Raw genomic sequence first — 127158 nt, forward strand, 5'->3', positions numbered from 1 at the left:
TCTGATATGTTAGGAAAAACACATACAGATGTATTCATCTGAAATCATTGATTACTATGCCGAATGTGCTTATTTCAAAGTGCTTTCTTGTGTGCCTGATCACAATGCAGGCGTTCTGCACGGAGCAGCAGTGTTACCCACTGTGCCCTGCTGGATCCGGGCTGCAGTGTCCACCTGCCGTGGGGCAGCCCTGCACTCTGCCCACCGCAGGGCTGTGTTCATGGGCCCCACTGTTTTCTCTGCTGGTACCAAACTGGCTATTTCAGGAGGAAAACGAGGTGTGGATTTCTATCCACTGGTAAAACTACTTGGTAGACCATAAAAGCTTTCTGTACAGCATTTGGATGCTGACTCTGAGTGCTACGAATAAAATGCCCATCCTGAGGTTTTACGTTGATTTTTGATAGAACTGTTAATCTGCTGGCTGCCTGGTGAGGAGCCAGTGGAGGGGCTCAGGGTATGGATGATTCAAGCTCTGAAAGAAGTTCCTATTTATGGCATATTGTTAGTGTTTATGCTGATCATATATATTTGACCATAACTTACTTTTCTTGAACATATTTGTTCTGGGATTAACGCCAGGACAAAAACTGAAGGAAATGAAGAAACCAGCATAAACCAGCCCTTTCTGCTCCACTCCAACTGTTCTCTTTATTTTTAGGGCGTTTATTTAATTAAAGAGATTGGCAGAATCTCAGACCCATGTTCTTTGTGAAGTTAAAGAAAGCACAAGCTTCAATGCAGGAATTTCAGCATGTCTCCAGGGCACCTTTCATTGGCTTCAGATTCCTTAACAACATTTTCTGTCATGTGTTTCCTTCTCTTAACAGTGATGATAATCTCATATCAGCAGAATTTTGAAGTCCTTTTAAAACTTCCCTATCAAATGTTGTAGTACAAGATCCTCGTTTGCCACTTACTTACTGCTCTGAAAAATTCTCCTACAAAATGTGAGAAATGCTCCCAGTGCAGCACGGCAAGGGGCAGCACCCTGTCTTCTGGCTCTGTGGAGCTTTGTTTTTTGTGTTGTGGTAGGTGGTGAATATTTTCCAGGCACCATCTTCAAGAAAAGCACAAAGCAGAAATCTAAGTTCCTGTTGCACTTTCTATTTCCAAGCTTCCTCCAGAATCCCAGTGGCAGCCCTGCTGTTTCTGCAAGGGCTTCCCTCTGAGCTGCCGAGCGCTCAGTACCTTCCGTAGGCACGTCAGGTCCCCCAGCTGTGCCCAGCAGCTGTGTTATAACCCCAGTGTTGTGCTCTCTGCAGAGCTTTCAGGTGTCGCTTAATCAGGATTTCAAATATTTACTGGTATCTTATTGCATTTTCTGTGTGTAAGTGTTGTGAAATGAGGCTTTGTAGTGTAATTCTGTAGAGGTAGTTAGTATTGCTTTGTACAGTTATTTATCCTTTCCCACACTGTGGCTAGCTGCATGTCCACGATTCTGCAGCACTCTGCTGTGCTGGGCTGCTTGCTGGTCCTGCTGCTCTGTGCAGTGCTTGCTGTTTCCAAAACGGATGGCTCCTTTTGCACGCGGCTGGGCAGGCAATTTATGTGCTGATCACCATAGAAACCTGCAGATCCATCGCTTGGTCAAACTGTTCCATATTGTATCAGTGAGCTGGCATCGGGAAATGCAAATGAGGGAGGTGAGAGGGGGCTGGCGAGCGCGGAGATCCTCTCCTTTATCATACTGGTGCTAAGAGCGTTCCAAGCCACCCCTGCCCTTTTCAGCTCCAGCTCAGGCTCTCCCCTCAGCAGCGTTCTCCCCATGGGGTGGCTGTGTGTGGCCGGGCCCTGTGGCTGCCCAAGGCCCCAGTGGGGCTGTGTCCCACCAGCACCGCCATCCCTGGGTGTGGGGCCTGCTGCGCACCCGGCTCTCATGGCCAAAAGGAGTGCTCACCTCCTTGCAGAGCAGAGGAACAGCTGTGTGAGGTGGGTCAGCGTGGGTCCCAAGGAGTTTGGCCGCCCTATGGCCCCGCAGCCCTTGCTGTGGGCACCTGTTTGCCATCATCTTGCCTATCACCATCTCGCTGCTGCGTCTTGAGGATTTTTTCCCTAATTAGGAAGGTGATGCTTGGAGCTGGCTGGAAGGGAGCGAAACAAGGGGTAGGAAGGAAATGAGTGTTCACTGGAGAAGGGCGATTGCTGTGTAAGTGGGGCAGTGTGCCGTGTGAGAGAGGTGTGTGGGCGAGGGCCTCCAGTTCAGACACAGCATGGGTGCCCAGGGCTCTGTAACGTGCTGCTCAGTCATCCTGGCAGCTGTCAGTGCCCTGTCCATGCCCACACGCTGTCCCAGCTGTGGCAGTGTCTTGGCCCCTCGCTGGCACAGCAGCTCCATTCAAAACCAAAACCCGGTGCAGCACGCAGGTGGGCGATGCTGGGGTCACTGGGCCGGGTTTGGGGCGGCAGGAGGATGTGGTGCGAGAGGTTCTCCTTTTGACTTCTCTTTCAAAGCAGCGGTCGGGCAGGGCCTGTCCCTGCAGAGCTGCTGGCAGCCTGTGGTGTGTGTGGGGCGAGGAGGGCACAGGGGAAGCAATGGGAAGCATTCTGTTTCATATTTTCAAAATGAAGCTTCATTTGGGAAGTGCTAAAAATGTATATATATTTTTTTTGCTGTAAGACGTCTTCAGTTTAAGAATTGGTCTAAATTGGATCTGAATGTGCTGGAACAAAAATATTTCTAGTGTTTTTTCTAATGGAGTTTCTTTATTTGCTGAACAACTTTAGATTGGGACTGATTCTGCTTCAATGTAGCTTGAATTTTTGATGTTATTTCTTGATTTAGATACCAGTAATGAAGCAGAAAGCTTCATCCAACAGGACATTGCAATCATTTTAGGATGTCTGAATCCTTTCCCATGAACTCAGCAGTAGCAAAGGTGGTAACTGTTCCCATGGTTTCCATACTGGGCCGTTGTTTTTTTTCCCTCCTTGTTCACTAACTGACAACCCAGAATCCTAGTTTGATGGCACCCATCAGATGCTGTCATTGGCTCCTCGGGTCTTCCTTCCACTGTGGGATTCATCTCCTGAGGAATAGTTCGCCCCTTTGTGCATTTGATTTTTTAGAAATATATTTGCACGGTGTCTGAATGTTTGACATGATAATCAGTTTTTCCACTATAAAATACAAACTAAAATCAAGATCACACTTATTGCATCTTATCAAACCCTTGCTTTTTGTTGCTTTTGAGGTGTTAAAATCAGCTTACGTGATTATGTTCGTTAATCAGCCAGGATTTGACTTTGGAAGTGGCTCAAGAGGTCGTGTGATGAAGGAAGCCTTCTTTGCAGCCATGGCAGCCTGCAGTGGTTTCCTCTGCACGAGGCAGCAATGTGATTTATTGTTTCTGCTGGTGCTGTCTTCCTTGGATAGAAAAAAGGAAGGGGTTTGATTATTATTTTTTTTTTTAAGAAGGCATGCTGCATGGATGAATAAGGTTTGCATAATGTGAATGTTTATAGGTTCTTTGTTCAGATTGCACCCATATAATATATACTATGTTTCTGGTGACTTGGCAGCCATCTAGGAGGTCTGCATAATAAATCAGAAATCACTGCTCCATATGCATAACTAGATAGATGCACATTCTCTAGTTTGCGTGCCATGCAGCAGAAACTGAATTCATATGCGTCCCCTATCACACAGTGCTAGGTGATCCAGAATATGGTAACCAATAAATTAACAAAAACCAGTGTAGCATTTTTGTCTCGCTGGGTTTTGCATTTGAGTATTAATCAGAAGTGCAGCTTTTCTAAAAGTTTTCCTTGCTGCTTTTTTTCATGGTGTTCCTTTCTGGTTGTTTAACACATTTTGTGCAGAACAACCTCGAACGAAAGGTGGGAGGTCGCGTTTGGACCGCCCTGCTCTGTTGTATCTGTAGGCACACGCGGCCTGGGGGCTGGGCCTGGCTCTTAGCACACGGATGGGTTTCTGCTGTGATAGTGCTGAAGTTGGCTCGAGGTTTTGCTTCTCGAGTTTAGCCCAGAGAGCTGTGCCTCTATCACAGCATTTGTGCAGTTTGCAGATGGGAAAGATGAGGCAAAGCTCGCAGTTCCTGGCAATGCTTTTTTCTTCTTTGTTTGCAGAGGGGTGCGTGGCCACTGCAATTTGTTCCAAAACAGAGCACTCCCATTAATGAGTTTCACGTGTCTTCCAAATTTTGAATGATCAAAATATTACAAAACGCATATTTTTGTCATTACCAGCCCTCTCCTCCTTGTTTTTCTATTTGACTTGAAGCCTAAACTTGTAGATCTGTGTGTAGGAATCTCAGTCCTACTATATATTGAAGAGACAGCTGCTGATGTCTCTCAGAGAGCTGTATGCGACTGTTTGTGGTGTTTTTAATCAGGCTGGCAGTTTACGAAGGCTAAATTATTTAAACCAGTGCTATTTTATTTAAGAATACATGAGACAGAGCAGAAATACAAACTGCATGTGCCAAAATAGCTTTTGATTTTAATGCAGTATCCGTTGTCAGGGATCCTGTTTCATGATCCCAGAGTCCTGCAGAGTGTGTTTGGGTGACTGCATTGGTTTTGTTCTCAGAAAAAAACAGAAACCAGAGGTGACAGTGGGACGTGGACAGGCGTTCCTGTGAAGCCCCAGCACCTCCTTCTCAGTCGGCCCCATGCAGGAAGGCAACTCCTCTGCCCCTCTCCCCTCTGGCAGGGCGCTGCGCTTCCCTGCAATGCTGGCTCCGCATGCCAGGCCCTCCCATGTGGCATCTCTGGTCAGAGCATCTGCTTCAATACTTCCTCCTTCTCCTGGGATGGATGTCACTGTTGGTTGTAAACTTTGACCCCTTCTCATCTCCCTCCTTCAGAAGCTTTTTTCCATGGCGTTGTTTTTCTTTCTTTAAAAATTCAGGTCGATGTGGCTGTCTGTAGCTTTCTCAGCACGGCTTTCTGGGGGATCTTGGCTCTGTGGCACTGCATCAGTTTCTTGAAGGCTGTCAAACGTCTGCAAGTGGCAACTCAGAGATGTGCTTTCTGCATTAGATAGTGGATCAGCCTGGAGAAAGCTGTTAGAGGAAAAAGATGTGGCTTCCCAGCCTGCCTGTAAATACTGACAGCAGCAGAGAACGTGGCCAAGAAACACACACCCTCGCAGCCTGTTTTCTCCTGCCTGTGATGCTCCTGCTGAGCTACAGAATTTCAAATCAGTCTTTATAGACCTGCATCGGCTCATCGGGGATTGGAGTAAAAATAGATCTGTAACGATACCGGTTACAGCAGTGAGAAGCCATGAGGAGAGGGGACGGCAGCCCTGCCAGGTCGCAGTGCCCGCAGAGCAGCACTGTGCTGCAGTGGGTGTGGGCTCAGCTGCCGGCACAGCGAGACAGCGCGTCTTGGGCACTGTGTGCCACAGCTCTGTGCTGTGTGTGCGGGAGGAGATGGGGCAGCAAGCACAGTGCTGGGGCTGATGGGGGGAGTGGAGCTGTGTTGGGTGCACGGGCACTTGACCACGACAGCAGTTCTGTGCCGTTTGGGCTCTGTACAACCAGGGCACGGCAGTCTGAAAGTCTGTTTTCATAACTAACCTTGTCTGAAATGGAAGAGAGCTACTGGCAAGGCAATTTCTGAGTGAGCAGGGGTTGGGGTGGGCAATTCCTGCTCCAGGCAGTGAGGCTGTGCACAGACCATGGAGAAGAAAAGCAGACAGGTGGGCTCTGCTGGACCCGCTGCCATCCCAGCCGCTCTCCCCTGGTTTCACCATCTCCTCAGATCTGGTTGTGTAATTCTGCCCCAGCCACTACTCAGGTTCTATGTGGTGTTACTGTGAGATCACTGTGGCTTCTATTACTCTCAGTCCAGCCCTAAAGGTAATTGCTAGATATTTTCCTGGTGTTTGTGTTCTTTATCTAGTTATGATGTGCAAGAGAATATTCAGTGGTCAGTTTTCACTTTATAGCTTCAAAATCAGTACTACGAAATTTGATTCTTGTGTTTTCCTCCAGATAACTTCTTGAATGCCTCTACTACTTTTCATCTATATTAAGAGATCTTTTGGTTCAAATACATTACTTAAAAAATAACCATCAAAATCCATTCCTGGAAGCATGATTTGGTTGTTGGAGACCAGAACAAAGGCTTTGAATCCAAAAGCTTGTCCAAATGTCTCCCCCAGCTCCAACTTCTCCTGCCTTATTTTGTCACAAGCAGGCCAATCCCGATGGCTACCCTACCAGACCATTCTTTGGTGAGTGTAACTTTGATTTTCTTCCTGCTGACCAGCTGCTCAGTGGAAGGTGGAGATGGGACAGCAGTTCTGCTGCCAGCATCTGTTGACAAGGATGTGGTAGGGTAGAGCTGAGTGCTCCAGGCAACCTGTTTGCTGCTGCCATGCTGTACCATTGCAGGGTAAGCTTGGTTTTCTGCTGCAGCTCCTCCTGTAGGGCGTCCTGTGCTCTGGCACTGTTCAGGAAGCTCCATATTCCACCCAGAATAGAGCTGGATGGTTCCAAGTAGTTAGCTTTCTGTTAATTTTTTCTATCCCTTCTTTCAGGCCTTATCTCAGGAGCACCAGTTATTCTCAGCCCCCATTAATTGCTTCTGTGTCATAGCTCTAAGTTTATCGGCTTTCCACCAGGTTTATTTAACTAACAATGCTGATCAGAACAGTATGTAAAGCTACGAATGTGTACTCAAGCATTTTCAGATCTCAGTTAATTTCTGAGGCTTAACGGGGTCAGTCAGGCCAAGTCATTTTCACCAAGATGAGCAGCAATTGCTGAGGAAATAGAGAAGGGCTCATTAGAGCAGCAAATTTGGAATTATGCACAAAGAAGCAGTAACTGGTCCCACTAAATTCTTTGACACCGTACAGCTCTCTTAATTGAATGTTGGAAGGGAACGTTGTTTTGCTTGTCTTTCCAAGCAGAAAATGATCAAATATCCACACGCCAGGGCCGGGCAGTTGTTGTCCAGGCCCCACTGCCACCTAACGCAGAAGTGCTCCCGAACACCACAACGGAGCACACGCTTCTCCGGCAGCTTCCCCAGGCCTGGGCTGCAGAACAGCGATTTGTGTTTCTTTCAACATCCTGACTGAAGAGTTAGAAGGGCAGTTATTGAAACAAAGGATTTATGGTTATGTTCCTGACCCCTAGAATTCACTGGTAGCACTGGACGGCTCCAGGACAAAAGCTGTGATGCACCATTCCGGCCTCATCACACGAGAAATGGATTCTGCCTATTTGCTTCCCTTTCTTATCTTTTGGGGCTTTGGTTAAGCACTATGAAATATTCACGTAGAAGTGAAATAGAGATTTCAGTTCAAGCTGAGATTTGTTTTGGAGAAGTTCCTGTGCAAAAACGTGTGGTACATGTAAATATACTGAGCAGCATGGCTGCTCTGTGCTTGCTGACCTATGAGCTGTTCTCTGTTCAGAGAGAGCTGCAGTTACTATGATGTGTGCTGGAATTCTTCACAATTTTTGAATCACTTGGCACTCACCTACACTGCAACAAATCTGCAGCGCAAAAAAAAAAAAAAAATCTTGCCATTGAGAGTTTTTCCTCTTTGTTCTAAGAAAAAAAAAAAACTTTTTCTTCTACAGAACAGAACCCAAGAAAGGGGGTGTTGTGGGTGCTTCGTCCCGGTGCGCTGGGCTGGGTGGGCACTGGGCAGCATGCAGTGGGGAGGCTGGGGTGATTAGAAACACTTCTTCACATTTATTCCTTGGAGGAGTTTTCAAAAAATAAGGATCAGGATTTATCATCTTTTGCATTTAAAAACAAAAGCAGGTGCAATGTGTTAAACAGCAGAATATGGTGTTTAGCATCTCCTATTATTCTATAAACTGCTTTACCAAAGCTGGCAAGGAGGGAAAGAGAAGAGATGGATGGTTTGGTGTTGTGTGAAGGTATGGAGTGGCTGTTGGTGTCCAGCCTGCCTGGCACAGGACCAGCAGGGCTCTCAGGTGCTGCTGCACGGGGCTGGCACGGCAATGGCAGGCTGCTGCTGCCTGGTTCTGGTGATGAGACACAGCCTATAATTGCCAGGCAACGCAAGCGGCGAGCACAGAAAGGCAATAATGAACAGTGTAGTTTGGAGACTCATTGAGGTTGCAGCTCTGACAGTACTGAGCCCCTCAGTGCCAGCTGCTCGCTTCTCAGCCCCTCGGCTCTGTGCCTTGCAATAACGTGGCTTTGCAAGGGACTTCTCACTCAGAGCTGAGACCTGGTGGTCTGACCTGTTCTGTGTAGGCAGATATCTGTAAACCAAACAGGAAGGTAAAGCCAAATCCCAAAAGAAACTTCATTTGCTGCATCGTTCTGTTGCTGTTGAGCAGCTCCGAACTGCTGTGCAGTGTGTGCCTCTCCAGCAGTGTGGGCAGTCTGCAGGCTGGGTGTCCTCGCAGGGAGCCCATCCCAGCTCTGGATGCCAGTGTATGGAGGCCATGGGCTGGGTGCTGGTGTGCAGATCTGCCTGGCAGCCCTGTGGCAGCGCTGACAGCTTACAGGAGCCATCGCAATCTGGCCATTTTCAGAGGCCCAGTCCTTGTTCTCCTTTACTGCTCACCACTTTGTTTCACACCCCAGCAGGTGAGTGCCTCGCTCCTGGAGCAGCCCTCAGTGGGGGGGGGGGGGAACAGAGCTGCCTTAGGGATAAGGAATCTGTTGTTTCCAAAAAATAGCAATTGCATTTTAATGCATCTAATTCAAATGTTCTAACTATTCCTCTTCTCCCTCCTCCCCCCCCCCCCCCCCTGTTTTTAGCACTGGTTTGCTTAGCTTGTAGCACTTCTAATTTTTCATAATTTTCAACAAATTAGAATAGGAAGCTCACCATCTGTCACCTCCTTTACATTAGACTTGTGCTGTATTTTGGCTGAAAACTCCCTCCAAGCTCCATTTGTCAGCTTCTATCACAACTGGGGGTGTGCCTATAGGGTACTCAATGCCTAGAGCCATTGGTGAGGTCTTTTCTATCACTTTGAGAGTAGTTTGTTGGTTCCAAGAATTAATAAACAGATCAAAATTATTCACCGTGATATCATTGGCTGAAACGAGAAGGGTGGGAACTGTAGATTAAAAGGCTAAACCGGAGAAATACTGGTTGAAGCACCACCAGCCATAATGCAGTTACTTTATAGCACAGATCCTTGCCTGACCCAGTTGTTTGTTGCATGAGAAGCAATGAGTGATGCATCTTTGTAACTCTTAAACTCGCTCGAAAGCAAATTAACTCCATATGCAAGTCCTATCATTTCTTTTAGGCAGCTCTTTTGTTCTCATAGTGCTGTTAAAATCTGTCTTCCCACAAGCTCACAGTAACACAGACTGTCTGAAACGCTGCTGCTTTTTCATTTGGGGAGAAAGCTGCTAATTAGTCTGAATGTGCTTGTCCCAGCTATAAATATGTGCTTGCTGATACACACTGTCAATGGAAAGTCATTTAGGTGACATAAATTGGTTTCATGTCATTGCACATCATGCAATGTGGCACCTGAAGTGCTAGGATGCCAGCTGCTCTCTGGAGATAGAAAGGACATGAGCGTTCCTCTTTTTTTCCTCGTTTTTTTCTTTACTGCAGAAAAGCAGGTAGAATAGCTTTACAGTTCAATACAATTTTCCTCTTTGTTCCAGCATTGCTAGATTTTCTTTTTTTGTTTTTGTTGAAGGGAGCATTGGAAGCCAAATGACTGCTTGCTAATTAGAGACCCCGTTTGGTGGCACGCTTTGTTTTATTAGGCTGTTTGGAGAATGTAATTAGCCATCAAACCAGGATAAGGCTGCCTATCTCAAACCATACTGAATCAGAAATGTGACTTGGTTGTTGTTCAGTTTTGGGGTTTAATATGAAGTTGTCTGCATTTAACAGTTTGAATATCTGCAGGAATTCCCTTTTTTAAAACCTCAGATCTTTTTGCACTTGCACTGTGAATGTTTTTGACAAATTCTGTCTTCTATTTCCAGCCGTATTAATTCAGTATCTCATAAGCTAGGCAACATTGGAAAAAGTACTGGAAGAAGGGACAACATGCAGTAATTGTGTTTATGGGTCTTATCAAACCAAGGCAGAGAATCCCGTGTTTGCAGTGCAATTCTAGAGACACAAGTGAAACAGCAGATGCAACAAATGCTGTTTTCTATTGCACTTCATGGCCCAGTTCTCCTTTAGCTGTAGCTATAGTGGAGGGCAACAAATCAGGGCTGGGAAGGAATGTTGATTTCTCCTTTTTTTTCCCTGCACCTTCTGCTTCTCAGACAAATCACCATTATCATTTGTAGCTGCAGACACCATAAAACCACAAGGCAACCCGGGCTGGATTTAACGCAGCACTTTGCCCTGAGCGGCGCGTTGCCCCATTGCAGCTCTAGGTGTGCTGGTGCCTCTGAGAGCAGCAGATGCTTTGGCTGTGCCTACTTTGCCTTTGGAAGCTGCAGGCAGTCTGGCAGCAGCAAGGGAGAGATGGCACAGGTTTGGGTTGTTGTGGCCTTTGTTTGGAGATAATGGCTGCTGCTCCATAATCAGTGTGCTTTCTGGCAGTGTATGTTTTTATGTTACCTTAAAGCAGACGTGTCTGCCAGTGGAAATAAAAGGAAATGCACCCGAACTATACTGCTGCAATGCAAAGGACCCAGCAGCACGATTGCCGCTGGCTGCAGTGGGGTTTGGCCCCAGCTCCACACCAATGAATCTTCTAGAAGGAAACATAGCAGAAAGACTGATTTATGAGGGTTATGTAAAGAATAGTTCACTGGAAGATATCTTCCTAGCATTAAATACAACGCAGGGTGTTAGATAAGCCACGGTTTCTTTGCTATTTTTGCTATAAAAATTGTGTTCTGCACGCTGTAGTACAATGTGTCTATTAGTTGCACGTCGTGTCTGTGCACAGGGGTGAGGTAGCCTGCCAGCTGCTGGGAGGGCTGCTGTGTCTGTGGGGCTGGGGAAGGGCAGCTGCTCCGTGTGCCAATGGGTTGGCCAGCATGTTTTATACAGCTCCTCTTCAGTCTGTTTCCTGAACAGAAGGTAACTTTCCTGGAAAGCCTTATTGTAGCACAGTGTTCCAGGGAGCAAATTTCTTGTCTGTGCATGACCACATGGATGCCCTGCTTGCCTGTTCCCAGTGTGGCATATAAAGCACCACGCGGCTGCTGCTCATCAGCACTGATGTGGGACTGAGACTGCTATGGAAATGGGAAGTCTGTAAGCAAAATTCCAGAGCTGCAGCTCTGGAATCGCAGCCAATAGCCATTTGGTTTTAGGAATGCTGTTACAGCAGTGATATTGGTGGAGCTGTTTGGGTGAGGTGCTCTCATGCAGTCACCATTCAGGGGAAAAATCCTTGGTTTGCTTGTGAAACCACCTCACATGGCTGCAGAGAGCATCTCCTGTAAACTGTGGGTTCCTCTTTGTAGTCAGGTGGGTCTTGCTGTGAGCTTCTGGGATGAAGCTCAATTCTAGAGCTTCATCCCAGAATGTGAAGAAAACATGCAGAAGTCCGTGGGCTGCCCACTGGTAGGTCCTGCTGGGCTCAGTGCTGTGCAGCAGCCTGCAGGCTGTGCTGGGTCTTGCTGCGGGATCCCTGAAGCAGCTGTCACATTTCTGTACCTCTTTATCTCATGGGGCTAACAAGGCTCTGTTTTATGGTCATCTTTGCTGTTTTTCTATGGATCTATTCCAGCTGGAATCTTTGGAAGAGAAGCTGTAAGGCCAGCATGCTGCACTCCTGCTAACACCATCCTGGTGCCTTGGCCAGCACTGCTGGCATTCCTCTCTCTCCAAGAACACCTGGCCTGAGAAATGTGGTGGATGCATTGTGAAGTGTCCTCGAGCCCCCCTGCTTATGGAGGTCTTGGAGACATTATTTACAGACCAGTTCTGCTGGCATTCTGAACAGGGATGTGCCCAGCTTCCTGGCCATGGACGTGCCCTCTTGATTCTCACTTGTCTAAATGCAGTCCATTTTATTGCTGCTGTTCCTCTGTCCTTGCTCCTACATCCAGGATGATTATCATCTTTGGAGCAACTGTTGTCAGTTTTGAAACAAACTGTGGCATTTTGTAACTTCTCTCCCATCAGCTCGGTGCTAAGGCCACCTTTCCCTCTTCCCCCAGCAACATGAAGAGGCTTCCCCAGTGTTGTTCTTCCAAGTTAACTCAGCTTGCTGCTTTAGCGTCCTCAGTGCATCCTCTCACTTCATAACGCTTCCAGCACTTCTGTTGCCATCACTCACTGTTTGATTGTTTCTCCTCTTTCCTGCATAGCTCATTCCTGTCTCCTAAGCACCCATCTCCTTGCTGGCCAGCCCGGAGCTCTCTTCAGAAGCTCTCTCCCCACTTTGTTAGAAGAACAGTTGGATTTTTTTGATGCTGAGAGTAAAATATAAAAAGTGGAGTTTCCTCAACATGCAGCCACCTTACCTACCCAGTTCACTCACTGCTCCTATTGCATACCTGAAAACCTTACATTGTTGAAGTATGTCGTTATAGGCATTTGCTTATAATAATTGTTTGCTTATTTGTTTTATCTTAATTTTTCATTTAAATACACAGTGTGTTCAAGGCCAGGATTAACAGTGTTTTTTCTGATGTTTCCATAGTTGTCTCTTGTTTGGCTGCACCTGCAGGTTTCAGAACAGCACCTTCATGTATTCCTCTGGCATGTATGAATTCTTCTATCATTTCTTTTCTAGATACGTTTTTAATCCCCTTGTTTCCTCCCTTGTGAGTTCTGTCAAAGCTCATTTCACACATACATGACTTCGATGAGGTATCTTCTCATGACTAATGCATGTCCTGCATCTTCTACGTTTAGTGACTGCATTTTCTCCTCCATTTATAGAGCTATATTCCACCATGATTTCAGTAAATATGGTGATTTCTTCCCGTCGTCTTCTGTTTTTACGCTGAAAAGAAAATGCCCAACAAACTCAGCTTTGTTTGCTGCTGACTCCTTCCCCAGCCCTTCCAGTCCCTGCTCCCTGCCCAGCATTACATTCCCTGCCAGCTCCATGGCTCCAGCTTTGCTCAGAGCCCTTCACCACCCAGCCCTGTGCAGCTCTGCAAGTTGAGTTCCAGCAGAGCCAGGGTTCTGTACACTGCCACCAACCAACCTGCAAGGAATGCAGTTCCCATCAAATCCACTCACTGGCATCTCTCTGTTGTGGTTAGAGATTGCTCTATTGGAGCAAGTTCCTGCCCGTTCCACTGGTGTGTCTGTGTCAGAAGCTCCACAACCCCATGTGCTGCAGGAGCAGGGTGCTGCAGGAGCATGCTTGCAGGAGCAAGTGCTGCAGCAGGTTCTGGTTCACACGGGTTTCCTCCAGCTCAGCTTCCCTGCAGCACATGCCCTAGATAATTGTTCTGTACACAAATGGTGATGTTTCCGGTGCTTCAGACACAAACAGGAAAACCTTCCTTCCTGAAGTGGTAAATACATTACCTCATCTCATTGCAGTGTGCTCATTACAATGGTGTTTCCCTCTAAAGGGTGAAGGTCCCTGGAGTGAGGGCTGTGAGCTCAGCAGGATGGGCACCATGGCTGCATGTGGGTGGTGAACAGCTGGGAGCTGCCAGGGCAATGCGCTGGGCCTCACATGGAGAGGTGATCCCTTCTGAAGCAGTGCTGGGGAGGATTAATGCTTTCTGCTACATGGATCTATGGGATGCACCTCATTATCTGCCTTGGAACATGTCTGGGTTTTGGCAGCTTCAATACCTCGATTTCCTTAGTTCATGTAGACTTCCTCTAAGGAGATTGCTAGGTGGCTTGTCATCATGTAAATGAAAAATAGTTTAATTTCTTATTCGTAGGCAACGTATCAGCTGAGGAGCTAACCTGGCAGGACATTAAAATGCCTTATGGAAAGAAGTGGTTGGTGGGTGCTTGGACCTCAGCAATGCCCTGCAGCCCATGGCAACTGCTCACCGCACTGCTGCTGGTTCTCATCAGTCAGATCCCTTCAGGACAAATATTGCCCACTCTTGCAGCTTCCAGTAGGAGGATCTTGCCTCAGCTGAATTCAGGAATTAATACTGAGCAGCTGGCCAAATGTGTTCTCACAGCCTGTGCCTTGCAGTGGGAGCAGCCGGGCCTGGAGCCGCGATCCTCCTGTGCCAGGGCTGTGGCTGCCCGCCCAGCTCGAGGCTGCTCAAATCATCCCAGAGCACCGGGAGGTTTTACATCTAGATGTCATTCAGGGCTGAATCCTAGTCGTGTGGTATTTCGTAATGATAAGCCTTGATGATTGTTACGTCTGATGTTGTACTGAATCTCACTCTCAGGTTTGGGTCAGAACTGAAAGAATACGTTTTAGATTTTGCTTCTCTAGCATGTTGCCATGTGCAGACATAGCTGAAGTGCTCGGGGGACGCAGGTAGGCACGCTCCCACATCTGCTCCCATATGGGTCTCTTTGGGACATCTTTTCAGTGACATGAGTGGATCACACCGTGCTGCTACAGATCAGCTGCATCCATTCCTGCAATGTAACCTTAAACCACTGAAGAAACAGAAAGGGAACAAGTGAGGTAAAGGCAGCCGTCAGTGAGCGCAGGTGCCTTTGTGTTGTTTTAGTTTTAATTATTGCTTAAAGCAAAACTTGTGGTCTTGAAATTGAGACCTCAGCAGTCATGCAGCTGAATGGAACAAAAAAGATTTCATTTTAAGAAAGGCAAGCTTAATTGTTTCTACAGTATTTTAAAGGTTATAAAAGTCTCTAGACGATAATGCTATTTCAAAGTGCACAATGAATGCCAAAAAAAGCTCATTGAGGTTGGTTTATTATGCTTAAAGCTTTACGGAAAAATCACTTTAATAAAAACTAAGCACATCATAAAATAAATAAACGGCGTTCTACAAAAACCAAGTACAGAAGGCAGGAGCTGCACGAGCCCACTGATGTCACAGCCCAGTGCATAGTGAGATGCATCTTCCTTTGCTCACATTCCTGTTTCAGTGTAATGGGTCCGATGGAGGAGAACATGTGAGAATAATACACACACAGCATTTTTCTGTATTACAGATATCAGGTCATGAAAAGTTGTTAGACTTGTTGTATTAAGACCGAAAATATTTGTGGAATTTCTTTTTCAAGTCAAAATATGTTTTTGTTAAAGAGTATCTAAGTAGAGATTTGATCTGTTTGGGATCAACGGAATCCCAAACCACAGTGCTTCCAGTGGGCTACTTCCGAACAAGACTTTTTCTCCATTGAAACTTAAACATTCCAAAGGAGAAAGTTTGTGTTATTGGTTCTCATAGAGCTAAAAGGTCTCTTCTTGTTGTAAGGATGTCAAACTATAACTCAGAGAAAACTGTCCTGATTTTTTTTCTTAAATGTCATTTAACTTAAATGATGCTGAGTTATTCTAATATTCCCATTTATGTCTCTTTTACAGGAATATCAATAATCCTTAAAAATGTGTGCAGGAGGGACGGTGATTTTACATGAGGTGGTTCTGCAGGGAGTGTTCCTTCACACGCAAAGGAAAATTCTCTTCAGCTTATTGTGAACACTGCTGTAAATATTTGTAGTGTTGTTGGGGATAATCCATGTAGAACCAAACTCTGGGTTATGGCTATTTTTTTCTTCTTCAAGCGAACGAAGAACAAAAAGCGGGACCTTAAGGCTGACGTGGCTCCTGCAGTGACATGCACAGCTGATTTATGTGTGCTTCTCCATGAAACACTGGCTCGTGGGTCAACCTGAGTTCAAAATCACTTAGAAGTAGGAAAGTAGGAATAGTTTAAGAAATGCACACACTTTCCACAACTCGGGAACGTAATACTGACAGGCAAAGTAATATGCAGATACCCATCAGGAATCAGCTGCAATTTGAGTTCTTTCAAGAAAAAGGTCATTCTTATCAGCTCAGCAGTGATGGCTTAGAAGAATACCGAATCCATGTTTTCTCCACAGCTGAACTTGCCGAAATGCTTGCAGGCACAGCAGTGCAGGGCAGAAGGTTGGGCTGGCAGCACAGGGCTGCAGGGCTGTGCTCATCCTGCTGCTGCTCCTCTGCCTGTGAGCTGTGATGAAGCAATACTGTCATCTGTGTGTCCCCAGCCAAAAAAGTTGTCGCACGCAATGATGTTCAAGGACATTTTATTTTCAGATGTAATAGTAAACACGTGTGCTTGGAGATGTATCGGTGATGATCAAGCGAGCATATCAGCAAAATGATTTTCTTTGCCTCTTGGAAGTTTAATGGAGCAATCGCTGAAGTACACTTGCCTTGTAAAGAAGTAGCAGGGAAAAGCATATTTTACATCAATCTTCAGGGGGTCGAAATATTTTATTTTTCCCATTGAGACTCATGTAATTAAAAAGCGAAAGCGTTTATAATTCTAGTGCTCATAAGGCATGATATAGGAGTAGCTAGGAGTATAAATTAATAGCTTCAGGCTAGAGATGTAATAAAATGCTGTTGGGAAGCTTCTGTGCCACCGAAGATAAAAGTGAGAGTTGCACAGAGCTTTCTAAAGGACAGCCTACTGTAAGTTGTCCTCGGCCTGCAGAAATGTCAGAGCACTGCAAAAAGGAAGCAGCCTTCCAGTCAATGGCAACCACGTGGAATAGCTGGGAAACACCCGAAAAGCTCCAGTTGCTGTTGGTGCTGTTGGTTAGGGCAAACACAAAGATGGCTTATCAGGAAGAATGCAGAGCAGACTAAAATAGCCCTTAAGTCAAATACGAAAAAAAAGAAAAGCATTTCTTTTATGCATAGGCTTTATTTAGGTGTTATGTTAAGCTTAGGAAGGCTGACATGCTTCTCTAGGCAGCCCAGGGCTGAAGATAAAACTTGAGGAGTGATGCAGTGTTTGGAAGGCTAAATATGGTTGACATGAATGAAAAAAATTCTAAAAACGATTTCAGTGTATGAGAGCCTATTCCAGACGGCTTCATCCTTCTAAAATGACGGGTGAAGACAGCTACACGATAGGCAAAGACTGCATCTGGGACACGCCGAGTCAGCCTGCCGGTCTGTGTATGGCCTCACAACAATTACCAGGCAGTGGCTCTATCAGATTCTTCCTTTTGCAGCTTCCAGCGTGGCTGAGCAGCACCAGCAGAGGCTGAGTGGCAGGAGATGGAATCAGCGGGTGCTGCCAAGTGCCCTGCAGCCAAACCGGCACCTGGAGGTGCCCACGGTTATTGCAGGCTGTGCAATAACAGAACGCCTCCGCTGACCCATACATAAACACAGACAGGCAGCCGCGGTAATAATACATGCTAAACAGCATGAAAAGTGGAAGAGGAACTGCAAATTAGTTTAAAATCAACAGTTCCTTGGGGAAGTACCGCGAGAGGATCTGCTATAGTTGTTCCCCTTGATCAAACACTTAAGAAACAGTTATTATAGCTGCTCCTAATAGCCCAGCAGTGAGGAGACCCAAACACTGTGCCTCTTTCTTCTCCAGTCAACCTCTCCTTGCAAATGAAATTTGAATGCCTTAAGATGAGAATTCACTGTTCTCTCATCTGTGCCTGACTCCCATAGGTTCTCATGTGAGTGCATTCAGGGCAAAAACCACAGCAGCCATCCTCATAGAGTCGGTCTCCGGATGGACATTTTTGGATGTCAGCGCTTTGCTCAACAATAAGAGTTGTGTTTGGGTTAAGCTCAATTAAATAAACAGTTTGCTGAGGAATATTTTTAAAAGCTAACATTTAATTTCAATGTTCATTCATAATTTCATTCAATTACATAGTTTTGTATTTTCTTTCAGAAACTGGGCTGACTTTAATTAAAAAAAGATTTTTAAAATGAAGTAAAATGCTCATTTCACAGAAAGAGTTTTTCTTCTGTTTTCCAGAAGAAGTTCTGAGAGCTTTTCATGGCGTTTCCTTTGCCTCTGCCTACTTGCAGCTCTCCCCCAGCAGCCGTGCTGGAACACGCAGCCCTGTGAGGCTGGTGGTCAGACTGTCCAGACAGCAGGGATTCTGCAGCTGCATTTCAGATGTTCTGAAGGAGGAGAGATGGTGTGGCCAAGATTCACACTGAGAGAGAGTTGCGTGAAATGGGGCAAAAGAAATAGGGCAAGTATGGATGATTTTAGCAATACAGTTTAGGAGGAAAAATTTTTGAGAGATGATGTCAAAGAACAGGGTGTGAATTAGCTAGTGGCTGTAAGAAGTGGAGAAAGCAGTCATAGCTGATTGAGGCTACGAGCTCGGGTCAGTAAAAGGACAGGGGGTGTGAACCAACAGCCAACAAGGATGAGCGAAGCCCGAGGGTCAGGTGAGGGGCAATGAATGGGTTTGGGGTGGCAACTGCATCAGGCATGAATAATTTGAAGGAGGAAGTAGGAAAGGTGATTAGAAAATATCCAAATCTGTATCCTTTAGAGATCTGAGCAGGGAGAAATAAAACAAAGAGAAGCTGATTCAAAGAAGTAAAGAAATGTGAGAGGCACAGAAGCAGTGTGCAGAGCTGGGCTGTGAGCAGTGCTGTGTGCTGCTGGGGCGGTGCTCTGACGGACCCCAGAGCTTCAGCTTTGCACCCCTCCCTGCAGACTTGGCATTAGGGTAACAGGAGGCCAAAACGAAAGCACTAACTGAATCATAACGAAAGCACTAACTGAATCATTAGCTTTATTTCATTACATTGTACATTTTGGAAAAGGTTTTTATTTTTTCTTTTTATTTCCCCCCAGGAATATAAATCAATGGTGGACAGAAAGGGGAAATAGCTGCTAGAAACATCCTGCAGCTAGGGAAAAACTGCTGGTGTGCAGGGATTAAGCCCAAATCTCTGTACTCTCCTCTGGAATATCTCTATATCTCTCTGGAATATCTCTATATTATCAGTATTGTTTTCAGCCATAAAGCATGCTGTTAGCAGTGTGTACAGAAAATCACAGAATTGCAGAATGGCCAGGGTTGGAAGGGACCTCAAGGATCATGAATCTCCAACCCCCTGCCACATGCAGGGCCACCAACCTCCTCATTTAATGCTAGACCAGGCTGCCCAGGGCCCCATCCAATCCGGCCTTGAACACCTCCAGGGATGGACAGGGCATCCACAGCCTCTCTGGGCAGCTGTTCCAGCACCTCACCACTCTCTCTGTAAAGAATTTCCCCTTGACATCCAACCTAAATCTCTCCTCCCTCAACTTAAAACCATTTTCCCTCATCCTGCAATTATCAACTCTTTCAAAGAGCTGATCCCCCTCCCCTCTGTAGGCTCCCTTTAGGTACTGAAGGCTGCAATGAGGTCACCCCGCAGCCTTCTTTTCTCCAGGCTGAACAAGCCCAGCTCCTTCAGCCTGTCCTCATAGGGGAGGTGCTCCAGTCCCCTGATCATCTTTGTGGCCCTCCTCTGGACCCCCTCTAACAGCTCCCTGTCTTTTTTGTACTGGGGGCTCCATACTTGGACGCAGTGCTGCAGATGGGGCCTCACAAGAGCAGAGTAGAGGGGAACAATCACCTCCCTGTCCCTGCTGGCCACCCCTCTTCTGATGGAGCCCAGGATCTCATTTGCCTTCCGAGCCACAAGGGCACACTGCTGGCTCATGTTAAGTTTTTCATCCATCAAGACCCCCAGGTCCTTCTCCACAGGGCTGCTCTCAAGGACCGCTCCTTCCAGTCTGTAGGGATGCCTGGGATTCCTCTGTCCCAAGTGCAAAACTCTGCACGTTGCCGTGTTGAACCTCATCAGGTTCACCCAGGCCCACCTTTCTAGCCTCTCGAGGTCCCTCTGAATGGCATCCCTTCCTTCCACCGTGTCAACCACACCACTCAGCTTGGTGTCGTCAGCAAACTTGTTGAGGGTGCACTCGATTCCGCCATCGATGTCATTGATAAAGATGTTACAGAGCACCAGTCCCAAGACAGATCCCTGGGGGACGCCGCTCGTTTCCAGCCTCCACCTGGACATGGAGCCATTGATGCCCACCCTCTGTCTGCAGCCTTTCAACCAGTTTCTTATCCATCGAGTGGTCCACCCATCAAATCCACATCCCTCCATTATGGAGATAAGGATATGGTGGGGGACCATGTCAAAGGCCTTGCTCAAGTCCAGGTAAATGACATCGGTCGCCTTTCCCTTGTCCACCGATGCCGTCACTCCATCATAAAAGGCCACCAGAGGAAGCATGACCTTCCTCTGGTGAAGCCGTGCTGGCTGTCACGGATCACACACCCTTTCTTCATGTGATCAAGCCTGTCATCCAGGATGATCTGTTCCATGATCTTCCCAGGCACAGAGGTGAGACTCACCGGCCTGTAGTTCCTGGGGTCCTCCTTGCTCCCTTTCCTGTCAATGGCAGTGACGTGACCCTTCCTCCAGAAATCTGGGACCTCACCTGACAGCCACGACTTCTCAAATATGACAGAGAGCGGCTCGGCAACCACCTCAGCCAGCTCCTTCAGAGCCCTGGGATGCACGCCATCCGGCCCCATAGACTTGTACACATTCAGTCTCATGAAAACTAGGCTGGAAGCAAACAATTCTACCTCCTGGAAAAAATGGATTGGTGTCAGTTAATTATTTAAAAACTAATCACGGTTACTTTATGAGCTGCCGCACGTGTTTTCAGGCTGCCTGGCAGTGCTGAGGAGGTGCACCGCTAACGGTGCCGTCGTGGGGCAGTGCGAGCAGGGACAGAAAGCTGTGTGCTGCCTGCTGGGAGCTCACGTCTCTGCTGTTCGGTCGGGATCCGTGTCAGCTGCAGGCAGCGAAGGTCAGAGCTTCAGACAGCAAAATGGCCGTGGGCCTGACGGTGCACACGTGGATCACAGAGCACGAGGCTGCTTTGTTGTCAGTCTGTAATCTACGGGGGCTGGGGGGAGTTGTGCCATTAATGTAAACCAGCAGCGAGCAAATTAATGATCCCAGGGCAGCGTCATGGGGAAAAGTGGGAGAACTATGGAAACAGCAATGGCAGCTCTGAAAAAGCAGTGACCAACAGCAAGCATCCCGCGGCGCGACGTACAGACACGCGACACGACGAACGGATACGCGGCGCCACGGCGCGGCGCGAAGCTCCTGGCAGTTTTCCCGGTGCGCAACGCGCGCAGCAGCGCCCCACGCGCAGCACCGCCAACACTGCGCAGCTGCAGCACCCCGCTGAGCAGAGCCGCGCGCCGGGCCGGCGCTCCCATTGGCCCGGCTTCCCGCGGCGCGCGGTGATTGGTGCTCGCTGGGCTCGGGGCGGTTCCAGGCCGAGCTGTGAGAGCCACCGCCTTTCTGGAAAGTTCGGCGCGGTTTGTGGCGCGGCGAGGACCTGCAGAGCCGTGAACCCGGCGCTGGCCGTGAGTACGAACGCGGTGCTGGGGAGGTGGGCGACGGGCGGCCGTGGGGAGCCGAGTTTGCACGCACAGGACTCGGGTTGTGCTGCTCCGCCCGCTGTCCTGCCAGCAGTTGTGTCTGTCCACACAGCTCCCCGGGCTCTGCGCTGTAGCTGGGCTCCTCTTGCAGAACGCGCTCAGCGGGAATGACCGCAGGTGGTGTGAGAGCTCCCTAAGGGGTGGAGCTGTCCTGCTCGTGATTCTCTTCTTTGGGAATGGGAGCTGCGGGTGTGTATAGGTGTGTATATGTGTGTATACGTGGTGCGTGTGCCTGGCACGTGGCCTTGGGCGTGTTGGCATCGTGCGTCTCTTCTGCTGCTTTGTTGTTCTGTGGCGTTGTTCTGCAGTGCTCTGCAATGTTGTGCGTTGCTCTGCCTTGCTCTCTGAGAAATCAGGCTGCTGCGCCAGGTGTCACAGCAAATGTTGGAATTATTTCTGTTTTTTAATATCAGAACTCTTAATGGAAGCAAGTGAGGGTTGTGCTTATGCAGCCAGGAGATGCAGAAAAGTGCGGTGTGTGATCTGTGCTGCATCGAAATTGTAAACATCTTGAAAGGGAGATGATTGCTTGGGAGCGGTGTTAGTCCTAATCAAGATAACTGCTCTGAGATGTTTGCTGTAGTCGTTCCAGATAAATGAATGAAGAGGCTCTGCCATTTACTGTGAGTTGTTTGCTTCCATCAACAGCAGCGCGTGTGTGGAGAGCTGTGTGCTGTTGCCCAGTGTGAAGATCAGCATTTTGGAAGAGGCTGATCAGCAATTAGCTCTGTGTTGTGTATCTGTGCGTTCTGCTCACAGCTTAAACAAGCAAATGAAGAGACAGAGAAAGCATTGTAAAAACGTTTAAAAATACAAAAACCTGTTGGTAAAGCAGTGCTGGCTCTGTTTGCCAGTACTCCCCAGAGCTGTTAGTGCCTTACTGTTGCTGTGCAGTCCTTGGTTCAGTTCCTTAGGCTTGCTGTACTAGCACAGCATTGCAGGACTCAGAAGCCAGCCGTGCCGCTGTGCTGGGCGCAGTGCGGCTGCAGGGCAGTGACTCAGTCCAGCTATTGCACACAGTTGTATTAAAGGGCAGCTTTACTATGGCTGGGGGAAATGTTTATTTGACTCTCCTGTGCTGGTGGGAAGCACTGCTGTTACGACTGCTGTTGGGTGTCTTGGAACCTTGTAGATCACAGAATCATAGAATCACTAAGGTTGGAAAAGACCCGCAGGATCATCCAGTCCAACCATTCACCCATCACCGATGGTTCTCGCTAAGCCATGTCCCTCAGCACAACATCCAAACGTTCCTTGAACACCTCCAGGGTTGGTGACAGATATGGGGGTAATTTTTAATCAGGCTGTTTTCTAGGTTCTTGTAGACCAAGCTTTCTGTTCTAAAGCTTCATTCTAAGAATCCCTGGTCTGAAATTTTGTTGTCCAGGCTCAGAATTTCTGGTAGCTGTCTCTTCCTGGCTGGGCATTGGTAGCAGTGGGCTTTCTGCTTTGTGCTATGCATGCCTATGGCAGTCATAGCCGTGGGTGGCACTGGCCCTGTTCCTCTCTTCTCAAAACTTATATCCATTCTTTTCAGGGATTATAACACTTTGTTTAGCAAAAAATAAAACTTTTTTTTCCAAACAGAGGTGGTATTTTTCTCTTGGAGGCTTTGCAGATCTCCGTGTACTCTGAAAGGTGTTCTGCAGGAGTTGCTGAGGTGGTCCCGTGGGATGGAAATGCGGCGGTAATTTGTTGTTAAGTTGTTTATAGAAGGATATGAATGAAATTTGACCGCCCACAGCACGGCAGCACGCTGCTGGCAGCTCAGGAGCAGTTCCATAGAGAAGAGAAGAGCAGCGCAGAGCACTGTGCTCAGCCCCAACCCCCCAGGGATGATGAGACAGTCTGGTTGCTGAGGGGTAGGGCTGTGTGCACATTAGTTCTTGTATCTTGTCATCATTTTAACCAAAATGAGAAGTTACTCACATTTTCCATCTTTTTGCTCTGTCTTTTGGATTTTTTTGTCTGTGAATGATTTGGCAGCTGCTTGCTGAGAATGCTAAATGTCCTCAGGTTGGCACAAGCAAGCCCTGATGCTCCCAGGAAGCTTTCCTGGTGCTTGAGCAGGTGGAAGGCTGAGAGCAGGTGTGGGCCTGGTGCCTGCAGGAGCTCATGGCACTGTCAGTGTTGTGGGATTGCTTCCTCGTGAATACTTATCATACATACTTTTTTTTTTTCTTTCCCAACTATTGATTTGTTTTTTAATTGACCAGACAGACCTGACTCCCCAGTAGAAATACTCAAAATAAACAGCGTGAAATATTCACTGCCTGCTGCACAGGAGCAGCCTGAGGTGCCTGAAAGCCTGTCAGAATTCCTGGAGTGCCTGAATCTTTTGACTTTACCCTGAATTGTCACTTTCACTCTTAACTTGCAGACTCTGCCGTCAAACTAATTTTCCAAATCTTGTGAGTTGTTCTCTTTCATTTCCTTTTGCGTTCTCTTACTTTGTCTTTCTGCATACTGTTACTTTTTGTGTAATGCTCAGAGATGGAAGTGTTCTCAGGTTTAAGCCTTGACTTTTCAAGCCAGGTCTGGCTTTTATTTTATTTTTCCTCCCCCTTAATGATGTTCTGGGCATCGCAGTGGTGTTTAGAGATGTTAAAAAGAAGTGATGGAATGGAAATACTGAGTGCTCTCCTGTAAGAGGCATGGGATCTGTACTCTACAGGTAGGATGCAGGTTGGCCATTCTGGGCTCCTGGTTCAGGTAAATCACTGCTATTCACCCCTGTGAGTCCTCACCAAGGTGGGCTGTGCTTTCCAAACGCTTCAATTTCTATGTTGTGTATTTGTGTTAGCAGAGAGCTGGTACTTGCCTTCTGCAGGGAAGGGAGGATGGTGCTGTCGGTGGCTGAGCCTTTTTGCTCACACCACGACTCAGGAGCAGTTCCTTCTGCTTTTCCCAGAAGAGACAAAGTGAATGGGATTGCAGGGGCCCCAGAATGTGGCTGCTTAGTGCAACCTGGTTCTGGTTCGCCTCTGCCCCGCTCCCTTCTGAGAGATGGCCAGGAATGTTTTGGCCTTCGTTTCGTGGTGGTCTTTTCCCTTGCTTCCACGGACATGTCTGCCATTTTCTGGCACTGCAGCTTGATTTGAATTATAAAAAGCAGCACAGAAATGAAAGTAAGGAAAATGAGTTCCTTGAAGAACAGTATCTTGTCTGCTGTATTGTTTGGTTTCTGTTTGTTTAGACCCAAATCAACCTGTTGTCTTCTTTTTACAGAGAGGTTCTGTCCTGCAGAGCTTATGGCCATGTTATGGAATAACAAATGCTGTTGGCAAAGCGTGGAGTAGTGCAGAAACCACCACTGTGTCCCTTGGAGGGGTTTGCTGTAAGGTGAGCAGTTCAGGGAGCTTTTCCTTCTCTAATGCACCTCCCAGCTGAAGGAGGCCTGACTAACGGAGCAGATATTGCAGTGCTCTCAGTTCTGTTGGTGTTTTACGTGGAACGCAAAGCACAATAAGTGTGTAGCTGCATATTAGAATTTCGGAAGGATGGAAGTTTCCATGGAGACACTCAAGCAGCCGAAGAGCTGTCAGTGAGAGCACTGCTCCTTGGCTGCTGGAGGTGTGTCTGACACCAGCTGTGCTCCTCTCTTTCCACCTCTGTGGCTCTGAAGCTGTGGGGCTCCTGGCTGGGTGCAGGGCAGTCCGTGCTGTGTCCAGCTGCTGCCTCAGGTGAAGGGTTGGTGCAGCTGGCTGGAAGGGGGGGAGCTGAGAGCAGGAGGGACATGCGGGGCTCCCTGCCTGCCCTGCTCCTGGGGGAGGGGTGCACTGTGCATTGTAAGGCTTTAATTAATTAATTAGGTTGTAATTACAGAGATGGCCAAGAAATAATGCTGTATTAAAAATACAAGCTGAAGCCAGAATATGTTTTACATATGGAATCCCTTTTTACAAATGACTAGAAGTGCTTTCTTATCTAAAATAGTCTGAAACTGATTGGCCCTACATAAAATGGGTCCCACCATTCATGGACCCATGTAGGAGAGATGAGCTGGGAGGTGTGGTTTATCCCAACGCGTTGGTTTTCCAAATCATTGTATTTAGGGGATGTTTCTAATTTCTAGAAAGGAAACTTGAAAATCAGAAGGGTGATGGAATCTACGGACTGGCAGCATGTGCCAAGTGAGATGGGGGGGGTGAAAGGTAAAAAGCAATAAGCTCGAAGATAGAAAAAGTAATTTGCTATTAGTTGTTGTGGGCTTCAAGGTGTCTGACTGTACTGCTGGAAAAGAATATGAAGTTTGGGGAAGTTCTCCAGCCTGTTCAAGAGAGCATGGAATGCTTTCTGTGCACACCTCAGCATTGAGGAGGAGCTTCAGAGGTGGATTTGTGGAAGACTAAGTGGCTTAGGTACAGTCAGTCTCAGTGGTAACAGCAGAAGTTGAGCTGTATGCTTCACAGTGTGTTTTACAGAAAAGGAAATGACTGGTGATGTGCATTAACAAACTCAATTCCTCAGCTTGCCCTTCTGAGCCCAAGGAAATTCCTCCCTTGCTGCGTGGCAGAGCTCTGGGCTGCAGGATGCCTTTCTGCAGTGCTGTGCAGTGTGGTTGCAGAGCTGTGCTGATGGCTGGGCTGCAACTGGACAGGAAGGGAAGCTTCTCTCCTGGCTTCAAAAGCGTTGGAATAGTTTCTGTTCCACTTTATCTCTCTTTGGCAAATAAATTATTCTCTGAATTGGAAATATCACGCACAACTTTGCTGTAATATGTGATTTATATAGTTGTGTAGATTATAGATCAGAAATTCCACCTTAATCTGAAGACTCACGAGTGATCTCAGAATCGTAGGGGTTGGAAGGGACCTCCAGAGATCATGGAGTCCAACCCCCTGCCAAAGCAGCTTCCCTACACCAGGTCGCACAAGTAGGTGTCCAGGTGGGTCTTGAATATCTCTAGAGAAGGAGACTGCACCACCTCCCTGGGCAGCCTGTTCCAGTGCTCCGTCACCTCACCTAAAGAAGTTCTTGTGCACATTTGTGCAGAATATTGCAGGATCCCCATGTGAGTGATAGGAATTCCTGCTGTGAGACTCCCAGTGCTGTGTGTGAGCCCATCCTGATGGCTGATGGGATTTCTGGGCTTTGTGTGCTTTATGTCCTGGCTGTGCAAAGTGAGGATCACAGCAAGGAAGGGAGCACCACAGCCTTTCAATGTGAACTGTGTACTGTATGAAAAATCCAAGAAGTCCACAGAACGTGGTGGTTGTGCAGTAGGAAATGACTGAAGAATCTACCAGAGTACCGAGTGGAACTGAAAGCACTGAAGGACTGTGTTATTTTTAGTGGCTGTGGAGTAAGGGAAGCTGTGGGATGCTTCCTTTGGCAGTGTGATGTTGGGAAAGGTGTGAGCATCCTGCGGAAACGAGGAGGAAATCCGTAGTGCTGAGGTGCAGTTGGCTGCTGGGAAGGTCAATTGCAGTTTGGCCTGGGCTCTGAGAAAGCAGGCAGTGAGATTGGAGAGAGATCTTCCAGTAGATTTATGAATGAAGAACGTGGTGTGAATGACAGAAGTGTGGAAGCTCCCGGCACAAACCTCGTGTGGCACAGACTGTTCGCTAAGGCGGGATCAGCGACACAACAGCAGTGCCTCTTGTGTGCGGAGCAGGCTGCTTTCCTGCAAGCCATCACAGAGCTGATCAGGTTGGAATGTAATGTATGGGCAGAGCTCTCATCCCCTGCCTGGGAAGCTGGCTGCTGGCTGGGCTGTAATTCCTTGTTACGATGTGCCTTTAGTTTTTGTCTTCGGTGCATCTTAAATGTGTTTTTTAAAGTATTGTGCCATGTTCTTTGTCCCATTTACCCCATCTCTACATATCAGAGACATGTAGTGCTGTTGGACTGCTGTGCACAGCCTGGAGGCACACAGTGGCTGGAGCACTTTATCCAGTGAGGATGTATCAAGCCCAATACCTAGCATGTGGGCTGTGGTGTGCTCAGCTCTTGTGTGCCCCAGCTGCAGGTTTCCCCACTTACTTCTACTGACACAAGATTTCTGCATGTCCCAGAAATGTTTTTTATGTAACCGTTATTTAAAGCTTCCACTCCATAATGAAACTTTGTGCCTTAGATAAGGGGGAATAAATTGTTCCTGGAAAAGCTTGTATCATATGGTTAGTGGCGTTGTGAGAATGATTAGAGAACTAGTTAGGCAAATGTCACACTAATTACCTTTAACGAAGCAGTGCCAAGTGAGGTCCTGTTCATGCTGTGCAGCATGAAGAGCAGTGTGAATCACCGAAGATGTGCCTCTGCCACCATGCAGAGTGCGGTGAGCTGCTGGTGCTCCGTACCCAGAGCTGGGAGAGCAGAGCGCTGCTGCGGGCTGAGCTGTGTGTGACCTCAGCTCAGAGCTTGAGGGAATGGCTCCAGTAGCACCGCGGCTGCCCCACCTCCCACATGCTGGTGCTGAGGGGTTCTGCTCCCCTTCCATCAACACAAAACCAAGACTTGGCTCCAGGCCCCCAGTCAGAGCACCTTTCTGCTGGCTGCTGTCGGTTTGGGCAGTGCTCACAGGAGTATTTTCTGTCTGAGTTGCATTAAATAGCTGTGAATGACATTCTGTACAGATTCATTCACGCTTTCTCTCACATTCCCTTCCCTGCATTGCATTTCAGTATGTTTTCTCAGAAGTGGGTGTGCAGTGTGGGGGACAGTCTGTTTGGGGAACATGTATAAGTACTGCAGCGTTGCTGATGCTCTGAAAATGTTTGCTGTTTGTGTGTTGTTTTAATAAACGGAGCAAGCTATGAATTATTCTGTGAAGGGATTTGGAGACGAGGCTGTGCCTATTGACTTTCCTGCAAAGCTTTAGCATGTTTCTAAGAGCCTGCATTTTCTTGTTGGTCGTGACTGGTACCTGGTGGTTTCTAATTTAAAGTGATAATTAATCACACGTAAAAGCATTTTAAATATCTACAATTTCAGTCATGCAACTTTGAAATGGAATTTGGCTGTGAAAATTGCATTGTAAAGTGAGAGAGCGGGAGGTGCTGCAGTGATGGGATTGCCATAAATCTGTTATCAACAAGCAGCTGAGCAGTGGTTTAAAACAGCACTGCTGTTACTGCTGATGTGCCTTCAGCCTGCGCAGCTTCAGTGAGATCCTGGTTCACATCAGCTTCAGCAGATTGACTTTAAAACTCAAAGCAATAACTGATTTGAATAGAAATGAGAAATGCAAACAGTTTAATCCAAAATTCAAACAAAACAGCTATGATCCTGATGTTGTCAGCTGTGAAAAGTGTACTGTTAAGTCTGTCTGCTTTTCTTGAAGGTTGTCCTGCTGCCGTGATGTGAACATGTGAGAGTCCTCGGATTCTGCAGAGCGTTTTAAACTCTCCATCTAAAGGATGATGTAGATAAAACAGCCCTACCCAAGGTGTTATTTTCAGTGCTTTCAGGGGGAGGGTGTCTGTGAATGTGATGTGGGCAGCCTTGTCTGTAGTCCAGGTATCTGTTCATCAACTCTTTGACGTGCCATCACCCAAAGAATGTAGTAGTTATTTTAACGTGGTATGATTCTGAATGAAACTTCTTTTTTGCTTAATGTGATGTTTGCGTGCTTGGCTGTGACAATACTGTGGCATTTTAGTGCTTTGGAGAGGGAGCTTTCCATTAATTTGGGAGATTGTTATAGTAAAAGATGCACCATGCTTTGTGGATAGAAAAACACCCAGTGTGGTTAAGATGCAGTACTGCAGGAAGCCTCAGTTCAGTACTGCAGAGTGCCGTGCGGCGATGGCTGCAGTGGGGCAGCAGTGCAGCCCTGCAGTGTGCAGCTGGGGTGGTGGGGTGGCACCGCATCCCTACAGCACTGCTCAGCCCTGGGATTCACATGTGCTGATGGCCTTTCCTGGAGAAATCAGCCATTTCTGATTCACAGTGGAGCGTGGGATGAAAGTTTTTAGATTGACGTTTTCTTTTATTCTGGAAGGGTTTATCTGAAAGAAGGAGCTGCTGCTATGTCTGAACCCTCAGACAGTTAATGCGGGAAGCTGGCATCAAAAGTTTATTTCACAGCATGCCAATTCTAGTTGATTCATACCACAAAAGTTTGAGAATTCTTGTGGATTTCTGCCAAATCCCACAGCAGTGCTAGGGCTCTGTAACCTGCAGCATCACGGCAGGGCTGCAGCTGCCTGTCATTGCCAGGGATCCCTCTGCTGTGCTTCCTGCTCCTGGTGGAGAGCTTGAGCCCAACCAGTGGGAGCTGGGGCTCCAGAAGCTGGAAGGGGGTCCGGTGCCCAGCTGTGACATGGGCATCCTGTGGGGCACCGTGTGGTCACTTACATTGGTGTGGAATTCTTAGCCATGTTATTCTTACATGGCAGTGAGCAACAGATCTCTTTGCTTATGCATTGGGAGAGAGGAGCTGCGCTGCCGTGGTGTGGGTTTGCTGTGAAGAGCTGTTTGCACATTCAGGGCTGGGTTATTTCTGCACCCTGAGCTGTTTCAGCAGTGTCAGGAGATCGGTGGAAGCGAGGGATAGCGAATGGCTGAAGGCAGCACGGAGCTCTGTGGGAGATGTGTTCTTATGGTTGGATGGGCACTGAGCTCTTTGCCACTGTAGGTTTGGCAGGCGCCTTTATTGAAGTCTTATTTGTGTCAGTTCATTTCACCCAATATTGTAGAAACAAAACCACTCAAAAGAGGAAATACTTTTTTTTTCTGCCTCGTAAATCAATAGTGTGTCTGCCTCTTTGATTTTACTTACTTTGATTCAGCAAATCAGTCAAAAAATAAAAAAAAAATAGGGCCTGCGTTTAAGTGTAGGAAGTGCCCCATCCCCATTCCTGCCTGTAGCACTGGCAGCTGCTGTTCTGCTGTGCCCAGCTGGGGTGGTGGAGCTCCCACCGGAGCACAGAGCAGAGACCAGAAGCACAGGGGATGGGCAGCGGTGCCACTGCTCTGCTGTCACAACGCTGCCTGGTCTGTGTGTGTCCAGGGGATTCTGCACTCAGTGGGACCAAACAGCCTGCTGACCTCAGCTGCTGGGAACAGGTGCAAGGGCATGGAATCTCTGCCCAACTTTCAGGGCTGTGATTTTCTCCTCCTGCTTTTGAAGCTGCTGTTGCCATCTCTTTTAGTGGAATGCATTATTGTCATTCAGATCGCTGGTTTTTACCATTAGTAATTTTTGAAGGGCTTTGGGGTGGAGGGAAGGGAGGAATAGGAGATGCAGCAATTATGAACGTGTTTGGTTAGATTATAAAGTCTCAAGGCTTATTAAAAATGAAAAACCATGGCAACCTCAATAATAAGTCCCACACATATTATACCTAACTAACAATGTACAAAGTACATTTAGAAGAGAGAAATTAAGCAGATAGAAAAGAGAAGAAAAAGCTTTCTCTTCTCGTGGTGCTATTTTTGATTTTCAGATGGTGAGTACCAACACACTGGTGCTGGCAGCACCTCTGAGCTCTGCCTTTAGAAAATAAAAATAAGCAACTGATGGTGAGGCTGTGAGTCTCTTCTCACTGTTGATCTTTATTCTCCCGAGCTCTCTGAAGGGCTTACAGGAAAGGGCAGCTTTGGGTTGGAGGGAGGCAGCCGGGCGCTGTGGGCTGACACGTGCTGCTCCCATGAAGCTGCCTTCTCCTGAGACTCCCGGCTTTGGGGCAGTCCTGCCTCTCCTTGGACCACGAGCAAATGTGCAGAAATGTGTTTTTTGTTCCGTGCTAACGTATGCTCCATAGTGGTACAAATACAATATTGATTTGTATCATCTAATTCAAAGATTCTTGCGAGAACCCTGTGGACTTCCTAGATCTCTTTGGGCACGAACAGGTTAAGATAGCAAAGGTTCTCCCTTGCAGTTTGTTTCTGAGCTCCCAGCCTTCAGAATCGCAGTGGCCGAGGGGCTGTGTGTTCTGGTGCATGTCAGCTGTGTGGCTCACAGCCAGGGTTGGTGCACAGAAGGGTCTGTGCTGCTGCCCACAGCCATGGAGAAGGGCTGTGCAGCTCCAGGTAAGGGCCTGTGAGCTGAGTGTGCTGCCGTACAGGTGTTGCTTTGTCCTGGAGGTGGGGTTCTGGCTCTGCTGAAATCAGCAGAAGGGTTCTAGAGAATGCTGGCATTCATCAGGGTCCGCCTTTAGCTTTGTAAGTTTTCTTTTTTGAGATACAGAAGGGTTACAGTCTGGAGCTTAAATAAACCGTTACACAAGAGGATAAATGAGAGGCAGATGAAGTTTCTCTTAAAATGCCTCTACATCAGAAGGGTTAATTGTGCCACTCTTGTTCATTTGAGACTGCATTGTGGGGAAAATGGAGCCCTGGAGGCAGGTGAACATGGGCGGAGGTGCAGCCTTGCTACTGCTCAGGTGTTGCAGACTGGCCCTTACATAAAGGGAGCGAATAGTTGGCTCCCAATCTCTGATTTTTGGGATTACTGTGGTCATTCTAGCCCTGGTACTTGACCATTGTCATGGTCAATGGAATGGAATACTGAAAACCAAAAAACATAAAACCATGGCAACCGTGAACACCTACGGTATCTGTATGGATGTTTCCTCTGTTATTTCTGCGTGGCCATGACCCAAAGGCTGCTGCTGGGTGTGCAGAGCTTTGCCCAGCTGGGCAGCACTGTTCTGTGCTGGGAAAGGCCTCGTGCAGTGCTGGCAGCAGCAGCATCCTGCTGGAGCATGGCCTGGCCTTACCCTCACAGAGGTAACATCACAGAAGGAGTTCCCTTATATTGCCTGAGGTTGTGACTGTCTTCAGGACTTTGGTAGCTGCAGGCTTGGATACCCTGAAATTTTAGTAAATGCAAGGAATTATTGAGCAAAAAAAAAAAAAAAACAACAAATGCTTGATGCCAGCTGGGCTGAGCAGCTGCAGGAGCTTTTTGCTCATCCATGTGCTGCACATCAGCATTGCTCTTTCCTTGGGTGGCACTGCATCGTGGGTGTCCCCCCATTCTCCCACTGCAAGGTGTGTGAGTGGGTTTGATGACAGCAGGGGCGAACAATAACCTATTTGTGGTGTGACTTAAGAAATAGTGCACATGTAAAGGAGGAACACGCATTATAATGTATGGAAAAGGAGGTAGTGTGCCTAACAGCTCTTTGCTCTCCTGATGCTGCGTATATGTGCTGTGCTTTTGGCTGCTTTCATCTCCTTCAGTGCTTAACACAAAGAACACTTAAGGACAAGGCAGCTGATCAAAGTACTGCACCCAGCAGTAGTGTGCCCTTGTGCAGACAGCATGCATCTCACGGCTAGGATGCTTGAAGTACTGCCACCAGAAGTAGAGCCCTGTGAAATGTAGTCTTTGAGATGGGGCAGTTCCCATTTGAGTTGCTGTAGGCTTACTGCAGACTCGGGCAGATTTTTTAAGAGAAGGGAGACTGCAGTGCAGCCAGTGGTCCTGCAGGTGGATAGCAGTGTTTTCCCCGTGGAGGTGCAGCAGTTTGGGACGTTTCCTGTTAACTGCTGCAGTGCTAAATGAAGTCATCAGCAGGGCTGTGTTGTGGGCTTAAATGCCCCAGTAGGGTCTGCACAGCCAGTGTTGGAGCTACAGCAGTGCTGGTCTGTAATCTGTGCAGATCTGCATTTGTTTCAGTGGGTAAGTACAGGAATGTGCCTGTATATGAATGGTGAGAGCAAAGTCTCTATTTAACTAGTAATAGACTCCCAGATCCCATAGTAAGAAGGGAAAGAGTTCCTAGTAACTAGAAAAATCTTCTAGGTATCAATGTATTAGACAGCAATGTGCGTGGGAGTGCTGAGCTTGTCGTCAGTATGGTACATGCAGTACTACACTGAAATAGCAGTTATTGCCCTAGAGACTGCCTGTGGACACTGATGGTTTCTATGCTTTCTTTGCCTTAAAAAAATGAAATACTTTTTGCAGCCTTTCTTTATATAGAGGTGGTATCACAGTCTTGGGCAGAAGAAACCTTCAGCTTTAGCTATGGGCCATGTAGGGCTCTAAAAATGGCTGAGAGGGAACTTATGTGCAACTGCTTTTCCAAATGCTGTGCACAAGAGAAGTGGTAATCCCAAGACCAAGGTTAATTGGTTTTATTTATCTAGTGTACCTTATGCACACTGTGCTCACAGCAGCAGTTATTACTGTAGGCTACGTGGGCTGCTTCCAAGGGCTGTTAGCTCCAAGCAGCTGAGCTTCAGTGACCCTGTTTCCTTGTCCCCATGGCCCTGCAGGGACTTAGGACAGTAGGGTTAGTAAAGCAGTGTGGAGGGTGTCATGAATAGAGATCACAGAAACATTCTCCCTGCATGAATTCATAGAATCTGGGGATTATGAACTCTCAGTGGCTTCTTCTTAGCAGACGTCACCGTCACACTGTGCGTTTTCCAGGCAGAATGCATTCTGCTTGTTTTACTGTCAGCAGTTGGTACAACTCCTGAAATGTCATCTTCTGCTCCTCTTCTCAGTGAGTGGCTCCAGTTTTAAGGGCGGGTTGTGGCTCCATAACAGCACATACAGAGAGGTTGGGTACTGGGCTCTTCCTTCCATCCTCTCTGTTTGCAGCCTTTCAGCACTCTGGTATCTGCTTGCTTCCTTATTTTTTAAAAACCGTCATTGTTTATTTATTGACCATCTTTTCTGTGGCCTTAACTATATTGTACTGCTTCTCTTCTTGCTCTGCACCCCATTAGTTGGTACATATTGCATGCTTTGTAGTGCCACTGTTGGCTTCCAGAACCACACTGAGCTCCTGAAGGCACCAACTCATGCATCATCCTGCTGGGTGCCCAGTCTGCTGAAGCACAGCAAGGGCTTCAAACAGTTCTGATTTATCCCAGCTTGGCCTTGGCGTCTTGGAGGTGTCTTAGCAAACCTTTGGCTCAGATGTGAGCTTAAAATTGGACAATTATCCTGGTAACTGGACAGACTGCTCTTCAGTTCCAGCACAGGACTAGTGTGGCCCTGGGTGGTGGGAGCGGCTGGAATGGGTTGTGTTGCCTGCAGGGCATGCTGCTGGCAGGCAGGGGATCCAGCCCTGCTCATGGGTAGCAAGAGGCAAACTGTTCAGCAGTGGTATCATGGTGTGGGTAATTGCAGGGCTTATTGTGCAAGATTTTCGTATTGCTAATTAACAACAGAGCTCCGTAGCATTTTGGGACTTGGAGAATAGGCCCTATGAGGAGAGACTGAAGAAACTGGGGCTGTTCAGTCTGGGGAGAAGGAGGCTGAGGGGAGACCTTATTGCTCTCTTCCAGTACCTGAAAGGTGATTGCAGCAGAGTGGGGCTGGTCTCTTCTCACTGGTGACAGGAAGAGGGGAAATGGCCTCGAGTTGTGCCCGGTTAAGATTAGGTTGGATATCAGGAAAAAGGTTGTTAGGCACTGGAATGGGCTGCCCAGGGAGATGGTTGAGTCACCATCCCTGGATGTGTTTAAAAACCATCTGGATGTGGTGCTCGGGATGTGATTTAGCAGAGGGTTCTTTGGGCAGTTTGGTTAGGTTGTGGTTGGACTCGATGATCTTGAGGGTCTTTTCCAACCTGAGCAATTCTGTGATTCTGTGATTCTTTGTGATCACTGCCCTGATGCAGTGGCTGCCCTCCCTTCCTCACCTTCTGATGTGTGGCTCACATAGGAAAAGCTGCAGCACGTTTCGGTCTTTCAAGGCTTTGTTCACTAAATATGCTGCAGTAGATCAGTGCACTGTAGCTGTTGGAATAAATAATTAAGCAGTGCGGTTGTCAGCATTAATTAATACATTATATTTTGATGTGTTCTTACTGCTTTAAGTTCTGCTAATTCATTTGATGATTAATTCACGAATTTCAGCCACTCCTAATTGTGTCATGGGTGTGAACTGTTGCAGTAAAAAATAAAAACAAAAACAAAAACCAGTGCGTTAAAAGGTGAGGTTTCTCTTTCCTTTCCAGTAGTAGAAGAGATGAGAGTCTGTGTTGATGAACACCTGGTTGGTGGGCTGCCCAGACATCGTGTCAGGCTCTTACAGCCCTGGATGGAAGGGGCTTTGCTGAGGGTCAGCCCTGCCAGAATCTCCAAGTTGAAACAGAGTTCCTTTGAATCGCTGCAGATCAGATTTACTGTTACTGGAGTTGACACATTAAAGGTATTGTTTTGAATGAATCCCATTTGGCTGCGTTAATCAAGCACAACTGGATCTATTTACATACATAGTTTTAGACCTGTGTGACTTTTTTGGTAAATAAAGTAAAACTTTGGCTGCCTTCTGTATTAGTTACCTCAGTGCTCTCTTCTATGGGAGTAAGAGAAATAACTGTTTTTTCCAACTGTTTGCCTTGCATGAGATGTTGGTGTTACTACTGAGTTGCCGTGTGTAGGAAGTGTTAGGTTTTGTATTGGATGCGCTGTTTTTTGTGTTTTGTGACAGTTCCTGGGAGCTGTGGCTGCACTCCATGGTGTGTCCTTGGGCACGGAAAGTCACAGAGAACTTCAGCTTTTGCTTTTTTCCTGCATGTGGAGGTGACTGCAGAAGGTGGGCACAAGCACAGGGCTCAGTGCTCACAGCTCTGTGCTCTGGGGGAGGCTGTGCGATCTTTATGGGGTGCGTGGCTCGCTTGCTTCTCCCACCCAAGGGATGAAATTTCCTGTTAAACCCTGTGGGATCCTGTTGTCTGATAGGAAAGCCCTAGGAGAAGTGGCTCCTGGAGTGAAATGACATCTCCGTTGCCACACTCTCCTCTGGGCAGCAGCTTGCTTTACAGGTTCACTCTGCTGATGTCCTGAGAAAGAAGGGCAGCCTCTGTCAGCTGCCACAGCTGGCTGCAAGCAAGCTCTGGGTGTGTGGTGGGAAGCAGTGCCCCAGGGAATGGTGCTGCCCAGGGCTTCAGCAGTGGGCCTGCAGGTTGCTGTGCCCCAGAGGTGCTGTGATTGAGGATGTGGGAATGCTTCTTTCATCTCTCTCCTACTCCTGTGCGCAGGCTGAGTGCTCAGGGTACGTTAGAGTGCAGATACACAGCTTAAATCTGCTGGGGAAGATACCCAGCTTCTGTTTCTGTTTAAACTGTCTCTCTTTCAGAAGAGTTAGGAGCTTGAGCTGAGCCTTTTTTGGCCCTAGAGCTGCCTGTTGGGAACCCAAATGCTGAGCCTATCGAGAGCAGGGCAGAAGTGCAGCAGCCCTAGCCCAGTCATTGTCCCCTCTGTGACTCCTGAACACTGTACTGGGGGGAACTGGCTTTAATTTTCTCCCTGGGCTAGAATCCTCCTCCTGCTCCCCACCTTCCTTCTCCTCTGGTCTCAGAGCCCCCGCAGTGTTTGTCCCAGGCCTGGAGGCACACGCTGAGGCATGCACTGTTATTTCGTATAGACAGAGGGAACTTTCTGACATGGGATTATTATTGTGACACGTAATTATGATTGGATGTCTTCATTATATAATTGCATGATATATAATGAGTAGCAAAAGCTTATTTCCTCTGCTCTTTGAATACTGAACTTCTGAGATTAATTAAGCTGATTCTAAAAATGCTTTTAATTATACATGCTGCATAAACATCACTATTAAGATCAAATGAGAATGTTATTGCCGGAGCAGTTTCTTACAGTTTTTTGAATGCCCACTGTGTTTTATATTGCTGTCTAAAGAATTGTTTGGGTTTTCTTTTTTTTTTCAGGGAGGAAAAACCTCCCCAGACAGTGTATGAAATAATAAGGTAGTACCTGAATATTTGGTGAAAAGATCAGCTGGCTTCAATCTAATTGTGTAAAAGCAAGCCACTGTAAAAGTAAGGACATTTTCTTTCAGTAAAGAAATGCTTTATTGTTGGTGAAACATGAATGTACAGGATTATCAACATGCAGCTGTAGTATGTGCAGGTGGAAGACCGGGGTGTACTGGACTTGTACATGAACACTGCTTGTGTGATTTAGCTGCCCCTGTTCTAGTGAAAATTGCTTGAAGGAAAACTGCTTTTTTAATGTGAAGCCATAATCCTTGCTGGGTTGTTAAGGACAGGCAGTGCTGGGGGCAATAGAAGCTTTTCCATTTGGACCTGGGCTGACCACAGTCTGCCATCTGCATCCAATTCCTTCCCATTCCTTTCTTTCTGACTTCAGTCCAGAGGTGTCTTGATGTAGGCAGAGGTAGCCAGAAAGAGCAGGTAAATAAGAACTGTAAATGACAGATGGGCTGAAATTTCCATGTCATTGAAGGTTTCTTCACTTAGCAAAAGACAATAGGCAAGGTAACTGTCTAAAGTACAAACATACAACAGCCAAACCTGGCGTTCCCCATGTTGCAGCACATGCAAAGGTTCATTGTCTGAAGAAAACTTCCAGGAAAGTCAGCAGAAAGATTTATAGCATTCAGTTGCAATGTAAGAAAACACTTTTTTTCCAGTAACGGAAATGCAAGTCCATGTCACACCAGTGTTTTTCTTCAGGTGACTCCTTGGTCGTCCATCCTTAAGATCCCAGCAGAGCTCATTGCTTGCAGCAGAGCACACGGCTGCTGCACGGCGCTGTGCTCTGTGCTGGCTGGGTGTGCGGCAGGAGGCAGGCAGCTCACATAGCTTTGCTGTGCTGCACACTGCTTCCAACGGCCCATCGGTTCGGATAATTGTATCGCTCTCATTAGAAGCTTGGCTCTGCTGAGAGTGCTTATCTACACAAATCCCTGTGGTGCTCTTAGCAGAGGATTCCCCTGCTATGATAGCCACGGGATGCTGTCTGTGGCTGAGCAACTGGAGCTAAATAGGCTATTGATGGTATTTACTTTCTTTGCTTTGCTCACTTAGCAAGACATACGAAACAGTGCTTTCAAAATATAAAATTATGTAACAAAATAAGTTCTGGAGTAGAACTTGGAAAGGGCATGTCCCAGATTTCAGATCTTCAAGATGTACGCAGTTGGGCATGATTAATTTCCACTACTGCACAGGCTAAATTGGTGGTATTTATGGGTTAGATTTGTTTTTCCTGTTGTCCTTTGTCATCTTCGTGTAACGGTTGAGGAAAAGAGCAAAATTTAGTCCAATATAGTTGGCTCTGTGGCCTCCTATTAGATGTGATCTTAGGTTACCAGCCCTTCATCCCAGCCTGCCTGCATTACAGGGATGTTTGTGGAGCAAGGCAGCAAGCAGTTAGCAGTACCAGGGCTGTTCAGTGCCTGCATGCAGGTGCCCCTGCCAGGCACTGAGCTGCAGCACAGGGCTGCTTTGTGTCCCTGGGGATGGTCTGCAGGCCCTGTGCTCCCTTGCCTGCTGTGCGGAGCATTCTGCCTCTCTTCAGAAGGAAGTTAAAAATGAAATTAATAGAATTTATTCTGAAGTTTGTAGTTACACCTGGGATTCCTGGGCTACTGTATCTCCTAATGGAAAGGATAGGGATCCCATCAGTTGGCATTAGTCTTACCAGTAGTCTTCTCTGCATTGGTTTTAGAGGTCAGTCTCAGTTGTATCTTTGATGCCCTTTCTCATCAGGTATTGCTACTAACATGTCTGCAGAACACAGGAGAAGTTTTTCAGAGTTGTTCTTTTGTGTCTAAGAGGACATGAAATGTTGACCAAGGATCACAGTGCTGTGTGCGTGCAGTTTCCCCTTCTGTGCAGTAGACTTGCTGTGTCATGTGCCCAGGAGAATGGACTCACAGCTGTGTAAATGGATGTGTGTTTGCAACGAGGAAGGACTCAAATTCACTAATTGATGCGCTAATATTCTCATTTACATGCAAATCTGTTTTTTTTTTCAGAAATGTGTCTTCTGCATAAATAAAACCCTTTTCCAAATATTTCTGTGAATAGAACCAATTTCAGTGGATGCCAAAAAAAAATGTGTTTGAAAAGGAAAGGCCAGTTCAGAATTTGCATGATAGTTTGTGGTTGTTTTCCTTGCTGTTAGTCTGTCTGTGCTTACAGCACTGTCCTGGTGACTGCTCCATTTCTGCAGGCAGGTGAGCAGAAGGGCTCAGTGTGGGCCGTGCTGGGGCTCAGGCTGCTCTGCATTCAGAAGTACTCCCTTACTCTGCCAGAGCTAGGAAATGGGTTGTGAAGTTGAGAGTAGTTGTTGCTTTCCTCTGAAGGAAGGAGGAGGTGTCGGTGTTGTGCTGTGCCACTTTGGTGTCACATCTTGTCCTGTCTCTATGTCACTGTGTGAGGCAGCAGGCATGGCAGAATGCACCTGGGATGGATGGGAAGTGGCTGCTCTCTGGATGCGAGGCAAAGAGCTGCAGTGACAGGGGTGCCCCTGCCTGCCCCATGTCTGCTTTTGGCTCCGCTGACGGGACCTTCAGTGCCGTGCATTCGTAATTCCAGCTGGTTGGGGGAACGGCTTTCTTTCCTCATCTGTAACTTTCTTCCTCTCCCGTGCCCGTGTTTCCTGCCTCTCGCACAGCCCCAGGAGAAGAATTTCAGGAAGCCAGCCCATTATCAGCCCTTGCAGACGTGCCTGCAGCACAGCCCTTCGCACAGCCCGCTTCCTGCAGGCGCAGTGCCCCCGGATGGTGCCCCTTCCCACAGCGCTGCCTCGGGGCCATCCCGTGTGGCCACGGCTCAGCTCATGAGGCACGTCCCTGTCTTTTCAGGAAAAGTCTGACACTGTGCTTTCCTTCACAAGAAATGTGTCTCCGTTGCAGAGGAAACATGCTTTCCTTTCAGAAGTGTGCCACAAGGGCAGCTGTTGGTACTGCCGCAAGGCACAGAGTGCGCACCGTGCTGTGTGAAGGCGTGCTGGGTAGGTCAGAGAGTGCCTAACAAAAGAGAAAGGGACAGTGATGTCATTCCCAGAGCTCAGAGGAGGAAGTGAAGCAGGAAGAAGAGCTGTGTGTCCAGTAGAGCAGTGTCAGTGTGGTGTGAGTCTCACATCTCTGAGACACCTCCAGCGTTCCCCATGCTCCTTTGGAATTGCGCAGTGGTGCTCGTGTCAATGAGCTTGTTGCTGGGAGGTGGTGGCTTTTATCCTTCTGTGGCTTGAGCTGTCTGGGGTGCCACACACATTTATGTAATTTCTTTTCGTAGAAAGTGTTTCTAAATTGTTTATCATTTTAGAAACATGCAAGGTGAGTAAGTGCATTGAGGTGGTTTTATTTTTGTGTTGTTTTTCTTTAGCAGAGATAAATGTAAAGGCTTCACGTGTTTTTATTTTTTATTGTATGATTCCTCTCTCGATAACAAGACACACCAGTGCAGGCTCATCTGCAAATCCAGCTACCATGAATAGAATGGCATTGCTCGTGGTGCTGCCTGGCAGAGGTCACCATCCCTGTTCACCTCTGGGATGGCTGTGCCACGCGGGCTGTGTGTCTTGGAGGTGTGGGCAGTGCTTGTAAGTAGGGAATTGGTGGGAGAGCTACAAGGCCTCTTTGTGTCCCCAGATTCTGTAGTAGAACAAATTGTTCTGCTTTAATCTCCTCATCCCACAATCACACTTTAAAAGCATGAAAAAATTGATATAAAAATTGAAATTTACAAATACAGTGTGTGTGTAAACATGTAATAGAGTGTATTTACAAATGCATCATGTCTCATGAGACTTGCTTATTGTTACAATTTTTTAATATTTTGCACAAAACTATTAATTTAGGACTTTTTTTGGGGGGGAAAAAAAAACCAAAACAACATTCTTATCATGAAACACACAGCAGTTTCCTTCATTGGGCCGACCTTCCCCAGACCAGCAGCAAACTGCTGGCTCTGCTGATGGCTGGTGAGGTACAGAGGGGCGGAACAGCCTGCACTCAGTCCTGTGTTCTGAATGAGAGCCTGAAGGAGGAAGAAGCCAATGTAAAGGCCTGTAAAGATGCCCAGAAGAAAGCAGGCTCATCTGCAAATCCAGCTACCGTGAATAGAATGGGCAAGTCAAGGTAGAGCCTCATCCTCACTGAGCTAAGTTATGGCAGAAAAAAAAGTCAGCTTTTACAGGGGAAAAGATGATTTTGAAATAGCCTGACAAAGCTATCTGTAAAATGCTGCTATTACTTTGGTGTCTGAAATACTTCCTTCTTGAAGCTTTGCAGCTCAAACGTGCTTCTCTGTATCTATTACTATTGCATGAGGAGATTAGAAAAAGGATGGAGAAACTTCCATTGGTACCTTGGGGAGAAGGAATTTTGGGAATTGTTTTGTTGTGTGCGTGGTGGTTTGGTTGTCTTACAAATCCAACATAAACCCATAGCATAACCTAGCAGGAGTATAAGGGTAGGTGTGGAAAGAGATTCCAGTTAAAGTGCCTTGATGTCATTCTCTTCTGACCGAATGCCATTATTATCAATTAGCATTTTCACAGCTAAATGAGAAAAGTCACTGTGAATTTTACATTGTATGCTCTCAGCACTGGAGAAGCAATATGCATGGGACTGAACTTTATAATAGCTGCTGAGTTGCTACTGCATTTATTTTCGCTTTTATAGTTTGCAGCAGAGGCCTGTGTTGGTTGTGCAGGCTGTGGTGAATCGATCTCTGCGTTGTGGTGGGCTCCAAAAAGCCTGTTAATATTTCTGCTTACACTGTGAGGCTGCTTAATGCATAGAATGCGGTCCTAAACAAAATGATCTTTCTCTCTCTCATAAAGGTCTTTAGGTCTAACTTAACACAGGCTGTGTTCCATTCTGTTCTGGCTTGGCTGAATGCTGTCCTTTGGTTTCAGACAGCCTGCCCAGCAGTGCTGCCCCATGGTGCCATGGCACAGTGTGCACGTGGTGCCCTCTCTTACTGTGCTCTGCCTCCTTTCTGCCATCATCTGCAGAATGAAAGCACAGATACTGGTGTAGCAGCAGCATTTGAGACGTGGAGCGAAACACTCATAAAGTCTCATGTTGCATTTATTGTAAATATGCTTTCATTTTCACAGCTTATGGTGGTTGCTAGGCAAAGCAAAGGTTGTCTTTAGATCAGAACCAGATGTTTAATTAATTTTTATATGAGCCTCTTACGTTATTGGAAGTGATAAGTGTATGCCTTTTGAAGTGTACTTCATGACAAATTGAGATCAGTGTGCAGAATCCCCTCAGTAATTCTCGCAGTGCTCTGCCCTGGCTTTGCTCTCCAGCAGCCCCTCGTGGTGTTGGGCTGGTGTGGGCCTGGCAGTAGTGGTGTGGGTGCAGGGAGCTGTGCAGAGCAGAGCTGCAGAGGGCTGGCAGCACGGCACCATCACTGGGATCCTATGGGAAATGCTGGCAGGCAGAAGCAGTGCCTGGGCACCTGGTGCTGCTGCCTGAATTATTTCCAGAGGGACTGTGGGGGCACCAGGCCTTCATCTCGTGTGAGAGCCGTGGGGAGTGGGACGCAGAGGTGCTCTTGGAAGTTGCATCCAACCTCTGTACGCACTGCCTGGCACCAGAACGTTTCTGTAGGTTGCCCTTCAGTATTGGTTGGTGCAAGCAGCTGCTGAAGCCCTTCCATTGACTTGCAGACTTGAGCGGAAGTAATGATAAACCTACACAGAAAGCCCAGCTTCTCCTGCAGGCAGCCCGGTAGCTTGGTGTGCCATCAGATGCTGACTGCAGAGCCTTGGAAGGGCGGCAGCTGAAGCTGACCGTGCAGCCAGCTCAGCACGGGGTGAGGGTTGGCTCCCTCAGCTGCGTGGTTCGGTCACCTGTACTGTGCTCAGGTGCCATTAGGGAGGCACTAACAGGGTGGTAGGCTGCTTTCAACTCCAGGCTGTGTCTAATTTCCAGTCTCTAATTTCTTCTTAGAAGTATGCATCGGTTCCTACATTTGGGGAAGAAATTGCCCTGAGTGCGCTGATGGCTTGTGTGCTTCAGAATATGCTAGATGGGAGCTGTTATCATTTAAGCTTAACAGTGTCATGCAGGAATGAATTCTAGATGTTAGGATTAGTGCCTTTTTATAGGTAACAGACTTTTTCTTTTTTTAAGGTAGGTTAATGAGTCATACCAGCTTTATTACTAGCAGGACTAAGCAAATTATGAAGGGTAAAATGGGAGGGGAAAAAAAAAATTGAGCCGGGGCCTGAGTCTCTTTTTATTTTTAGCGCTTTTTCAAGTTGTTATTCATAACTGTCAGAAACTGGCAAGCAGGAGAAACATTGTGAATCAAGATGTTCAGGAGTCATCTGCTCACATTTTAGATTTGTGAATTTGGCATGCAGATGGTGATTGTGCTGCTGGTGTTGATGTTCTGAGCGGTGTCTGCCCCATCCTGATGCTGGTCAGCTGGACAGGGGCTCCAGCTGAAAATTCACCGATATCTTTCTGTATCTGATAGCCATTAAAATACTTGGGGGAAAAAATAAAGGTAAGATCTAAGATTTAGTTTTGTAGTACACTTTTGCTGCTGCAAAATAACTAAGTCAGAAAATGAGGACAAGTCTGTGGTCTGGTAAGCTGAGTATTGTGCCCTGGGAATGGGGACTGTCTGCTATCCAAGAAGTGGATGTTTCTGTGAAGAAACCCCCCAGTGACAGACCATGGTAATAAAATTTTAAGTACGTTGCCAACCATAGTTTTAGTTTGAACATAGCAGTAACTGTAGAGCCATACCCAGCGCTGTTTGGAAGGGATAGGCAAGTTTAGCAGGCTGATCTCAGGTCCCTGCGGGCCCTTCCCTCTGTCTGAGTGCTGAAGGACAGGCTTCCAGCTGGCAGTGCTTACACCAGGACAGGTTTGTTGGGGGGTGCATCATCAGACCAGCCCCTCAGCAGGAAGGGAACTCCTGTTTCAGGAGCCCCTTCTCATCAGCACAATGCACCAACAGAAGGGAGGAAGATTTTTCTGAGCTGCAGTGAGCATTTATTCTCCCAGCCACGTACATAGTGCTATTGGGATGATTTTATATGAAGAAAAAGTGAATTCAGGTTGGTTGCCTGGGCTCAGAGCTAGCTGAAGGACATCCCCTGCAGTGTGCAGCACATCAGGTGCACTGCAGAGCAGGGGCTCAGCTGGTGCTGCTGGGCCTGGCTGGCTTGGCACTGCTGGGAAGAGAAAGCAACATGGGAAAACTGGCTTGGGTTCATTTTGTTTGGTTTAGGCCTTTTATCTGAAAGGGAAATGGTTTCCACTTCTTGTTGCAGACAAACTGGAACAGGGGAGAAATGGTTCCATTGCCTCATTGCCTACCTAAGAGGATGTTATTCCAAAAGCCTCCGCAGTTGATTTGGGAAAGGAGCAGGAAAACATGCTGTATATTATATTGTTGCTGTGCTCACACAGTACTGGATTTTTTTAAAACTTGAATTTAGCATATTACTCTGTGAGTCATGTTAGCATTAAAACTGACAATAGCTACTGATGCAGTTAAAAATAACAAATAGATCTTAACATTTGAGCCATTTGCCTTACCAACTCAATTTACACACTTCATACAGAACACCTAGAATGACCCTGAGGGTTGCTGCTGATACAAGTGGAATGTGGAGATTGCAGGGTTTTGTAGACTTTTTTGAAGTTATATTAGGGGCTGATCTGGAAGTATTTTCAGGGTTAAAAATATGCAGAGAACAGTGAATCATAGGGTGGCTTGCATTGGAAGGAGCATCAGAGATAGTCCAATCCCCCTGCTGTGGGCAGGGTTGCCAGGCACTGAATCTGGCCCCAGATAAGGCTGCCCAGGACCCCGTCCATCCTGGCCTCAGGGTGAGCTCCAGAACCAACTAGCAGAGCCTCTGCCTTGGGGAGCTGCAGCCCACCTAGGGGTGCCTCTAGCCATTACCACACCATCAGCCAGAGCTGCTCGTTGGCCCTTCTCTGCTTGCGTGGAGCCTGTAAATGAGTGTAAACTGGAGCTGTTCCAGAAGCTTTTAAAAACTGACGGAAGTTTTAAATGCTGTTCAGTGCTCCCTTGTTCCCTGTAGGCTTGTCCAAACTTGAGTGCAGCGATCAGACACACAGAACTTTTGGTCTGTTTTGTGCCAGAGCAGACTGCAGGCTGCCAGGAGTGTGCTCTGTGTGCAGTCCTTATGGAGAAGGAAGCACTTGCTGCCAGCTCCCAGCTGCAGTGGGGTGCCAGCACTATGTCAGTGCTGTTGATCTGCCTGTCCTGCTGCCAGCTGCCCTGCTGCTGTCCCCCTGTGTGCCACTGCTGTTGAGCACTGAGCCCCAGGGGCCAGTTCAGTGCAACCTTCCTGGAGTAAGGTGTTTCTGGGGCTGAAGCATCCAACAATGTGTATGAATGTATGACGTTTACCCTCCCCTTGTGAGGGTAGAACAAGACGTGCTTATGTTTCTGAAGCACTTAAGAGAAAGTGGCTGAGAAGTAGGAGATGTGCACACAGTAATACTGTTGAACATTTCACTAAGGACTCTTTCTTCCATGATAGTGTTGTGTAATCAACATGGATAGCAGTGGAACTAAGAGGGGATGTTCTTTGTGAAGCTCCAGGACAGTTGCTGAGAGCTCGCTGCTCACTGCAGATAACAATCTACACATTTTAAAAGTAATTTAAAATGTATATCTGAGCCTTTTAAGTAGTAATTTTATTGTCCTGTTTATCTTTTATCCCTCAGAGGGGGAATGTGATAACATGTGTTGTTTCCTTCAGGAGATTCTGAGGATTTCTTTTTGCTGAATTTCAGTGTTAGCACTCAGTTTGCTCGACCAAAGCAGCAGAAGATAGCAAAACTCTGGGGCTGACCACGTAAAGCCTGCTGCCATACAGTGGTCTGAGCTGTAAGTCAGTGCATCCCCATGTAAAGCCAGTGCTTGTTCTCAGTGCTCATGGCTTTGTTTGTGAGCAGCACTGTGGGTGCTGGAGCACTCCCTTGGGAGCTGCACTCTGACAGAAGCAGTTTGGTTGAGGCAGTGACTTGCAGGCACAGCGGGGATGGCAGGCAGCAGCCCTGTGCTGTGTGCTGGGTGTGGAGCTGCACAGCACTGTGGCGATGCGGAGCCCTTTTCCTGCTGAGGTTTATGTTGCGCCCAGAAGCAGTGTGACATTCAGAACTGATTTTTTTGTTTTTTCCTTGCAAAGAAAGGCTATTGAAAGAGTTTATAACAGTAACCTCACATACATCAGCGCTGCAGAACTTCTGCAGTGGGGAGCTTTGGTTAAAGTGCAAGACTGTGTGTATGTTAGAAAGGAAATAATGTCTTTAGTTAGGCTACTGTCTTGGCTGCATTAATGATTAATGAATGATTGTAGGTTTGCCTATTTTGTGAGTAAAGCTGCTGTTTGAATGCTGTTCAGTAATAATTTGAAAGTGGTTGCCTTGAGCTCTGCAGTGGTCTCCAAAGGAGATGCTTCTCCAGCACCACGTGGTGCTGCAGGGCAGGGTGACCGTCCTGCACACATCCTGAGCTGCCAGTGCTGTGCACACTGCTGCTGTCAGCAATCAAAATGAGAGATGATTTATGTACATGTTAATTTGGGTATCTTTGGGGGCACAGTTTTGATATTTTCTTAATGTGTCATAGAGCAGTCTTCATTTATGTCACTTTTCAAGATAAATAAAGCAGTTTACTGTTCAGTTTGAATGCAGCCTGTACCTTTTGTTCTTCATAAATGACCTTCCACCTGAGCTCTGATAAACCACATCTAAGTAGGAGCAGTACTGCAGCCTTCCCATAGCACAGCTGTGCCTAGGGCAACCCAGGTGTGACCCAGGGTGTGCATTCCCATCTGAAACAAACAGACCATGGTTTGGCCCCCAGTGTGGAAACTGTTAGGGCCTGGCAGCAAAGCTGCTTGATTGATGCAAGTATTATTTGTGTGCTTTCATTTTTTCATATGCATTCTGCTAGTAGATACATTGCTGTTCCCAAGTGGCACATGTTTAGTAAGATGTTACTGACTCATTCAGTATTAAATAAAACCAATGAATGTGGTTATAGAAGTTATTCTTCCACTGTACATACAAAGTAAGAAGTTCAGGAAACTCATAGTAAGTGCTCAGTTCTTCTAATATAAATGGAGTCGAAAGGGACTGCTTGCAGCTTAATGCCTTTTTCTGCTGCCAGATCTCTTAGGAGCCAGGCAGTGCAGAAGTTTGGTCTGGGTGGAGGTAGAAGTGATAATGCACAGATCTCTCTCCCTTGCTTTTGCCAGCACAGAAGTCTGCCTTGCTGCTGCTCGTTTCCCTTCTCCTGTCTGTGCTGATAGCTGTCTCCAGTGTGCTTTGTCTGCTAGTTCCACGCAAACGATGTTTGCTTACAGTCATGCCTAATTGTAAGTGATGATGCTGTATTCATGAGAAATAGGAGCACAAAGCAGTTTTCTTTCATCTATTTCAGCTGCTCAGAGCAGTTTAAGATGCAGCCTGAATTGTACAGGCTCACACTAAAATCAAAGGGCATTTGGCCATTTTTATTTTGTCATAGCAGAGTTCTCATAGGCTGGGCTCTATCTGCTTATACCAAAGTGCAGTTTAGAAAATGCTGATATTGGTTTGGGACAGGCTTGTGGGTGCTGGCATCACCATTTATGATGGGAGGGAGCACCAGGGGAGCAGGGAGCCTGGAGCCCATGCTGTACCTTTATTGGCAATACCATGCATGTCCTGGCCTTGCTGCTCAGCTTGCCTGTGTGCAGTGACAGGGTGAGATTCTGCTTCTGGTAAGCTCAACAGGAGCACTTTGCAGAAAGTCTCATCGTTCCAAACTGCTGCAGCTGCTCTGCCTATTGTGGCCTGGCGTTGGCAGGCTGTTTTCATTAGGCCCTAATAATTTTTGTGGAAGCATCTTAACGTTGTTAGTGCTTGCTTTGCTAATAGATGGGCTGAAAGGCTTGCCATTTGCTGTGTACTCATTGATTACTGGCATTATTAATTTGTTCAGAGGCTTAATTTGTGACCTCTCAGTTCTATTAATCTGTTATACTGCAGCCGAAACACTGCCAACCAGAGCGTGCTGAACAGGCTCTTCCTGCCTGGAGCTGTGTGTGTCCCATCACTTGGCCTTCAGCTCTCCTTTCAGGCTGTGCTGCGGACTGCAGGGATCACACTTCTGTGTGGCCACCCCCCAGGCTTCTCCTGCTCCGTGCCCGGAGCATGCTCTGCAGCTGCTTCCCCGTGTGTCTGAAGGAGAGGCCTTCCCAGCACCCTGCTGTCCTCAGCCATAGTGACTTTGGTTTGGCTGAAATCTGGGTGTTGTGCCCTTGTCACAGCCTGCAGCAGTGCTCAGGTGCTTGCTGCACGTGTTACAGCTCTGCAGGCAGAGCTCTCTTCAGCTCTGCTCACACATCTGCTGCCTTTCCCCTTCACTTGGCTGCAGAGCCTGGAGCTGTCAGTTGGGTCGCCTGCTGCAGACTTCCAACTCTGCACTGCTCCTCTCTGCATGGATTGCTTGCAGTCCAAGTGCTGAGATGCAGTTACAGGGATGTCATCCTGGCTGTGCTGAAGTCAGTGGGAGTTCTGAGTCTTTTCTTCCCTGCTGGCAGAGGTCTGGCTGTTTTAAAAGCTTTATTGCTGAATCTCTAGATGAGCTTTCCAAGTGAACGTGAAATTTAGATAGGTCTTCCTTGCCTAATCATAACAAAGTTAACAAATTTGGGGGATTAGATTTTTATGACTAATGTTCCTGTTAGTGAAGGGTTGAGATGTGCCTGAAATGTGTAAGGGTCAAGCAATTGGGTGCTGCTGAGCCTGTTCTCTGCAACCACTGCCCTCATGGAGCCTCACCCCATAACAAATCAGGTCAGTCAGCAAACTGGGACAGCTCTGCCTGTGGACCTCATCTCTCCTGAACTGAACAAACAGCAGAGGATGACAACCCAAGAAGTTATAATGAGGATGGAAATAGGAATGGCTAGTTTTGACTTGAATTTTCTCTGACACGTTTCCTCTGTTCAGGGATAATTTGGCAAAGCAGGGACATGGTGCTTGTTACTGAGCTTCCTAACAGAACACAGACTGTCTGCTGTCACCTGGCCAGCCCTGCTCCCCATATCCCTGGCCGGGCCCTGCAGCAGAGCTGGGGATGCTCACCTCCCACCCCTTGTGTGTCCCTGCAGGACCTGCCTGGCTGTGCTGTGAGTCAGGGAGGAGGAGTGGGCCACTGCCATTGCTGGGGGCTGGATCCATTGCTTATCCTGCTCTGCTGCCCTTCTCTTTGCCATACCTCACATTGTTTGTTTTTGGTGTCTTTGGGGTAAGTAAACATTGGTTTTATGTGGATGTTGCTCTGAAGTATGGAAGCAGTTTGAAAAACATTATTTTAAACGTTCCTACAAGTATTTTTCTATATTGTACTTTTAGAATGAAAGATTTCTCTTTTTGTTTGACTTGTAACTGACAGCTCACAACAGAACCAAGCTAGCATGGTGCAGCAAGGCAGGAGGCTGCTGCAGCATTTATCCCTCTGCAGGCAGCAGTCACCCTGGGTTAACTCAGGAGCAGGCAGAAAGAGGAGTGTGCATCTGTGCTGTGCCCCAGCCCAGGCCTTGAATCAGTATCAGCTCTGTCCTTTTTTCTGCAATGTGTAACAGCAGTCTCTCCCAGCTTCCTTCTCTGCAGACTGGCAGTTAGGGAAGGATGCAGGGATGGTTCTGGCTCAGCTGCGGGTGCAGGCTCCATGCAGTACAGCTCAGCAGGCTGTGCCCCACTGCAGGGCTCTGTCCCTGTTCTCTGAGGTCCCCGCAGGGGCTCGTACATCCCAACCTGCTGCATTTGGAATGCTTCGGTGCTGCTGCAATCACAGTTCTAATTGTTGCAGTGGAGCCCAGTTGGTGGGGTGAAGCTTTAACTAGTATGAACCCTACAAACTTGAGAGAATTTTGCCTGGACTGATGTTTTTGCCACAAACTAAGTGGAACTGCATGGTACCTCCCTGCTCCCCTCATGCAGCCCAAGCGCAGAGTGCTGTGCCTGCAGAACAGGCTGCTGCTACTGGCAGTGAGTTTCTTTCTGTGTGATGCAGGGCTGCTGTTGGGGTTTGGTTTTCCCCCTGGAGTTAACAGAACCGCACTGAACTTCAGAAAGTACCTGCCTACTCAGTGGCAAACATGTTCTGAGTACAGCAGCATCTTTGTATTTCAACATGGGCTTAAGAAAAGAAAAAGCCTGTTGTTTTTTTTAAAGGCATAGAATCTTTGTATTATTCTAATGGCTTTAATTGCAATTTTGTTGGGATTTTCTTGTTTTCTTGTGGCAAGCAGGCAATCTGTGCAAAGCAGGTCCTGACCCTCCTCTGTCTGGGCTCTGTGTGCTCCCCTGCAGTGTCCCAGCATTCAGCAAGGACTTCTACGGCCTTTTTAGGGTAATAGACAAACGCAGCTGGTCGGGTTTTTCCTCTTTGCAGCTTGAGAACTGCTGCTCTAAAAAATGATTTAATCCATGAAACAGTGGGTTACTGTTTCCTAAGAGTAAGTTACTGTTAAGAAGGATAACAAGGTATCAGTAGGCACAGAAACATTTTCTTTGTCAGAAGCATCTTTCAGGAGCACCTGATCCTGGCATCAATGACTTCCCATGGCACTGCATTCCTCCATCACCTGCCTGTGTCAAAGTGTTTCCTTGAAGACATTTTGAGCTGTCCACCTTTTGATTTCTGAAGAACTCACTGCCTCTATGATTTGATTCCAAGTCTGCTTCAACTCACTGCAACCCACCTCATCAGCTAAGAATTGCCTTCGTCTCTCTTTCATTTATGTGCTTACGAAAATCAGATTCACTTGGCGCTTCCAGTGTTTGTATGCTGGTACTGACAGTACTTAATGCATGAAACAGAACAGTTCTAATTTGAAGAACTAGCGTATTAAATGCAAGCTGCAAATTTTTTTGATAAAATAAATGCTGTTCTTGTTAAAGTAGACTTGTATTACCATGTCCTAAGGTAATTTTGTTAATGATGGTTACAATGTTCGATCAATTGTCGCTTAGACACTTTGCATTTAGAGAGGTTTGCCTCCATCAGGGAGCCCTGGTGGTAATCGGAGGGTCCTTCAAAGAGTGCAGTGAGGACAGAAGCTGGAGGTGTGCTGCCTACCTGCTGCACAGTACAGCACTTGAAACAGCCCTTCTTCCTGCGGCTCATTTGGTCACTGTGTCAGTTACCACATAAGTAATGTGATACAGCCTTTTTCCAGATTATCAGTAGATAGGAAATAAAATCATCAGTATGTACATGTGAGGTGGGACAGCAAAACTGAGAGTGAGCCAGGGTCCCAGTGTTCCCTCTGGCCCTGTGCAGTCCAGCACGGCGTGCAGTGGTGCCTGCGGAGGCTCAGCGTGGAGCAGCCCAACTGAACCACAGCCAGGGCAGCACAGGGCTGCTGCTGACCAAAGCCATGTCTCCTAGGGAAAGCAGCTGCTGTGTGGCCAGGATGGAGTTATGAGAATGCACTGCTGTGTTGCACTGGGTGAGTTTCTCTGCTACCGTTGACGATTAAACGATTCTTTTCTTAAACTCAGCAGATAATCAGTGCTGCCTATAGAAAATGGCACTGCTTAGAGGGCACTGGGCTGCCTGTGAAGGGCCTGGCTGGAAGGGCTGGAAGCAGTATGACCCTTGGGCAGGGTTCTGGTGGCTGCCACCACCACTGCTGTCACTGCTCCATCTCACAGAGAGCAGCTCTGGGCTGAGCCAGCAGCTCTGAGCCGAGCAGCTGCGGGGCTGCTGGAAGGTTAGAAATCCTAGTAAAGACCCCATGAATTTCCAGAGACTCGGAAATGTGCAGTGTGCAGAACAGCAGCTGCGTGTGTTTCTGAAGGGCTTTTGTTTCATCTGCCCTGACAAAGAATCCCGAAGAATGCACGTTGTTTGTGCTTTCTAAACACTTGAGATATCATTTCTTATGGCTCATTTGAATGTCCAGGAATATCCATTCAACACAAATCCCTCTGCAATCAAATGGGAATTCAAAGGAAAATCTGTTCCTGTTTTAATATTTACAAAGTGGTTGGTTTTCGGCAGGCATATTTACAGTTGCCAGAGGCATTGATGAAAATGGTTGGAAGCCAAAAGATTGGTCACTCTGTGTGATTTTCGTTTTTTTCTTTTTTGCTCCTAGTAGCGACTGAGGGAGGTGGAATGCACAGTAAGAGCCTTATGGAGCTTTAGAAGCATTGAAATGTTTGAATTACATTAATGGGAGCACTAGTAAAGAGACTACAGGGACATGTATTGCTGGTGCTATCTCTTGAGAGTGCTTCAACTGACCCCAGGGACAGCAGCTGTGACACTGCAGGTAGAGCCACCTCTGTGTTGCTGACAAACCTTCTGAACAAGCAGTGTTCCTTAGTGCTCTCCAACCATTATCAGGGCTGGGGACGTTTGATAAGGTGGAAGATACTCTGGAGAAAATTGAGAAGGGTGGAGCTGTAAGAGAAGCTTTATGAAACTACTGAGCTGTATGTGGACTGTGTAGGTGAAATAGGATGAGCACAGTGCCACAGGAAGTCATGCTGTGGTATGTGTCTGAGTGGGGTAGAAACCTTCCTCCTGCTCCCCATCACTGCTCAGGGGTGCTCCAGCTGCCCACCCTTCGCTCTGCATTCTGTAGCTGTGCTTTCCCCAGCTGTGGGCAGGCTGGGTGCCCTGCAAGGGCACTGGGAGTTCCCTCTATCCTGGTTGTCCTGTGACTTTTGTGTCTCTTGTCCAGACTCAAGCCGGTGCTATTGTAAAATAGATTAGTCTTTTTTTGATGTGTTTTCCATTGGTGGCAGCAGGGCTGGCAGTGCTGACTCTGCCCCTGCTCAGGGCAGCCCTGCAGGTGGGATTGAGCTGCTCCCCTGTGCCTGCAGCCACCCCGGGATGGGTACAGCTGGGCAGTACTGCCTGTTCCTGTATGGAAAACAGTAACATGTCCTTGTGTGAAGCCAGGAATTCTCCTTGGAATTTCTAGCGCTGGATGTTGGGGTGTAAGGAATTCAGCTTGCTCTTAGCAGTGACAGTTTTAGGTTTCTGTGCTGTTCTGGTGCTTTGTGATGCTGCTTCTGAGCTTTCTGACTTTCCAGTGCTGCAGGATGTGGTGGAGCTTGGGGCCGTTGCCTTTGAGGCATGGCTGCAGGGCAGCAGGCAGCACAGCCCCATGCCCACGCTGCTTGGGATGGCTGCATTATGGCAGAGCTTCAGACTAAGGTCGAGGGAGCGATAATGTTATGTAATCCAGATTAATTGTGTTATTTTAATGTCCTTTTTGAATGTGCATGAATGTTATTTCAGTACTGTCTCTAAGTTACACAAGAGGATTTTTTTTTGTCACTTCAAATAATTGGTAATTGAAAAGTCTTTCCCGTCTGATGATAATGAAACACATCTGTTTAACATCTGCAGGAGAAAAGCCTTTGGAGGGGAGCAGTCAGTGTGCCCAGGGGTAGGCACTGCTGGGTCAGGAGTGAAACCAACTGGGGGGGTGGAGGGGCTGAGCCTCAGCCCAATGGAGGTAATCCTTCTCCAGCCACTGTGCAACTCCTTATGGCAACTCTTCCGTGTAACTTCTTAGAGCAGCATCAGTGAAAATCACACATCCACCCTAGAACTGCTCTGCTGAAAATACGGGCCTGTATTCAAAACAGCTGTTTGCTATCACTTGTTGGGTCAGATCCTGCTGAGAGCATTGCCTGGGCTTTCCCCAGAGCCTCTCCAAGCAGTGCTGCCTCTGGCAGGAGGCATTCATGCCTCTGTTCATTCTCTTTCTGCTGAGAAAAGAGGGCAGCTCTTGTTCCTCGGAACCCTTATGGCACTGTAAATGCCACATCATTATCCATCTACCATCCACGGCATTCTCTTCGGCTTTTTCACCATTTTTGTAGCAGTAAAAGCTTTTTTGTGTTTTTTTTTTTTTTTTTTTTTTTAAGCCTATTGATGTGGTTCTAGCCTGTAACAGAGAGTCAGAGCACATCCCTGGTAACATGTCTGTGTTTTTACTATGTTTCAGCTGTGACATTCTGCAGTAAATAGCAGTGAGGTATGCAAGAACCGTTTTTCAAGGAAGATATGAGATTGGCACTGAATTCCTGGTATTTGTAAGGAAAAGAATGAGTGGAATGGGGGAAAAATAGTCCATTGCTGTTTCCATTATTTCTCGAAAGTCTTCCAAGATAAAGGCAGAGTAAATCACAGTTTGAAAATCTCTGATAGCCCGTGTTCCAGCAGTGTGCCTGCAGGGCCTGAGCTCCCCTGCACTGGGCCTGAGGCAGAGCAGGGATGCAGCCTTCCTTCCCTAATGTCATTACACACAAATTAACACATGAAGCTTTTCTGAGCAGATTGGGCTTTGTTAGCAGGTAGTGAGAACACAATGAGAACAGCTTGGAGAAAGTAACTGCAGAAGAATGATCCTTTGGTTTGGTTTCAGAGCAGCAGCTCTCTGAAGTGCTTCCATTCATGACGCTAAAGCATGAAAATTCAGCTTCTGCTGGTGGTGGAGCTGATGCTGTTCTTAGTGGGTACTGCACAAAGCAGTGGCAGCTCCTGCAGGGCAGCACAGCTCAGGCCTCCAGAAGTCGTGTTTAGGAAATAATAATGAGTTTGAGTAAAGTTAGTCTTTTTTCTTTTTTAATCCAGCTCTAAATAAGCTGTAAAGTCAATTGACATTTGATTTACTCCATTTACTGCAGTATGGAATCTTCTGTTCCGTTTGCTGGCTCATATGGGGCTCCCAACAGGGAGCAGCTGTCCTGGCCCTGGGTGTAACCCAGCATGGGGCACACACAAGTGGGGCCTGGGTAAATTTGCTCACCTGGCTTTTGGTTTTAAAGGAGCATGTCATTTTCTTATAGAAACATTTCTGTGTAGTGACACAGTTAATGTACTGTAACTTTCTTTCTGCCCTGACAAATGTTTCCGTATCTCCTATTTTATAACAGTATGTAGGTAAAAAATAGTGAGCAAAAGAAGAAGTAAAGTACCTTTTTTGATTAACTAGAGAAAACAATGAGTAAAACCTACCTCATTTCCACACTCTGCTTTTTTTTTTTTTTTAATCAGGAGCCCTTTAAGTGTCGCTTGAAATCACAGAATCGTAGGGGTTGGAAGGGACCTCCAGAGATCATCGAGTCCAACCCCCCTGCCAAAGCAGGCTCCCTACACCAGGTCGCACAGGTAGGCGTCCAGGTGGGTCTTGAATATCTCCAGAGACTCCACAACCTCCCTGGGCAGCCTGTTCCAGTGAACAGGCTCATGGAATGTTTACAACTTCTGAAAATAACACCCGTAAATAGTAGAACCACTTGGTTTATTGACTCGGTTTTCTCAGGTTGGTATTTCCATGCTGTGCCTTTGTTCCTATGGCTCTGTCCATGTTTCACACTGCCCCTCTCTGCAGCACGTGCCCCGCTGTGCCCACTGCACACAGGGAGCTCCTCAGCCCCCAGGAAGGGGAAATGAGTGTCATGGGAGTGAAGGACTGCAGTCACGTTGTTTCCCTTTTGATGTGTGGGGTGCCTCTGGCAATCACAGGACATTATTTTCTGTGCGTACGTTATTCTTAATCAGGAGTTGTGTTGCTGCCATATGGTGTCTATCTGGTGTTGGCTCCAGCAGCAGCATGGCCTTCCCGCACCAGCTGGCTCCGAGCAGCTCCTCCGTGTCAGTGCTTAAAGGTGTGGGTGCAAACCTCATGCCTTGGTTCTGTGCTTAGCCTGAACATGTTGAAGGTACAACAGCACTCACACGGACATGCTGTGTTAATGTTCTCTTGTAAGGTTCACTGCAGGCTGTGTAACAGCTTCGCGTTATCTGCGGTGACATTTGGATGAGAGATCTGTCATCAGCTGAAATTAACCTGCACGTGGCTCGGGTGAAGATGGAGAGCATTTAAACATGCCAGTTGAAAGCATTTGCTGTTTCTTTTTATTCCCCCTCAAACATGGAAAATCCCATAATGTGCATCTGTGTAGATCTCACAGTGCTCCGAGGGACAGGAGGCTGCGAGGCATTGGGGCACCAAGCCCTGCTGCCAGCCGTGCTGTACCAGGGATCCTCCTCGAGGTGTCGGTGAGCTGGAGATGACTCCTACTCAGCTCTCAGCACTTCAGCCTCTGTGATAGTATCTGTGTGGGGTTAGCAGCAGTTTTATGGAAGGTATTAACAGGAAGGGAAATGTTTTTGTGAACAGAGCCTCTGCCCTGTGCTGTGGGAGCATTGCTGGGGACACATCCAAAGTCTAGCACCTCTGGAGTGTTGTGGAGCAGAAATCATCAGGTTTGGAAGCATACAGATGGAGCAGATGAATCCATTTCATCGTCTGTATTGGGCCAGAGCAGCCCTACTGGGTCTGTTTGCTCAGAGCCTTCTACTGTACAGGTGGAACTCAGCTTAGGAGGGATTTATCCAAATGGCACTGTGGTTTCAGTGCTGTGTTAGACTAAGTGAGGCCAGTCTGTTCCATACCACTCTGTGCCAAAACAGTTTATAACAGAAAGCTAAAATGGAATAGGTGGAGATGTGCTCTACAGGCCCTGATCACCCTATAAGTGCTGCAGGAGCACACATGGCAGTAGAATTCTGTGGATGGAACAATGCTGGGTGCGTGCAGCTTGGCCCAGAGCCCTGCTCCTGGCATTGCCACACAGCCCCTGCCACCCACTGTGCCTCTCTGAGTTCCTTCTGTGTGCCACGTGTCTGCTGGGCCAGGCAGAGCTTGGGCTGTGTTCTGACATTGTTTTCTTCTGGATGGTCTGCAATTGCAGGGTGCCTTCACAGAATCACAGAATCACAGAATCGTAGGGGTTGGAAGGGACCTCCAGAGATCATCGAGTCCAACCCCCCTGCCAAAGCAGGATCCCTACACCAGGTCGCACAGGTAGGCGTCCAGGCGGGTCTTGAATATCTCCAGAGAAGGAGACTCCACCACCTCCCTGGGCAGCCTGTTCCAGTGCTCCGTCACCCTCACCGTAAAGAAGTTCTTGCGCACATTGGTGCGGAACTTCCTATGCTCCAGCTTCTGGCCATTTCCCCTTGTCCTGTCTCCGCACACTGCTGAAAAGAGTCTGGCCTCGCCACTTTGCCCCCCACACCTTAGATATTTATAGACCTGGATCAGGTCCCCTCTCAGTCTTCTCTTCTCAAGGCTAAACAGACCCAGCTCACTTAGCCTTTCCTCATAGGGGAGATGCTCCAGGCCCTTCACCATCTTCAACTGCAGGTGATAAAGATATGACAAATCTCCACATTTGTCTGGATGTAAATGACAACACATTTCTGAGGGAGAAGGCACAGTAAGCACCAAACAGCACCGTGAGGAGTGGGACTGCACTTCCATTCACTGCATGAACAGAAAATGAGCTGAGGTACCCAGAGCACTACTTGCTTTGGTTCTCCGATGTTTGGAGGTCCATGTTGCTTTGTAATGATGGAGGGAAAATAACTGCACCATAGGCTGCTTATTTACAGATGTGTACTATGAGTTGTAGCCAAGCATACGTTTACATCCTGTTGGCTGGCTGGCTTTCCCTCAGCTGAAATTCAGAGTAGCACGTCCCATGGTGTGCTTAATCCCTGAGATAGATAGATAAGGAATTCCTGGGACCCAGAAGGACAGCCTTGTGCAGTTTGGTGTTTGTTGGGAAACACGTTGAGCAGTGACAATGACAAGCACAGTGATAGAGGGCAGTTTGGGTGGCTGCCATTAACATCCTGGTGCAGCCAAAGGCTCAGTGTGCTTGTGTGATTTGCTGCAAGCTGGCATAGGGCTGCAGCTGGGGGGTTACTGGGAATCAGTTTGAATAGCAAGTTTCTGTCCTTGGTGGTTGTGCTGCTGTGGCACCGCTGCTCTGATCACCATTCAGTGTTAGCACCAAGCTGTGGACAAACCTGCTGTAGGTGGGCCTGGGCAGGGAGGGTTTAACCATGAGGTGACCAGGCTGGGAGGGAGGGAGGCCCTACAAGGCAACTTGGGTGAGTTGATTGCACTATGATAGCTTTGCCACATGCTGCTAATGCCTTGCTGCAGGGCCAGGTGCGTTCTGATTAAGTCAAAGAAAACCTAGGAAGTAAATTGAGTTCATTCTGCAAGAGCTTGTTTGTTAAAGATAACAAAAATCACTTGTTTCAGTATTTTTCTGCTGTTTCCATTGTGTACGTGCTTCTCAAAGAAAAAGTGAAATGTCTTTTCCAGCAGAGCAATGTTTCACCTGGGATAATGTGATTATGAAGATACCAGAGCACTTAATTAATTTGATTTAAACAAGGTTAAGAGGAGCATAGCCAGGGATTTGGGAGGAAGTTGCCATTGTGTTGTACGGCTGCACTTTCACAACTGGTGGGAACTGCTTGTTGCTCGTTGCTAGAAAGTGAGAAAAAACAAAATTGTGGATTATCAAATGTGTTTAGCATTTTGGCCAGCAATGTTCATACGTAGCTGCAGTGCTGCAGGAAGTCAGCTGGTTGTATCTGAAAGGAGGAGCTGGAGCGATGCCACACAGGTTTACACTGATGGCCGTGGATTGGAATTTCAGAAGTGGCTGTACACTTTCAATCTCCTCACTTTCGTAACAAAAAAAGAGAAGGGCAGGTGTATAATGAGCAGGAGGACTGCTTGCTGCCTGAATGGAGCTGTGAGTTCCACATGGAAACCAGAACCAGCACACGGCCTGCAGAAGACACAGACTTGAGTTTCTGGCTTCTGTTGCTGTGGTTGTTGCTCAGTTGTAATAATGTCCCAAGTAAGCCACAGTTGGATGACACACACGTCCCTATCACATCTACTTTTACAAAAGTATTAAGAAGTCTGGTCTTGGAAATTAAAAAATAAGAATTTTTCCTGTTTTTAAAAATGCTCCTTGCTGGGAATGGTGGGCTGGGAAGGGGTGCTCCCCAGAGTCTGTCTGCTCTGGGTGCAGCTGTGGTGCAGGTGGCTGATGCCACAGCAGGTGCCCTGGGGGCATCCCGAGGTTCTCTGTGTGCCACAGGTGTGTGCGGTCACTGATGTTAGGGGGGAGGTTGAATAAGTAGCAGTGCTTTGCCTGCCCTGCTCTGCATGTTGGCCTTCTGCTTTCAGACTTGGATTTCATTCATGGGACTGCCCTGTTCATGTGTCTGTGTTCCAACTGCAGCATGGGGGGATGCTCTGACACAATGCATCGTCTGTGTTAGCACTTCGGTCATTTCAGTGTGCTGTGCCCCAGATGAATTAAAAAATGAAGCATCGGAAGAATGTGATATGGCATGAAATGCATTGCTTTTTGTTGTTGGACTGGGTCGGTTCCCTTGTTGTCTGTATCTGAGATAATTTTATGGCACTTTCCATAACAGTCCAGAATGCATTCAGGCATTCTTATAAACTGCTGTTCAGTCCAGAATGTTGCAGTGTTTCTGAAATATCTGTGCAGCAGTTACTGGCGTGCAGAGGACAGCAGACAGGTATGTTAGATATTGGTTAGTGTAGTGGAAATGCTGAGACACAGCTTGGAGCAGTGATTGAGCACCTGGTGGGAAGGCAGGGCCAGCCCAGGGGAGCTCAGGTGCATGCAGTGTGCCTGATTGATGGAAGGGGTGGAGCCAGGATGCACCCCTTGTCAGACCTCATTTAAGGGTTGACAGTGGAGGTAAAGGTATCTCAGTGGAGATTTGGGTGTACCTGAGGCCTTCTGAGGGTAAGCAGCTTCTTTCCTTTGTTTCTGTATCTATGGTTGCTTTGTTTGAGCAAATCCTTCCTTTCCATAGCCTGAAGATTTGCTGTTATGCTCTCATCCTGGCAATTTCCATCGTGTTACAGTGTTACAGTTAGGTGCAGCAGTTGGCCATAGTGAGTAACTGCTGTGTGCCATGCTCATCTGACAGCAGTCAAAGTGGGGCTTCTGATGTACTGTGAGGACACCAGGTACAAGAGGAGCACAGGAAGAGCTCCACTTTGGTCACAGAAGAGGTTTGTGTGCTGGACGGTCAGTGTTTGCAGATACGTTGTGGACAGAATTGTCCCTCGCAGGTTTGTTTGTCAGTAGGGATCAGCAAGGCGCAGTAGAACCTGGGCGAAGCCACAAGCACTGCTCTTGCAGTGTGATATTGGCTCCCAGTTCTTCGTTTTGTTGTAATTGTTATGAGTCAGTAAGCTATTTCAGGCATTGCCTGCATGAAAAGAACCCATACAAGAGTAGATGGGAAGAACAGCACAAGTATTGCTGTAGATAAGGTTGTACTGCTGCAGTGTTCACCAGGAAAAATATTCCATGTATTTACTTCACAGTTTGTTAGAGGAGCTGCAAATGTGAGGGATATAGAACAAAGTGTTAAAAGGGTGAGGAGGCAGCTGCAGTTGGGGACTGTGAGACTCCTGCTCCACCTGCCCAGCACTGCAGCTGCAGGGTCTGTGCACAAGCATTGGTCCCTAGGGCCTACCAGAGGCCTGCAGTGGCTTTGATGAGTAAGGAGATGAGATGCAGCTCTCTTGTAGGCTGGCTGGCTTTCCCTCCTGCCAGTGCCTGCAGTAGGCCACAGCAGGCTTTGCAGTAGGCTTTACCTTTTCTGGGTGCTCCAGCCAAGCAATTCCAGCTGCAGGATGGGCAGTGCTGGGAGCTGCAGCAGTTCATTGGCAGCAAATCATACAAAAGTAGTTATTGGATATGAGGGAGATACCTGCAGACTGATACAGGAGAGTATGTCACTAATGCTGCTTTCCTTCCTTACAGGGAAGGAGGTGGAAGTGCTCCTGGCTGCAGGGAAGCGTGCTGAAGTTGATGGCGTGGTCAGGTGCAGCAGTGGCAGAGCTTAGCAGGTAAGTTTGTGTCTTTGGGTAGTGTGTATGAGCAGAGAGGGGGACTGAGGTTTAAAATAGAGTTCTTCACCTGCCTTTGGATCTTTTTTTGTAAGCAGGTAAGACTTGGAATGGTTGAACAGAAGGAGAATGTGTCTGATGCCCTATCCTTAATATACAGTGGAAGTATTAAGTAATGTCAGGCAGAAAACTACAAGCCTGATAATAGAAAGATTTGTCTGATGCTAACTAATATCAGTTGAAATCTTGGAAGGGTTTCAATGGGCTTCACAGAGGGATAATACATTAGGTCTTGAAGGACTCTCTGCCCTGATTTTTCTCCCAGTCTTTTTCACTGGTTACTCTTACAGGTTCAGTTTCTGTGAAAGCAGATGTATTGTTTTATTTTTCAATACTTCAGATTAGCATAGTGTTGGAAAATGGGCTGAGCAAAAAGTATTGCAACGAAGTGTAAAAACTGCGTGGAAACTCCCATCTGATGCATTCTTAACAGAGCAAGCCCTCTGCAGGGTTTATTACCGCACGAGCAGAGGGTAATTAGCGGTGACTCAGTGTGAAAAACCACAGTACTGCTGTCACAGGCTCATCATTCTCTGCCTGAAATGAAATGCTAATTGTTTAGTGCCACTTGGTGGTGAAACTAGGAACAAGGTAAACATAACTACTTCTTTACATATAAGCACTTACCAAAATGAGCTGAAGACCTGCTGAGCTGTGGCACTGCTGTGCAGTTGGCCCAACCTGAGGGGAGGCAGGCACTGAGCTGACAGTGGGCAAGGAGTGCTCTATAGGCACTGTGACTTTCGTGGTGGTTCTGCCCTCGGAGCTTTCAGGAGCAAGGGCAAGCTTCTAGGCTTTTGTGCATGAGCCTTTATCGTGGAATCACAGAATTGTCTGGGTTAGAAAAGACCCTTAAGATTATCACTTCCAACCATCACCTACCACCAAGGCCTTCCCTGAGATGGGTGCCAGCAGGCTGCACATTTTTCAGATAGAAGTGCTGTGGCCCCACCAGTGAGCCATGCTGTCACACACGGCAGCAGGTGAACTGTAGCAAGGCCACTGAGCCATTTCAGAAGGCAGCTAGGACAGTGAAAGGAAGAATTGCTTGCCAGTTAAGTTTTACAGGTTTTTTTCAGCCTGCTCAAGCTGACAGCACAAGCAGTAGCTAGGGCTGGTGGGGATGCACGCAATTAGGATAATTAAAGTGTGTTAAAGAACAGCAACCAGTATTTGAATTTATTCAGCTATTTAAAGTAGTTTCCCATCCTTGGCTAGTGCTGTAAGTGCAGTAAGCACAAGCTGAACTAAGTGGAATCAGTTTTCTCCATTTATTTTCATAACTGGAAACTGTTCTTCTAGGTGCCCCAGTCTGGTACTATAATGCACACTAAAGGTGATTTCACCACACCTCCCTTGCCATACGTTCCCCAGCTGCCTTACTTAATTTCTTACCCAAAGGCAATTAAAGCTAACACATACAAGCTATTGCTCACAAGTGTGATGCTTCAAATGAGCAGAGGAGGCACTTCCTTTAGCAAATACAGGTCTATATGGACATAATGGAAAGAGCGTCCCATGAGTTTGTCAGAGCGATGCTCTGCTGTGAGTCCAGCTGTGCTGGTCACCTGGGCAGGGCCTCAGGGCAGCATGTAGGCTCCTATTCTCTGACAAAGCTGTGGCACTTGAGTGCAAATAATGCAGGGAGGAATCTGATGGCTAAGAGCATGGCTGTGGTAGCTGCCATGGCTTTTATTTTTGGTGTGAAGTTCCATCCAGTTGATTGTTTAAAAGCTGTTTTGTGGGGCCAGGTTGTTTAAAAGTACTTTCAGGATACAGGACATTGAGGAGGAGAGGTAGGTAAGACCTGTGTTAGTTTCTTGTGTTCAAAGGGTTATAAAGAGCCAGTAAAAACAAGTTAGTTCTTTGCTGCCTTGTCCTTTGCACTTTACAAACAGATCAGAAGCATTCAGGCTTCACATTTCTTCATTTGTGTGCCTGCTGGTATGAGCAGCTGAGAACATCCACTACTAAGCTGCAAACCATGAAATCCTTGCCTTCGCCCCAGGAACAGCTAACAGGAGGCTGTTTGATTCGGTTAGCTACTGTGAGAGGTGGGAGGAAGGCACATAGGCAGCTTAGGAACTGTGTTTTGCAGCCTCAAAGAAATTGTTACTCTGTTCCAAGGGAAGCAGGTGATCCTGAAATGCTATTCTTCAATGCCATTACCACAATAAGCTGGTAAGCTTTATTTCTCAGAAAATTACAGAACAAAAATGATGTTTAAAGGCCTTTATTTTAAGGCCTTTTCTTCCTCTTCAGGTTCTAGTAACGAACCAACTTCTGAACACTAACCTTGCAGTGACCAGCAGAACTGGATAGAGATGAGGGGGGCAGCAGCAGGCTGAGCAGTGCTGAATCTTGGGCTCCAGCCAAGCTGTGGGCTTGAAGCGTTGAGCTGTTGCTAGGGAAACATTGACCATCTCACAGCTGATCAAACCACCCAGTAAAAATCAGTTCTATATTTCATAAAAGCCTAAATCTTAGCTATTGTAACTATTGAACTCTGATCCTCTCAGTTAATGGGTACTGTCTTTATCCCATGTTAATTAGCCGTACACCAAATGCCCAGATGCCTGCTTGCTTTCTTCCTTTCTCATGGCAATACTCTGCCTTCAGTGCTTCATTTCCCATTCAAGTAAAATCAGTCTTTGAGAAAATTATCATGTGGGTGGTTCCTTACTTCATTATGTTCTCTTCTTCCAAAGGCATTCATGTATTGTTTTGGGTAGATTCAAGATGTCGGTAAGAAAAGCTCAATGCATTGCCCTGTTTTCATGCTAATCTATTGCAAGAAATCTTTTCTCCTGCTACGTGACAGACGATAGGAAGGCAGAAGATACAGGTGCTTGGCAGCCGGATTGCCAAAGAGAAGTGGCATAATTAGGGCCTTCCTTGATTGCTGATCTGGAACTAAGTGCCCAAGATAAATCATCAAAGGACGGCAGTTCCCAACCACAAGGACTGAGGCTGTTCAAAGTGATCATTTAATTTTATTGCTTGCCATAGGCTATGGAAAAATCTAGAGAGACTGTTTTCCCATATCAGTCTGTCAGGAGTATCAAATATTGGGCTGGTCTCAGTGCTGGGAACATCTCATCAGCTTGGTGCTGTGGTGGATAGGTCAGCACAGAGATGCCTGGAGGCACTGAAGAATGCAGAGAGGGCAAAAGCACGCACTGGAGGAAAAGCAGGAGGCTGTTAGTTGTAGGCAGTAGTGACTGAATTTTGTGTGGTTACAAATTAAGAGTTTTCCAATGGTTTTATGGTGTAGATGTGACTGACTATCTTGGTGCTGCAGCTAAGCAGGCAGAAGAGCATAGAACTTGAAGAGAGCCCAGGCTCTACCCTGCACAGAGGTGTGCCCAGTTCTTAACTGTGGCAGATCTGCACAAATGCATCTGGAACTGAAAAATCCTCAGTCTTTAGGTTTTCCGAGTCCTGGATTGCAAGGGTTGTTTGTATAATTTATTGTTCCTGACAGACTTCAGTAGGAGATTTAGGTCTTTGTTCACTGCTGTTCTGTGTTCCATCATATGCTAGGCATACCTCAACCCAGTGCAAATTGCAGAGCTTCACTAAATATGACGTTATGGAAGGTATTCGTATTACAAATGAGATTTTGTTACTATGACTGATGTCCCCAAATACCCATACCATCTTCATGTAAAAATAACAACCCTACAACCCAGTGCGATGTGTGTAACTTCCTTAACCAGATTACAGTCAGATGCTGCCATAGTGCTCAGAACTTAGGTATTTAAAGTTAGTTTTGCTTTGCTGGTAATTTAATCTTCGGTGCTTCTGTTGCAAGCTGAAATCAGGGATCTGAGGCTCGTGTTCTCACACAAGTCCCACAGCAGAACTGCATTGCAGGAAAGCGGGTTCTGGGTATACAAGGTAGCAGTGCCTGACTCAGTTCTGTTGAGCATCTCAGAGAATGACCTGAGAATGGAACAAAGGGAAACATTTCTTCCCTGGCCGGCATGCAGGGGGATGTTTGTTTGTATTCTGCTCTTTGATGATTTTAAAAAACAGATCAGGTACTGAAGTACAAATAAAGAATGAGAATTGTGCCAGACAAAGTTAATTCTTACTCCTGAGTTATTGTTTTAAGTGATGATCATAAACAACCTTCTGTTTTGACGTTGGGCAATGTTACAAAGCCAGAATATCTAAAATCAGAATCTTCCTTGAAGTTCATGAACATCTGAAGCCTTGAGTATATATAAAGTAAATAAATTTGCTCAATTCAGATTGAAAGATCTAACTTTCATTCTAAGGTCGTATTTCTAAGTGTGTTTTTCAAAAGATTATATGTGCAAATGCTTTTGGCATCAGGATTAGTGCGCGGTGTTGCTTTTGGGTCAAGGCAGTCCCAGCTATGAGTGCAGGCTAGGAGAGCAGCCCTGCAGAAAAGGACTTGGGGTCCTTATGGAAGAAAAGCTGAGCAAGAGCCAGCATTGTACTCTTGCAGCCCAGAAGGTTGCACCAACAGAGTGGGGGGCAGAAGGGAGAGGCGGAGGTTGTCCCCATCTGCTCTGCCTTTGTTAGGTCCCATCTGGAGTACTGCACCCAGGCCTGGTGCCCACAGCACAGATAGGGTGTGGGTTGGAGGTGTTGGAGTAGCTGCAGAGCAGGGCCACACAGATGATCAGAGGGCTGGAGCGTATCTCTTGTAAAGGAAGGCTGAAGGAGCTGGGCTCGTTCAGTGTGGGGAAGAGAAGGCTGCAGGGAGACCTCATCGCAGCCTTCCAGTTCTTTAAGGCAGCTGGCAGGCAGGAGGGGACCGGCTTTTTACACAGTCTGATGGTGACAAGACGAGGGGAATGGCTTTGCACTGCAAGAGGAGAAGTTAGGTGAGATGTTGGGAGGAAATGTTTTACTCAGAGGGCGCTGAGGCGCTGCACAGCTGCCCGGAGAGCTGTGGGTGCCCCATGCCTGGAGGCATTCAGGGCCAGGTTGGACGGGGCCCTGGGCGCTGATGGAGTGGTTGGCAGCCTGCCCACGGCAGGGCTTGGAACTGGAGGATCTTCAAGGTCCCCTCCAGCCTGAGCCATCCTGCGATTATTGTGTTTTCACAAATCCCCATAAAAATGTGGCAGCAGATAGAAACTCAGGGCAGAATGCAAGGTGCACAGCAGCGATCCTCTAGCAGAACGGGGCTGAACCTCGCTCTGTTGTCCCCCGGGCAGTTTGATCCCATCCCTGCCAGATCAGAGTTCTCACAGTCCATATGGTGTTCAGCTGAGATACAGAGTTACTCATTTACAGAAGGGAGGTGCAGTGGAAGGTGGCAGAGATCTGTGCTGCGGCCCAGGTTCTGTACAGAGAAATGGCACGTCCCAAAGTTCAGCTACTGGAAGTCTAGTTGGCAGAGCAGTGAGAAGACTGTACAGCAGGCCTCTGTACCTCTTCTAATGGTAATTCCTAGACATCAGATGAGAATGGTTCATATTCAGGAGGTCTCATAAATCTGGATGAACTGGAAGTGGCTGTAATGTCTTAGATCTCTGCCAGTGCAGCTGTTGGAAGGCTTTTTAAAGAAGTTCCATTTGGAATTGCAAAATGAGCAAAGCCATTCAGGTCAGCCATATTCAAAGAAAATTCCAGGATTTGTATACCATAACCGTGCTACCTTTGGCTATACAAGGATTAGAACCAAAGCGATCTGAAATGGAAACGCAGTGTCTGTTCATCGTAGTTTAACATGAGTAAACTTCAGCTCAGTTCCATAAAGCTTTTCTGGAATCTAGGGAAAGGGAAGAAGTGGAATGGAAATGAGTTAATTCCTAGCTTTCAAATTCAAATTAGGAAGTAATAGTTATTGCTAATAAACAAGTTCATATCACTTTATGAAGAATTTTCTAAGCGTGTTGAAGTTCTCCATGTAATGCAGGGAGAATCTCTTTTAAATCTGCTCCTTTCTTGCAGGCAGTCTGTCCTTGTCTGAGCAGCGTGCCCTATGCTCCTCTGTTTGGCTGTATTGCCAGTTTTGCCCTCTGATCCATGTGAGTTGTCTGTTCTTCTGCCTATGTCTCTCTCAGTGTTTCTCTGCAGAAGCCTCTTCCTGCGTTGCGTATCCTGCAGGTCTGACTCATCCTTTGCCAGTAGCAAAAGATAATCAGAGAAGCTGACAGAATAATCCTGACTTCCTTGTTTGTGCTTTGCACCTGAGTGTGACCGTTCTGTTTACAATTACGTTGCAAACTCCTCATGTTTTCAGCTAAAATTCTCTGAGACTGTGAACCACAAGCCAGGTAACAGATGCAAGAAATGCCACCAAGTTCAGAAGCTTTGTGGAAGGATTAGTGCCAGAAAATTTGCCTTAGTGTATGTGCTGATAGCCCAGCCATGCCTGTGCACTTTGCCACAGGCATGAGATGGAGTTGGCCCCTGTATTCTAGGGGAGAAAGCAGGAGCTTGGAGCTTGGTGTGGGCCTGGCACAGCCCTGGGCCTCCTGACCCCAGCTGTGCTCTGGTGGGGGAATGCTGAGGGCAGGGCATGGTTAAACGCTGAGCACTCTGTGTCTGCTCTGTTTGGAGCAGGAAGAAGCTCGGGTCAGACTGTTTACTTTGCTTTATCTCATCTGTTCTTACTGCTGAGCTGTATGTTGGCATGGCAGGAGGATAAATAGAAGCCTGGGGGGGGTTTGTCTGAAATTTGAAATAGAAGTGCCATCACAAAATTGGTCTTTCAAAAACCCCGCACAGTTTTACACTAGTTCTTCGTAGAAAAGGTGACTTGATGTTAGTGTATTACACTGATATGATATGTAAAGCTGTGGCTTTGAAAATGCAGTACAGTTTTGGACTCCTGTGAATTAAGAAACTGCCTCTAGTTGCCTCACTCTGTCATCCTAGTGGCAGAGATTCCTGCTGACAGGAGATCCTCATGTCAGTGCTAGGGACAAGGGCTGAGCAAGCAGTGGCTGAGAAGGGATGGGAGAGAGCCAGAGGTTTGTTTTGTAGGTGTGTTCTGAAGCAACATATGCATGTCCTGAGATGCAGTGTGCAGACAGTTTTAAGTCCTGTTGTAGTCTTTACATATCCTTAGAGAGTCCCTAGTCTTGCAATCAGTTTTCTGCCCAAACACTTCTGTGCCTGGCACTAAAATGGAATGTTGTAGCCAACACCAGCAGAGTAATGAATTGGAACTTCTGGTAACATTGACACCAACCTTCTTTATTCACTGTATGGCCTCTACAAGAGTTCTGTCCCACAGGAGCTGGCTGTGGCTTCACAGCTGTCTAAGCTGCAGTCACAACATGAAATCAATGCTGTAGCTACAGCTGCAGGAATTCCAGGAATTCCTGCTCTGGGTTGCCTGCAGTGTAAATCAGGGTGAGCCCTTTGAAACCAGTGCTGATGCTGGTCTCTGCCTGCTTCATCTCAAAATAAGTGCTTGCTTCTCATTAAAGACAATGTGTTTTACCCTAAATTCATCACCAAAAGGCCACCTAACTGGATAAATTGCATAGCTTCATTGTTGCCAACCAACATTTACTTCCAGGGTTAACTTCTGCGTTATTTGACAGGAGGAAGTGCTACTTTGCAGTAGGCATTGGAGCACACAGATCCTGAGGCACACACAGTAAGGCATGATGTTACCTAGGGATTAAGCCCCGGCGCTGTCTCAGTTCTCAAGTCTGGTCTACTGGGTGCACACACAGGACTCCTGCTATTGGTGCCCTGCCTGGAAAGGAAATGTCTGAGGAGGCACCTGGCTTGTTGTGGGTGGTGAGGATGGATTGATGGTTGGATTGATGATCATAGAGGTCTTTTCCAAGCTTAATGATTCTCTGAGTCTGTGATATTTGCAGTGTGGTGCAGAGCCTGCACCCTGGGTGTCTGTGCAGCTGTTCAGCCACGTGCTGCTGTCTGGAGGGGCTGCAACAAACCCTGCTCGTGTCTTAGCACACTCATAAATATTTCTGAGGGTTAAAAACAAGATGAACAGCTCTGTCTAGTGGCAATTTCAGTAACTACATCAGAAGGACATTACTTCAGAATTCAGCCTGAATCTGTTGAATCAAGTGAGTTTATAAATATCCTTTTGGCTTGCTTTTCCACATGGCAAGTGCTCCAAGTCCTGTGGAAACCCGGGTTAAATGCAAAAGGCTGTTCTGTGATTAGTTTTGTCCCAGTTCTCAGAGATTGTCCCCCAGCCTGATGCACAGCCTTGATGCATATACCCGACCTGCTGCACTTTGCCTCCCCATTGCAGCAGTGTGAAGGCCCCACGTCCAGGCTCACCATGCAGGCTGTGGGCCGCAGCAGCAGACCTGGGGATCTCTGGGCTGTGCAGTGCTGTGCTGCTCCCTGAGGTGGTTCTGACAGCTGAGCCTGGGCTGACTGCTGCTGGACTCTGGCCTGCATAGACCCCACTCCAGGCCTGCCATGTGGGCACTGAACCACACCTGGTGCTGGGCAGAGCCTCACCAGGCAGGGCTGACAGTAGTGTGGGCAGCCCAGCAGGATGGGGCTGCTTTTTATCACTTGAAAGCATGCTTGGTAGGACCCAGCAGTGATGGTGGTGGCCGGGGCTGCCATCCACAGCCTCAGAGCATGTGGAAGAGGAGCCAAGGGCAGGGCAGGGCTGTGCTGCCTGAGGGGAAACTGAGGCTGGGAGGAGGTGTCTGAAGGTCACCTGGGATCGCAGCTGGAGGCTGTTACCTGCAGGCAGTTCAGTGAGCTGTATGGGTGTGTGTCCTTCGTGACAGCCCATCTGCCATCTGGGGGGGATTCTGAAGCAATGGTCAAGTTCCAAATCATTCCCCTTCTCCAAAATACCACTAAAAGATGTCACTCATATGGTATTATAAAAATGTTACTCAAAGAATTTCATTTAGTCTCATGGTTTTGGTGCTGTTTGAAGTGGGAACAAATCAGCTCATCACCCCGTGCTGAAGTGCTGTACTCTGCAGGGATGAACGGTAAGTTCCTGGCAGGGTTGTAGGACAGCCAAGACCCCTACCTGCTGGGTAGGGATGCATTCCTGCATGAGAGCTGGTGCACAAGGACCTCTACAGAGAGCTTCAGAGTGCCAGAGAGATGGGGTCAGGGGGCTGTCTGCAGGTGGCCAGGAGATCGCAGGGTTCTGGATGCGAGCACAGAGAACTCTGTACCTTGAGGTCCAGTTAAAGAAATCTCTAAGCTGACTTGGGCTAGTTGCCAAACCCTGATCTACACCTGGAGTGGAGCACATTGCACAGATGCTCTGCTATTGGTTCTTGGCAATTACCAGGTGCTGTCTGTGGAGTTTTAGCAGCCTGATGCCCACGGCTTGGTCTTGCTTTTCTTGTTCTTGCTTTGTCACACTCGCTTGTATGTTCACCAAGATAAGAGATTCCTGAAGCCCAGAGGCAGCCCTGCTTCACACCCACCCCTCAGTGCTGGCTGCTATCTGGTCGGCTCCTGGAGAATGTTTCAAAGCACGCTTTTTTTTTTGCATGCTGATAGTACTAAATAATCTAAAACAAACACAAGAAACTGCCTTTTTACCCAAAGGGAGAGTTGTAGTGAAGGGAGAAGTTGATAAAATTGTTGGAATCATAACTGATTTGTGTACTTCTGCATGTTCATCCACATCTGTGCTTAGTACAGCCTAGATCTGAGCCTTGAACTGCTTGTACTAATTGTGGTAAATGAAAATACGCAAGCACAAATAGTAGAGGAAGTTGAAGATTCCATATGTTGTCATTGTGTAATGATGTCAGCATACAAAGGCTTGAAGGGCAGTGCTCAGAGCTGGAGGTGACCATGCTGGAGGCTGCTGGACGTGTCAGACACAGTGCACACCCCATGGATACAGCAGCAGTGTGCCTGCTGCAGCCAGACATTGGCTAGGGAGCTGATGCTTTGTAGGCTGCAAAACAAATGCCACAGGGCTTCTGTTGAAACAAGAGCTCTGCTTTTTCTGGGCAAGCAGGCTTTAATTCTGATTATCGTGGCAAGCAGATAGAGACAGAAGTGAAACTGTCTCTGGCTGAGAGTCATGTACAGCAGAGCTTTAATGTGAAGTCTGAACTTGCACGTTTGAAAGTTCTAGTGAAGCCAGCAGAATTTTATAGATGGAATGCATTCTTGATAAATCTGTCTACTCCCTTGCAACACCTCCAGTCAGCAGTAGCATTGCCTGCAGTCCTGACTTGCTTTTTGCATAAGCAAAGGCTGAAGATAAGGAGAGAGAAACAATAATAAAAACCTGCAGTCTACAGATTGCCCTGCCCAGAAAGAATTCAGGACTTTGATTCGGCTGCTGTCTCTGCACTATTGCTTTACCCCAGTTCTGTGTGAGTGCTTCTCACTGCGCTCCATCACTTTGTTTGCCTTTCTCTCAGGCTGAATCTGGTGAATTAGGTTTTTCAGTTATTTTTGTCCAACGCTTTTTAGGCTGCAAGTCCTGGATCGCATCTCTCTTCTCTGATTCTCCTCTTGTGCTGAGTTTTCTTTCTTACATGTGTTTTGTAAGTTCTGACTCATTTCAGTCTCATTGTGTATCTCGGCATCTCCCATTGTGCCAATTCCTTCCCAGCCCCATGTCATCTCCATGCACTGTGTTTCTGGGCTGCCTGCCCGTTCTCAGACTCTTCACTACAAGATTTCTAGGATTTGCTCTCTTGAGATTTCTTGCCTTCTTTATTTCCTCTCCTGTTCTAATATTTCAAACCATTTCTCCTTTGGCCATGAGTTGAGCTCTGTAAGCGCAAGGAACATCAGCAAGTTCTGCATGCTGACTTGGAGCACGCTGAGCTGGGCAGGGTGGCAGGGAGCCTTGATGAGGTGCTCCCAGGGGCCTTACCCAGAGCAGAAGGGTCTCTCAGCTGGCTCTGGAGAGCAAGGTCTGTTGACCCAGAAAATGAAGTTTTAATATGCTCCAAAGAACAACATAAGCCAAAACTTCCATTTGTTAACAGGCTCACGGAAGGCAGGAGGGAATGGGAAGGTTTTACTCTGGTAGCTTTATGTTGTTCTTCCTATTTGCTCTGAAGGGTGTTTTCCACAGACACGCATGTAAAGAAAGAAGAGCAGGCTAAAATGTAGGGGACAAAAAACAATGCAATTGTTTTTTCTTTGCCAACATTTTGTTAAGTACTGTGAACTTGAAACAAGTATGTCAGTTAAAGTGTTCCCATCTGGCTCATTTATTCTCTTTAAATGTAGCTGTACATCAGCCAGCTTCTCTTGCAAACGCATTTCTCACTCTTGCTGGAAGTTGCTTGCTATTTTGATATTCTGTTGCTGTTTTTGCAGCTCCATTTAGGACCAAATGGCTGTTTTGCCTTTTTTTTTAATACAGCAATGTATGAAGTTATGATATGTCAACGTATGTCAGTAAGATACGATATGAACTTCTGTGTTTTAACATTAAATGAACACAATCACACTCTCATACTCTTCCTTTGTGCTTATCTCAGTGGGAGGCAGGTGCAGAAAGAGACACATGTTACAGAACTTGCCAGCCTACGTATGACCTGCTCCAGTCCTTGGGAGAGGTCTGTATCAGACTTGGCAGAGGACAGAAATTTGTTCCAGACTTGTCTTTAGCGTAGCATTGAGGCTGCAACTCCATAGTGTATGTTGCCCAGTATAGATAGCACGGTGATCAATAAGGACTTCTACAAACAGAGAAGAAAACTGCCTTCCCTCCCTCAGGCTGGGATGTTGTGTTATTCATTACTCCACTTATACGTTTGTATGAATAGGACATACGGATACCTTCCTTGTAATCCTTCTGTTTCCATGTAGTAAAGTCAGTCTTGACTTCCGGATAGGTTGAATAACCTTATGTGCCAGACTCAGAGATTGCTTGGGTCATTGTGAAGCTGCCTTTCCACTAAGCTGAACGAGTTTAGGATTGTGCTTTGTATGCACAGATAGTATAGATTTTATATGCAAATCTTTCTGCTTTTGGTGTTCTTTTTGCATAAGAAATGTATCGTATCACAATGTATGACTGATCATGTAAGTCATATCCTATTACTTCTTTTACTCTAAACCCTTCTGTAGTAATGTTACCCTCATCAGATTTCCTCGCTGGGGATGTCTGCACCTGCTGATACATACACATAGTTTGATGTGTGTTTGCATATGCAGAAACACAGACTTTGTTCTACGTGCACAGGTCATATGGAGGCAGAAGCAGCCAGCAGGCAGTCAGTGGTGCTGGAGGTGTTGTGGAGCAGCCGGGTGGACAGCAGGCCATACCGAGTCCGTCCCTGCTGACACACACTGTGTTTTGCACAGTTTGTTTATCTTTGCCTTTGGGCTCATGTAAACTAGAACTGTAGTGATAAATTGTGCAGATTTCTCTGTTACAGATTCTTGAATTCTCCCTTTATTACTTGGTGTACTTATAACGTTTTTTTACTTTATGAATTAGGATTGAAAGCACTGGGGCTCCTATTTAATTACATTGTGTTTCTTATTACTGCCAGACATGTTCACCACAGCTGGAAGCACTGCAGTGACTACTGAAGGAATTATGCCCCAAGTGGAGTGTGAAGCAGAAATCCCATTGTGCTGTTCTCCAAAGGTTCATGTGAACTGTCTGCTGAACTGTTTGCTCCTTCAGTTCTGGTATTGAACAAGTCCTGATCTGGCAGTACTGTCACTTAGCAGGGCTTACACCTCAAGCACTCTCCTAAGGCTGGCTGCTCTTCTAAGCCAAAATGCCTTAGAACCACAGACTGAATTTGGCTGAAGGATGAATCTGCAGGAGCAGCTTTTGTGCTGGGTGCATTCTGCAAGAAGGGTTGGCAGTAGGGCACCAGAACAAGCAGTGAGTGGTTGATAATGGCCGTGGTGTGCACAGCGAGGATCAGAGAAAGGCCGTTCTGTGTGTCTGCTCAGTGGTAGGAATGAGGACAGGGAATATCAGGCAGCAGTACGAGGTGGAAGGCAGCAGTAGATAAAGGCAGAGTGCAGCAGTGGGAGAAGCAGCAGTGCCTGGAGCTCAGGGCTGAGCTGGGTGGGTTTGTTTGCAGATAACACATGTGACTTTTTGAGACTGTTTAAAATAATTTCTCCTACAGACTGATTTTTGATAGTGATTTAATTGCTGGTTTGCAACTGCACGTGAATTACTGTTTGAACTGTTGTTTGTATTTATCTTTCTCAAATATCCAGCATTAATTCTGGAGCAATAGGACTGTCGAGCTACCATGTATATTGTTCTGATCTGCAAATGAAAATAACCATTAGTTAACATCCAATGGAGTTCATCAGCTAGATGTTTTGGCTGCAACTCTGTTTTATGTGGGCTGAATTTAAATGGGATTGGGGTCAGCAGTAATTTTAGTCTGATCAAGGATGTGGGGTTTGCTTATTGCTGAGCTGTATGCAGATTAGGAAAGGTCAGAGAACTTGCATTAGCTGTAAATGAAAACAAAGATTCATCCATATCTCTATTCTTTAATCATCGCCTTGGGTGGGGATTGTGCTTCTCGAACAAGCGGGCAAAGAAAGGTGGCAGATGTCACTTAAGAGTTTCTGTACCTTTGATCCTTTATTATCCCTTTCCATTCGGTTGCAGAAAATGGGCTGACGTGTTTCCTGTGCCAGGATGTGCATCCCTGTGCTGGGACGGATCCCTGTGCAGGGGTGGATCTGTCTGTGCCAGGGTGTATTGCTGTGCCTGCTGACCTCCTCTGCCTACAGCTGGGCTTGGTGGGAGGCAAATGGAAAAGCATCACAAAATTCCTCTCGAATCATGGTCAAAACAGAGGCCTTATTTCTTAAATGATTAAGTCATGTCTTCATTTTCATTATGTTCTTGGCATGTGAATACAGAATTTGGAACTGCCAAATTGTTTTTCCATGTTGAAGGCATTCTAGCTCTGCTGGTGCTTTGTTCCACTCACAGCCCTCTGCCCATAGAAGTGCAGTGTCTGCTGAGTGGCTGCTTGGTGTGGGAAACTGATCTCTAGGACAAGACACCTGCGCATCTTGTCTTACCTTCATGGCACTGGTGCGTAGGAAATAAGTCCGAAGTCATTTAACAGTCACAGTGACTGACTCAACTCTACATGTTTTCCTATTGTTTAAAAAGACTTCTCTGCTAATTTTAGTTTTTACTGAAAGAACATTTTAAAATAGTCTTTATCACAGATATGCACTTGTCTGCCCCATGCAGGTCTTTCAGAATGCAGTCTTTTCACTTCTCTTTCTCCGAAGAAAGCAAGGCAGGACGAAACGTGAAGCATGTGTAAGTGAATTGATGGTGTACAGCCTGGTGGAAAAAGGGGGTCATTTAGGATAAGGAAAAAACCTCTTGAACAGATCTCTGTCTTAATGGATTCGGAAGTTGCCTGTTTGCTTGTTAATGTGGGTCTTTTGTAACAGCTAGCTCAGCTGCCTGTTTGGCTTTGTGAAGAGCCTTCCATACTGTAGTTTTCAAATACAGAACTAAAACCATGCTGAGCTTTTCTTCTGCCCTGACAAGAGCTTTTATGTATGTGCAGTGGCTGCCTTCCATTTGCTAGCTTGTTCTTCAGCTCCGAGCAAAGCTGTGGATGTGTTAAAAGCAGGCAAAGCAGCCCCATGTCCTGGCAGCACCTCCGCTTAACTGGGAGCAGCATTGCTGCACCTCTGGGAGGGGTGACCCATGTGTTGGTTCATTGTTTGCTTGTTCTTCTCTTGCTTTAATGACAGAATATGTTTTTGCTTTGAGAGGGATAGGAAGAATGGAAAATAGTGCCCTTCTTGATGAAGAGACCTCAGGCTCTTTGTCAGTGGCAAGTCAGTTGTGAATATGGATTTCCTCAAACAAAGGTGCCCTATATGTATGTGCTGACAGTCTGTTAAACATCCTTGGCCTCAGCTGCTCTATCTGGCGGCTCTGGAGGTATGCGAGGCATACAGAGCATCTTCTTGCAGGTACTGGTAATGATGGGTTAAGAATACTAACAGAAGAAATAATCACAGAGTCTCTTTTTTTTTTTTTTTAAGTTACATTTGAATGCACATAGGCACATAACTGATGAGAAGAACTTGCTTCAACATCAACTTGCTAGGCAACGTGCTTGGCATTGCTCTGTGCCTCTCTTTGCAGCCATCCAATCGTACAGCAATGTAAGCTGCCCAGGCGCAGAGCCAGCCCTGCCTTTCAGCTGCGCTCCGGGCTGCCCTGCCATCAGGGTGCTGCATGGTCACATCCCACTGGGCTCCATCGGCCTTCCAGCAGTGTGTCCCACAGGGCAGTGCAGTGCAGGGCTCAGTGACAGCCTGTGCCTTCCTTGGAGCCCGGCCTTCTGCTGCAGCGGGAGGAGCATCGCCTGAGTGCGTGTCTGGAAAAGGCAGCAGCTGTTACAGAGCCAGTGCTCACGGTGTAAAAACCTGATCTGATTTCAGTGGATCGAGTCTGATTCTGTTGTGCTCTCCTTCTAGGAAAAAAGAACCAGGGTATTACTAGAAGCAGGACGGGTGACGCTGGCTGGTCTTTTGATCTCCCGGTGCAGGGAGCTGAGCAGCTGCTCACGGTGGCTCTGATTTCCTGAAGAATTGTGATGTTAGCTGGAAAGTGGTGGAAAACAGTTTCTATTGGGGTGTATGGAAACGGGGTTTTGTAGGGTTAAAAGACATGAAACTGGAATGAAATGTTTTTGTTATTGTTACTTTTTCCCTTTCCGTATTAATTTCCTATTGATATAGGACTTCATGTAAATGCAGCTTTTTAAAATGAAGATTTGATTTCTTTCCTGTATCCGAACTGTATATATAATGATACAAAATAGGGAAGAACTGAGAAACCTTTTTTGTCTGTCTTCACCAGAGCATTTGATTCAGAATATAACCAAAATTACAATGCTGAATATATTTGTATTTAAAATACTTCTGGGTGCAGAAATGCCAAGAGTTAATTAAAGCAGGTATGGAGTGCTGAAAAATATTTTCTTTCTGAAATCATAACCATGAATTAAACTAAATGCATAATTAGGAATCAGAGTTAGACCATACAGCCAAAAGGCAGAAAAAGCTTTCTAATTATCTTGTGATTTAAATACGTCTTTCATTCAAAGAAAGGCTGTGAGAGAGGCTATTTTTAGGCTGAAGTTTTGCAGAGCCCTCTGGTAATGCAGTGTACCTCTAATAAATCTGTCCTCCTGTGTTGCAAAGATCTCCAAGTGCTCATCTGAGAAGCTTGCTGTCTGTGTTTCTCCCTGAGCTGGAACCACTAGGGCTCTGTGCTGTAGTTTTGGATGGCTGATAGTGCTGTGTTTAGTCCAAAAACATTACTGTGTTTTTTATCCTTGTGATGGGACTCTGCTGTTGGTGGTTTACTTAAAACAAAGGCAGACGCTGGCTGTGGTGCTGGCTGGCCAGCTGAAGCTATCTGGGGTATTTCAAGTATTTCTGGGTTTTCACTGGCAAGGATAAAAACATCTGTAGCTGTCTGTCCTTAAAGCTGCTGCTTCTGGCTCAGCTATTCCTCTTGGAATTCCCAGGGTGTTTGGGAATGCTGGCATTGAGGGCATGCAGCAATGCCATCATTGGCTGTTTCAGACCCCGGTCCTTGTAGTATGAGGTACTGCAGTGGATGTTATCTTTGCTAGAAATAAAGTTAAACATCAACACAGAGAAAACAGAATCAGGGTACAGAAAGGCTGCGTGTCTGTTTCATTACAGGATATGCATGTCTTCGTTCTGCAGAAACTTTTCATCCATTTAATCAGTGCTTCAGTATATCCTGAGGGCCATTCTTTCCTCTAAAAAGTTGATTTTATTCCACTAAAAAAGCTGCAGTTAAGGCTGCCCCGCGCTTTGGGAGAGACAGCAGTTGGTTCACACTGCAACCTCTCAGCACGGCTTAAGCTCAGTGTGGAAGGAACTGCAGAACTCCCCTTTGAGTTCCAGTCCTGCGTGTGAGTGGTGGTTTTGTTGTATCCCCACTGGATGCACTTAAATCTCCTTAAACCCCAGCTTAAAAATGAATTCTAAATCATTAAACTCCTTTACGAGCATTTAGAAGGGAGTTTGGACAGGCTGAGCTGAACGGATCATAAAGGATTGCTGCTGGAGAGGTGTGGGTTGTGCCGGGGCTCAGGCTGTAATATAAGACCACATTCCTTTCCTGTGAGCTTTACTGTATGACTGCTGCCAAGTCACAAGAGTCCATAAAGGCACTTGCAAGCTGATAGACAGTTAAATCCATGGAGAGCATCTGGAGGGAAGCAGGCTGCTGGACGGGAAGGAGCGTCCTCTCCATTCAGCGTGTGAAAGTCCATTGCTTGCAAGCATTTGTGTCTGGTATCTGACATCCCTGAGCTAGGTCTTGAAAACAACTGCTCTTTTCAGGAAACCCATATAACCCACAGTGAGGTGATGAAGATCATTCATTTTGGTTGTTTTCCTATTTAAAAAATCCAACAAAACTATTATACAGAGCAAGCAGACACCAAGCTTGGTAATCTGGCTTTGTAACACTTGTTCTTCTGTTTTCTCTCAGAGAAAGAGTGTTCTCTTTATTTCATCCCAGCTTCTGGCTTCCATCACTGAAAGCACCAGGGCGCCCTGCACCACAGCAGTGCCTGGGAGCACCACGTCGTGCTGCTGGGCTCTGCACCCTGCAGGGCCAGCATGGGCAGCCCTGCTCAGCATTCCCTTTTCTTGCTTGTCCCGGCTGTAGAGGGGTGAGGAACACACAGAAGTAAGAGCAGGAGGCAGTTTCTGGAATCACAGAGAAAGTGCTGCCTGCAGTTCTCTTTGTACGTTTTCCATGTAATGACACAAATGTTCAGTTTTTTTTCTCTTGCTTTCAGACTGCAATTTCAGTAACTTATGTCTTTCCTCTCCTGGGAAGTTGAATGAAGATGTAAATGATACATAAACCCATTGATGCCACATATAAGTCCAGGAGTACATATTTAATAGCACTCCCTAAAGCCAGCTGAGAAGCAGCTGTGTTCCTACGCGTTCTGTACAGCTCGTCTTTGTCTCCATGGACGCCCAGTGAAGTGCCATGCTAACTTCCAAGTGCTTGCAAGGCCTTTGTAAAGGCAGGGGTGCCTCTGGGCAGGGCTGTTCCCAGCTTGGTACAGCACAGGCTGTCAGTGCTGAGCACTTCGCAGCACGCGATGCTCGGCCTGCTGCTGGGACGGCCCTGTGACTCCACGTTTTTCCTGAGTGACTTGAAAAGTATTTAAACTCACTGCTAACATCCATAGAACAGCTCGTTCCCCACAGCAGCTCTGCTGGGTAGAGTTTCTGCTTTGGGACCGAAATACCCGTTTCAAGGTCGCAGTCGCCTTTAGGTTGATTTCTGTATAAACTAGTCTGATTTTGAGACCAGCTGAAAAGCAGAAGTAATATTTTGTCTAAGGAGACTCATGTCATAGATAATCTCAAAGGGCTGCTCAGGCTGAGTGCCTTAGCTGTTCTCTTTCAGACAGAGGCCTTTGGCAAAGCATCACTTTGTCTGTCCGTATCTTTTTCCCCCTCTTTTTAAATTCAGACTTCTTCTTTTGGGATTCACTTCCTGGCTTGGGAAGTGTCTCTCTGTCCTCATCTTTTTTTCTTGTTAGTCAGTGTTGTACGAATTCTCACACATCTCTGCTTCTGATATGCTTGTTTAAGATGAAGGTGTTTCTTTACTTTCTTGCCATACAGGCTTCTACACACCCCTTCTCCTTTTTTTCTTCCTCACTCCTGCACCTGTCAGTTCTTGAATTCCAGTGCCAGAACCTCTGTTTGCAGACTCTGCAATAAATGTGCTTTGTAAACTGTGCGTGTGCAATACCTTGCAGTACTGAGCCCCGTGCAAGCACACAGCTGTGTCAGTGTGCTGGGGTTCAGGTGTGCTCCTCTGCTGCAGGAGGAAGCACTCTGGTGTGTTACTGTAGGAAATGCAGTGCTGGCTCAGTGTCAGAAAAGAAACCCAGATCCTCTGCCGTGGTGTTCACTAATCTGAGGCCCTCAGAAAGGAGCTCTGCGTGGACAGCTGGAGATGTGCTTTGTAGAGGAGAGAGAGTAAGCTGAAGAGAACTCTGATGTTGCTGGTTCTGTTTCCTATTGCACCAGTGATGCAAGAGATGTAGCAGAAGCGGGGCTGGATTGTGTGCTTCGCTGAGCAATCCTTAATATAATGACTTCTGGACTACTTCCAAAATTACCTGAATGAGATAGGCTACAAAAAAAGAAATCAAAAAATCAAACATGGGAGAAGAAAAATACAACAATACAACAGTACCAGGGAATCCCAAATTTTTGTTTGGTATCCATTGTCTGACACTGGCTTACACTTCATTCTGCAAAAGTCACTCTAGATACTTTTTTTTTTTTTCTTTCTGATGAAAAACGATGCTCAGTGCTGATAGGAAAAACCAGCAGACAGAGGCAGGGTTGGAATACAAAAGATGTAGATGTAGTTCACTGCCATGTCAGGAGGCTTCCTCATTGCCCTGGACATGTGTTTGATGTGTTTGGAACCCAGCAATAAAGTGGGAAGAATTGCAGAGGGCAGTGACAGAGCTGGAGGTCACCAAGTAGGAAGACAAGGACTCTGAAGAGATGCTTGAGTTGTGTTTGCAGTCACTGTGCTTTTAGCAGAGAATTGCTCTATCTGAGTGCTGAGATGTGCTTTGGGGTTTTGTGGACTTGTGTTTCGTGTGTATATGCACATAAAGATGTGTGTAGCTGGTCAACATTTATTTTGGTAGAGCTGTATGGATTCTTATGTATTGCATATTTAATTGCATTCACTATTAATAGGCTCCAATCTTAATTAATATAAGGTTCTTTTAGAGAAGCAAATGAGAACAATTTCAAGAAGATCTACTGAAGAAGAAAGATAATGAGTTCCAAAAATGATGGTGCAGTGGATGAGAAAATGGATGGATTTAACAAAAGTTGGATCTGGGATGTGGCCTTTCTTTTTAAGGATCTTGCAGGAAACAGAGCTGTAAAGGGACTTTGAAGCTCTGTACGGTAGGTTAGGAAATAAGCCATAGCCAAGGTGATGGAGGAGCAAAGGGCTCAGATAACTTTTATCATACTATTTCCTAATGAGAAGATCACTCAATTGATGGCTAGAAAGTAAGAACAGAAATCTGTCTGAAAACAAGTTAATTGTAGAAAGTTAGACTTGAGCTTAATGAAGCTGTACTGCTGAATTTCAGCACGCATCAACAGATCGAATCCTGACGGCTCAAATGTATTTGAGTTAACTGGCAGGTTCAGGGCTGAACCTCATAGCTGGAAAGGAAAATGCCATTTTTTTGCACCATGTTTAGATAAGGAATGACCTTATGAGTGCTGATACTGACCAAAAAGGGATGAACTTCTTACGTGGCTTGGAGAGCTTATTGTGCATTGTACAATGCCATGGAAAAGAACTGGTGAAATGAGAGAGCAGGTTCTCATGTAGCTCCCCCGGGCATGCAGTCAAACTTACAGTTAGTCAGGTGCAATTAGTCGTGGGCAGCCAAAATCATGGCCTTCAGTACAAAACTCCTGCAGCCTTTCATGGAGCCAGGACCTCACCCGTTACACGTGTTGATGCATAGTTTCCACTGGAGAAACCTCAGCCAAGAAGCTCAGTGAAGCGTGGAGTCTGAAAGTAGAGTACAAATGGCAAACCTGAATTTAAGGAGGAGAGGCATACTTCAGTGTCACCTCGCTAGAGAAAAACAGATAGAAGCTTCCATGCCTCACACTCTGCTTCTCCTCATTTTCTGATTCTGTTGCTATGGCATTCATCACATTCCAGTGTTTTTCATGCAGCAAAGGGACAGCGTGGTGCATCACTCTGGGTTCTTGGCTGTCTGGGTGCCTGGGTCAGCTGCAGCATTTCTGACAGTCAGCCCAATTTAGGTGAGTCAGTACATAGGGCATTTAACCTGAGAGGTGCAGGTTTCACAGCCTCAGCCTCCACTTAGGGCAGGTGTCCTGCATGGAGCTGGGGCACATGGTCTGCCTGGTGCACGGCAGGAGGGAACTGTGTGCTCCTGGGAGCCCCTCCGTCACTGTCAGTCATTAAAGAAGATGGTCAGAAACATAGTGGTTCTTCAGATAGTTTCTCAATATTCTTAGTTTTGATAGAAACAGAAAGTTCATCCCTCCTTTTTTTTCTTCTTTTTTTTTTTAACAGGGAAGAAATGTTAGCTCCTTGGAAACATGCCTGCAGTAATGACTGCCCCTTCCCTGTCACTTATTCAGGCGTTGTCTGGGCAATGTGCAGGCAAAGAAGGAAAAAAAGAAGAAAATAGCATCCTTCAGCTTCAGAGACGTGGTTGTGCAGGCTCCCAAGCTTTCTGTCGTTTCTAATAGCAACCACAAAATATCTTCAGCTGTGGCAAGCATTGCTTCAGTCCTTTTGTTTGGCAGTGTTTGAAGCACCTTATCTTCCTGCTAGGCTCTTTAAATAGCAATATCTTCTGAACTATTTGTCTTCAGTTAAAGGAGTTTGTGTCTGCGTTTTTTAGACTGTTCTCCTATGGAAAGGGCATTGTTAGCAGTAATGAGATGAAATTCACTTTCAGACATGTAAATGGAATATTAAAACTGGAAAAATACCATATAGAAATAAGTTGGAGATGGGTGGACTCGATTTTTGATTTCACAGTTCTCTTTTATGATTCTGATTCACTGCACGTTGTGTGCGCAGACATGCAGGTAGGTGTGAATTTTGGAAAGTTTGATAACCTTTAGTAGAAATAACCCACCTGAGCAGCAGACCTTGTCACCCAGGGCCTCGTTATCTCCATTGAAGTCCCTGCAAGCTTTACTAGCGAAAGTATCGTAGATACAAAACTTGTTAGAAAATTAAAAGTAACCAGAAAGGAGTTCAGACAACTCTATTGAAGTAAGACAGGGCTTCCATATCTCAATTTAAAATCCCCTCCCATCCCAGACTCGATCAGGATACTGAAATCTCAGGTTCTCCCTGCTGGAAGATTCCCGGGCACCTCAGTGAATGGCGGGCGCCAGGCAGCTGCTGGAGGTGGTCTCTGGATCTGCTTCTGATGCAGCAAATCAGGATCTTGCTTTAGATGTGATGCTGCATACAATGAAAGCACCAGTTACTGCTGTGTCCCATTAACTTACGCTGACACTGCCTGAAGGACCCCAAAGGCACACTGATGGCGTTGGAGCAACTCGCAGTCTGTTGCTTCTAGACAGTGTGCACCACTGGCTGTTACTGGGAGCTGCTGCGAGGCAAGGGATAGGGAGAGAAGAACATTGCAGTGAAACTTTTTTCATACTCTGTGGCTAAAACAAAGGCAGTCAGAACACCAGCATTGACAGATTCTTTTTTCCTACTGTACAATCTGTTTTTTTCTCCTGAAAGCTTTTTAATTAATGCTACAGAGCATTAACTTTTGCTGATTATTGTAACAACAGCAAAAACAACTAAGAGGGAAATGGGAAAAACCAAGGAACATACCTCGTGCTGATTGATTTATAGTTACAATTCAGCTGAACAACAGCTGTAGTTGTGCTGAAAAGAAAGGGCAGGGGGGCAGAAGGGGGAGGCTGTGTCCCATCCTGGTGGCTGTGAGCACAGAGGCCTGTGCCTTCAGATTGTGTCAGTGTAAGTTAATGGGATGCAGCAGAGCGCAGAGGCAGAGCAGCCTCTCCAGCACAGCCCTCGTGGCAAGAGGCATCACTGCCTTGTTGGGTTCGCATCCCTGCCACAGAGGGGAAAACAGCAGAAGGTGAAGAAACTCACGGGTGGCCGGGCTGCATCCAGTCCTTTGTGTTTGTGGTGTCCTCTGTCCCTGCTGTTGTTGTGAGGCAGTGAGAGCCCTATTCATTCGTGCATACTGATTACGATGGAGACTTGCACTAATCTGAGAACACTTGGCTCATTTTCAACTGACTGTAAACAGGCTGCCGGAAGTCACGAAAAGAGTCTAAAAAGAATGTTATCGATATTGATATTTCCTAGCTGCTGGTTAATGCAGGACTGAGTGCAGATAGCAGAGCAGCCCTGAGCTCTGAGCCCTGCTTGTGCCGGAGGGCAGTACCACACAGCACAGCTCCCAGCAGCTGTGCAGGGTTGTTCTGCTGCAGTCAGTGTCTGTGAGCAAAGCTTCTTGCTTCACATCTCCTCATACCCCAGAAACAGCTGGGACAGAGTACTGATAAAGGTACCATATGCCATGAAAACGTGCTGAATGAGCAGCCAACCATCTGCATGTGGTATCAGGAGAATACAGGGAGTAAGAACAACATGGCAGCAGCTTTGTGCACTGCTTTGTGGTTCGGTAGCCCAGGACCAGCCCTGTAAAGGCTCTAACCACTGTCAGACTTTTGGATATATCGAAGCCTTACGGGTACATGTGAGCACTGAGCGCAGGAAGGGCAGCTCTGGAGTGGCTGTGTGCACCACCATCCAGCTCGCTCAGTTAGCAGCGCACTGAGATCTGTGGCAGAGGTGGTGATGCTCAGAAGCACGCTCTTGCTTTGAGTGCAGGGAGGGATGAATAAGCTTTCGTTTTCCTTGTTAGGTTCTCAGGGAATAACCACGTTCACCACTGAGCCTATCTGTGTGTGCCTTGTGCTTGTCTGCCTGGTAGCAGCCATGATAAGCACTCTTCTGGGGGTTATTGCAGTTTGGTGGCAGCTGGGCCCAGAAACGCTTTCTGCTTTGGTTCAAATTCATTACTGCAGCTGGGGGGTTGACTTAGTTTGCAGTAGGTGTTCACGGCCATTAACGGGGCTGAACTGGTGGCCCCACAGACACAGCTGGGTGCTGCTCTCACAGGTTTCGTTGCTGTGTGCAGTGCTGGGGGTGCTGTGCTGGGCAGAAACACCTGTGTGCCATCTGTGAGAGCCCTGCAGGTGGGCACGTTCAGCTCAGTTCATTTGTACTGATCTGACACTGAGAGTTTACTGCCTGTGGGGTGTCAATAACTGCCCTTCAGTTTCCTTGTTTTAAATTACACAGTTGATTCTACTTTCATTACAGCTTCACGTTTATTGCAAGAGCCTATTTCTTTAACACTGTGCATAAAACCAAGTGCTGAGGTGGCCCTTCAGAAACAGGAATTACCCTTGGAGTTGCATCATATTTAATAAGTACGTACAACTCAGTAATCTCGTAAAAGCTGATTACCTCGATTATTAATAATTAGGATTTATGAGTTAAGTAATGTGCTGCAACTGTGTCCTATTGGCAAATCCATATGGAAAGCTTAGAGATTATTTTAGAAATGTTCTTTATAGCTGCCGTGTAAGGCGGTGCAGTTCTGAGTGACAAACGGGCACTTTGGGGTGTGAGTTGTGTGAAGGTGCTGCGCCAATGTGGCTTCGTCTCAGCAGTGAGAATCACATCAGGTGGTTCCAGCGTGCTTTGCTTCCTTTTATTCTCATAAAGATTCTGGTTAAACGTGGTTACCGAGCGCAGCCCCGCGCGAGCAGTGCTGCCCCGGGCTGGCAGTGCCCTGTGCCACGCATCCCCGCAGCTCCCTGCTGTTGTGAGCTGCCCCGGCCCCGCTGCTCTGCTGCCCGCTCTGCGGCGGCGTGGCCGTAGGGCCGCACCGCAGCGCCTCGGCTGCTGCTCCTTTGGGGCTGAAATCTGGAGAAAGCAAGGTTGTGCCTTGCAGCTGGGGGCAGGAGGGGCGCTCAGCGTGGCAGAGCCTCGGCTGCCCCGAGCCGCTCTCGGTTTCCTGAAGGTCGCTGAGATGTGAACGCGGAGGGCGGCGACGGCAGCGCGGACGGTGCCGCGGCGTGCAGAGCAGCCCGGCCTGGCGCTGAGCGTCCTGAGGCGGAGGGCCGTTCCCGTGCCGCATCCCCGGCAGGTGCGCCGGCAGGGCGGACTCCCAGCCGCGTTCCCGCTGACACGAACCGGCGGGCGGTGCCGGGGAGCTTACCGGAAAGGTGCCGCGGTCGCCGCTCCGGGCTGCCGCCGCGAGCCGAGCGCTCGTGCGGTGCTCCGCGGGAGACTCGGGGCGGGCGCGGGGAAGCCGCTCGGCGCGTTGTCACCCGGCAGCCCGCGGGGACGCGTTCTCACGTTAACGCCGAGGCGAATTGCCTCGCTTTGCCGGAGCCGTGCGGGGCGCGGGCAGCGGTGCCTGCGGGGCGGGCGGCGGCCGTGCTGGGGCCCCGGCGGCGCCGCGCGGAGGTGAGGCCGCGGGCTGGGATCGAGCCGGGCCGGCTCCTCCTCCTCCTCCTCCTCCCCCCCTCCCGTCCCGGCGCGGGGTTGCGCCGCTCGGAGGGCCGATCCGCGGGGCGGGACGCGGCGCTTCCGCCTCGGGGGAAACGGCGATGGACGGTGGCGGCGGGGCGCTGGGGAAGAGGAGAGGCACCGCGCGGCCGCACGGCAAGCCCCGGCCGCAGTCCTGCCAGAGCCCCGGCGGGCTGCTCGTCACCGACTTCCCGGTGGAGGACAGGTGCGCCTTCACGCTCGCACAGCCCGCGGCCACCGTCAGCGCCGTGCCCCGGGGGGGTTCACCGCGCCTCCCCGCCCGCGTGGGTTCCGAGCCGCCCGCCGGGCTGCTGGCGCTGCTCTCCAGCGCGTCCCTCGGCTTCGTCACCAACGGCGCTTTCCCCGCACCCGGCGGCCCGCCGCCCCGAGGGGCTCGCGGAGAAGCCGAGGGCGCCTCCCGTGCCATGACCCCGGAGCGAGGCGTCGCACCCCCGGCCCCGCTCCCCGAGCAGCCCGCCGTCACGCTGAGCACCCACAGCCCCGCCGCGCTCAAGGTGGGCACGCAGCAGATCATCCCCCGCAGCCTGGCGTCCGACAGCAAGGTGACCCACAAGGGCGGCGGGCACCACAGCGCGGATGCCGGCAGGAGGCTGCTGAAGGCGCGCAGCATGGTGGAGAGCCCCGGGGTGCTGCTGGGCGCTGATGAGGAAACGGAGGGTGAGCCGGACAGCCCGGGCGTGCTGCGGCGCGGCCTGCGCTCCACCTCCTACCGCCGGGCCGTGGTGAGCGGCATCGACCTGGACGGCTCCGCCAACTTCAAGAAAAAAAACAGAATGTCTCAGCCCATACTGAAGGCCGTTGTTGAAGATAAAGAGAAGTTTTCCAGCCTGGGGAGGACAAAGGTAATTGTGCTGTGCGGCGGTGCATTGGTTTGGGTGCTGCAGGTTACACACTGGCACAACTTGTCGCCTCCACTTCTTCTGTAAGTGCTCCTTTACTTCCAGTTTCCTTTTTGATACCAAAGCCTCTTTGTAATCGCTGTCGAGTCCCGCAGATGGCTTGAAGTGGTGCTTCCAAAGCAGCAGCAGGGATGCTCCGTGCAGCTCCCAGCGTTTGCTGCCAGCTTGGTGCTGCCCTGGCCCGGAGGTTCTGTGTCACGGTCTGTGATGCTTCAGAACCTGCAGCCGGATAGCAGTAAACGGGAAAAGAGGTCGACTGGTTTTGTTAGGTTCTGATCGCTGGAGTAAATAGACAGAGAGAAAAATGAAGTTCCACCTTGCTTGGAGGCACTACTTTAAAAGCATTTGAAGAAATGGAGCAGAGTGCCCAGCGTTAATTGCTGATGAGCCCTAGGGATGGTGCATTTCTGTAGAGTGTTAATGCATTAAAATTATATTATTAAGCCTTGCTACAAACAATTCTTATGTCATCCTGTCCTGATCTCGTGGTTCGTTTTTTAAAATGATTTGTTACTTTTATTTAACGTAGTGGTAGATTTGTGCAGCGTTGTGGAATCGTGCAGTAGATCCACGCAGAGGGGCTCATTTGGAGCTGCTGAAGTCCTTATCAGCTTTGTGACAGTTTTTGCCAAATTAAAGATGACGGTTTTGGAGGCTTCTGTGAAGGTGGAAGCGGTGCTGAAGCAGTGATAGATGAGAGCTGGTCCTGCAGGAGGGGTTGGCTGGAGCCGTGCAGCAGTGTGTTTGACCAGCAGCAGCAAGGAGCGGAGTCTGAGGCGGGATGCCGTGACACTGCCTGACTTCACACGCAGACTTTTTGCCAGTAGCACTTTTCTGTGAAAACTGACTTAATGGGCCTTACAGCACCACAACAGCCGTTCTGTTTCAGAGCCCTGTTTTGGTTCTCAAAATCTGTGTTTATGAAACTCTTCATGTGGCTCTTTGCAGAGTGTGCAGAGCTGCGCACGGCTCAGCCTTGTGTCTCCTGGGGAAGCCCTGAGACTCTGAGCTCACGGAGCTCTCGTGTCGTAATGCACGAAATGCTTTGGAAGTGTGAGGAAAATAAAACATGTGGGACAAATGTATATAAACAGTGTGTGAGAGGAGGAAAGTCCAGAGAAGCCCTTTGCAGTTGTATTCGTGAGCACGTGTCTGACAGAAGAGGTTTCTGGAGGAAGTCCTGCTCAGTCTGTGCTTGAGTATGGGATGAAGTTGTTGTTACTGGTGGTTGTTTTGTTTTCTTTTAACATGTTTATGTCTCCTTCCTACAAAATTATTAGAAGAAAACGCTGAAAGGACAAGGGACGTTTGATGGGGAAGGTAAGCCTGTTTCTGTACATTAAGAGGTGCTTAATGACAAGCAAAGTGAACTTAAACATAATTTTGCACGCTTCCTTATTACTTGATGACACCGAATACCTTGTTTGCCAATAAATTCACTGCAGTACGGAGCCATAGTTCTGGCACAGCTGTACTTTAATGGATACTTTAAAGAATATAGAATGATGGGTTACAAATGCATTTTGTTCGAAGAATTTCTTCTCAAATTAAGCTCCTTTTCCTCTTAAGCTCCTGTTTCTCTTAAAAGATGAACTGGTTGATGTGTCTCAGCCTTAGCAGACCTGCAGGGGAGGTGTAGGTGAGGCTGTTTTTCCAGCTGGCAGACACAGCTCCCATGGGTCAGCCTCGGGGTCAGCACTTGCAACAAATGCCTGGATTGTTATTCTGAAAGTTCAAGGCTAATGCAGCTTTTCCCTCCTTTTCACTGTGAGCGGAATGCTGGTTCCACTGCAGTGAATCCCTCGATTTTGTAAATCCTTTACTTTTTTTTGCTACCTGGGCTTCAAATTTCAGTGTCAGAGAAAAGCTGCCCGTGTATCTGCCCTCTCATGTCACTCATTAGTTCAGAGCTTCCTCGGGTTTGCTGTTTACAGTATTCAACACAAAGAACTTTTTGCCTGGCAGCAAATCTGTGGCTGTCACAGTGAAACTGCTGTCACACAACGGCTGCTGCTTCCCTTGGCCCTGCTTAATGGCTCCTGAGGACATCTCAGCTGCTGCCTTCCCTTCCCTTCCCTTCCCTTCCCTTCCCTTCCCTTCCCTTCCCTTCCCTTCCCTTCCCTTCCCTTCCCTTCCCTTCCCTTCCCTTCCCTTCCCTTCCCTTCCCTTCCCTTCCCTTCCCTTCCCTCTTGCTTCCATCTTCCAAACTTTATGCAGTGTCCAGTTTGCATCTCTCTGTTTCTTATTTTCATCTTTTCGTGCATTGTCTTCTAATTACTTCCCTAGATTCCATAGTGCCTCTCAGCATGCAGTTATTGTAAGGGATTTCCTGTCTTCAGAGTATACAGATGACACAGATGCGTCCCAAGGAACAAACAGAAGCCCGGCGCAGTGCGGGGCCGAGGGGCAGAGCAGACCCGTGGGGTGGGAGCTGATGGCTGCAGGTGTGCCCCACAGCGCCGTTAGTGCAACCTCTGTGCGTTACTCAGCTCCTAAAGCTCCCTGGCCTTTTCTGAGTGCTTTTGAGAAAGCAACCAAGGAGGTTGGGAAAGGCAGAGGGCGTGCTGCTCGTGGCCTTTGTTACTAACGGGCACTGCTGGAGCTGTTAGAAAGCATGGTGTCTTAAAATTCATAGGCTTTATTCTTACTCAGGCAACCTTTGAAGTTTCTGTTCGGAATAGTTCTGCCTTGAGATTTCTGAAGCCTGGGTCATTTCCTTCTCTTAGTGAGCTGGGAAGGCAGTATTTAAAGCTCGTGGAGTAGAAGTGGGAATTGGTATTGGATTTACAACGGTCTTTCTGATGAAAATTGCTAGACCTCCTGATTGATGACTGCTCTGCTGACAGCTCATTCTGTTTTTTAATTGCTGGCTAATTATGAAACGTCATACAGCAAACCAAGGACGAAAAAATTGTTTTCTGTTTTTTTCTTGACAAAGGACACATCTGTTCTTTAATGCAGTCAGTGTGGATCTTATTGGTAGCGTTACAGTGATCCATTGTTACTGTACTGCTCCATTGTCCATCCTAAATAAGATGCAATCTTTGTCTTTCGGAATTTGAGAACAGCACGTTGACATTTTCATTTCTTTCGTTGTTTAAGTGTGACTTATTTTTTATGAAAAGCAACTATATCACCTTGTAGCACTTAATGGCACATTGTTATTGCTTTATAGAAAATGCTGTGTTGTATCAGAACTACAAAGAAAAAGCTCTGGACAACGATTCTGATGAGGAGTCTGAGCCCCGGGAGCAGAAATCAGATGAAAAGGTTGTTTTTCCCTATAAGCCCCTGAGATCAACATGGAGTCAGCTATCAGTTGTGAGTATTTAATCACTGCATAGCCAGACAAAGGCTATCTGAGTCGCTCAGAATGCACAGAAGCAAATCTACTTGCTGCTGAGTCTTTTATCATCTTTTTTTTTCCTTTCCACAATATAAAGTTTCTGTGGGTACTTCTGTCAACAAATTTATAACAGCTAAATTGTTACCAATCCAGGTTGTGGTTGTGCAGATTTAGATTTTATTTGGATCTTGTGCAAGGTAACTCCATTAGCTTAAAAAGCACAGATCATGTTCTCAGTCAATTTCAGTCAGTTTAGACTCAGGCTCCTGCCAGAATCATTTTCTGTGGTGCCACTCTGTCATTTGCTGGCACAAGTGTGTGTAGGCTCACAAGGGTGCAGGATCTGATTTGAAGTGACCAAGAAATTCCAGTGCAGTTTAAAATGGAACTTCGAAGTGCAGAGGACTTTGGATTTCATAATCTAACACTTTTAAGGTACATTTCTTTTTAAAACTATGCTGGACAAAAGAAATCAAGCACATCTCTTTTGTTTGTGTGTGTAGTCTGAGACCTTTAGCCAGGCTCAAGAGATGGTGGCTTCAGCCCTGGCTGCAGGTGGTGGTGGTGGTGCTGGTCCTTAGCAAAGCTGTGGCTGTGAATGGGGATGTTGAGTCAGTACTGTTTGTAGCCTGGAAGGAGGTTCAGCCCTACCAGCGTGCTGTCTGTAGGTTGGAGCAGCATGGAGCAAACCTTAAATAGCTTTTAGTCCCTTCTTCTTCTTTTCTTTTTTTTTTTTTAGCTAGCCTTTGTTATTCATTTGTGAGAAAAACTTGAATGTCCTGATCAGGTATTGGTCTTTTCCCTGCTGATAAGCAGGAAAGTCATTGATGACTGTAGCTGTCCCAGTATACATAATTCTGAGACCAAGGAAAGAACAAAATGCTGGTGTTCCTGTTGTTACTGTCATCTTTTGATTTTTCTGTGACTTCTGGGGGTTATCCATAAAATTGTCATTTTTCTGTTTCTAACTTCTAGAACCTCATCTTTATATATGACGTAAGGAAAGATTATTATCATACGGAAAGATTATTATCATGATGGAGAATATTTGACTGTTGGTACTACTGTGTTTACTCTAATAACTATTAATGCTGAGTAAGATTTTCTCAGTCTATCTAGATTGTCTTTTTAGAAGAGCAGTCTTACAGATGCTGGTGACCTTGTGGTTCAAGGTATTGAAATATGAATATCTCTCTGAGTCGTTATTTATAAAGAAGCCAAGACAGTGTGGTTTTAAAAAAGATCTGCTTTGAATTTTCTTTCAGCAGATTGAGTACTTAAAATGTAGTTCATTTTGCTTAATACTGCAAAAACATTGTTTCTAATGAGGACAAATTGGTTTTCTTTTGCCTTCTAGGCAAACTAGCAGTTAAGTGCTCAACAGCTGAGGTATTTCAGAAGGAATGATACTCAGTACTAATGATTGCAAAAATGCTAATTTGTCTTGAGACTGAAGTAGAATTGTCTCAGTGAGAACCAGTGGTGTGTTGTGCTTACAGTTACATAAACCAAACTTGTTCTTCACCATTTCTAACACGGCAAACTTGTTCCGTGTCTGTACTTGATTTACAAGGCTTGAAGTGGGAAGTAAATGGGAAGAGGTGCTCTGTGCAAATCAAGGGTGGGAACCTGTGAGTCTCACAGTGTCTCTGTTTACAACTCTTTGGAAAAAGTATGTGTTGTCATTTTGTATTAAAAAGAGTAAGTGCTGAATTGTAGCAGGAAGTCAGCTGGGAAATGCTGAAGCACTGGGTTTCAACATGCGTTAGGAAAGGCAGTGTGTAGGAGGTGTCTGGTCCTTGTTAGCAGTGACTGTGCTAGGAGATGAGGGGAAAGACCACAGAGCAAATCCATCTCTGTGGGATGTCTCTGGCCATGCAGCCCTGACAGCTGATGTTGGTCTGCTTTTGGAGGTGAAACCTTCACGTATTTAGTTGTTAAAGCCTTTAGACCATAATAAAAAGGTGCTTCTATCTTCTTGCAGCATATACACATACGTGGAAGTAAGAGACTTTTCAAAGAGCTTTTGAAGTCCCTGAAGTGGGATGGTGTTTAAATGCAGCTCCTTTCAAACTCCTCCTTTGAGCCTTCTTCCTCTTTAGCTTCCTGTGGCACTTCGAGCCAGCTTATCTGCTCCATGTTCTTTCCAGCCTTCCTCTGGTAAAGTTTTAATTTGAAGAGAATAAACAATTTTTCTAAAATACATTCCAAAAGCATCTTAAAACATTTTTTTTAAGAACTCACAGCAATCATATGCAGTGGTACTGTCTGGTGCATCGTGTGAAATGTATGACTGCAGCAAACACTGCGTTCAGCTGTGCTGGGTAATACCAACGTGGTGCTGGGTGTGCAAGGAGCTGCAGGACCCAGCAGGCAGGAGGGCAGAGCTTGAGGTGGCTCTGCTGGAGTGCACTGCCCAGGGGGATCCAAACAGCCCTCACCTCCATGGGACGCCTGCGCTCTAGTCTGACCGCATCTCCTGTAGGCTGGGAACTGCAGTGCCTGCCTTTCCAGGTCCTCTGAGCCTGGAGAGCACAGTGCACGTTTGCTTTTTGTTACTGCAGTCAGTGCTGCCCTGATTCCTGTCTATTTCTACCTTGTCATCTTGTGGTTTTTTTTCCTCATCTTTTTAGACTGCTGTGGGACAAGCACTGTTGTGATTTTCTTCTCGTGTTTATTAAGCAAGTTGCTTCTCTGAGCCACCCTCACCATGACCTTCCATGACTGCCTCTTCCCTTTGTGTCAAGCAACAGCTGCCTGCCTCAGGGCTGATCTCTGCATTAGCTCCCCTTTCAGAATCAGAAGGCTTGTATTCATTTTGGTTTATGGTGTAGCCACCATTTGTCAATGAAATATTTCATGTGAGTTCTTCTTTCCCCTGTGTAGCTATTTCTTTAGAGGAATGTCCTGTACCTAAGTGTGGGATTAATCCCTCGTTCTCCTCCATTCCTCCTCCTGCTGTCTGGTGGGCTCCATCACAGCTGAGCTGTGGGCAGGAAGCTGTGCAGTCCTGGGGAGGCACAATGGAGCTGGCCATTGTGGTGTCCCTTGTAGCTTTCTTGTTACTGTCTTCTTAGCCTATATTGAGTCCTTGTGGATGGCATAGCACTGCAAAAGTGCTTTTTAGAGTCTTAAAGCTAAAACATTTTGGGCACCTCAAAAATAAGAGTGGTATTTTTTTCACAGAGCACTACGAAATTGGTCTCCATATTTGCACCTCTGTTTGGAAGCTTGAACATTGATTAATCAGGAGCTTGAGCCGTTTTGCTTCTACAACTAATTTATACGTGCTCTTTGGTATGTGCAAACCCATGTTTGCCACAACAACAGTCACAAAACACAGCTTATGTTTCTGGGCCGTGAGGTTAGCAGTTACTGCATTGTCCTCGCTGGAAATTTAGTTGCTCTATTAACAGGAAGCATTGTAATCTCTTGGATATCTTCATAGGTATTTCCTGTGTCGGCATATTTTTAGAAAAGCCCTCCATGACATCCAAAAAACGGTCACTTCATTTCCTAGTGAGCACTTCCAAGCTTTCCGGTTGTTGATGGAGGGGTGCTTCAGTAGGAAGGCAGCTAACTGGTTCTTATGTGGTGCTTGAAGTGTATGCTTATGGTGAGGTATTCAGAAGAGCAGTTACACAAATGGAGTATTTCTGGTTTCTTTGTCAATGTGAAACGCCAAGCAATCTGCTGCAAATGAAGTACCATTACTGTGCTGCCATCCTTGCTGGTGAGCCTGCTGCCTGGCTTCTTGAGGGTGCTGTGCAGGAGAGCAAGTGGGAATAATGCAGCCTTTAAAATTCCAAGGAGCAAGTGGAGAAGAACAAGCTGCTGCTGCTGGTCCGTTAGGAGCTTTTGGAGAAACCTGGTGGAAAGTGGGAGGATGGAGGTGCACCAGTTGTGAGCGTCTCAGGAGCAGCTGAGGTCCTGTCCAGACAAAGCTCTGCAGAGTGGAGTGCCTGTGCCCTGCTGCTTGGGGTCACCTAGAAAGTGCACAGAGCCAGCTGCAGGACATGGAGGGAGGAGAAATACTTCTCTCTAAAGAAGTTAGGCATCATAGGGCTGAGGATGGTAGCATCATCACCCCATACTTACTCAGGACTTTGCAGGTCTTTTTAAGGAAAAGATTCCTCCGGAAGAATTTTTGACCAACTGGTACCTGTCTTAAAAGACCTTAAGGTGTGTTTTCACAAATTAAGATACTAATGTGTTTCAGGCCAGTGCAGAAAATGCACCTAGTGATGTTAAGTGTCCTGACTGACACACGTACTTGAGAGGAGAAAAGAGTTTTTGTGCCTCAGTGTGCGTGTGAGAGAGAGAGTTGTGCTGGAGTCCTACCATGGGAGTGCTGTGCTGGTTTTTAATTCTTTTTATTGTTTGGAGATATCAAATATTATACATTGTCTTTTATACGTTTGTTTGTGATGGTTCATTGTTGTCTATCTCAAGTGGAATAAAATATGTATGAATTTTTAGTGCAGTACTTAAATTGTTTCTTAGCGCAGTGTTCAATTAATTCTGCATATTTGATTTTTGTTGTCTTCAAACCACATTTTTCTACAAAACACGTTAATGAATTAATTGTTTTGGGCTTTTTTTTAGGTGAAAAAGAATGGATTATCAGAAACGCTCAGCCAGGAAGAAAGAAAGAGACAAGAGGTACTCTTTTAAAGAAAAAATGTTCTTTTATGTTGATAACTCAGGGCTGCACTGCATGTCTGGTTTGGTGCTCTGTGTTGGTTCCGAAGGAGAGGAGCCCAGCATGCTGCTCCCTGCCCTGGGGGGGGCTGCTCTCTCCCCTGCTCAGAACTGTGATGCATGCAGTGTGCTCCATGCAGCAGGGCACCTGCTTGGTGCTGCTCACTGGGAGCAGCAGATGTGTAATATTAACTTCGTGTTCACAGAGGTGGGAGGTAGCACAAACAGGGCAACTTCTTGCATTGCCCTTCAGCTGTAACTCACCTCGTGAACCATTCTGAATGGGATCTCTGTACCCCAGCGTTCCTAATGCGTTTCCTTTTGCACTGAAATAAACTGGGAGCATCCACGCTGTCAGCAGTACAGGAAGCAGCAGCAGTCACTGATGCAATTCTCTTTTCTCTCTGTCCCTTTCTATCTCTGTCCCTCTGTCTCTCTCCTTTTTTGCTCTTTTTGTTCTCTTTATCTGCTTTCCCCTCTCTCCTTACTTACAGGGGTTATGTCAAAAAGAATGAGAGGTGTTGAAAAGAATAGCCTGACCTAGCCAGCTATTATATCCCTGCAGCTCTTGAGGTATGTCCTTCAACAGAAAACAAAAAAAGAAAAAAAGTGATGTTCTGTCTTGTGGTTTGTTTTGGGGTGGATTTTTGTTGTTGTTTTGGTTTTGGAATAGCAGCAGAATTACCTGCTGTGGTCATTTGCTCCAAAATCTTCATTTCGCTTCAGGACATACCTTGGTGAGCATAGTGGGGTGAGATCTGAGTGGGGCTTCCCATGGTGCTCACAGGTGTGTGCAGCAAGCCTCACACCCTGGTACAGCAGTGACCTGCAGCTGTGGTGTTCATATACAGATACTGAAACGTTTCCTGTGGCATATGCATGATGTAGACCATAGGAATTTTGTTTGTTTTTAATAATCCTGCATTTCCTTGGCTATCTTCTTCTGCTTTTTTGGGCTGTGAGCAGTTGAGGCTGTGTGTTCTGGTCTTCTGTCCCTCCTGCTCAGAAGCTCTGAGTCACATGGCCTTTATTTTGGTCCTCATGTCCTCAGGAGCCTGTGGTCTGTATGTCCTGAAGCCATGTTTGTATCCCCTCAAAGACAACAAGTTCTTCAGCTGTCTTTTAAATACGAAGTCTTAAAATGTCACCAAATTAGTTTGTTTCAGCTGGAGGGTTTTTATTTGAATATTAGAGGCCTATCTTTTCAGAGTGAAACTAAGGAATATTTTTACGACGTAGTTGTACTGTCAAGTCATGTTATTTCTTTAAAATTATCTTTTATCAATCATTTTATTATTTCTTCAATTTGCTTTTTAGAGTCTGGTTACATTATTTTTGCCATCATTATACATTGTCACTAAAGAAAACCATATTTTTTTGTTTGAGAGAGTGAAGATTGGAAATGTGATGGTGGGCAAAGGCCCCAGTGCCCTTCTTAGGCTTCTTTCTGCCTGTGGTCAGCCCTGCTAGCTGATATATCTGCTGCCAGGGTGGAAGTACATCTCTGTTCTCCCGGGTGCTGAGGCAAGTGTGCTTGGTGGGCAATTTCACATTAAGCATCACTTTTGCATGCATTCTTGCAGAGTAGTGTTTGCTCTCATGAATAACATGAGGTGCTGTAGCTGTTACCCCCCTGCTGCTGCATCTCTGCCTGCATTCCAGCAGCTGTTGAGGTAGGCAGGAGGATGGAGTGATGCTGCTGAGCCACGTGTTGGTTGGGCTTCCTTCCTTGTGTGTGCATTGTCCCTCTAGGTTTTCTGTGAAGCTGATGAATCTTAATGGCTTGAGCCCAACCTGATCAGCCTTAAGGGCTTGAGGTAAAACAGCTGCTTCTCCTGAAGAAGGCGTTTTGGAAGGGTAGGAAGCATTTTGAAGGTACAGTGTGGGAACACTGAATCTCACGTTATCCAGGAGAAACTGTATGTGATCAGAAGCTTACTTCAGTAACCAGCAGAATTCTCTAGACTTAAACTCTTGAGAGAGAATGTCTCCAACAGAATTTTAGTTTCGTTCTTTCCCAATGTTGTTTGTCTCAGCTGCAGGCTGGGATTATTCAGCATGCTTGTAGTCTCTCTTGGTTTTATATCTTACGGACAGAGTCTCTCTAGAGCATCAGACCACCTACGCAAGCACCTTCTGTAGTCTGTCACTCATAGACCCTTTCTCTTTCTCTCTTTCTCTCTTTCTGTTTATGGAGCCATGGTCATCATCCTTTCTAAATACTCAGGTTTGTGGTATTGCATTTAAAGTTGGGCTGTCTCCTGTCATTTAAGGATGCTTGGAAAAGTTAATTGCAAATAACTAATGAAGTGATACATGTGAGTATGAACACCAGTTACAACACAGAATTGTATTAGCTCTGCTGATAGTATTATCCCTTGTTAGCTTTGCACAGGGGATCACACTGGTGACAAATGCCATTTGGTGAAGCTTGTGACAGAATTGTTCTTGAAAATTTTTTTATGATTTTCCTACAGTGCATATGTGTACAAAAACTGTAGTGGACTAACAGCCAATAAAGCCTGGAGGGGTTAAAAGATGTCCAAAAGCTGGATAGGTTTCCCTGTCAGAGATGGACATGTCCAGTGGAATGAGGATTTCAAAGTCCAAGAGTCCACTGGGAGGTTTGCTGTGAGTGCAGCCAGCCGGGGAAGGCTACGAGGCTGTGTGCTCTGAGCAGTGGGATGGCAGCGGGCACTGGAGGCTGCTGTGTGATCCCAATGCCTGGGGACTGGTAACTGATGGCAGAGGAGACAGGCTGCCACATTCCTGCCTGCCCAGCCCTGGGCTTGGCCGTACTGCAGGCGTCCCAGCTTCTAAGTGGGTGCTTTGAAAGTGGCCAACGTATCAGTGTTGTGGTACATGTCTAAACCCTGCATTTTGCAGATGGTTTTGCTTTCTGCAGATTCTTGGGTAATCAGAGTTGTTAGCTAAGAATGTTTCTAAGCAAGTAACTTACCAGTTTCTCTCTAAAGAAGGCAGCAGCCGAGTCTGGCTGGTGAACGGTTGTGTTACTGATTCTAAGTTTCCAGTCAGGCCACAGAGACAGGCATGTGTTTTTAAATTACAGACAGACAAACAGAAAAGCCTCTTCTAAGTATGAACAGGGAGTGATCACCGTTGGTGTTACATTTTTGTCTTCAAACACCTTTTGCAGTTGTTTTAAAAAGTCTTAATATGGCTTTTTGTCCCAGTGTGAAATCATTCATTTCCAAGGGTAATTGATACAGATCTCATGGAAATGAAAACTCGTGTTACCGTTTTTAGCTCGCATCCATCACCTTCTCTTTGCTTCCCTCCACAAACAGAAAGGACCCAGCCTCATCAGAAGTAACCCTTCTCTTTCACCCCTCCACTTCGCAGGCCATATTTGAAGTGATTTCTTCTGAGCATTCTTACTTGTTGAGCTTGGAGATTCTGATCCGGATGTTTAAAAATTCTCGGGAGCTGAGCCTCACAATGACCAAAACGGAGAGCCACCACCTGTTCTCCAATATTACAGATGTTTATGAAGCAAGTAAAAAGTAAGTGTACAAATGCAAAACTGTTTTTTGATTGTACCTGAGGGTGACTGCCTATAATCAAAATGTCTTTCAAGCAAGAAATGAAATGTAGCATACAAAGTAGTGTTGTCACTGTTACCACAAAATGGAGCAAGAGCCACAAGGTAAAGCTTTTGTGGAAAGTTTGGGCCTGGGATGTAAGAATGTGCAGTCAAATGTTTGCACCTGTTGTAAAAAAGTAATTGAATTAGAATGGACTTTGGTTCTCTGTGCCAGGATGTCTGCAGTGCTAAGGATTTGCCTTAGCATAAAGCAAAAGCTATGGTTTTGGTTTTACCAAGCACAGATTTCTGCATGTGTGATACAACCAAGGCTCTGTTAGTTTGGATTGTATTTTCCTGCTGTATCTGGCAGGCAGCCCCTTGGGTAGGAGAGCTTTGATCAGTACTGCTCATGGTATGTGGTAGTATTTGCAGGCTGTGCCTTACCTACCCCTCTTGTCCCGAGAGGCAGCTTGCTCTTGTTTGGACAAATCAAATCTTCTCTTGCTGGAATTCTTTGTTCTTAAAATGTAACATCTGTTTTCTTTTCTGACTGTACCATGTAGCAAGGAGAGTTGCAGGTAGGCTGAGCTAGAGATGTCCAGTTATATTTTAATCACATAAATCTGAGTTTCCTACTTGAATCTCAGGTGATTTTAAAGTGCTAAACATCTCTTCCTGAACTTTCGTGCAAATATGAAGATAGAAAAAATAGTGGTGAACGTGCACAGCAGTTTGTCAGTCTCACTTTGTTCCTATGTTTGAGCTCATGTTTTGTGGAATAGACTTTGGTATTAATGTATCTAAAAAACGGTAGAGGCAGGAAGAATGTTGTGTATTTCAGTAGGAATAAGCATCGTTGGCTTCTGGATGGTTCTTAAGCTGGCTCTTGATACATTGACCAGTCACATTGAGTTGTGCAGTCTATCAAATAAAACTTACCTTGCCCCTATTAAACTGTTCAGGAGTTTAATACTTGCCCTTAGGAGCTGACTCTTGCAGTGTTGTCGTAAGTGAGTCAAATCTGTTTACTTTCTGCTTGGTACTCAATGTGCAGCACGCTGTGCAGCTCTGCTATCTCCTATGTAAATAGCACAGGCACTGGGAGCAGCACTGTGCATCCACAGCACATGGCAGCAGAGGCTGCTCAGATCTGCTCTGCTTTTTTCTTCTCTTTTTTAAGTTTATTTTTAAATTTCTTCCCTACAAAGTCAGCGATGGAGAGGATGGATACAGTATGCATAGAGCCTGACGAGGAGGCAGTGCTGGCAGGTCTTCCGTGGTGCAAATAGTGTGAAGCCTGTCTTATTATTGCTGATAATTACTGTCAGAATCGTTTAATATTGCCTGTGCACATACATGAGCACTCAGAGTGTATTTCAGAGTTATGAATACTGCAAATTCTTCTTCAAAAATTTATTTCATGAGGTTTTGCTTAATGGTAACTTGTTTGTTGCTTTAGTGTGATCAATAGCAGCACCAGAAGTTGAATTACTATCACTTATGTAACTAAAAAATAGAAATGTGTCTGCTTCTTTTCTGGCACCTTATTTCCAGTTTGAAATGAAGCTGAAGGATAAAATGTTGTTTGATCTCCTACAGTGTAAGTCCCCCTTGCTTTCCTTGTGGAACACAGAATATTTGCCTCATTTCTGACATGGGCAGTGGTTGGGGGGGGCTCTGCCAGGCAGGAGTGTTTCTGGAATCAGCCTTTTCCACAATTCATCTTTCTTTCAGTCCCTTTTCTTTCATCCCCTTTGCTTCCTTCTTGCAAAAATGATGTTTTTATGAATTTTTTTTCACTAAGTCTTCATTTCCCTTTGTAGAACTTCTCAAGTTCCATGTTCTAAGCCCTGGTGACATCCTTTCTTGGCTCCCATTTCTCCAAAGCCACACGTGCTGTGGAATTTTAAATCGGTTTTGCAGACATTTGAATTCATGCCTTCTAAATTTATGCAGTAATAAGGTTTTATCCCATGGAGCTTATATGTTAGAGGGTCTCATGTGTTGTGTCAAGTAGAAACTTGTGGTAGGAGCCGTGTGATAGGCACATGTTTGAGCTTAACTCAGTTACGTCCCAGTATCTCCCCGTTGCTTTTTGCTCGTCTCCTTTTCCTACAGTCAAGATCTGTTGATGGAAGCTGGCTGTTACTGGATCCCACAGCCACTGCAGGGAGGAGAGCTGTTTGGCAGCACTGTTGTCAGAGGTGCAGGTTATCCAAGCCCTTATTTGCTAGGAGTAGTACTTTTAAAGGCTTCTGCTTGTCTGCAGTGTGACTTGTAAAAGTAGAGTATCGTGAGCTGATTTTTTGCTAGGGTTTGTAGAAACATCATCTGTTAGGGGGTAACTGCTATCTTCTTTAGGTAGCTTAATAGAAATGAAAGGTTAACGAGCCTGGAGACTCTGCTGCTGCTTTGAATTGGTTCTGTAAGAAGCAGTGGAACATAGCAGTATGGCTAAGCTATGATTGTTTTTCCTGTTCTCAGTGACTGAGTCTTCAAAACCATTAAATCAATCCACTTCTGAATTTCTCAGTCAAAATGTTTAAAGCAGAGGTGGGGATAGCAGTGTGTGTATGGGAATTCTTTAAAACCCTTTTGGTTTGTAGTCCTCAGAGGAAGTGGGAGGGGAAAAAAAGAATGGAAAACCCCAGGCTGCCCTAAAATTATTCTTTTTGGTCTGGAAAGTGTAATGGCTTAAGAACTTGATTTAGTACTACTTGGAGTGAAATTGGAATTCATAACCCTTCTTAAACTTAAATGAAAGCATATTTTGTTTCCTGAGTTACGCAATACTGTTAAACTATAACAAAACGTGCTCACTTTCTGCAACCTCACTTGTGTAAATAATGCAAAGGGGATTTAAGAAGCCTCTTTCTCAGTACCTCCGCTCTGCTTCCAAGGTCTTCCACGGGAGCAAAACCCCTCCTTTTGTTAGAAAAATGTAACAAAATCAGACATCTGTGCTGCTAGATGTGCTCTGTTTTAAGCTGCCTTTCGTTTTCTAAACAAGACAAAAGAAATGTGAGTGCATGGGTGCAGTTATCAGTGCTTTGGCTTGCTCAGACAAAAGTTTAGTGCAGCTGAAGAGTGTGGATGGATAGAAGTGGTATCTTCAGTCAGAATTGCTTAGCAGTTATATGTAGAAACTTTGACTTGGAACAGACTTAGTGGAGCTCTCCAGAATGCCAGGAGAGGCCCCTGTGTATGACGAGGCTGTTGTAACTGAACAACACTGCCTTTGTTGGAAGATGAATGCAGACAGTAAAGATGGTCTCTGCTTTTGGGAGGTCACTGGGGTGCTCCTAACAAAGAAGAGTTGGTCTGAACTGTGCATGCAGCATACTTGGTGTGTTTAAAATATCCTAACTCCTTGATGTTGTATTTGCTGTGTATGTAATGTGATTGCTCCTAGCTGGTAGGGCACAAAATCACACGAGTTGCATTCAGGGTCAGCAAGAGCTGTTATGCTGAGATGTAACCTGCTGGGCATGCCGTGGCTCAGCTTGGTTGGAACTAAAAGCTTGTGTAGTGTGAGAATGCTGTGCAGTCGGTCTTAGCAGTCAGAACTCCATCCAGCCTCAGTGCACGGTGCAGGGAGTTCAGGTTCCCAGGAAGGGGCTCCTGGGAAAGAGGAGCTGCAGGGAGCAGTGAGGGAAACATCTCGAGCAACAGTTGCTCTGAAGGTCAAACCCACAGCTTTACAGCAGGTGGAAAGCTTTGGTGTGTTTCTCTTCCTGCCATTAGGGCAGCAAAAGGCTTATGTGCATGCAGAGGTGAGCATTAGCAGAGAAAGGCACAGACAGGGCTTACCAGGACAGATTCAGACTGTTGACTCTGCATGTTGACTTCAGTGGAGGAAACTGTGTGGGTTGTGAGGTAGCTCAGCATCTTATCTGAGTACCTAAATTAAATTCTAATGTGTGAATATATTGTTGGATCCAGGTAAGCTTTTTATAGTTGCTTCTTCTATAAATTAGATTGATGCTTCATCTTTTTCCAGTATCCTTATATATGGCAAGCCTTAATCTTTCTCCAAGGGATAACTTGGTGTCAGTGTTCATTGAGGACATGTCTGCGTTGGGTCAGTTAACAGCCATTAGAAGCACTACTTTTAGAGAAGGCAGAGTTTTGTTACTTTATTTATTTGAGTGGTCATGGGCAAAAAAAAAAAAAAAAGCCAAATACAGTAATAATAATAATAACAATAACAACAATTGAAGGACTGTGAGAAGACCCCAGGTGATTCAGGTGAGCTGTAATGAAAGTGATCTGTTCACAGGCTGCAGCTGACTGGTCGGATTTCCCAGTGCCAGTGGTGTAACAGTCAGTACCATTCTCTGCTCTCACGTGGCCTGACAGTCTCAGTGCTGGGTTTATCACAGTTGTTGCTGTAGCCAGCTGTGAAGGAAGCTGGTACCACTGAGCATCATTCCCAGGTGGCTCAGTGACACTGCAGTGTGTTTGGGGAGCAGTTTTCTGCTCCTGTAAGGAAGGTTGCTCGTACTGGAGGCTTTGAGGTGGATAAATGTCTCCCTTTTCAGTAAGCCTGAGTGACAGCGCTGTGTATAGTGGGCAGAGAAAGGCAAAGGAGGAATTAAAACCCTCCCACAGGATGTGCGTGCTGCGAGGTAGCTGTGTGCAGGTGGGTGCAGGCACTGACCCACAGCTGGTGCTGCTGACCGCTGGGCTCAGTGTGAGGCTCTGGTTCTCAACGTGTGGAGCACTGCTGAGTTTACTCTTTGTGATTTCTGCCTTTTTTTTTTTTAATGTTTTATTGCTGATGGGACCACTTTTGATTGTGAGGAGGCTCCAGGGAGCCCAGAGAGTGCACTGAAGAACTGTGAGTCCAAATACCACTTTTTTTCTCTAAATTTTAGGTGCTGACAGAACACTTTCAGGCATTTGTATCACATGATGACTTGGGGCAGTGAGTTTATTTTGGTGTTTCATCAGCTTTCCTCCTTTGGTTTGTTTGGACATCAGCACTAATTGCTGAACTCCTCAGCTCTGATGTTCAGGGATTATTTGTTTGGAGAGTTCTTTCAGCAGCTGAGAAAACTCCCTGGGCCAACCTGACGATGTTTGTGTGCAGCTGATGTGCAGCACTGGAATAATTTGAAGAATAATACCCTATTGGAACTCGGATTCCTGAGCTGGCGATTCTTCTTTGAGAAGTTAGCTTCCTTGTTTGAGGTGGGACTAGATTGAGGACTTCACTGTTCAGGGAATCATATTTCTGAGTTACGATTCTGGACGGAATCACAGTTTCCTTAGGTTGGTTGGTGAACAGAATTTGAGAGACAACACTTTTTTAGGTGGTTAGAAATGTTTGCACACGCATACATACTTACATACGTGTATGTATATAAAATTACAACAATTCATTTTTTTCCCAGCTGTGGCTCTCAGCATAAGAATCTTTATTTCTTTACCTAAGTGTCTGCTAATGATTGTTTTTAACATAAATCCCAGCTGCCTTTCATTGAAAGAAAAAAAGAAACATCCAAACCCCAAATCTTCCCTCTATCAGCGAGCTAGGATAGTTTTGGCATCAAATAGAAATACTGATTGGAGCTGGGATTGAAAGCATGCTGCAGGTGATGGCCCTGTGACCAAGCACAGCCAGAGGAGTCCTCCAGCCATGGTTGTGCTTCGGGACAGGCACAGTTGGTGCTGGGGTTTCCATTTGGTGGTGGTTTGCGTTTGCTGCAGCTGCTGGCATCACCAGAGCTGTGCCATAAAGCTCCCATCTGCTGTAATACTTATTTGTGCTGAAACCCGTTGCTACGGTGTATGGATGTATTCTCAGTTTAACAAAGTGCTGCCAGCAGCAGCGTTCTGAGCTGAATTCCTGCAACCTCTGGCTCTTCATCTGCGGCCTGAGCTGTGCAGGGAGTTATGTATGTGTTTGTGTTTAAGGACAGTTGCTGTGCAGAGCAGTGGCACTTGCAGTTTAACACTGTGCAGCTGGAGCCAGCAGCTGCTTAGCAGGAGGGGCTGTGCAGCCACTCCTATGGTGCCCTTCAGCTGAAGCTCTGACCTGCTTGGACCCTCTGCTTTGGTGCTGGTTTGTTCTGGTTGCAGCCCTTGCACCGCTTTTCAGCTTCATTGTTAACTGCAGGAAGCGTAAAAGAGGAAAACTGGATTCATCTGTATATTTTTGATAGTAAAGCTCATGGATGGTCAGCAGCATAGCAATTAGATCAGTACATGGGAAAGGCATTACAACAAAGGTGTGATGGTGGAAGGACCAGCATGATAGAAAAGTGCTATAAGGAAAGGGAAGAAGATTGCTCACCCATATCAAAAGATTGTAAGATCACAGGGGAAAGCTCCACAGAGGGTGGATCTCCATAAAGAGACCCTTCCCCAGTGGCAGTCAGCCCTTCAATGGGGTCCAAGAGAGGTGCAGCCAGGCTCCACCCCTTCTGGTCCCACAGCTGAATTGCCTTCACCTGAGCTCCCAGGGCTGACCTGGTCCTTTCCCCAGGTGATCAATCAGTGCTTCAGGCCAGGACTCAGCAGTTCCCATGCAAGCAGTTATTCAGACTTTTTAATGTGTCCTTTCGTTCTGGTGAGGCTGCAGCAGGCAGGGAGGGTGGGACTGAGCGAGGCTGCTGGTGAGGGCAGTGAGTGCTGCCAGCCCCTTTGTGTGCAGGGGGAGCACACAGCTTTGGGAAGGCTCCACATTGTTCGTTGCCTGGAAATGGTTGTGTTTAGCACACTTTCAGAGCAGGAGGAGGTATGTGTGTTCCTTTGGCTCCTCTCCTGTATCACTGGGTCAGTGTGCTATTTTAAGATGAGATTTTAAAGCTATACAGTCTTCACAGGTCTGTGAATCCCTGAGATAGAAGCTTTCCTAGCAGGTGGATAACATCACCAATACGGGGCTGTGGCAGCATGGCAGGCTTTCTCCCATCACACTGCTTGCTGCAGGGCAGCCCAGTTCCTGGTCCCTCTCCTCTGTGCTCCAGGCCTTAGCTTGATGTGCTCACTCATTTGGGTGTGTAGAAATCAAGGGTGTCTTCACTGCTGTGGGCAGTAAGCTTCACAAAAAGATTACAGAACCACAGAGTTGTAGGGGTTGGACAGCACCAAAAGCATTGTGAAGCTACATTTTAATCCCTGTGCCAGAAATACAGGTTGTTATAACTTCATAAAATTAACCAATAATAGTAACTTGAAATAAATAATCGACAGGGCAGATCACAGCTCATTTCCATGTACAGAGTGGGCTTGATGGTGGGGGATGCTTTGGCTTCTGGGTAGTAGTTTTGATATAAGGTAATTGGTTTTCTAACTCTCCTATGGCCTGCCTGGTTAGCAGCTCATGGCCAATGACAGTTTTAATCCAGCACAGCCTAATTCTGATGTAACCAGGTAATAAGACAGCACTGGTAAAAATGTAAGTCCAACTTGCTTATTATCTTTGTTTAGGGGTGAAGAGAGAGCATTGATGTTAGCATCTTTACTTGGTTGATTTGTTCAGTGCACTTGTGCTGGGATCGATGGGAACTTGGTGCTGGTAAGGGAGGCATTGCTGAGTCCTGCAGCATAACACGTTGTGCTGACGCTGCTGTGCTCAGCTGGCTTAGCCCAGGCTTTGCAGGAAGCTGTGTGTGTCAGGTAGAGATCAAAGCAGTGCCAGCTAAGAGGCAGAATTAGCTTAAGAAAACTGCCTGAGCAAATCCTGGCATGTTGTTCCACTTGATGATGGATGGGTTACTAATGATGTGCTTAGAGCGAAGAACCTTAACACAAGGCTCCAAAACTGCAAGGGGAAACTTGCAGTAGGGTTGGGACAGCCCTGGTGCTGCTGTGTACTGCAGCGTTTCTCCTTCCCGAGATGGAAGAGGGAACAAACAGGAAATTAATGACATCTGTATTGCTGAGTCTGGCACACAGCCTTTAGGAGAGGAAGAGTTTCAGGGTGTTTTGGATGGGACGTTTCTCTGAAACAGCACAGGGCAGGGCAGAGGAAATCAGTTTCTCTGTTAGGATGCTGTTTGACTTTCACTTCAGAGGAACTGACTTTAAGCAGGAAAGTTCTGGAAATAAATGCTTTATTAGGTCCTCCTGCTAGTAAGAAAAAACAGTCATAGGGCAGAGTGCAGCTAATTTGTAGCTGGTTAAATTGGCACTGAGTCAGTCAGTACTGATCCTCACAACAGAATCTGTCTGAAAATGTTAAGTAAAAGTGATTTGGGATGTGCCTGTTTTGTTGGTTGCACTGTGATGGGAAGGTGACTTTTGAGTCCAGCTGCAGCGTGTGATTTCCAGTTGTAATGTTTCTTTCCATGCATTTTTGTCACTTTTTTTCCTCTTTTTTTTTTTTTTTTTTTTTTTTTTTAAGGTATCTCCTACTAAGCAGGATTTTTGCTGATTCCTAGAATGGCTGTGACTGTTGGTGTCATTGGTGAAGCACGAGAGAAGCTTTACAAGCATCAGTTCCAGCACAGCACGATCAAACACTTGGTCAGCATGCCATAACATGGAGCAGGGAGAAGGGCTCTTTCTTTGAGCTGTCAGGGCACCGAGGAGTTCTCCCAGCCATCAGTGGGTCTGAGAGGAGTGGAAATGAATTCCAGTCCTTTGCAGCTGTGGTCAGCAGCTCAGAGCTGCCTGCTGCGGTTCTGCTGGCTGGCAGAGCTCTCTGCAGCTGGGCATGCTGTGCCAGCACTGCTGTCTGTGCAAGAGCTCGTAGGTGACACGGTGACAGTCTGAAATACCTCATGCTTTGAAATGAGATGGTTGGAGAATAGGAGTCTGGAGGACTGTGCCTTCCAAAATTGGCAGCTCCATGAATGATGCTGCTGCATCATTCTGGGGGAAAAGGGAGGAGAAAGCAGTAAGCTGTGTTAGATGCACTACGTCTGTTTGTGAGCAGTGTCCTGGTATTCATTAAATGCCATCGGCTGGTTAAAGCTGCAGGTTGTGTGTCAGAGCTGTCAAACTAAGCCAGCTCGAGGCGCTCTGTCTGGCTGTGTGCTGCAGTCTGAGCGTGGCCATCATTAGTCAGACAGCAAAGTATGTTCGTTTCTGTGACCCTCTGTTAACACACCTGCATAATTAGCTTCTCTTTGTCTTCCTTTCTAGTCCTTACATCTGTAAAACAAGCTGTGCAGAGCACTGGGGCACCGAAATGAGATGCCTCAGGGTGACAGGCTTTGAAAAGGCAGTGGTTAGTAATGAGAAAATAGGATAATGGGCCAAAACAAAACTAGACTTCCCAGTGCTCTAGCTTGATACAAGGCTGTGTGTTTCAAGTATTTGTGTTACCTTGCTGTGCTCCATGTCAGTTTTTTAGTTAACTGGTTTATCCTGGTAGGTTACCTGGTTGTAACACTTGCAGGCAGAAAAAATACCAGAGGGATTTCCAGTAACTTCTAGATGGTTTTTTTGCATTGCACTGATGTCAGATGGTTCTAATGACCTGCAGTAGCTCTAATACCAATTCATTTGAGTCCTTATACCCCAAAGGGTCAAAATTTTTCTAATGAGCATTGTTGAAATGAAGGCATTTGGTTTTTGATAAAATTACAAGGGCAAGAAGGAGTGAAAATCTCTCAGAGGTCTGAGGGGCTCCGATACGGAATAGAGGACGAGCAGCAGGGAAGGTGAGTTTGGTTTGTTTCCTCTTTCTCTGTTTCCGTCCTGTGTTTGGGGTTAATGGTAGACTGAAGCGGGCGAGACAAGATACAAGACATGAGACAAGATGCAAGACAAGCTGTCATATACAGCTCAGCCCTCTTTGTGATTTGTTTAGCAGTTCATGCTTTATTTACTTGGACTTATTCTGGTATTGTACTTCCCTTATTACAGGAGGAAATGGTGATTTAATGCTGTGCTTGAAGTTGTTCCATTTCTTTTTCAACCTCGTTTCTGGAAATTCCCGTCCAACAGCGCTGTGTGGGCCTTGGTGGTTTTGGCAGCAGCTGGGAGGTGGTTCTGGGGAGCTGTGCCAGCTGACACCCACCGCCCCGACAGCATCAGTGAAAGGCTTCCCACGCTGCTCTGCCAGAAGGAGGGATGACCTCACCCTTTCACAAACTATTCAAATTGTCATTAGGTTATAAAAGCCACGGGTTGTGTCAGTTGAAGTGTAAAATGGAAGGAGGTCTGCTATTTTATTTTATTTTTTTGTAAAATGAGTGATTTCTTTCCTTTTTCCACAGGTTCTTCAAAGAGCTTGAAGCCAGACATCAGAACAACATCTTCATTGATGATATTAGTGATATTGTGGAAAAGCATTCTTCTTCAACATTTGATCCTTATGTGAAGTACTGCACTAATGAAGTCTATCAGCAGCGAACGCTTCAGAAATTGCTGTAAGAGCTAATTTTAAAATATGATTGCAACATCACTCCCTTTATAGTAGGAGGCAAAGGCTGTGGTACTTGGTGCAAGGCCTGGGGCTCACAGCACGTCCTTACATGCTTGGTGTTCCTTCATGCAGAAGTGCCTTTGAAGTCACTGAGGGTGGAAATGTGCCAGGCTGCATTGTGCAGTCCTGTTTGTGGCTGTGTGTCACATTGCCTTTTTGCTGATAAATACATGTTTGTAAATTTACCAAAGCTGTGCTTTGCTTCTGAGTTACCTATGAGTCTGTTTGCACTCGTGTTCGCCTGTGGGAGAAAATGAGCTCTCTAAATGTCAGCACTGGTCATGCATATCTAAGTAAATAACGCTGAAGGCTGCGATACAAATCTTCAAACTGCATTTCCCCTACTTCTGAAATCTGCCAACTTTCACAGTTCTTGGGTAAAACACTCTGATAAGTTCCCCTTCCTTTTTCCCACCAGAGCTACAAATCCAGCATTTAAAGAGGTGTTGTCACGCATTGAGTCCCATGAAGACTGCAGGAATTTACCGATGATCTCCTTCCTCATTCTCCCTATGCAGAGAGTTACTCGTCTTCCATTGCTGATGGATGTGAGAATGTTGTTTTTCTTTTTTTCCATTATGTGTTCTTATAATGTTAGCACTCCTTTATGTTCGATTCCTGGTTGATCCCATTGCTGGTAGAGGTACAGGGCTGTAAGCACCGACTGGTCTGCTTAGCATGAAGTGCAGTAGCATTTGTTTAGTTATGCAGTCAAAAATTAAATATTTAGAAGTCAAATCAAAAAGATTCTATAGTAGAATTGATTCTGAAACCAGGGAGGAATAACCTGGCACAGAAGCTACCCAGGCTGTTAGGATTAAAATCAATTAATTAGTGCCATTTCATTTATCTGTAAATCCATGTGTTCTCTCACTTACCTCATTTATCTGCAAGTTCACAGCTGGTACTTCAGCTCTTTGATTCCCATTAATGTGTATGTAAATTTCTGTATTTGTTACAGTCTGTGCTCTTTAGTTCTCTGAAGTAATGGATGTTTTCTTTCAGACTATTTGTCAGAAAACTCCTAAAGATTCACCAAAATATGAGAACTGCAAGCAAGCCCTGAAGGAAGTGAGCAAGGTATGTCCTGTAGTGCAGAAAAAGTCTGTGCTTAAACCTTCTTTCTTCTTTTATTTCACATTTAAGGGTGTCTGCTGCTGTCAGTTGTTAGCCAAGAATCAAAGGTAGAAGAGTGCAAGTCCATTTCCATGCATATTGGTTGGAGATTTCGACAGCACTTACATAACATATTCCAGTTTGTTTTATGTAAAACTAAGCAAGCTGATTATTATTTTTTTTAATTAGTGAAAAATTCAATTCATCTGTTTAAAATACATGTATACGTATTTTAGATAGGGACAGATAGGCATATTCTGGAAATAGAAGACTTTCAAGCAGAGCATTGTGGTATGAGAAGAAAATTAAGAATTTCAGGGCTATTTTTTGCCTGCAAGATCTCAGTTTCAGAAACCATAGTGCAGACTGTTACTAAATGTGATTTTGGACGTTATTTAAAAATAAAACTAATTTTTAAAAATCTTTCTCTACCTTTCAGGGCTACATATTGCTTTGGGCGTTGAACATTCCTGTGTAAGGGAGAGCAGTCTTCACTGCTATAAAAGCTCTAAATTGTCTTAATTAAAATCAGTCCATAGTGGCCTTTCTCTTGGCTAAATTATTGTTTTTCTCTTACTTAGGAAAATATCCTAAACTCAGGAGCACTGTACTGTTACCAACACAATTATTTTTTCCAAAGGAGCAGTAAATGATTTGTAAAGTGATTTTTAAAAGGAGAAAAGGCTTATTAACTGAAGGAAATCCTGCATGATATTTATGCAGTTAAAGGGAATGTGATTGGATGCCCTTCTGACTGCACCTGTGAGCATGCATTGCCTCTTCCCTGGTGTGCAGGCATCAGTAAGGCTATGGTGTGTGCTTTGAGATTGTGTCCTAAATGTCAGCTGCAATGAAACAGTCCCTGGGGTAGTTTCATAGAATCATAGAAAGGCCAAGGTTGAAAAGGACCTTAAAGATCATCTAGTTTCAGTGCCCCTGCTGTGGGCAGGGTTGCCCCTAGAGCAGTTTGCCTGAGTTTAACGAGATGGCACTGCAGTATTTGTATTAGGACTTTCTTCTGTGAAGGAGTTGCATGTGTGTGATAGCCATGTCAGTGTGCAGCACGGATTGTCAGGCTGGAAGGATGGGTTTTGTGGGGCTGGGCGCTCATTTAGATCGGTGAGTATAACCCTTTTCTGGCTGTAGCTTTGTACCACGAGGGCTGCGCTGAAGAAGAAATAGTAATTCTAGCATCGTGGAATACTGTGGGTTGAGAGGGGCCTCAGGAGCTCATCCAGTCCAGTCCCAGAGCAGAACCAGCTCTCAGCTCTGACCAGGTCACTCTGTGGTGCATTCAGTCTGATCTTGAAAGCATTGTGATCATCACTGAATGTGAAAATGTCAGATCCTTTGTAAATGCTTCCACAGAAGTGTGTTGTATCAAGGACCAGGAGTTTCTGGTATTACAGATTGTGAGGACATGAAATGTGCTCAGCAAATGTCTTGTTTTTCAGTTGGTGCGTTTATGCAATGAAGGTGCTCGAAAAATGGAAAGGACAGAAATGATGTACACAATTAACTCCCAGCTGGAATTTAAAATCAAGGTATGGTTAAATCAAGGAACCAAAATCATTTAGCATAGGAGGAGCTTTGACTGCATGTTAAATTTTGGTAGCTTCATTACCAGCACAAAGGAAATTAGAGCAGGTTGAATCCTGATGTGACTTCTCAGTTAGTGGGAAGACAAATTCATATTTTAAGGTAGCTGAAGCTCTGGAAACTTGAGTAACTGAGGACTGCTGCACCTTTAACAAGGTCTGTTAAGCTCCGAGGTGAGGCTTTTTAGGGAAATAGAGTGTAAGAACTTTTTTTTTTTTAAGAATAAATCAGCATTAATTACTGAAGAATGTATGCCCAGATTTTGGTCTACCTCTGTGGATGAAAGCCTGTCCCTGGTGGAGTACCAGTGTGACATCTACACTGTTTTATGTAGTTTATAAAGATGTGCAAGACAGTTTTGTCACAAGTACTGCATGGTGCCATGCTTTGTTCTGCCTGTGTCCTTCTCATCATTGGTTTTCTTGAGGAATGTCAGGTTTTGAGTTAACTTTCTCTCTCTTTTCTCTCATAAAGAAAATCAGAGAAATGCACAGCATAATTTCTGATTTGTATGAGAAGCATCACAGTTCTCTGCTGCAACGGCAGCCATGTCATGGAACCTGTATACCTCATCCATGAATTGACTGATCTGAGAAAAAGAAGCATTTCTGGGGGGAGGTATTGCATGGCAAAGCAATTGCGTTTCTCACTTGAGCACATCGTGAGACAAAGTGTGAATGACTTCTGCTGTATTTCCTTACACGTGGATGGGCACTGCCATGAGCTGTGGACAGCTCTGAAATTTTGTGTAGATTTCAGACTTCAGCTGAGAAAAAAAACCATCTTTCTATTAAGAGTGAGTTAGTGTATGTTACCGCAAAAAGGGTTTTTTAATACCTGTTTGATGAAGTGTTACTTGATCTCCACACCAGTTCAGCAGCAGAAAGGGACGCCTATTTGTCTACTGCAGCTGAAATAAAACAACTCATTGGTTGAGTTTTAGCCCCCCAGCACTGCATTTTCTGAGAATGAGAGGTAAAGTTCAGCACCCCATTTCTGTCAGGGCGTGAGTTAATGCTGCAGAGCAGTGTGTGAGCTGCCCTTGTGCCTGCCCTGCTGCTTGCTGACGCACCACACAGGCGGCTGCTGCTGTACTGACAGCACTGCTGGACCAGGAGATTCCACCCAGTAGGTGCACCAACCAATGGCTGTTAGTCCAACAGAGGATCCTAACACTGTTTGAACATCCAGATTGCAGCAGGGTGAAATCTGTAGCAGAAATAACAACAGTTAGTGGGGTTTTGTTGTACGTACAAAATACTTCTTGAAGTACATTGACTCTTCTTCACATTCATTGTTAAAGTACCATTTCTGTGATTTATGTCTCATCCCAGTACATAATGAGTATAGTTTTGGGAGAAGGTTGTTGGTTGGTTTTTGTCATGGATTTATGTCTTTAAGTGGTCAGTCTTGTTCTGAATAAATCCTGTCTCCAAAAAGGTATTTCTCAAATTGTCCAAAGTATTTACATACTAAAACTGAGAATAATATTTATTTAACAAGAATAAAGGAAATGTCTCCTGAGTGACATCACAGCATCTGCTAACACTGGTGGATAATAGTCTCAGGTATTTGGATAATCTAAAATAGAGTTTTAAACAGTTTGACAACTTTGGGTGATTGGCTTCCCATTCCTTCCCAGTTTTCTGATGTGCAGAAGCACCTAACAGATTTTCAGTACCCATTATTTTTCTGTTGGGATCAGGATGTGGATCTGACCTTGCAGGAGCAATAGGCCCTGTGTGGTCCTTGCAGTGTGCATGCTGGGACTGGCAACTCTCCTGATTTCATGACAATAATAGAACTTTATTTTCTTTTTCTGTATTCTTTATGCAAGATTTTTTCCCTCCGTGCCTCTTAAATACAACTACTTAGTGGTTTACACTTCTTCTGTTTGAGCAGGTGCCAGCTGGAATTCTTGCTGGATTGTTTTGGCCAAGTTTCAATACATTTTAAGTTCTGATGGCTTATTTTACACAGAAAGGAGATGATGTACACATCGCACTCTTTTGGTAATTAAGGGAAAATGAATATTAAAGTAAGCACGAGATGCCTCCGGAATACAGTTGACTAGGAAAATCTGATGTACTCATTTGGAATAGAGATTAGAGAGCTTTTTTAGTTCGTGCTCTAGAAATCTTTAAAATAGCTTTTATCTGAAGAACAATCATTTTGATACTATTCTATAAGCATTGTAAATCAGGTAAACTATTTCTGTTCTTGTACAGCGTTTTGTAATTCTTACTATTTTCTTTGCTGTGATTCTAGAGCATTACATGGGAGTACAAGAGAAGCTGGTAAAATCTATATCACTTTTGTATGTGGCTTGTCTGTAGGCTCTGTATTTTTAATGAAGATTCAGATGTGGTTTTTCTTATTTATTTATTTTTTTTTGTGCTTAGTGCCAGGAAAGGAATTTTGTGCAAAAACACTTGAGTCCAAGAACCAAACTGCTCTGTCATTTCTGGGCCACATAGCCCAGCCTTTTGATTTTGTGAAGTCCCATAGAGAGAGGTGGTGTCACCTCTGTGATCTGATGTTTCACACTTATTATCATCACAGGGAACTGCTACTACATTTCAGGGAGGGTAAATATGTGAAGCTGTCTGCTTACAAAAATGTACTGAAGCTGCAGAGTTTTGATTCAGCGTAAGACTTTTTTTTTTTTTTTTTTTAAGTTAAATACTTTTATAAACTTCAGAAATTACTTATATTACAGTGATGAAATTTGGAAGCTCTTCTGCATTGTTGTATCAGAGTACTGAGCTAAATTGGTCCTTTGCAAGCTGTGTGGTTGATTGAGGTGTTTTTATCACTTTCTCCAAGGACTGTCACTTAATCAAAGTTGGATTGATATTAGCCACAGATGTGAGATGAGCAACAGTGTCAGTTTTTGAACTCAAAATTACAGCGATTTCTAAAGAGATTGTCTGACTCACTAACAGAGTTGGAGACTTGGGTAAAAATCTACTTAGGAAATATGGGTTTAAATCAAATCCTGCCTTTTTGAATTGGAGAATATGGAATCATAGAATCACCAAGGTTGGAGAAGATTCCTTACGATCATCCAGTCCAACCACCCGTACGTCCCAGTACTGCCCCTAACCATGTCCCCAAGTACCACGTCTGCCCTTTCCTTAAACACCACCAGGATTGTCACTGCACCACTTCCCAGGCAGCCTGTGCCAGTGCCTGACTGCTCTTTCTAAGAAAAGTACTCATTGAAATACTGGCAGGTTATGATGGGTCACTGCTGTACATCTACAGTACAGCAAAAGTGTTGTTCTGGTGGATGTCTGCATACAGAACCAAATCCAGGTGAGCAGTCACTGTCTTCTGGATGCGTGAAGATACAAATCAGTCTGTGGCAAGACTAAAAAAGTTGAAGGCTTCTTTAATTTGTAATGATTTGTAATGGTTCCAAGGGAACCAGCTACAATGCTGGGCTTATTGTGGGACAGAAGTAGCATGTCTGCTGGAGAAGCCCTCAGCACTGTGAAGAGCTGAGTGCCATGGGCAGCCCAGCTCCTGCCAGCAGGCAGGGACAGCCAGCCCTGATTGTGTCCTGTCCATGCCCATATGCTCTGTGAGGGAATGAGCTGCTGCCAGCACCAGACAAGCAGTTTTCCTCTTCTTAGGGCATCATTTCCATCCTGAAGCGTGAGTGGTCGGGTGCTCATTTTTATCATGGATGAGCAATTAGGTTGTGAATATGAGGATTTTCAAGTATTTGCAGGCTCTTACTTGTGGATTGCATGGGTGATAAAGATACTTTAGAACTTGTACTCCTAATCTCTGCACTTTGAGTTTATTCAGGTGGGTTTTTTCTGAATATTTAAGACTGCTTCCTGATCTTAAAAAAAAAAAGGGGGGGAAAAAAAACTTTTTAAGAGATTAAAATGTTATTTTCTTGTTTTTTAGCCATTTCCTTTGGTTTCTTCTTCACGATGGTTAGTGAAAAGGGGCGAGTTAACAGCCTATGTAGAAGACACAGGACTTTTTTCTAAAAGGACTTCTAAACAGCAGGTGTACTTCTTCCTCTTCAATGATGTCCTCATCATCACCAAGAAGAAGAGGTAAGAGCTTCACCAATACAAAATCTTGTGTTTGGCTCTTGCAGCACAGAGAGACCATGCAGCATATAGTTGTCTTGTAGACTTACTGTGACTGTTGTGTGGCATCAGTGGACAAGGGAAAGGCGACCGATGTCATTTACCTGGACTTGAGCAAGGCCTTTGACATGGTCCCCCACCACATCCTTATCTCCAAACTGGAGGGATGTGGATTTGATGGGTGGACCACTCGATGGAAAAGAAACTGGTTGAAAGGCCGCAGACAGAGGGTGGGCATCAATGGCTCCATGTCCAGGTGGAGGCTGGTAACGAGCAGCGTCCCCCAGGGATCTGTCTTGGGACCGGTGCTCTTTAACATCTTTATCAATGACATCAATGATGGAATCGAGTGCACCCTCAACAAGTTTGCTGACGACACCAAGCTGAGTGGTGTGGTCGACACGGTTGAAGGACGGGATGCCATTCAGAGGGACCTCAAGAGGCTAGAAAGGTGGGCCTGGGTGAACCTGATGAGGTTCAACACGGCAACGTGCAGAGTTTTGCACTTGGGACGGAGGAATCCCAAGCATCCCTACAGACTGGAAGGAGCGGTCCTTGAGAGCAGCCCTGTGGAGAAGGACCTGGGGGTCTTGGTAGACGAAAAACTTAACATGAGCCAGCAGTGTGCCCTTGTGGCTCGGAAGGCAAATGGGATCCTGGGCTCCATCAGGAGAGGGGTGGCCAGCAGGGACAGGGAGGTGATTGTTCCCCTCTACTCTGCTCTTGTGAGGCCCCATCTGCAGCACTGCGTCCAAGTATGGAGCCCCCAGTACAAAAAAGACAGGGAGCTGTTGGAGAGGGTCCAGAGGAGCCACTAAAATGATCAGGGGACTGGAGCACCTCCCCTATGAGGACAGGCTGAAGGAGCTGGGCTTGTTCAGCCTGGAGAAAAGAAGGCTGCGGGGTGACCTCATTGCAGCCTTTCAGTACGTAAAGGGAGCCTACAAAGAGGAGGGGAATCAACTCTTTGAAAGGGTGAGTGACAGCAGGACAAGGGGAAATGGTTTTAAGCTGAGGGAAGGGAGATTTAGGTTGGACGTCAGGGGGAAATTCTTTACAGAGAGAGTGGTGAGGTGCTGGAACAGCTGCACAGGGAGGTTGTGGATGCCCCGTCCCTGGAGGTGTTCAGGGCCAGATTGGATGGGGCCCTGGGCAGCCTGGTCTAGCATTAGGTGGGATGGTTGGTGGCCCTGCGTGTGGCAGGGGGGTTGGAGATTCATGATCCTTGAGGTCCCTTCCAACCCTGGCAATTCTGTGATTCTGTGTGCCTCATCCCAAGGGAAATGAAAACTAACATTTCCTGCCGTGGGAAGGGCAAACTTGATTGCATGCACAGAATTTCTCTGTGTTTTCGAGCCATTTGCTAATTGGAAAGAATGAATGAGGTCTGAAGGGGCCTGGTACGTTTGCAGTGTAAAACAGGAAGAAAGTGGATTAAATATGTGTTAATTAGTGAAAATTTGTGAAACTGTTTATAGAGTTATAGGAATTACTTTGAGAGGGGTTGATGGGAAGATGCTTCCAGTAGTTCCCACTTAAATTTTATCACTGGATTTGAGGGGAGACTTAGAATAATCTAATGGGATTTGTATCCTCTGATGTTGCTGTTAAATAATACTTGATAGACAAACCTTCCTGAGGCTGAAAACTGTTTGGAAGGATGATTCTGCATTTGCGTTGAGCCAAATTCCAGCCGTTCGTAAGAGATGCTCTTCTGTGAAACTTCAAATCATAATTTTAATCTGAACTTAGGAGGAATGAGGTAGAATATAAAATTCGAGAAGAAAATATGAATATTCCAAAATGGAGGAAAATACATTTAACTCAAAATACTGCTATGCAGGTGAGGAGAAAAATTAATAGAGTTGCTCCCAGCTCTTAATGCTGTGACCACGATCCTGAGATTCCGTGTTGATCAAAGTCCTGCTGGAACGTTCCCTTGAAGGCCCCTTGTTGCATCTCTGGCTGCTCACCAGAGCCCTCTCTCATTTTTTAAGCTGTGTTTTTTTCTCATGGGCCAGCTGTTGTTGTATGGCTGCGTTGGTAGCTAAGTAAATGTCTGAGTTAGGAAAACAATGACAAGTTTATTATCTCTGTTGTTACATTGTTTATTGGCTGGTTGTCCAGATTATAACACGGATTTTTATAACAATGCATCTTATTAAAGCTTTGGGGCTTTTGATTTATAACATCTTCCAGCTGTTGGAATTGAAACATCCTGAATGGGCCCAGAAACCAAAATTAAAACAAACTTAACAATCAGCTTGATCTGGTCACTTGAACAACACCCCTGAACAAACCAGAATTGAAGAGGGGTTGTGTGAACCTCCCAGATCCTCTGGGCATGAAGCATGCACTGACCCAAGTGAACATGGTCATTAATAACGTTTGGGCTTTGGTGAGCTGTTCTCCTTCCCCCAGTGTTACCATGGACACTGCAGCAATGGACAGAAATATTTGTTGCTAGCCGAGTTCAGATATTTGTGTTTTTACTGCAGCAATTGCTTTCTCAAAAGATTCTTAACATTGCACAACAAAATCACTCTACTGTGCTAAAAATACTAATTACTTAGTGCTGCAATCATGCTGCTTCATCCTTTCCCCAAAGTTCAGCTGTCCTGTGTGAGCAGTTGGCCATATATGCAGAAACTTGTGCGTGCTGGGATGGCCCAGAGCTCCTCTTCCCAAAGCACTGTGGTGGAGGCTGTGCCCAGTGGCAGTGTGAGCTGCTGTCTGCCCAGTAGATACAGCTGTGTTCTGCCCACGTGCATTTTAGGATCAGTTTGCAAATGTCAGAATCGTCATTGGATGAACTGCACCTTGAATACCAAGTGAACTAGCACTCCAGAAGCCTTTTTGTAATGAAAAGTACTATGTTTTAGCTGAGCAAATATAAAGAGTGCATTGGGGTGTGCTTAGGATGCACCAGGGTTCTTGTTCTTAAATTTAATGATGCTTTTTATTAATCGTAGTCATCCTGAGCTACAGTCTGACCTTTTGTTTGAAATTGTAGCACAAGGACAGGCAGTTGTTCTGTCACACTTTGACCAAGTCAGGCAAACAGTGGCTGAGTGCTACTCAGTACCATTGAGAAAAGCACAGAAGGGGACGTGTGACTGATGTTATGGTACCTGTCACATCGATTCTGGAGAACAAAAACCTGCATTTCCGTACTGCTCAGCTCTCAGTTCTTCTTTTTTCTCTTTAACCTCATTGCTGAACTGCAAATTGCCACTGCTGTGGCCATGACTCCCACTATAGGGTCCCTTAAACCATCAGTGTGTGTTGACATTGGATTTTGAAGGCAGTATTGAACACAGTGAGTAGCAGAGTAGCAAGCAGTGTAATTCACATCTTGAGTTCTTTCAGTCTGCCTTGTGATGCACAGTGGCTCTTCTTACTGCCTATCTGGGATATGGCTTCTCTGAGCTAGTGAAGAAATTCTTCCATGTGCAGCAGAGTGTGATGACAGCAGTGCCTTGCTGAGATGGAGGATATTTACTTTGTGCATAATACTTTCATGTTTGTATGCATTTCTGTCATAATGAGTTTTCATCTTTCTTCCTCTTCTAAACCTCAGACACGGATGGATAAGAAGGACTGTGCTTACATCTCTCCTGCACAGCTGATGAGTGTAACTGCAGGCTGTGGGTATGGATTTGTTTGCTGTCAGGCACGCAGGGCTTCCTCAGAAGAGTGGTCACTTTACAAGTGCTCCTGGGGGGAGGTTGACCAGCAGAGGCGATTCTCTTTTTGCAGATTTGTAAGCTTACATGTAACAATACTCTGCTAAAAACAGGACACGGCTGACTTACAACTCTACCGACAGTCAGACACCTGCTTTTTTCCATATGCCCTCCTGGGACCATGGAGGTGTGCTCTGCATCCTTCAGTTACTGATACTCAGAACTGTCTGAGCTAGCTCTGCATCCTGTGAGTTCAGGAGAAGCTCACAATTCATGCAGCTTTGTTACATACGACTAAAGTAAAACTGCCTTATTGAGCTGTTCAGAAAACTTACCTCCAACATCCTGAGTGCTGTACAAGACTGTAGGCTTATATTTGAGTCTGAGTTTACATTTATTGAAAATTCTCCTTTTTGTGACCCCCTAAGAAAACCTCTCAGATCTCACCTGCTTTCAGTGCTCTATGGCTTGTCAGCTTCTGAGGTTTATCTTGACAGTGGAATGCAGCTGGACTTCTTACACTGGAAATCACCTGAAGGTTAAATTCTGCTTGGGAATGTTACCTGTTCACAGCTGCTTGAAAAACCATGGTTTTTTTTCCAAGCTGCCGGGAATTATTTTGTCACTACAGTAATAATGCTGACAGTGATTAAACGTTGCTGAAGGAGATTCATAAAGGAATTCTACCAGTGTTGGTAGGCATGGTGGCACTGGGTTGGGGTCGGGCTTGAGGATCTCAGAGGTCTTTTCCAGCCCTTATGACTCTGTGATTCTTTGCCTCTTTTTAGAAGTCACAGTTCGATGATGTTATGTAATTAGTTTCAGAATAATGTAAAGTAGATTTTAGCATGTTACACTTGCAGATGGACAAGGAGTAGAAGATGATCCTGTATCTTAAAGGTTGATAGTGCTCTATTGGGAAGCAGTTTGCCTATCCATATTTCTGTGGGCCCAAGGAAGAGGGAAGTGTATTTTTTTCTTAGGTATTCTAAAACGAAGGTCTGTCATTCATTTGGAGGTACAGAAGGAAATGCATAACTATACAATTACTGTGCCTCATTTCTGGTTTAGTGGAGTAAGTTGGGCATATGGAGCAATACGCTGCAGGCTGTGGGAAGCTGGTAGTTTCAGAAAGAAATGTGCAGAAAAAATGAAGAATTCTGCCATTCAGTGTGGTTAAAGCAGATTCTGAGACTGGATTTGCTTCCAGAGATACCCAGTGACAGCTAACACTGAACTTGTGGCGTTTGTTTTTGTTTTAATTGTTCTGCAGTGAGGAGAGTTACAATGTCACAGATTATTCCTTAAGGGATCAGCTGGTGGTACAGCAGTGTGACAGTGAGGACCTGACCTCTTCTCCCATGAAGAACACTTCAGCCATGCTGTACTCACGGCAGAGCTCCCCAGTTCACCTCTTCAGACTGTCTGTCCTCAGTAACCATGCAGGAGAGAAGGTGGAGCTGCTTCTGGGAACAGAAACCCAGTAAGTAACAGCAAATAGCAAAATGAAATGTTAAAATACTGGAGGAAGCCATATACCTCTCCGAGCTTCTCTGCAGTAGTTTTTCGCTTACTGACCTGCCTGTCTTTCTTTAGGGAAGGCCTAAACATCAGGTTCTTCATCATAGAGCAGTGGGCATGGCCACAAGCTGCTGGAGCTCCTAGATACAGTCTGGAGTTGGGTGGTCCTTGTGGGTCTGGGTGCTGGGATCCACAATCTTTGTGCTTCCAGCTTGAGATATTCCAATTCATTTGAACTGCAAATGTGGCTGAGGTATCTGAGCTCCCACTTGTTGTAGCATAAGTATGTTTGTTTAAATACTTCTTTGACAAATATTCTTCTGAGAGCTGGAAGTTACCCATGAACACAGAACCTTTCTGTGATAACAGTTATGCCCTGAGAGCAGGTGCCTAAAGGAAAGCAGAGTAGCAGCTCATGCACTGCAGTTGAAGGCACTCCGTATATCGTGCGTTCTGCAGCCTGCTTACATGCACTGCTGTCCTACAGGTGGCTGAGAACAGCGCTCAGGGCTGAATGACAGCAGGGTGCATTCCTGATGTGCGCTCTGTCAGAAGCACTGCAGTGGTGGGCTGAGTTCCAGCCCTCTGCAGCACTGCTTCCATCTCACCCTGCAGCACTGCGGGCACAGCAGCTGACTGGCAGGGAAATGCTGCCTTCTGTGCATGGGTTGGGAGATTTCCTTTTTGTGGGTCTTGATAGGATGACCTTGAGAAATCTCACTGCAGGTTCCCTTAGGGTTGCTCTGTCTGTTACTTCTGTGCTGGTTTCTTCCAAGCATCTGATCCTAGTAGTTATCTGAGCAGCGTGGCGTTTATAGCACAGCACAGCTGCATCCTGAGGCGTGGTGGTAGCAAGCAGACATCGGGTGTGAATGCTGCGTGCTGCTGTCCTGCAGCTGTGGGTTGTGCACAGCTGTAACAATGGTTGGATGGTGTGGGAGCTGGAGCAGCACAGCAGTGATGGGGAGGAGGAGTTTGGCATCGCCTGGGGAAGCTGTGGAGCTGTGCTGGGATAGAGGTGGTCCTTGTTCTCCTGAAGCAGTTCTGGATGTGTCCTGCTTTTGAACAGAACAACAAGCAGCATCTTGTTCTTTCGGGTGCAAGTCCCCAAGAGGCACTCGTTCCTCTGTGGTGCCATTAACTTTCACACAGCCTTCACAAAAGTGAAAGATCTTATCTGTTTGGTGGGAGCTGGAGGCAGACAGAAGGCACAGAGCACAGAATGCTCCAGACGGAGCCCAGCCTGGAAACATTTGCATTTTAGGTTTGCCTTCGGAGTTTAGAATAACCCTGAAAGAAGCTACAGATCATTAATGATATCTATTAAAGATCTCATTATAAAGTAAGCAGATGATTCAGACTTGTTTGGAAACGCTTTTTTATTGGGGAAAAATGAGGCGCATTTTTAGTGGTCTGGTCTTCTTATAAAAAGACGTTTTGTTCTACAGATTTGTTACTGCTTTGCTATATGTGGTTTGTGGTATAAATAGCAGTCTAGCAGATTGTCATCAAGAGGAAGAGTTCTGACAATAATTACTCGATTTGAAAGCTGTCTTATTATAGATTATTGTGAACTGCATACATGGGTTGTAGACAAACCCTGGTGTACGAGGACAGGCAGGCAGCGTGCAGCTGAGGCCAGGCTGCAGTGTTTACTGAACACAGCTTTGCACATTGAAGTCAAACATTGATGTCAGCTCAGACTTGTAGTGCTGTGTGATCACGTTCTGCCACTTGCAGCCCGAGGCTCCTGGAGGGAAGGACGAGCTCTGGGCAGGAGCTGTGCAGGACGGCTGTTGGCAGCAGTGTGGCCATGGCCAGGGCTGGCTCAGACCCTGCGTCCTGCGCCCATCCTTGTGGCACTTCTCCCACATACAAGTGCTCCTGCTGCTGCAGCATTCCTTGGAGTGGAATGGTCATTTAGCGTGAGGTTATCCATTGGTGCTGGCATCTGTTTTCATATTTCTGTTTTCCAGATTGTCTTTTTATGCATGAAACATTGATTGTCTTGTAAAAAATACATTAAAAGCTACAGAAGAATAAAGTAGAGGTTTTCCCAGACAGGCTGAAAGATAGAAGAGATATTTTCTTGACTGGATTTTTCATATTCTTTAATACTGCCCATGGGGAGAGGGGGACTCCAGTGGGAGTATTGTCATAAAGTAAATGCTGCTCAGATGTATGAAGAAAGGAATATTTGGACTGGAAGGTAGTCTGAAATTACCCCATTTTTGTCATTTGTCTGAAAGAAAGAGCAATTCTTGTGTTAAGAAAATGTGAATTTGTAAGTAATGTGCTTCTAAAGCTAAGAACAAAATTAAGTACATGCAAAACACAGCATATTCCTTCACATTTTTGTTGAAACAACAAGTTTAGTATGTCCTTAGATGTTTTGTGAGAACATCAGGCTTCTAGGGAAGGCAGATGTTCATTATTTCGAGTTTAAAAACCAGTGGTAGCAACAAAAATCCTTCAGCCCTGCAGCTCCCTCATGTTATTTTAACCTGTACTGACAGCAAAGCCCTTCAACAAACATGAGATAAAACCAGTTTACTGAAATGGAATTCATGTCCTTGTTTGCCAAAATTCAAAGCTAGAATGAGTAAGTTTTTAGCTTAGTTGTTACCTGGGCTGAGGATTAGCTTTATTTTCCTCTCTGGTTTGACATCACTTCTGCATCTTCTGCTCCTTTCCAAACTGAGCTGTAGTAATTTGCACTTGTTGTATGTGGCATGATGCTTAGAATCTAAATAATTCTTTCTGCTGTCCTCAGAAATGCTGATGGACAATCTGAAGCCCAGTGATGTGTTCAGGCCTCCACCCAGGACTTGATCTGAGCTGTCTCTCATATTTCCCACATCAGCACATCTGGAAACATAAATGTGTGCATGGAGAACTTATTTTTCTGACTCTTGCTTTTCATTCTAAGTATACTGTGCTGCTAAGCCTTGCTCGGAGGCAGCCTGTTGATAATTGTGTATTAGAACAGCTTTATTATGATTGTCAGATGCTTCAGACATGGGGTGGACTACATAAATGATATAATCATAATTTTGGTTTTGCTCTTTGCAGGAGTGAAAGAGCTCGCTGGATTACAGTGCTTGGACAAGACAGAGACAGGCAGAGCACAGACAGAACCAGTAAGTTCAGCTACGAGCAGCACTGAGCTCTGTGCTGTGGGACTGGAAACGCACTGCCGCTTAGTGGTGCCTTCAGTACATGGATGCTGTACAGACCCCTGCTTTTCCTGGGCTCTGTTACTCCAGTACAAGTGGAGTTGCCATCCTTTCCTTGTCCAGAGGCACTTCTTTGAGTTCTGTTTTGCTCCATGATTTCTGTTAGTGTTGATTGATGTTGGTTTGGTCAGCTGTTCCAGTCTGTTAACAAAAGAGCACAGCTCCTGCCCATGTGTTCAGTCAGTTTGTTGGGATGTAACTGTGTGATGGCAAAGCCACTTGCTGCTGCCTTTGGGTTTTGTTTTTTTTGGAGTTGAGAGAATATTGTAAGTTACGGACGTACACATCTTCATAGAAGATTTGTTACAGGAATTGTGTACCTCAGCTTTTTTTCTTCTACAGCTTTGACACAGGTAGAGATCATCAGAACTTACACAGCAAAGCAGTCAGACGAGCTGTCTCTTCAAGTTGCTGATGTTGTTTTGGTTTATCAAAAAGTAAATGACGGTGAGTATTGGTGGTGGTAACCACCTGTCAGCACTGCAGATGAGTTTGTTTCCTCTTTAGCTACCAACTTGAGTCTTTTGGTTCAGGTTTGCAAAGGATAGCCTCTGTTTAAGCAGCACTTGTTACAAGTAACTCATCACCTGTCATAGCCTACAGAGATAAAGAGCTGGGGATGGTACAGGCTGGGTGGTTTTGACATGTGAAATATCCACAGACCTGAAATTGAATTGTCTAAAAATGTAGAGGCTGGGCACTTCATCAGGCACCAGGTTTGTCACTGCACAGGTACACTGCTGAAAAGTGCTGCCACGGTGTCTTCAAAAGTGTTTGAGAAGGGTTCTCACTCTTTGTTCACGTTTGCAGGTTGGTATGAAGGGGAACGACTGCGGGATGGTGAAAGAGGGTGGTTTCCCATGGAGTGTGCAAAGGAAATCACGTGTCGTGCCACGATTGACAAGAACATGGAGCGCATGGGGCGGCTGCTGGGACTTGAAACAAACGTGTAGATGATTTCTGCATTCTCATATTGTGCTGCAGGATTTGCACTAAACTGCTGTCAGCAGAGGCACAGCTGCACACACTACAGTTCTTGCATGGAAGACGTGAGGCACAGATGCATTGAATACAGTGACAGCACTGATACTTCAGATAGCCCTTTTTGATTCACGTTTTGAGAGCTCTGAACTGATGCCTGGCTTGAGTAAGAGCAGTTTTTATGAGAATTAGGTTCCTGGGCAGTGGAGATCAGCCATACTTTTTTTTTTTTTTTTTAAAGAAGATTTCCCTTTCAGCTTTGGTTCCCTCATACCCATTTGTATTCTTTCTCCACCTGTTTTCTTGATTATTTTTACTTTCTTTCTTTCAAATTTAAAACCCCTCTGTAGCAGCCTGAATACCAGAAGCTCACCAAATAAATACATACAACTGAGCTGGAAGGACAACAGGAGCATAACAGTGGGGGAATGGAGTTCCAGCTCCTAAAAACTGCAGTATTACATTCCCAGAACCAGAAGAGATGTTGAATGGGATACTTCCCTGTGTTGTCAAAACCTGTGTTTAGCCTGAGCTACAATAAACAGCATATAATTGATGAAGGACTGCCTGTCCAGCAGCCCAGGGTGAGCCACATTCTGTAGAACACAGTGAGATTGCCAATCTGAGTTACTGGAGCTGACACGAGCTCCAGAGGAACCAGCCATACCTCGTGTGGTGGTGCTGTGTGTTACTCATACAGCTTGTGCTCTCTTCCTGCTGCTCCAGAAAGGAATTGCGAAAGCAAGCAAGAGGTACCAGCTTTTCAAAATAAAGATATTGAATGTCTCATTCTCTGATATGTTTTTTAGCATGACCATCAGCCTTGAGCTTGTTTTCATTAACAATATCAATATACACAGTTTGAGCCCTTTGATGTCCTTCTGCCAGTGTCCTCCTGTGCCTTATGTTGTTCCTCAAGGAAGATTTTCCTGAAACCAGTTTTTGCCAAATGCAGAGGCCATTCTGTCCCATGTCTCCACTCCAAAAGCTCTTCTAGTTCTGGATGCCTTTGTGGCAGCAATTGCTTTTCCAATACCTTTTGCTGGAGCTATTTTTCAATACTACTAAAAATAATTAATTTCAAGGCTGTAGAAAAATAGCCATACACATAACATAGGAATGTGTTTTTTTCTCACTAGCATCAACAACCTGTGCCATGGTTCAGAACTGAGATGCTTGCACTCACAGGCTGTTTCCTGGTGTTTTAAAGCAGTATAACTGCTGGAAATCTGCCTGGTTTTAGTTTTTCCCAGGTACATATTAAGTTATTGCCTGGATGGGACCTACAGTAAACATGAAGTGCTTTTTCCTATGTTTTTTTAGTTCTTCCTTCTTGCTCTGCTGAGGAAATGAGTTATTTCCTTCTGTGGAGGTAAAAGTTCAACTGAACTTGAGATCGCTGAGTATCTTTGTTAGCATCACGCTGAATCCACAGGCAAAACCAGAAGGGCAGTAATAAGACCCATGGGGCTGATGAAGCTGCTGTGCCTTCAGTGTAGGAACAGTCAGGGCAGCAGCAAGGAGAGGTGTGGAAGCAGAGTGGACATCCCTGTCCTCCCCTGCCCCTGAGCAGGAGGGGGAGTCCTGGGGTGGAGGAACACTGACTCGTGCTGCTTCACATACACTCTTCTTGGCTTTGGAGAAGACCTGTCACAGTTGCACTTCACACAACACCTGTTTTTGCACCTGCAGTTTAGCCTTGGAATGCCACTGAAAAAAGAACTAGTTAATATGGTGTGAACAGAAAGCACTCGCAGTTAACTTAACTCCAGCTCCTCTTTTCTGTATATAGATGTGACAGTTTGTATAGCAATCTCCATCTCTTTATGGACCAGCTGATAACAGAGCAGGCTTCAGCATGCAGGTGCAGTACCAGGCATTCTGTCAGTCCTTGTGGTTTTTAAAAGGTTCTGGACACTGTTCTACATAGAATGGAACATGCTGGTGTGTGAATAACTTTGTTTATAAATATATACCTCTGTAACAATTGAAAAGCTGTTAGAAAGACATTTGTACAAAGATGCTTCCTTTGGCAGTCTGACAGCAGCTTTCCAGCCTTCGGGATTAAT

General features: G+C 46.2%; 2 protein-coding genes across 2 annotated transcripts; both read left to right on the plus strand.

Annotated features, from left to right (window-relative positions):
* The first annotated feature begins 18181 nt into the window (after positions 1-18181).
* LOC116235456 (uncharacterized) lies at positions 18182-76035 on the plus strand. Its single transcript, XM_090147788.1, has 8 exons — positions 18182-18203; positions 20503-20646; positions 21140-21217; positions 49109-49245; positions 55027-55152; positions 60666-60751; positions 74949-75020; positions 75867-76035. Exons 1-8 carry the CDS (start codon positions 18182-18184, stop codon positions 76033-76035), a joined length of 834 nt encoding a protein of 277 aa, XP_090003914.1.
* Positions 76036-85947: 9912 nt separating this feature from the next.
* Positions 85948-125312, plus strand: ARHGEF26 (Rho guanine nucleotide exchange factor 26). Its single transcript, XM_090147576.1, has 14 exons — positions 85948-86803; positions 88141-88180; positions 90036-90181; positions 94812-94868; positions 98271-98431; positions 108630-108782; positions 109257-109386; positions 109844-109918; positions 111409-111498; positions 115475-115629; positions 120625-120834; positions 123945-124012; positions 124451-124555; positions 124919-125312. Exons 1-14 carry the CDS (start codon positions 86021-86023, stop codon positions 125059-125061), a joined length of 2316 nt encoding a protein of 771 aa, XP_090003702.1. The 5' UTR covers positions 85948-86020; the 3' UTR covers positions 125062-125312.
* Positions 125313-127158: the final 1846 nt, after the last annotated feature.

Source organism: Phasianus colchicus, chromosome 10 (genome assembly GCF_987193195.1).
Source record: "Phasianus colchicus chromosome 10, bPhaCol1.hap1.1, whole genome shotgun sequence".
Lineage (NCBI taxonomy): Eukaryota > Metazoa > Chordata > Aves > Galliformes > Phasianidae > Phasianus > Phasianus colchicus.

What these genes read in the sequence shown, in the direction of transcription:
- ARHGEF26 (XM_090147576.1), top strand. Translation starts at nt 86,021, where the DNA reads ATGGACGGTGGCGGCGGGGCGCTGGGGAAGAGGAGAGGCACCGCGCGG. An exon ending in GTCTTCCATTGCTGATGGAT is followed by an intron (nt 109,387 to 109,843) that starts GTGAGAATGTTG and finishes GTTTTCTTTCAG; the next exon opens with ACTATTTGTCAGAAAACTCC. An exon ending in CCCTGAAGGAAGTGAGCAAG is followed by an intron (nt 109,919 to 111,408) that starts GTATGTCCTGTA and finishes CTTGTTTTTCAG; the next exon opens with TTGGTGCGTTTATGCAATGA.
- LOC116235456 (XM_090147788.1), top strand. Translation starts at nt 18,182, where the DNA reads ATGAGCGAAGCCCGAGGGTCAG. An exon ending in GTCAGCTGCAGGCAGCGAAG is followed by an intron (nt 20,647 to 21,139) that starts GTCAGAGCTTCA and finishes CCGAGCTGTGAG; the next exon opens with AGCCACCGCCTTTCTGGAAA. An exon ending in GGACGAAACGTGAAGCATGT is followed by an intron (nt 75,021 to 75,866) that starts GTAAGTGAATTG and finishes CTCTCTTTGCAG; the next exon opens with CCATCCAATCGTACAGCAAT.